This window comes from Aulonocara stuartgranti (genome assembly GCF_965226115.1).
Source record: "Aulonocara stuartgranti genome assembly, chromosome: 7".
NCBI lineage: Eukaryota > Metazoa > Chordata > Actinopteri > Cichliformes > Cichlidae > Aulonocara > Aulonocara stuartgranti.
Window position 1 is genome coordinate 63361617 of NC_138945.1, and position 144179 is coordinate 63505795.

Genomic DNA, 144179 nt, shown 5'->3' on the forward strand with positions numbered 1-144179 from the left:
ACGACGTAATCCGATAACAACCGATCTCTTTACCCGTCAGCTTCTCGTGGCTGTCATGCGACCGGCTATTGCAGTTAATAATACAACGGCTTCTTGACATTTTTGTGTTTCTTTTTATCGCTGTATAACTGATTTTAATTGAAAGCCTGCGTGCGCTAGTACCGCTTGCCACGAGTTCCCAGAATCCTTTGCGGTTCTACCCGTGAATGACGTCACATTTTCAATCTCTATATAATATGCATGTTAAATTTTATATTTGGGGTAAAATATCAAGTCTTTTCAAGTAAACCGGTTCAAGTCCAATTCAAGTCCCAAGTCATTGGTGTAAAAGTCCAAGTCAAGTCACAAGTCTTAGAACATTTTTTCAAGTCAAGTCTAAAGTCATAAAATTAATGACTCGAGTCTGACTCGAGTCCAAGTCATGTGACTCGAGTCCACACCTCTGGTACGAACAACAACAGCAGTTCAGCACGAGCATCGACCCTTTTCATCCTTTAACAAAGTACCTTCACAGCAGAGGGCAGTAGTTCACTGAGTCTATTTAAAAGCGACAGAACTACATTTTAAAGGCACTTGAAGGACCAATGTAGGTAAGACTCTTGTTGCCTGATCGTTAATGTCTACACGAGCTTATAATACATTTATCACCGGGGTAAACTTTTTTTTTCATTAGTCCAGTGTTTGCGTTTAAAGATTTTTCTGTGCTTCATGTTTTTCTTTTAAAAATACGGATTTTATGGCAGAAAACGGCTCTGTCCTTCTTCACCCCACCCCCTCCTTTTTTGTCGTCAGGCATCTGTATGGACACGTCTTGCCGACGGAGGACGATAACATGGCGGCCTCCTTGCGTTTGGGTCGTCAGGGAATGTTATTTGGCCTCAGACTGAATAATTTTAATAAATGTTTAAGGTCGACACACCAATGGCAAGACCAAGTCAGACACTTCTTTCAGTCGCCATGGGTACTCGGTAAGTGTTGACAGTTTACCAGGTAAATGGCTGTTGCCCTTTCTGTGCTGACAATCGCTGGCATTTGCAATCGTCACTACCCTTTAATGGTGCAACGTTACTTTGCTCTCGTTTTGTCAGGGCATGACAAATAGTAGGAGTGTTGGTAAATCAGAGGGTTGGCATGAGTGTTAAGCGAAAAATGTAATGGTTATTTTTTGCAGTTAACGGTATGGAAAGCTGCTAATGCCGCTTTCTAAATCACTTGGATTATCTTGCATGTCTCCAACCAGTCTGGTTTCTCTCCCTGTAAACGAACTTGCGTCATCAAAGCTGTCACATTTGTAGCAGAATCATTAAATGTTAAAAAAAAAGAGTATTAGCTCCAAAAAGTGCTAACACTGAAGCGGCAAGGAGGAGAAAGAGTGATAGTAGATGAGTTTAAACACGTAGGTCAAACAACAAAAGCAATGAACAGTGTATAAGAGAGGTGAAGAGAGTGTGGGCAGGGTGGAGTTGAGTGTCAGACGTGATAGTAGAAAGAGTGAAAGGCAAGGTTTACATGATGGCAGCCAGACCTGCTGTGATTTAAGGTCTGGAGACAGTGACACTGACTAAAAGACAGGAAGCAGATTTGGAGATGCTAAGATTTCCATTGGGAGTGCAAAGAATGGACAAGATTAACACTCAGTATATCAGAGCCCAGATTGAGTGCTTTAAGTTAAAGAGGCGAGACTGAGAGGGTTTGGATATGTTCAAAGAAAGAATCATGGATATGTTCGGCAAAAGGTCTTGAATATGGAGCTGCTTGGCAGGAGGAAAAGAGGAAAGACCACAGAGGATGTAGTGAAGGAGAAGATGCAGACGGTTGGTGTGACAAAAGAGGGCTCCAAAAAGTTCCAAGAGTGTAAATGCGGTGTATCAGAACTAGGGCTGCACGATTAATCGTTAGAAAATCGCGATCTCGATTCATACTTATGTGCGATCTCATTTCCAAATGACAACGATTTAAAAAAAAAATAAAATAAAAAAAATAAGACGACGACGATTGTACCGCATTTTGATCCGGGACGTACTCTGCATGAAAACAAGCGCTCACTCTTCCTGCTCAACAAATGACAAGGGCGGAGCCTTATACCACGTGATACAGAAGCCGTGCCGTGTGATGCTAAAATTAGCAGGGAAAAAACAACTGAGAGCACGTCAGGGATGACGAGAAAGTGACAGGAGAAAATCTGTTCCGGTCAACCACCCAAACACCAATGACGGGAACCTTATACAGCGCTTTCCTATACACATCGAACTCAAAGAAATTACGGAGGCTATCACTTATCACCTGACCAAAGATATGGCTCCCATCAACACTGTGCAAAACGAGGGATTTAGGAAAATGATCAACACCCTAGACAAAGGCTACACAGTGCCGTCCTGCAACTATTTTTCTATTGTTGCACTACCTGCTCTATACACGCAGTGTCGAGCAACGGTGGAGACGGAATTTCAAGCAGTACAACATTTTGCGGCAACAACAAAACGTGAGACATTTCTTGTTTTTATGTTTATTTATTGTTTTTATGTTCAGTCTCAACTGTTACGAAGTCGATGTGCAGTTAATAAGTGCAATAAATATTTATACTGGAAAAGAAAATCGTGAGAGAATCGTGATCTCAATTCTAAGCCAAAAAATCGTGATTCTCATTTTATGCAAAATCGTGCAGCCCTAATCAGAACTTTATTTAAAGGGATCTTATTGAGAAACCTTAAACTAGCTCCTCCAGGATGATGGTGCTTTAGGGCACTGGTACTTCACTATTTGCAGATTTGAAGAGATGCACTGAAGCTGTTCTGGTGGAACTTGTTGTGCCCATGATATGCCCATATGCCCATGATTCCTGCGCTTATTTATTTATTTTTTTCCGTTGTGACATGTAAACATGTCAGTAATTAAAATAAAATGTTCAGTCCCAAATCCAGTGTGAGTATATGAATTTGAAAAGTTACACAGATGTCATTCTTTGTCAATGAATCTCATTCAGAAATAAAACTGCCCAGTAAATGTTTTGGGACTTTAAGCATGAAGAAGATAAAATGTAAACAGACAGATTTTCTGTTTTTGAGTACTGAAACAACACGCATGCCATATAAATACACAACTCTTCCTTACACATCTCTGAAGGTTGATTCTGTTCATCTGGACGTCCCGATGAATAGAATCAACCTTTGGAGATTTACTTACCGTACCTGGATAATTGAGCGTGCATCAAGCTCTTCCTTACACACTGAATATGTCTGTGAAGGTTCTCAGGACAAGACTCAGCAGTCCATCTGCATCTTAAGGATAAAGGATACTCTTTCGAGGATGCCAATGTTCACATTTTGGACAGAGAGGACAGATGGTTTGAAAGAGGAGTGAAAGAAGCCATCTATGTCCACTGTGAGCGACCATCTTTGAACAGAGGCGGTGGTTTACGACACCAACTCTCTGCCATCTATAATCCAGTTTTGAGATCCCTTCCCAGACGCCTTAACGCCCACTCACATCCAGGGCCATCTGACCTCAGGAATTCGCATGATAAGGTGGGGCCAGGTTTCACAATGAACACACCCGAAACTCTGGCTGATTGGGACCCACACCCAGTTTCACACCTTGGCTCAGGCAATTAGAGGATCATCAGGGGGTCCTTTTGTCCCTCTGTGGGGGGAAACTCCCACTAGGCTTATATGTGGGACTCTCCACCATTTGACCTTAGAACTGAAGAAGCTTCTCGGATGAGAGGTGAAACGTCTTCAAGTAACTTAAAGAAGTCCAGATGCTTTTCTTTGCAAGCTCCTTTGACTTACACACTGAAGTTTTGCACCACTGCTGAACATACAGCAGGTGGCAGCAGCACACAGTTTGGCCAGAGACCATGCAACATGAAACAAAGGCCATGTTACAATAAATAAAAACTAACACACCAAGAATTTGAATAATTGAATCCCCAAATTATTTACATTTTTCATTTCTCTTTTAAATTAAATGTATATAGATTTATAGTTATATAACTGACTAACTTGGCTGCCTGACTTTTATTATGTAAGATTAATTTAAAGTGTGGCGTCAAATGGAAAGGGCTTTTTTTTTTTTTTTTTTTTTTTTTTTTTTTTTCTAGTTTTTGTTTTTCTTTTACCTGTTTGGGTTAATGTTGTTTACTGCTAACAGAAACTTTTTAAAATATGTATCATGCATTAAAAAATTCTATTATAAATGACTGTAATATGTGTGTTGTTCAGTAAACATAAAGAATGTGTAAAACAAAGGGCTATTCATTTTAAGTTGTACCGTGTTTGAGCTCTAAACCTTATTTTTGTTGCTTTCAGCTTTACTACCATATGTAGTAAAGCTGTTATCTTGGATTTATGTTTTCTTCTGGCAGCCTGAAGCTCTAGTGTGAACTCTGGCCTTCTGTGTGACTACAGATGGTGACAGTTGGGGACCACAATGATACAAATGCCTTTGCATCTTCTGGTGTGGTGTCATCCAGGAGCACAGTTGTATAAGTGACATGGCAACATTTTCATGGTACCGCTGTCTCTTGTGCTCTGCTGCAAGTTGAACATACGGACCCCCAAGGGCTTTATTCGAACTATTCAGTGCTACTTCTGAGCATGTTACTTGATGCATTTTGACATTCAAATATTTTAGATGAAATTGCAAAACCTTACTGGAAGGGCTAATTTTTTTCCTATTCTGAAAGAAAGGGGGGATTTTTGTTTTAAATTTAAACCTAATGAAACCCTTGACATTATGTGCCGTCGAAAATCATATGTTATTTTCTTTCTCTCCTCTAGGCGTCAGTCCACTCAAAGTGCAGATGCCCGCACTCTCTCCTACCATGGAAAAGGGAAACATAGTCAAATGGCTGAAGAAGGAAGGTAAAGAAAGCACGTTGACAGAAGACTTTATTAGAAAATTTAACAGACACTCATCACACATTTGTACTGAGCTTCTTTGTCAGATTTTAAACCTCTTTGCGTTTTAATATGTTATCCAAAGGGATAGATGCTTCACTTTTCTTGTACTTGTAATATCCTCCCCTGTAGTGCTCAGTTGGTTTCCAGTTCTTAAAGTAACAGAGAGAGGCCTGAGAAATGGGTCACCTGAGGGCCTCTGGTGGCTAATTGGCTCAAGGACCATGGCAGTCATTATCAGTCACTGTTTAGCAACTGCATAGCCAGGATCCTTAGTCGCACACTCATTTATCAAGAGGCCAGATGCTGAATTCTGATTGGCTTCTCTGCTGTGTTGCTATGTGCTGTGACTTGAGGTTAGATTTGAGTTTGTTTGTGTGAGTGAGTGAGAAAGGTGGGGAAAAAACAGATGAATTATTTGAGAAAAATATATCTACACTACTACTTTCTTGCTTTTTAAAAATGAGTTTATGGGAGACTGATTAAAAGCACTCAATTTGCATAAGATAATATGTTCAATTAATCAACTGCTGCTTGAACTGGTATTTGAACAGGATCCACCTGAAAGGGTCAAATGAATCCTTTATCATTTTTTTTTTTCAGCAAAACATTGAAACAGTAGTGAGAAGATTCAATTTAGGGGAATTTATTTTTACAGGTATTCTTAAGTGAGCCACAACATTAAAACCGTGTCTACTATATTGTTTACAGTAGTGTGCAGAAATAACAGTGATGTAGACGTCTCCAAAAACTCTATATGAGGTGTGCTATATTTGTACAATTCTAACAAGCTTGAAAGTCAATATTTGGATTTTGAAGGATTCAAAGCCAGCCATTCAAAACAGTGCTAACCAGTGCAGCACCATGCTACACTAAACCTATATAAATTTGAGAAATTGGATAAGCTGGATTTGTGTACTTTGTTGCCTCTGCATCACTGACAGTCCTGGTTGTTGTTAATAGATTTTAAGCTTATCTTTCTATATACCATTGTAGCCAGTGAAAAGGTTTAAATTTCGGTGGACTTGGCATAGATGTTTGCTTGATTAGACAGATCAACTAATTAGATTTTGATGATTGAGGATCACACTCACTCTGTTCATAACTCCTAGAATAAAGTCCCAATTATGACAGTACACAGTGTTTAAGAGGGTAAATGATTAGGCGATTACATTTATATTTAAAAGGTCACATTGACTATGACATAATGTCCTGAAAAAAACATGCTGAAACTTGAATGGTGGTAGATGAATTCTTCAGCAAGGCACAAGGCTAGTTTTGTCATCATGTCCATTGCACTCGAGTAGAGCAAAGGTGAAAATGTCCAGGGTCACCTTTTTTAATCTTTATTTCTACACATTGCACCTCACCCCAGGGGTCATGTGGTGTTAAAACCTCATACCAATCCAATCTGCATTAACTCTCAGGGGCTTCCAAAATCAATACTCCCTCTGCTCTTCCAACCTTTCCCCCATTTCTTTCCACCTTAACCTACCCTGTTTTGTTTTTGTTTGTTTTTTTTCTTCCTACACCTCATCCTACCTGTAATAAATCCTATACATTTAGAAAATTATTTGCAATTTTGCAAAATATTTTTTTAGGCATCCTGTTTTCAAAATTTGCTACATTGCCATATTATCTATCATCTCACAGCTGATTAAAATGTGACCAGATATCAAATTTGGGTAACCCTTTTTCAGGCCCCAGCCTTTAGGAAACCATAGCGCAACACAAAAATGAACTACGTTTTATAAACCTTATCTGTTCCTACCACTTCCTGTTATCACACAGCCAATAAGAAGATTCACTCAGTTTCCAAAGAACTGACAACAACAATTTATTTCTGTCTTGACTGAAATACCATTTAAGGTGCAAAAAATTTGAATTTCTTAAGTATCTGAGCATTACAGAACCAGTGGTTCCTAATTGCTATCCTACTTCTTTGCAAATCAGATGATAATGTATTCCAGCTCTTTCATGAAGTGGACTAGTGAGAACCTACTGGGATAGCCAACGATCTTGCCTTCTATCAGACTTGCTGCATTTTCAGATCTCACATTCTTTCCCATGAAACATTGATTGGTTCTTTTATTTGATATGTAAGCTGGAGGATAAACTTTTTTTGCATAACCTTTTTGTTCTTTCAGTGGAATTCCTTCATCTTTATGCAACAAATTTGTTCTCTTTGTGTATAAAGTGCGATTCAAAGTGCTACTGATGATTGTGACTCATGCATTCATGATAGAATGAATAAGCTGCACTTCCACAAAGGTCCGAAACACTCCCAGAAAATATAAAATTTGGTGTTGAAATACCAAACAAGTATTTATTTTAATTTATTATCTGAAAGTTCTCAGATGTGTTTGTTTACATCTTCAGGTGAGGCAGTTGCAGCAGGTGATGCCCTTTGCGAGATTGAGACTGACAAGGCTGTGGTTACCATGGAATCTAATGATGACGGCGTCTTGGCGAAGATATTGGTGAGTGAGCAAAAACACACATGGTGCTGTTCTGACAGAGATTAATAGAAATGTGAATTTATTTACAAAGAGCAGGCATCCTTGGGCCTTGGGTACTTTTTTCTTAGATAAGTTATTAAGTGGAAGGTCTGAGGATGTGTTTAGATGTGTGTGCAGTTCTTAATGTTATGTTACGGAATCATTTAAATAACGCAGGATATCATCATCTTTCAAGGCTCCTTCATTGATTTTGCTAATTGGCTGTGCTTGTTAAATAGCTTCCTCTTTCCAGTGACAGCAAAGCTTTGACAACTGATGAAAGACAACTGATTGCTTGGTCTTTGACAGCCTATTAAAAATTCATACAGCTACCAGACTTGGGGGATGGAAAGAAAGAAATATTTGTCAGTAAAGTGTCTGTGAAGGTTCTCAGTCACGTACTACACCACATGTTTTTTTTTTTCTCTAAGAATGATGAAAATATTTTATCTCTATTGCTTTATTAATACATATTTGTGATTTAATGAATTTGTGCAAGGGGAATCTGAGGTAATTTCCTTATAATTTCAGCAAGATTTGCCTTAATTTAAAAAAAAAAAAAAATTAGGAATAGTGGTTGGGTATTTTCTGTGTATGTTCCTGTAAATGCACAAAAGCCAAAATATTCTTTCATGTCATAAAGAGTGCCTTATGTAATTATTATACAACATGTTCTCTGGCTATGTAATTTTGGACATGCTCAAGTTGTAATGACGCCTGGGAGCAAGAGGGTTCAATTAGGCAATGTATTTGAAACCACAACAAAAACAAATATGCAGCCAGTTCTCGCAAGCAGATGTACTCACAAATATATACACAGATATACTGACAATTCAGAGTATACGATACACTAATTTTTTTTAGTTAGAAATATATTTATGTTTTCATTTGGTTGCACTTTTTCACATTCACTTACTCCATCCTTGTCTTAGCCACTGTGGGGATGAAGTAGTTTCCATAGCAACCATCGAAGAATTGGGGGTAGGGGCTTTAGCTGGAGGAGAATGATGGTCTGCATTAGATAAGCCCCCAAGCTTTCGTTCTCTCGGTCTGTGACAAAGAACATGTGTATTGGAAAAACCAGCAGACTTTGGCGCCATTTCAGAGTTTTGTGTTTTGGTCTTAAAGTGCCAAAACAATATGGCACTTTGTCAGGGTCAGAGTGCATTAACACCTTAGAAGTGTAATTGTGGCTCTCCAAACACACAGTGGGTTTCTAATATATAGACTACAATAATTACCTGCAGCTGGTGCAATCCTGTACAGACTAAAGCAGACATGAAACTTGTGCACCACAGGGTTTATTTATGGGGGTCAAGTACTGCTATGGCACACTACCAATTTCCAGCCATCAGTCATGGATCCTGCTCGTGTTATGATATTGAACACTAGCACCGTGGATTACTGCATCTTATTAAGCGCTTACTGCTTTGCTCTACCCTGACCCTCGCACTTCAATCCTAAACTTAGTCAAGCGTACAATGACCCATCGACTCGTGAACTAACAAATATTTTTGAAGATAAATTCATGTTGGTCCCCTGTGTTCAGCAAATTGAAATAAAAGAGGCCTTGTCTAGAAATTAATTAAAAGGTGACAGATGGTATTTAAAAGTTGATTAGTTGGTGATTAAGACCAAAAGTAAATTGCAGGAAAGATTTAGAGGAAGATTCATGAATCAATGAATTGATAAGGATGTCCAAACATTCTGCAGCGCTAACCTGTCAAGTTTGTCATTTATCACCCCTCCACATGTGTGATTTTATGTGAAAGAGCTTAAATTCGACTGTCAGTCTGTTTGATAAGTCAAAGATATAACTGCCATCCTCTTTTTACATTATCTATCATGCTCTATTGATCAGGAGCAAACCTTGCCTTACTAACTAAACAAAACTGTCTCATTTTCTCTGTTATTTTTGTGTTCCTTTTCCAAGTAAACTGCTCATACACTGTATAATCAGAGGGTCCTTCTGAGCTTTGTGTTCATCTTCTTCTGTACACTGTGTATGCCAGTATAGACTATAACAATTTAAAAACAGACCTGAAATGGTTGTTATCAGGTAACGTATGTAAAACGTTGTACAGGTATAGCATCTAACAACTGTTATTTTGAGATTATTGTCAATAAGCTGTTGAAAGTCTCAAAGGGCTTGTATTGTTGTATAAAAATATTATGTTGAACGTTAAGCCTCATAAATGGTCTGGTTTTGTAATATCTTTAGCCGTGCTGAAGGTTTCATGAGAGGTCTCTTAAGGGCTCTATGTAAAATTTATACCTTCTTTCACTGGGCAGTAAGAATAGTGAGTGTCTGCAAAATCCTAAATTGCTGCACCATTGTAAGCTGTAGACATTATTGCCACGTGCTTCACTTTTTTCGCAGATAGCCTACTTTGTTTTTTACACAGGTGCCATGCAAAAGAGAAGTAACTAAAACGAAGAAAAATAGCCTGGATAATAAAACTTGATTTGTGATATTGGGGATAAAACGTATACATGTGAGTGCACTCTCACAGCTGTGGGAAACCTCCCTGTGGCAATTATGCAATCTCTACTAGTAGAAACTGTCACAGTCGCATTAGATTCAAATGACTTACCTGACAGGCTCTTTAAGCTTCAAATAATGGTGCAGATTGCAATAAATTTTCCACCTGGGACGTATGAGTTATACAAAGTGATTTATTAAATATGGTTATTCCCAAATGTGGTCTGAAATAAAAAATATATGTATGCCTCCAAATATGTGTAATAGAAAAATTAGCCACAAAATAACTGTCCACGCCTGACCACTGCAACTTTCCATACCATTTCTTTAATAAGTCACAACAGCAGTATTTCTTTGATTGCAGAGATTTGTGGGTCATAAAGATGACATGAGGATATAAAAGCAGCAAAGATTTAGAATTTAACTTGCTTCCAGTGGAGATGGATTTTTTTCGGTTACCTTAACTTTATGTAGATGAGGTTAGAAACATAATTTGCACTTCCCATAGGTTTTGGTGTTCCGTAACTATTTGATGGCAGTGTTGAGTGCCACACCACCGCAGTGCACGAAGCACCTGTTTATGCAAATATCTATAATGCCTGCTGTGAACATGGCATGTGATTTTTACTTCAAAGATCCACTTAAGTGCTTTGGCAATGGTAGTATTTTATGTGTGTGCGTGCACATGATACACTGTAACACTTACTGATTATTAGCACTTGAATGCGATCAGCAGTGCTGGTTGTGTGCTTCTGCATAATGTAAAATTGAAAGAAATATTAAGCAGCATTTACTATCACTTAAGAAATTATTTTTGTTGGTTGACATAGGGGAGTTGGTGGACTGGCTACAAAACAGCATTAACCAAGCCATAGCCAACTACCACAGAACTGTTGTACTAGACTGCAAATCTTGCTGGTGTGTTTCCTAGAACAGTTTCAATCTGTTACACACACAAGAATTTTGGGAGGGTTATCCAAATGAATGAATGAATGAATTTGTGTTTCTGTCTTGATACATTATGTTCTTTTATTTAGCCTACACATTGTAAGTTGTGTGTTTTTGTTTGCATGGAAAAATCCTTTTCATGATTGAAGATGAATATCTGTGGAAATTTGCAGAACAACATATTTATTGGAAAACCTCTTTACATATTACCTCATCTTTCACCTCCCACTGGCCAGCAAGGGCACTGTGGGGTCACTAAATATGAAGAATAAGTCACGCATAGGCTTAATGCACACTTATATAATGCCAAAAAAAATAAAATACATTTTTAACCTGTCATTTAAGGATTATGTTTTCCTTTAAAACTTTGTTTTAAATGAAACTTTAATGTTTTATCATACGGGGCAGATTAGTAGATGTGAGTTAATATGACTTTTTTTTTGTTAATCCTACTTTGATTTTGCAAGCCTAAAGGAGAGGGGTGGATTATGTTTACAATGTTGGCATTATGATCATAGATTGCATTATTTAATTATTATAATTTTTAATTTTCTTTAATGACTATTTATTGTTCATCTTTCTTTTTTGCATTTGGTCAGATTTTTTTTATTTTTTTTTCCCTTAACTTACCCGTGGTTTTGTTGGATATTTAAGTACAACAACATGGGTAGTTCTTCATCCTCCTGATTGTCCTCCTCATCATATTGTGCTACATGTTTAGGGGCAGCTCAATAAGGACATATGGTTTGAAATGAGATCCAATGCAGTAGTTGAGCACAATATGTTAAGCTTTGGCCTTTCATTTAGACTGATCAATATGTGAGGAACAACACCTTACACAGGCGCGGGAGAGTAGGAAAAAGCTTGCTCTGGATTTGGATTACTTCATAAGAACATGGTAAATCAATGGTTGACAGCTTTGAAGAGCATAAGACACATCCTCGACGAACCTATTCCAGTAGATGTTGTTGTCACTGAGAAAGTGGCGTCATTTTCAAGGGATCCTCTGATAATTCCTGGCAGGTTCATCTGTTCAGTTACCACAGGTTGAGTGATGAATGTCACTTTCCCACTTTCACCTTCCCCTTTATCTATTTCAAAATAGCCCTTCACCTGTGTTCTAGCAGTCTCCGCTGTAATTATGAAATTATTGAACCAATTTTATTAGTACACCTCCCTCTCTCTACAGATGGAAGAGGGTAGTCGCAACGTGCGCCTTGGCACTCTCATTGCTCTCATGGTGGAGGAAGGGCAGGACTGGAAACAAGTAGAGATCCCCTCTTCAGATGCTGCACCTCCATCTGAAGCTACACCTGCTACAAAAGCAGTTGCTACCTCGGTTGTGACCTCTTCTGCTCCCTCTCCACCTTCTGCACCAAAACCAGTCACATCAGGACCGTGAGTGTCACTTTCATGCTTTTGTTTTTTTGTTCGTTTGTTTTGCTTAATCAAATGACATCTGTCAAATATGTAGTTTAATAAATCTGATGTAGAGTCCATAGACCTTTATTCACTCTACAGAACAATCCTTTTTAACCCCTATTGGTTACATGACGAGTTTTTCCATGCGCTAAATGTGCTTACACAGTAGGCCATTGTGGTTTCTAGCACTCCAATTTGATCAAAAGTAGATAAAGAGATTCCGTAGCCTTAAGATACATAATGAATGAATGAGGTTATCTTTTCTTGTTTAGAGCACATTGTGCTGGTCGGATTGGATTTGCAGTATCTACCACCATGTAATATGCTGAATGAGATGATCTTTTTCTGTTCACATTTCAGAATGTCCCTATTTACACAATAAATACTGTTGTAAAAGGCAAAGGAACCACTCCCTGACAAACGGAACTTGTTTTGCAAACATTTTTTGCTGAGCACATTCTCATATTCAGATTTGAACTTTGGTAACATCACTGTGGCAGGGCCAAAAGGTCAAGCATGGATATATCTAGAGTGGAGATCTAGAGTGGAAAACAACATTGACAGTTAAAGACTTTTTTATGCATTATTTTTTTCAGTATAAATATTTTTAGATGTGAAGATTTTTTTTTTTTTATTTCACTAAAGTTATCGTGTACATTGTTGCACTAGTTAAGTCAACCATATAACTGACTGTGTCTATAGAGCCCAAACGGTATTATGTATTAGCTGATACATCAGTATTGGCCTTTACAAAATCTGATAAATGAACAAGTAAAAAGTAAAAAAAAAAATATGGGGAAAAACACAATTCAGTCGTCATATTACTGGTGATCTTCCATAGTTTATCCACCAGATGGGACTCTACAAATTCCCTGTTGGCAGCACACGTCTGTATGCAGAAACAGAACAACCAGCTCTTTTGAGCAGAGCGCGCTCAGGGACTCATGAATAACTGGACGTAATAAATGTTAGAGAAATTTCTTTATCTGTTCATGTTTTTGTGCTAGAAACGAAAAAACATTGACTGATATGTCAGAAGAAAGATGTTAAATTACACTAGTCTTTATAGTTAAGCAATGGAGTTCAGTGTCACCTAGGGCTGCCACAAACGATTATTTTGATAGTCGACTAGTCACCGATTATTTTTGCGATTAGTCGACTAATCAGATCATCATCCATTGGATGTACAGCGTACAGCTTATTGCACCAGCAGCATCTGGTCTTATATAACTATCATTAGCTTACAGCTTGAAGTGTTTGTGCTAACTAAAAATAAAGACAAGATGGTAGTTTATTAATTTTTAATGAAATTTGCAGATTGTTTCGGTGAAGTTTAATAAACTCCTTGCTTTCTAAAATATAACAGGACACCGGAGTATATTCTCCAGCGTCTCACACTTCTGATAATCAGCTGTCTGCTTGACAGTTTTAGCTGTGCAAAAACTATAACTTTAATCTCAGCCAAACCGATTTACTCAGGAACAAATAAAATACTAAAGAAAGCCAAACAATAACATTTTTAAGTTATCTAAGTGACTTATATATATGTTTAACCTGACTAGCAAAAGACGGCGGTGGGTTTGAAAACGATTTGCCGGGAGTCCGGTGTTCTCACGGCTCTAGTTAGCCTTGCCCCCGCCTAGCTGACGAGCTAGTGGGTAACAGACGTCTCCGAAAACGTCGGAGCGCTTTTGAAAATATGTGGTGTCTTGATAAACTGAGCAGATATTTGAGGTTTACACAGCTACATTCTCGCCTGAAAATATGTTAAACGTTTATTTTGTGACCCAGAAAGAATAATAAGAGTAAAGTTAAAACTAACTAGCTGCCGCCATTGTTGACAACTGCGCTGGGCTGCGCTATGAATTCTGGGACACAGCTTCTTCTTCTTCGGGGTTTAACGGCAGCTGGCATCCTTGTACATGCAGTGCTGCCATCTTCTGTTTCAGTCCGTTATTACACTCTTAAATCCTACTACTCATTCCTGCGTCCTTTGTGATCTTACAAAGCAGGGGCGGAGCGTGGGGGTGGCTTACTGGGCTTAAGCCCGGGTTGTTTTGTCAGAAGCCCGGGGTCTTTTGGAGTGTAATTTTTTCATAGTTAGATGCCTGGCTGACAACTGTATAAAACAAAAAGTACACACAATATTCGAAGCACATAATGCACACAGTGGGAATTTACGACTGTGCGTGAATCCCCCCTGATATTGGTATGATCCGAGCTCAGGCACTAAGCAACTGAGCGAGGGGGCGGGGCTGCAGCCAGGTGCTCTTGTGCCTGTGAGTGCGCTGTTGGAGTAACGGAGCCAGCCATACTAAGGAGAGCTTAAGTTTGACCAGGTACCAAAGCAAACCATTCATACCGTACAAATGACGGTGAATCACGAAAGATTGATATCAAACTGATCACTTGACCAATATTACGTTACTTGCTCTTCAAGTGAATCAACAAATGGCGAAATGAAAAGCCGAACAAATGCTTTTTTTTTTTTTAATAGAGTCTTATCTTACGTGTGTTTATTTCATATTTTCAGTTCTTACCCTCCCCGACTAAATCGGTTTCAGTTATGTACTAAAATATAAGAATGGACATTAGAGGCTTCTTTCAAAGAAAAAACTCAGGTAAATGTTATTTTATATATTATGCTTTGTATGTTGTTCAGTATATTTCTATGCAAAACAAGAGGGATTTCAGTACACAGCAGGATATTCACATTTGTAACCAGATATTTACATACACTTTAGGGAGAAAACATAAAACATTTTTTCTGTACAACATCAATTTAGAGTAAACTTTTGTTTTAGATAAATATTGAAATATCTTTTGAATTAGTTAAATGTCAGAATAAAGAGAGACAGAGCTTCTATTTTTTATCACTTTCATCAAATTTAAGAGTACATATACACTAAGTTTGTTAATTAATAAGAAAACCAGATGATTCCATTCTGAGCTGAAGAAGCTTCTGATAGGTTAGTAGAGTCCATGTGAGTAAACTGGTGGCACACCTGTGGATGCATATAAGGCAAAACACAGAGGCTGTTTCTTTGAAATGGGAAAATTAAGAGATATCAACCAAAACACCAGGAAAAGAATTGTGGAGCTCCATAAGTGTGGCTCAGTTTGAATACAATTTGGTGCCATTTGCAATTAAGAAATACAGATAGTTTCTCTCTTTACTCTTAAAGTTAACAAATATGTTTTTATATTTATCAATCTAAAAAAATAAACATTTAGTCTGATTTGATGTTACAATTATAAAAGTGTTGTGTTTTTATCTGAAGAGTTTGTAAATATCTGGTTTCAACTGTATATTTGATGATTGTCAGCACAAAGAGGGAGAGAGAGGAACAGAGAGGGAGAGAGAGGAGACAGGACAGAACAGAGATGAACAAGAGCAGGTGAGACACACATGTTAGTCAAATGGTTGTTTACCAAAAGTATCACCGTATCATAGGTCCTCATGTATCTCGTACCTAGTGTTTCTTTTTAGGTTTGTTATTTTTCAAATTCTATATTTATTAAGTTATGCAGGCTTGTTTGCACAACAAGGCTAAATAATTATATAAACTTTTCTCAATCTAAATAGTGTACTTTGGTAGAATTAAAAAATAAGTGTAGTGCAGGTCTATGATGATTTTTAGTGCTACTATCATCTAGTTCTGATTCTGGTTCTGTCTTGGTTAAATCCTAAGTAGTCCTGATTTTGAACTCTTGTAGTCCTGTTTTAATTCCGGATCAGTTCTGGGTCTGGTTGAACTGGGGTTTAGTCCTCGTGTCTTGATGCAGCCCTGACCTTGTTCTGCCTTGCTGCTTAATTAAAAAACTAGTTTAAGGTGTCCTGTATATGTGATATCTTTTTTTCCCTATATGAAGTCATTCTTTTTTGAACAAAACTCAAAACAGAGCCAATTAATCTTTCAGTCATTTCTAACCCCCCCCCCTCCCCCCAAAAAAGAAAAAAAAATCCACATGCATACTACCCTTCAGGGCTAAGCCCCGGGTGTTTCAAATGTCTGGCTCCGCCTCTGTTACAAAGCTTCAAACGATGCGTCGACTATTAAATTAGTCGTCGACGATTTTAATAGTCGACATAATCGTGACTAGTCGACTAATCGTGGCAGCCCTAGACTGTCACCACATGGTATTGGGTAAGCTGTCCCATGTAAAACTCATTTGAAGTTTCTCTGCAACTACCTTGAAGCTACCAGATGAGGTCTTTAAAACTAAAAGTTTTGCCACTCTCGTTTTCTTTTCCAGGTTACGTCTGAGCCCAGCAGCACGACACATTCTGGACACTCATGGTTTGGATCCAAAACTGGCCACACCCACAGGCCCTAGAGGAATAATCACAAAGGAGTAAGTGCCTAAATGACACAAGTTGTTTTTTTTTGTTTGTTTGTTTGTTTGTTTGTTTTTTTCACTTAACTGGCTTAACTTTCTTTTGTCTTTTTCTTTTTTTTTGCAAGATATATCATGCTTAAGGCAAGCATATGGGATATATACCTTCCTATAATAATAAACATCTGTGCATCAGTTATGCTGGAGGTTGTAAAAAGTGCAAACAAGCTGTCAGGCTTATTTATGGTGGCAAATTTAAGACTTTTTTTTTCTTATTTTTGTTGAAGGTCACATAATACCCTTATAGCTTATGTTTTAATCTTTGACTTACGGTTGTTTGAGTGTTTGCACACAAACCTTGAGATGGCCAATGATTATTATGTTTGCTAAAATCTCTATAGATTCAGATGCTAGACATAATCATATGCAGGTCAGTCTGAAAGGTCAAGAGTTTAAAGTAAAATTATCAGTCTCAGTTTTTGCATGCACTGTACTCTGTTTGTTTACACTGTTAGTGGTGTATCAGCTTAAAAAGGATTGTTTGGTATGGTAATCAGTCACCATAATATTGCAGAATCTCTAAAGGAAGGAGATGTTAGAAGAACAGGTCAATGTGGACAGTAATGTTGGAGAAATTTCTCTAACATGGTTTAAAGTATCAGGTATTTAAATCTTCATGCAACAGAAAGTGGCAAACAGACAAGGATCTAATGGCTACCTGCTGTCAGTGGGGACTTGATTGAATGCTCTCGTTACCCAACTAACACCCTGCTGAGGGATCTCATTAAGAAACTTCTGTTGCCATAGCAACCCAGTCTCTGGGACACACTGGTGACCATAGAAATACAGACCATATGCTTTCAAGGGTGTGTATGTGTTAGACAGTAAGGGAAGTATGCACGAAGTCTTTTAAACTAAATGCTGTAAAGAATGATTACTGCTAGAACTAGGGTGGGTTTTTCTTTTCTCATAAGATAAACCTTCTCATAATTTCACCACTGTGATTTACGTTAAATGTTTTCAACATGTCACCAATTTTATTAACAAGTGAGTTTAAGGCTGCAAGAAAGCCTAGAAAACCTGTTAGGCACTTGTTTTGTTTTAGCAATCCCGTTCTGTAGATGTACATCTTGATCGCAAACTAAAAATCATATGTAAATGTTTCTTAACAACAAACAAGCAAGTACGATATGCTGTTCTACACTAGGTACATTTAGATATGTATTTTTAATACAAATCTACATTAATTTTCTAGGTTATAAGCATAGACATGCTGGGTGTTTTGTGTGTCAACATTTCAAGGTTTTAAATTGTTCGATTAGTGATGCAGTTTTAATTGTATTTCATGTGGTTGCTCAGAGACCTCCTCTTTAAACCTTCAGCTGGGCTCCAGATTTGCTTGAATGCTTTAGCGGAATATTCACTTGATGAAACTTAAGCTGATCCTCAGAAAGGAAAGGCTGAGGCTGAAAACATATCAAAGGAAGAGGGACTCTTTTAATTAAAAATTAAAAGGCTAACCATCCCTCTGTTATTGAACAATGTGCTCTTCAAAGAGCAACCAGAAAATCAAAGCAAACAAGCAAAAAGCTACAAATACAAAGCTTTATTTCTAAGGCATTACCTAGCTGGTATCTACTAAAACTCTGCAGGCAAGGCTGTCACTGCCAGGGGTGATACAAAATATTGGTACAGAGGCAAACTATGTTGTTTACTTAGTGATAATATCAGTAAAAGCTTGGGAGGCCCAGCCAGTTTGACTTACCAGACTTACAATTTCCCTACTCATTGTCGTGGGATTTACCAGCTAGAGGAAATGTTTAACAAGTGGTTTCTTTGCTTATGTTTTTAGCCCTTTACTTCCCATCAGTGACTTTTTTTGGTTGGAGCAGTATCACAGAAAGGCATATTCCAAGTATTTGGTATATATTTAGGAAATGAATAAATATTTAGGGAGACTAAAACCAAATGTTTTCATATCGCTTTGACATAAGCTTTGTACTTTCTTGAGTAAAAACAGACACAAATTCGCATTCAATTTCAGTGCTAGCCAGTTGTGGCGTAGAACGTAGAGCACGTTGTGTAACTGTCAGAAAGTCGGTGTGTTGGCAATATATTCTGCACGAGTTTCCCGTGATGTATCCATTAAAGCGTGAGTGTGTGAATGTTAGCTTAAAACGCACTTTTTAGAAAAACGTGATTGTGTGTGAACAGGTAATTGAGGCTTATAGTAAGAAAGCACTTTGAGTGCTGAAATAGATTAGAAAAGTACTGTGTAAGTACTGGTCAATAATCAAAAGCAGAGCTTTAAAACAGAAAGTGTAAAGGCAAATGCATTTTTTGCTCTTTTTCACCATTTTTATCACCATTGTCATTAACAACGATTGACTCGTCCAATGCTGTGACAGCTAATTAAAAACCAGCACCAGCTGTGTTTGCTATATTTTCACAACAGGAATATATTAACCCTGTGATAATCCAGGGGAGATATCATTTATGTTCATTTTGATTGCATTAGTGAAAAGGATAGCCAGTAATTCTGAAGCTTTCACATTGCTGTGCATTTGAAGTATCTTTAGTTTGGGAGGCCTATACTTTTAAATTTAACCCCTTTTTGATCTTGTTAACACCTAGATGTAAATCTACACCCTTTTTGTTACACCCTGAATTGTAAACAATATTCTAAACAATAATATTGTTAATAATATTGTTGTTTTATTTCTGAGTTTTGTAGTGGAAATGTGCTGTTTAATGTGTGCTTCTGCACTGATGTTATTTTTTAAAGCTGAAATCATTAAGAAAACGCTAGTCAGACTACACTACACTTATTTTTTGTAATACATCATTTTGATTCTCTCTGAATTTAAAAGCATTGATTTATTTTTGTTTGTTTATTTTAAATTCATGATCCCTGCAGTGTGTTCAGACTTGTCTTTTCATGCGTGCATGTGAGTGCTGCTTCTGTGCCTTTTTAATATTCTGGTCACCTTCTCCTAGTCTTTCCACAGCTCCTTTTCCTTGGCTGTCAGTAATGATATAAATGGTTGGTCTGAAAAAGGCATGGCAGAAAGCCACATTTAAAAAAAAAAAAAAAAAAAAAAGAGGTATCTGCGGTGTCATCTTTTAGTGGCCCCTCCAGGTTGCTGTTGACTTGACTTGAATTTATTCAAGAACATAAAGGCTTTATTGATTCTTATATGGGACTTTCATAATACTTTGTGGTATTGAAATTGATAGCCCTCTGTAATCAATAAACACTCTCTGTCGTCCTTTGTGGTTAGCTGAGGGACTTGCAAACTGCCCCTTTCCCTCCACAAACACATACTTTTATAGGTAAGAGAAAGGGAGGAGTGAATGTGCCAGACGGAACAAATTGGCAGCTGTGGTGCTTTGGCTATTCCTAGCGCTATGCTAGGGGTGAGAGGCAGCTGGTCCAGACAAAAGACCCCTTACATATCCGATGAACTAGAACTAAAGAGCTAGAAACAAGTACACCTGATACCTGCTCCTTCCAGCTCTTACTAGTAGGATCAAAATTATCCAGAGCGGTTTTCTTAGTACCTCCTCTCTTTTATTGCCTTTCTCTTCCCATTTTAGTTCTTAGCATAGCAGTCTTTAATATCTTCAATCACTTTCTCTACAACCTTTATGAAACTGTAGGCTGTTAGAGAAAAATGTCCATATCATGCTCAGTGATTGATGTAATTATAGAGTAAAGATTCTGTGTTTAAGGTAATATTATTACCTCAAGTTTCACAAGTTGTCCAATTTAATCGGCTGTCTTGATTGTCTGATATTGCCCACAAAAGCCTTGCAGAACAAACGTATTGAGACTTTTTTTTTCAGTTTGAAACAGAGCTGCAAGGCCTGTAAATTGGAGGGCTGCTGAAGGCATGTGGCAGGACCTATGGCCTGGAGACTAATGTGGAACCATTCAATTTTGACTAAAAGGCCCAAAACAGCAACTTGATTTAAAGCTATATTTACATTTTTTTCATCCTGCCTTTAAATGCCTTCAGTTATTACATGGATTTTATTGTTTGTCCTTTTCAGAATTAAGTTTTTATTAATTCTAGTTTCTCGTGCTGTTTGTTAACTTTTGTAAACCAGGCACTCTTGTCTAAGGAAATGCTATTTGAATAAATTGCTTTAGCTTTTGCTTGCTTTAGCACATTAGCCACATGTTGGAAATTTTCATTTCCTGGGTTACCATAGTGACAATTCCACATCCACATTTTACATCTGCTTGTTCAAATGACTCCTCGAGATAGCGTGATTGTAATCCTTAACTTTAAAGGGTGAACTATGAGCCTTAATGAAGGGACTGTGTTATTATGTTGTATCAAGTTGGTGCAGGATGACTTGCAAGTTGTATACAAACAGTTCTTTAATGTGAATGCAGTGTTACATCAAAATAATTAGTATACAGCATTTGATAGTGTTTTTTTCATGGTTAAAGTCAGGCTGTTCATGACTCACTATGCTAGAGGGAAGTCCACTTAGACCAAAGGTTTTGAATAAGCTTTCCTGCAGTTGGCACCGGATCCTACCCGTGCTGATTGTGTTTGTGACTAACGGATGATTCTCATGACTCCTTTTCTCCAGAAGAAACTGAATGTTACCTTTCCAAAAAGCTCACAAAAACAATAACCAGATGACTCTTACTTTTAACTTTATTTCCTTTTTTTTTTTAAACTTATATTTACTCAAGCATATTTTTATTTATTTATTTATTTTAAGTTGATGAGCCATACTGTGAGTTTATGGGAAAGAGTTGTTGAAGCTAGGCTAAGAGGAGAGGTGATGATCAGTGAGCAGCAGTATGGCTTCATACTTCCTTTAAAGAAGAAAGAGATAAGGCTGAGATGGTTTGGTCATGTTCAGAGGCAGGATAGTGTATATGTTGGACAAAAGGTGTTGAAAACGGTTCTTCCAACTCCAGAGGAGGTTCATGGATGTAGTGTTTTGTTTTGTTTTTTGTTTTTTTTTTTTCTGGTTAAAGTCAGGCTGTCCATGACTCACTATGCTAGAGGGAAGTCCACTTAGACCAAAGGTTTTGAATAAGCTTTCCTGCAGTTGGCACCGGATCCTACCCGTGCTGATGGTGTTTGAGAATAACGGACGATTCTCATGACTCCTTTTCTCCAGAAGAAACTGAATGTTACCTTTCCAGAAATCTGACACAAACAAAAACCAGATGACTGTTACTTGTAGGGCAAATAGAACGATGTGGATGAATAATGCATTTTTATACTAACTTTAGTAAGTGTTGTTTCACACAGATGAAATTGTGTTAATAACAGTCAAGGCAGAGATAATGGCATTGGAGCACTTTTTCATGAAGAAGAAAATATTTTGATTTGTTTTTTACATAAAAAAATTAGGTCATTTGATAAATGAAAAAGAAAAGGGTTATTAGAAGTAATAAATGATGTCTGTTATCTCTTTAACAGGCTGGAACTGAAAATCAGGTGCAGTTCAACAAAGACTGAGTCAACTAAAGCTGAAAAATAATCATGTTTTTTTTTTTTTTTTCTTCTTCAAACGAAGCATGTTTTCATTGTCTATTTGGATTGTCATGTGGTGCAATCATAAATATTGATAATTTTATATAAAGTTTTATCCTGAGTAGTATTTGACAAACTTCTGACCCAGTCCAGTGTGTTTATTGTGCCTAGTTTGAGGTGTCTGGTTTTCCCTGCATCCAAAACAGTTTTGACACTCTTCCAGGTGGCCTCAGTGAATGGAAAATCACTAGGATTGCTGTTGAAGCTAGGCTAAGAGGAGCGGCAATGATCAGTGAGCAGTAGTATGGCTTCATACTTAGAAAGAAGAAAGAGATAAGGCTGAGATGGTTTGGTCATGTTCAGAGGCAGGATAGTGTATTTGTTGGACAAAAAGGTGTTGAATATGGTGCTTCCAGCTTCAGTGGAGGTTCGTGGATGTAGTTTGTTTTTTTGGTTTTTTTTCTTCTAAAAGTGTCTTTCTCACATTTAATGTTAAAATGGTCGCTTTTTTTTTCTTAACAGGGATGCACTGAATCTTCTGAAAGCATCTCCTGCTCCCAAAGCAGTGCCATCTGTGGTAGCCTCAACTCCTCCAAGTCCCATCTCTGCTCCAGCAGCCAGTCCTCTACCTCCAGGAAGCAGACCAAACATACCTCCATTGTCTGTACCGGGAAAACCAGGAGCACCGGTGATCACTCCTCACACATCCTCTCAAAAATACTCTTACATGGCGCAGTTTCTATTTCGGGTCGTACTAAGAAACTGCCAGATATCATTCAGTCATTTGGGGATTTGTCGCTTTTGGCTAAGAGGATGTAATGGGATTGTCTCATCTCAATCACTATTTCTGCATGGTTAACTTTTACATTGCTGCTGTAGATATTTATCAGTTTCATTTGGTATAGTTAGTGGTATCCCGTAAGGTATTGCCTGTTCATCTCAAAGATTGAGGATTCTTTTTAACCAGCCATTAACTATCAAGGCTGCTGTCAACATTTATTCATTTCATGGGTTTTTGGAGTCATTAGCAGACACAGCAGTGAAGATGTGTCCACCATATCAGTGTTGGCTCTCTCAAAATGTCTTTTTTTTTTTTTATCCTTCACTGAATTATTTACCTCCCCTTCTTCCTCCTTCATATCTCCAGGGAACTTTCACTGAGGTTCCAGCTTCAAATGTCCGTCGTGTGATTGCTCAAAGGCTTACCCAGTCAAAGACCACCATCCCCCATTCATATGCATCCATCGACTGTGACATGGCTGCTGTCATGCAACTCCGCAAAGATCTGGCCAAAGGTAAAAACAATGAAATGAAAAAAAACTCGTCTTTTCATTAACACTGTTGTTGTCCTGCAAGTGGTATCTCCCTTAATGCATACTGACAGGTACATTTGTAAGACAGCTTATCTGTGAAGTTGTGGATTTCAGAAGATTAATGTGACGCTTCATTCAAGCATTCAGCTCGTAGTTCATGTCCGTTCCTGTGTTTCAAATCAATACACACATCTGTGTTCCACAGGGGTGGTGTCTTTTGTTTTATGGACAGGTAAATTATTGTACTTGGCAAATGATTTAGCCAATTGTGAAGTTTAAATGCCTATCCATGAAGCAGTACCCCACAAGCAAGACCTGCAGTATATCTATGGCTGCAATAGAGCCCTATGCTCAGTATCACAGAGACAGTATGGCATCATAAAGAGAAGTCATTTAGACAAACTAAATCCAAAAAGGAATTGCAGTCAGTTCCTCTTGACGAAGGGCACAACTTGTAACTTTATTTCTGTTTGCTGTGCTTTTTGTTAAGCATCAACAGTATCACTATTTTTTGTGTACTTGCCACATTTTGACAAGTAACTATAAACGCTGAAAGAGTTACTCAGCATGATGAGTGTGCACATGCTGTATGGATTCTTAAGAGGGGATTTGTGAATGGCTGAAGTTGGATTCACAGGGCTGACTTCTACTGATGAGATCTAGGAAAGAGCCATGTCTACCAAAGCCATTTCTTAATTTTCTACAGCATAGTATTAATACTTAAACATGTTAAATCTGTTGTTGTGTACCATGTGATAAATGACAGTATTACTGACTAAAAAAAAATGCTATTAAAGGCCTCTAAATACAAGTCAAATTTATTTATATAGCACATTTAAACCAATAGCCGTTGACCAAAGTGTTGTGCATTTCAAATAATCAAGTGACATTTAAGAACTGAAGTATAAAATGAGAAAACTTGAGTAAGAAATGACAAAATAAAGGTAGTCAGAACTGAAAGCCAAGGAATAAACGTGGGTTTAACAGTAAATGTAGGGGCAGTGAATACCACAGGGAAGATAGATTGTTACAATCTTATAATTTTTAAAAAAAAATACACATTGAATACTGTAAGTCTGATGCAATTCTAATATCAAATGAAGCATTGGTTGAAACTAGCAGTGTGGGCATTACTTCCTCAGCTTCACAACCTTCCCTAACAACGGTTATTGAGCAAACAGCTACTGCTTGTGAAACAGAATTTTGGGTGTGTAATTTGAAGGACAGTTTCCACCACAAACCATTCACTTTTGCACATAAAAAGAAAAATATCTATCCTTAATGGCTTGATTTTCTAAATGGATCCTGTGATTACTTCGGGACATTTTTTCATGTTGATTAAGTAAGAGTACTATGTCAGATTCCAATTTTAAAACACTTAGTTTAATGCTGTGTCACGTAATTGGCCTTATTTAGCTTAACTTTTCAGCACAGTCAAACAAACAGTAAATCTCTTTGGGTCCTGTCTCTGTGATAGAGGAAATGGGATGGCCATTCCAGACCTATTAGCAAGGTTGTGTGTGTACGGAGGGATTCTCTCGCCGGTTGTTTTTGTGGACTCTCATTGTTCTCGACCAGTGCGATTTCACGGTTAGCTCATTAATCATACTGCTCACAGCATTCAGAACTGTCTGGTACTGCATTATTGGCCACTAGTAAAAGTTGGCTCTGATGCCAAGCCTGACTGCCCCAATGTGTGTTACACATCAAGCAGGGAATGAAGCAAATTCGCATCAGTGAGTTTGGCATAGAGGGGCCTCTTCTGATCAGCTGGAGTGAACAACAACAATATATTGCATTTTTCCCTATGCAATAGCATGTGTAATGTCATGCACTTGCAGTTTGTTTACATGGAAATTAATTCATTTAGAATTTCCCCTCTTTAACTGAATGTTTTTTGATAACTGAAACATTGCAGGTCTTGTACAAGATACTCGACTTTCACTGTGCCTTGGCATTTGGAACCATAGGTTTTTAGCTTATCCAGCTTTCCGCTTGGCTTAGATCTGATAATAATAAGCAGAGATTAGGTTATTCTCATAAATCCTCCTTTGTCCTTTCAGAACAGATTAAAGTGTCTGTTAATGACTTCATCATCAAGGCAGCAGCTGTTACACTCAGAGTAAGTACTCCTCATTTGTTGTCATTTGTTCCTTCAGTGTGTGTAATTGCTAAAGATGGGTCATCTGTTCATCTCTAACCCTGTATTTTTTAGAACATTGCAGTGTTATCCATAACTTTAATCTCTTCCAGTGCTCAATAAACCATTTGGACACATGTGTCTAAGATGTGTTGTTAGATTTAAAGAATATGTGCAAGGCATAGGACGTTGTGGACGATGTGGCCCTCCTGGTAATGTAGTTATTCCAGCAACATTTCATAAGAATATAATGACTTACTTATTTTACACTCTAAAATACTATTTTATTATACTAATATAAAATATTGTGTCACATTATTGCCACTTCCCATCCTCATTTTCAAGTAAATTTCATGGCAAAGACACACACATCTACACACTTCCACTCGACACTCTCTCTCCCTTTCTCTCTCTGTCACACACACACTCCCCCCACAAGAAGAATGTTGATTTATGTACCCAGTTTTGAATTTTTGTGTTCCAGATGATTGTTTCTTTTTTCTTACAGGTGCGCCAATTGGTGATAAATGCACTTCTGTTTGCACTCTATCCTTTTATTATGACTTCCTGTCGTGCCTTAGATGTTGTCATATTCTATGCCACATAATATGTAATAACTTTAATAACACGAATAGAAATGAAGAAATAAAAAGATGAACCCTCAACGAAAGGAACCTACAGAGAATTTATAGAGCTAATGTCTGTGCAGGTTCTCAGTCATCCAGGTCATTGTAGTCTAAGGAGCCTGGAAAGAAAAGCGTCTGGACTTCTTTAAGTTGCTTGAAGATGTTTCACCTCTCATCCGAGAAGCTTCTTCAGTTCTAAGAACAAATGGGTGAGAGTCCCAGATTTAAGCCCCATGGGAGTGTCACCCCAAGAGGGACAATGGACCCCCTTATGATCCTCTACCTAATTACACGAGCCGAAGTGTGAAAATGGTAGGTGTAGGTCACAATCAGCCAATGTTTTGGGTGAGCTCATTGTGAAACCTAGCCCCACCCTATCATATGATTTCCTGAGGTCAGATGACCCAGGATATGAGTGGGCGTTAAGGCATCTGGGAAGGGATCTCAACACTGGATTGTAGATTGCAGACAGTTGGTGTCTGCCATCTAAACACAAATCTAAACAGAAACTTAACAATGTACTGTATGCTGTACAGTGTAGCGAGGAATGCTCAGACCTCCATATTGGAGAGACCAAACAGCCACTTCATAAACGCTTGGCACAACATAGCAGAGCCACCTCCACGAGACAAGACTTGACTGTCCATCTGCATCTAAAGGACAAAGGTCACCCTTTCAAGGATGCCAATGTTCATATTTTGGACAGAGAAGACTGATGGTTTGAAAGAGGAGTGAAAGAGCCATCTATGTCCACTGTGAACGACCATCTTTGAACAGAGGCGGTGGCTTACGACACTTAACTGTCTGCCATCTATAATCCAGCTTTGAGATCCCTTCCCAGACGCCTTAACGCCCACTCACATCCTGGGCCATTTGACCTCAGGAAATCAGATGATAGGGTGGGGCCAGGTTTCACAATGAGCTCACCCAAAACATTGGCGGATAGTGACCTACACCCGTTTTCACACTTAGGCTCGTGTAATTGGGTAGAGGATCATTAGGGGGTCCATTGTCCCTCTTGGGGTGACACTCCCATGGGGCTTAAATCTGGGACTCTCACCCGTTTGATCTTAGAACTGAAGAAGCTTCTCGGATGAAAGGTGAAACATTTTCAAGCAACTTAAAGAAGTCTAGACGATTTTCTTTCCAAGCTCCTTAGATTATAGAGCTAATAAGATAAGATACCTTTATTAGTCCCACAAGGGGAAATCTTGAAAAAGCAAAATGTGTTTGGCACAATAGTGAATTCATATCTTAATTCTGATTGCAAAAGCTACCAAAGCAACACAGGCACTGTCACATTCACTGTGTTTTACTGTTGGTCTAATGTATTTGTGTACCTCTCAAATGTCAAGCTCATTTGCATTACCACTAATATTTTATTATAGGGGCTCCACTTCTGATGAGTATTTGTTAAAAACACTCAAAAGATTCCCAGTTTAGAGCAGGAGGAGATACAAATTCAGCCTCAGGGGATCACAAACTAATGGTCTTCTAGTGCCAGTCACAAGCCCAGATAAAGTAGGAGGGCTGCATCAAGAGTGAGAGTGTAAGTGAGTGTAAAATCTGTGCCAAATCAAATATGTGGATCCGTAGCAACCTCTGTAGAAATAAGGAAGCAGCTTAACACACCTCAACTGAAGAGAGCTTATCTCTTTTTGTCTTGATTTATCCCTGATAACATGAGGACATGAGGTGACCTTTGACTCCTGTTTCCTAGGAAATGCCAGAAGTGAATGTGACGTGGTCTGGTGATGGAGCCCGTGCACTTGATTCAGTGCATATTTCTATTGCTGTGGCGACAGACAAAGGTCTCATTACTCCAATCATCAAGGATGCTGCAAACAAAGGAGTCCAGGAGATCTCATCTAATGCTAAGGTAAAGAACTGGAAAATAAAAGAGTTGAAGGCAAAAAACAACTATGTGTAATCATTGTTCTGACATGCTATGAGTTAATATGAGATTTAGACTTGACTGGACCCTAACAGATTCTGGCTGGAACTTAATTAATTCAGAGTAGCATCATTCAATCCTCATTTCCACTCCTTCAGGGAACAGAAGTTGTAGTAATAACATAGTGTTTCCTTGGAGTTGATTCACTCATCACAACAAATACATTATGGAGTATATGTACACGCCCTGTAGAGTAGCCACTGAACCAGTGTCAGAGCACCAGTAATAGATCTGAACAAGAGTGTGGTAATGACTTACTAGCTACAATACAAATATCATTCACAGAAACCTCCTTAAATAGGGCTCATGAGGTTGCCCTGGTGGACTATGCTGTCACTCCCTGAGGCAAAGGCAAACCTTTGGTGCTAGGTTCAGTGGAGGTTCAGTGGGGCAACCCCTATTTAGACAGTCCTTTACCTCTAGCTGAATTAACATAGCAAATAAACAACTGGTCATATTCGGAGTGCTGTCAGTGAAGGTACGTAGCACACACACCAGACACAAGACAAGCTCCTCTATTCCTCATAGGGGGGAAGTGAGAAAACGGAGAATCTCAAAATCCATAGAGTGCAGTGCCACGTGCAGACGTTGTTTTCTCCATGTGGTGGTTAGTTCTGAAACAAAATCTGGGAACATGGGCAGATGGTTTTTGACCATTGTGTACTCTGGAGCTTGGAAAACCCCTTGAAAGATGATGTTTCCTGAACAGAATATTTCTTCTTTTCTTGCTTTGATAAAAATAAATAAATGCAAAGCAAAAAGTACTGCATGGAAAAGTCCAAATTAGCACTCTGGGCAACCTACGCACCAGCTCAGTGGTGGTGGCTAAAACAGTATTTGAAGTTAAGTTAGCATCAAGTCAGCAGATAGCAGAGCTAACTAACCAGATGAACCTGATATCTCCCAAGTGTTGTACAAAGTTAATCAACTGAAAAGGAGAAGCACTTTATATCTAATATAAAGGCCAGTAGATTTGGAATTTGATTTTTGATATCTGGAGAAGAGATCGATCAGATATGGTATATGAAGTAAAAATGGTCTTTTTTTTTTTTTGTTTCATTTTTTGCTTTCTCATAAACACCTGGGAACAATAATTTGTTTCCAAGGTTGCTCTGAAAATGTAAAGCACCAAAAAGATACTTAATGAAAAGAGCCACACACTTCTATCAAAGACGCATGCATCACAAATCGATGAATTATAAATGACTTTGAAATAGACGATGATAATAAAAAATATAATGTTTGACATGTAAAATTCCCTAAAGTTCAGAGCCTGTTTTTATGACTGTCTTATCTTTGTACACATTGATGTTGGATTCATCAGCTACCAGTCATAAAACCTGAAAATGCAAAACTCTTTCCATAATCAAGAAGTAGAGCTGACTTTTAGAACACTTATGGCTCTAATGACACAGTGTTGCTTGCACATTATCGACATCACAGCTCAGTGTCAGCACATGTAACCTTAGCTGTTGCAGTGACAGTGGTGGAAACCGTATTAGTATAATAGCATTTGTTCATGCAAGAGTGCTAATTTAAACTTGAGAGGGGTGAAAGTACGTTTGATTCACGGTGCATATCTGTGTATGCCAGTGATAGTCAGCAGGTGGTTGGATTTAGCAGTGGGTGTGTGATTAGGTTTTAGACATACTATTACTGTAACTGCCTAAACCCATGTGATCAGTTTTTGCAACAAATGTGATTGCTCAAGATCGGGTGCTTCTGTTTGTGTTGACTTTCACTTTGACTTTGACTACCAAAACCAGAGGTGAATATGTGTAAACAGTTGTGTACACAATACAATTTTACATTTTTCATCAACCTATTGAATACACATAGCTGCTTGCTTTGAAATATGTACATGTATTATTATATAGTTTGTCTCCACTGGCTGCCGTGGTGGTCCAGCTCAGACCAGAAGCGCTGCTATGTTTGTTAAACACTTTTGCATCACAAACAGTTCCTTTTTTATCTTTTGTTCCTTTTTGCGTTCCTTCCTTTTTCATTATATTGAAAAACAATTGTTTTCGTTTGTTTTTTTTTCTTTAGAGAACTAAAATTAAAGTGGTCAAAATGTTCTGTTCTTTCTAATTATATTGTAATGATTTGTTGTGACTCCCAGAAGACAATGTATTACTTTTATAGTGATTGTCTTAACCTATTTTGATTATTTTAGTTCAAATAATGTAATATTTGTCAGTTGTTCAGATGCCAGATCAGAATGTTTCAGTACTAACATACTTGCATACACAACAGCTGCTTTAAAGCATGAGTAGTAACACTGCACACATGTCACTCCACCTAAGCCTTCAAAATGCTCTTTACCACCCACAGCTATTCAATTTATTTGTGCTGCTGCTTTGAGGTAAATGTGCATTTGCTGGTTTTCATAGGTCTCGAATTAAAATTAACACAATGTCTGAATAGAGCACTGCTGGCCGTTGATTTGATGCAGAGGAACATGACTGTTTTTGCACTTAGGGCTCTTATCATAATTGTACCGACCATACTCTATTGTGTCTTGTGAGTCACTCTCAAGTTTCCGTGATGGTTATATCCCACCATTAACCTTTTAAGAACATTTCTATTCAAATAAGCCAATAACTTAGAAGAAGATAAGTTCAGTGCTACATTTTAACAATAAGCTCTTCATTATTTCAACACAGTCTGTGGTATAATGTGGAGCATGTACTTTTATAATGTTTTACTGCTTGATATCACCATCCTTCTTTGAGAAGGTTGAATGAGCCATGTGTTTGCACTAGAAACAATACCTTTTTCACGCTTTGTTTCTCAGTTATATTGGGTTTTCTCCAAGCTTTTCAGACAGCATTCATGCTGTGAGAGAGCAAGGATTCGCATAACCTAGCTGAACTAATGTATTACCAGATGCCTCATCTGCAGTTCTGGGTGCTTTTCATTCCGTTTCTTTAATTTACCCATGCACATTAGGATAGTAATTTATTTCTGTGAGGACCATGGTGAACATTTTAAAAGTGCAATTTCAGTTTTGAATTCCATTTGCGTTTCTTTATTCTGTCTTTTCGTTTTTTTCAATGTCAGACATTGATTTTAATATTATTTTCATTAGTTGTGTGGATGCCCTCAAGGGCATTGAGTTCCTGTTTCTCTTTATTCTTTATCCTTTATTCTTGTCGCTTCCGTACGTTTTTTGCACCTTAACTACTCCCTCAGTTTTCAGCCGATTTTCTCAGTTCAAACTCTAAACTGTTCTGCTCTTTCCGGCTATATCTTTTGGTGTTTATTGCTATTATACTATTTAAAATATTACACTTTTTTCCTTTAATTTGTCCCATTGAAATGAATGGAAAACTTCAGAAATTCTGCTAAAACTTTTTCTTGTTTTTGAAACTTAACTACATGCTCATACTTTCACATAGAAACACCATTCAAACTTTAAAACGTTCTCAAATGATTGGGCTATTCCTGTGTGTTTCAGCTTTTTCATATCTGTTACCGTTTTCATTTAATGCCTCTTTAAGTTTTCAGTTGCAGCTTTGTGATTTTTCACAAAATACATGCGTTGTTATGGTTGCTATGCAATTAACTCAGAGTGCTCGTCCGTTCTGAATTTTCTCTTCATGTCTGAACAACTTCTTGCTACTTGCTCAATTTCCACTCATCCCCCACAAATTATACATCAAAATGTAGGTATTTTTGCTGGCTTTAAGACAGTGTCACTATAATTATTGTGTGAGTTACGGTTTTTTCACAATTTGCCTCGAAGTGACACAAGGTCTCAAAACTCCCCATTCAAAGTCTATGGGGAGGTTGTGAAACTCAGAGCTGAAATACTGAAACTGAAGGCATTTTCAAATCGTCATTTCTCCTTAACGAAGCGAAGTTAAGACATGGGGCTTGTGCCAATTCATCTTCAGACAGTGCTGACACTCACGGTCTAAGCTGTTTTTACAGTCATCTTACCGTTGAGCCATAAATTACGTTTGTTTGAGGGGTGGAAATCTGTCCTCCTTTCATTTTTCAAACTCCGAAAATGAATCCGTTTCTTCTCTCGTCATATCTCCGCGACGGAGTTACAAAGAGCTATGAAAATCGCAGTCAAAGTAAACCAAAGTCCGCTGATTCACCCAGTACAAGAATTATGCTTCTAGTTATTGAGTTACATGACGTTTTGTAACTCCAAAAAACGGCGTTTTTCGCCTCTTACCGCGATCTAATTCTGACTGCTCATCACCCTGTTTTCCAGGCGCCCCGGGCTCTTTCCCAGTGGCGCAGTTGGTAATGACACGGGTCTGGAGCCCAAAGGTCGTGGGTTCAATTCCACCTTGTCCACATGTTTTCTTCCACTACAAATTAATACACTATCACAGACCTGTAATTCATATTGATAATTTATTACAATTCGGCAACATTTTATGATTTTGGCAGCTTTTCTAATATGGATCTCAGATTCTTGTTAACGCTCCATGGCAGAAATGCATACAAGTACACAGCCTGATGAAGCAGACAGAAGCAGTACCTCTGATTGGTGGACTGAAATTGAGCAGAACCAGGTTGTTCTGCCTCTTTTCACCAGAAAGTTCAGTGTTTTCTCGGCCTCTTCTGCTGTTTTTAATAAGAATTTTCAGCTTTTTCACCTTTTTTCAGGTATATGAGAACCAGTTTGGCTCAGTGAGATGAGTATGAGATGAAATTCTACTGATTTACCTCTTTTCTGCCAAATTGTCAAAGGAGCTTGCAAAGAAAAGCGTCTGGACTTCTTTAAGTTACTTGAAGACGTTTCACCTCTCATCCGAGAAGCTTCTTCAGTTCTAAGGTCAAATGGTGGAGAACTGAAGAACTGAAGAAGCTTCTCGGATGAGAGGTGAAACGTCTTCAAGCAACTTAAAGAAGTCCAGACGCTTTTCTTTGCAAGCTCCTTTGACTACGATGACCTGGATGACTGAGAACCTTCACAGACATATTTTTCTGCCAAATCTTCAAACATTTCACCTCTTATCAGCATAATTCTCAGCAGCTTCTGCTCTTTTCAGCAGAATTCTGCTCATTCACCTCTTTTCAGCAGAAATTCTGCTTATTCACCTCTGCTGCAAAAATTTTCCGCCTTTTCACCTCTTATCAGCATAAATCTCAGCTGTTTTAAGAAAAAAACCTCCTTTGAGCAGAAATTCTGCTGATTCATCTCTTTTCAGCGCAACTTTCTGCTTCTTTACCTCTTTTCAGCAGAAATTCTGCTGATTCACTTCTTTTTTTGCAGAATTTTCAGCCTTTTCACCTCTTTTCATAACAATTCTCAGCAGCTTCTGCTCATTTTAGCAGAATTGTCAGTCTCTCCAATCTTTTTCAGCCGTTTTCAGCAAAAACCTCTTTTCAGCAGAATTCTGCTGATTGACCTCTTTTCTGCAAAATTTTCAGCCTTTTCACCTTTTATCAGCACAATTCTCAGCAGCTTCTGCTCATTTCATCAAAACTGTCAGTCTCTCCACCTCTTCTTTGTGAGAATGAGCTTGCCTTAGTGAGACAAGTGGCTACCTTGAGACCAAAAGGGCCAGGTTCGAATCCTGCTCAGGGCTACATTTTTTTTCCCACCACTTTTCAGCAAAAATTTCTCCGTCTTTACCCCTTTCAGTAGAATTTTTTGCTTTTCACCACTTTTCAGCAAAAAAATTCTGCTTCTTCACCTGTTTTCTGCAAAATTTTCAGTTTCTTCACCGCCAGACAACTTTTTGCAATTTTTTTTAACTTTTTCAGCTTTTTTCAGCAGACGTCTTACGCGTTAAGGCATCCACACAGCATTTTCGCAGGAAATGCAAATTTTTCTAGTTGCATTTGTGAGGAGCTGAACCTTATTAGGAAAACATTCTTTTCTGTATTTTGTGTTGCAGACTGTACAATAACTAACAGTTAATTAGTACTGCACATGCTTATGGTTTTATCTACATTTCCAAGTCTGTTGTGTATATCACACATGTATTCTGGCTATTGTGTATTTGATCTATTTTATACATCAAATGTATTTATTTCTTTAAGAATATCCATCTTGTGTTTTTATAGGCTCTGGCCCAGAAGGCTCGAGATGGGAAACTGCTTCCTGAGGAATACCAGGGAGGCTCATTTAGGTAAAGTCATTATTATAGTCAGTATTTTTACCAGGTTTTCCTTTTTATTTTTAGTACTGCTGTCTCAGTTAATTGCTATTCAATAGACTTTTTTGTAATGTGTCAAAAAGTGGTTCCTGTGATCTATTAATACTATTTCCCCAATGTTCCTTTGAAACTCAGTTATAAGAATAAGCCATTATACATTTCCGCATTTATGATTAAAATCTGGTTTCACAGTGAGCCAATATATTATGCATATTCTACATTTCGTGTGAGCCTGAGCTGAATGTGTTCTTGGGCGACAAAGACCATCAGTTACTGTTCATCAATTGCAGAAGTGTGAAGGAGGGGGGCTTTTTAACTCATTAGAATTAATGGTGTCATTTAGAAACAAATGGGGTTTCTGTGTCAGGCAGAAGCAATGGATTCCTACGGAGACCACTTTCTTCGTCCTCCTGAGGATATACATTATGTCTATATCCTTCACCTATTAGTTTTCCATTCCCCTGAACCAGAACTCCCATTAATGCAAACATCAGAAAGCCCTCAGGTCATTTTTGCACAATATTTAGGGGCAGTTCTTGAGCTGAATTTTGCTGTAGTAATCTTAACTGCTTAGCGTTTTATTTTAGCAGCTGTCTATCAGATGTTGACAAAAAGTCATTCATTAAAAGTGATAATATTCTTTTTTCTTTTTTTTTTAACCTAAATAAATTTGTTTTATAGCCACTAATGCCTGCTTAGTTTTTATTTATCGTCTTGACCTTTTATTATCTTCAGCTAACTTTGACGTGCTAATATGCGTGCTATCTTTTTCTCTTTTTATCCCACAGTATATCTAACCTAGGGATGTTTGGAATCAGTGGCTTCAGTGCTGTGATTAACCCGCCTCAGGCATGTATCCTTGCTGTTGGGACGTCCAGGGCTGAACTGCACCTCTGTGAGGATGATCAGACCCTATGCACCAAGCAGCTGATGACAATTACGTTGTCCAGTGACGGGAGACTAGTGGACGACGAATTAGCATCACGGTTTCTTGATAAATTTCGAGCCAACCTAGAAAAACCACAACGCATGGCCCTGGTGTGAAAAAACAAACAGAGAGAGCTTTATAAAAGGCACTTTATAGATATAGGAAGAAACACCTACATGACAAAGCCTGGCTCATGGTTTTCACAGCCAGAGAGCTCTTAAACGGTTGGTTTCCAATTAAGGCTTACAGAGTTAGAATTGTACATAATTAAAAGTTCATTTTTTGGACTACTTCTGACTGATGATCAACCAGGCTTTGTGATGGAGGAGTTATGGGGACTCAGCTAGAGTGGAGGAACATTCTTGGTGCCAAATTACCAAGAAAAAGATTATTCTGCCACACTAGTGTTGTGTACATAAAGTGTTTCAAGTCCAGCTCAACTGCTGTTTCGCAGTCAAGTGTATCTGCTCGATGTCACTGTTGGTAAACATGCAAATAGTTCTCTCAAAACTTCACTATACATTTCTACAACAAAGCTATACATTACTGAACAATACAACTGGCAGTATAATTTCCATTTAGATTGCAAAACCCACGTAAAATGGTTTCTGTTACAAAATGTAAGAATCTAATTGATTTATTATTAATTTTCCTATTAATATGTTTTAACTTATTTAAAATCAACTACACTGGAGAACAAGTCCTTCAAATTCAGCTGTATACAAATCAAGGTTGCCAATAAAACACATTGTTCAGTCTTAAAATGTTTGTGTGTGTGTGTCATTAATGTTTTTTCCAGATTTTCAGAAAGTAGCAGATTCACAAACTGGATTACACAAGTGTGTGTTTCTGTATAATTAGAATCCAAAGAGATTACATAGTAATTATTTTTTAAAAGCCAATTAGGATAATTTGCTGGGTTGAGTGTACAGGTCAGGTTCTCATGGCAGATGCTTATCTTTACTTTAAGCGTGGGAAGAACAGCTGTCTCTTTATATACTACCAGTAAGACAAAGCTTATCCTAAATATGCAAAAGCATATTCTAATATTTTTAAAGCAGGAGGAAAAAAGCTGTGGTTTCAAACATCCACTGTGGGTTAGATTTCCATTTTATCCACTATCAGCCTTGAAAGGGTTAAAAAAACAACAAAAAAAAAACAAACGGTTGCCTTGCACCTGTTCAGCTGAATTCAGATAGATTTTAAGTCTGAATGTAAATTACCCGAGGTGAGTTGTGGAATAGGCAGGTTGCAACGGTACCAAAGCAGACTTGATTTGATGTTGCTATGGCCAGGATTAAAGACAGAGGGGGGGAGGGGAAATTCAATTTTATTTATATAGCGACAAGGTGTAGGCTGCTGGGGGATTCCCAGCAGCCTACACCTATCGTGGCATAACTAATGGAGGATTCAGGAGAACAGTGAACACAAACTCTAATACCAGCCTTTCCTTTCTCATTTTTCCTTCACTGCAAGTCTTCCGGCCCTTTACAACCTTTTCCTAATAACAAGCAAGGACATTTCGTGCTATGGTTGCTGTGGCATCAGATTGAGAGGGAGACATAGACACAGAAAGGGGTACTTAGGAACAGGGGGTTGGTTGGCATAGCCCAACTGTTTTATCCACTATGCTCACCTCTGCACACACACTCCCTTTCATTAGTTACCAAGGCAACAGAAAATGCACTTAAGCACAAAGAGAGTATTAGATAAAGTGGTAGTTGTTAACATTTCTTGTTTCAGCATGTGGATATAAACTTTACTTTTCATCAACATTCTCACAGAGATGTACTAGTCGTGACAGTCAACATTAGAATAGAGTGGCCTATTGTTATTATTGTACATGTACCATAAAATTGTGGGTGCTCCACACCAACTGTGCAGGAAACATAAATAGTAAAACAACAGAAATAAATGACATGCAGGACTAATATACAAACACTATTGACTAATTTAGTTTTGTCAGTTACATTTAGGTTATTAGGGAACTGAATACTATATCACCACATCTGATAGTATTTCAGCCTCAGTCGAACCCATTCTTCATCTCCATTACTTTTTAATGTATGAATGATGATGAATATAAATAGTTTTGCATGTAATCTGTGCTGATCTCACTGCTGAGTATTTATCACTATGCACAATTTACCCGTATGCTGAGAAGAGATGATGTGCCTTTACAGATCATTAAATATCAAGTCCAATGCAGCACAACTGATCCATAAAAAGCACCAGCATCTATACAAATATTTGTATAGAATGAATGCATTGATAAATTGGGCTATAATGTTATGATGTATCTTTTTATATGTGCCTCACTGTTACAGAACTGAATGTCAATGAGGGGAAATCTTGCTGTGTTCGGCCTTCGTGCTATTGCAGATTGCGATCAGTTTGACAACTGATCGATCTGTTAAATAAAGCAGCTGAACAACGCACTTCGAGATATCAGCTCTGCAGCAAAACAGAGTCTGAGATTTCCTTGGCTTTCTTTGCACAGTTTGACATTTAGTCCTCTGATAGCCACCCCGCCAGTCTCTGCCCAACGATCTTATTATATGTAACAGCTGGATAAGGGAGCTGCATTGACAGCAAGAATTAGATTTGTTCCCACTAAGGTTTTGCTGAACAGTTTTCAGGGTCTTGAAGATAATACAGGGGCTCAGGCATATGTGTAGGTCAGGCCAATGGACACACAGCATGGTACTGAGTGCTGGAGGCAGTTGCTATGGAGACCAAAGAGAACAAGTGTGCACCTCTTGGATGTCCTTCAGGCACTTGGTCCAAAAAATGTGTTGGTCCAAAAGCTGTAATGGCTGAATTCCATGTTTGAGGGTTTTCAGCTGCATATAATGAGGGATTGGGACCAGATCTTGTTTATATTAGAAAAAAAAGGCATAGGGGGAACTGCAGTCTCTTCAGTTTGAATCCCACTCTTTCCCCAAGCCATTCAATCCTGGAGATGTAGATTTCTTCATCAAGTCAAGAAATAGATAATTATTGGAAGTATAAATTAAGACTTTTTTTTAAATTTTTTTAACAGAAACCATGATTTAAAGCAAACCGTTAAGGTTACATCTTCTGTAATGCACTATTCTATTGCCTGCTTTATTCTGGTCATTTATATAGGGAGGGCCACATGCAGTGCAGATTTACATTGTACAAGCAGGCAGGCTAATCACCGCAGCTGGCAAGAGGGTTGCTCTCATCCACATGATCTCATGCTCAAGTTTGTTCAACCATTGTTGACAGGATTTCCTCTGGTCTCCCCATTTCCCCTTACGACCAGGACTTCTTTATTCAATCCTCTTTTAAATATGATACGTTTTGTTTGCTTAACCCAGCTGTAGCACTACTACTCTATACTTCCCCTTCTTTTTTCTGAGTTATGCCACATTTAGAACTTGATGTCATTTCTTTCGAAAGGCGTAAGTTGCTGCTGAGCTTAAAGCATCCTGTTTGTTTCTTCTGAAAGGAAACACATGTAGCGTTCCCAGAAACCGAGAGATATCTGCAAACATTTCAAATGAGACTTACTGAGGCTTATCTTTATGCAAACTGAGGGTACAGGTGACACAGGACATTCCATTTGGCTTTACAGTATGCTGTGACACTCACTATCCAAACACGGTCTCTGCTGTCCCAGCACCCAAACAGAAGCAAGGCCCTTGCTTTGTTGTTGTTGCAAAGCCCAGCCTTTTGAAGCGGTCCAGTCATGGTCCCGTGATGCTGGGAGAGCTCACTCAGCTCGACACTCTGCAGTGTGAGGCAGAGCTCGGCCAGAGATACACAATGAGGACACAGTCCTAGCAACCTCCTAACTTTATTAAGTTTATTAGACAAAGGCAAAGAATAGTTGTTTTGGGGAGAATTGGGTAAAAACACAAACTTGCTATTTTTGTCACTCGCAGATAATTTGTACAAATATTCAACAGTTTCAAGGGGATAACTAAGAAAATACTAAATATATAAAAGCAATATTGATAAATGAGACCGACAGAACCTTAGTGTCAAAATAAGCTGTACAAAAATTGGTTCAACATATTACAAAGTGGTGGTACCAGGGATGAAGGGCCCTTTTGACTGCAGAATTGGCAAGTTATTGGCAAGTTGCTTTTTATTATTTGACAGAGTTCAGCTCCAGGCAACCAGGAGATGAGCTTCATCATGCTGAGACAACACACACAAATATAGAAAGAGTTCCTGTGGTCGTCATACTGTACAGCCTCACTACACCACATACTTTACATCACTCATATTCATCACATGTTTAGACTGTGAATGTTGAATGTTTGTCTCACTGCTCTGCACTTATTTGGACATCTTGCAGTCTCTTTTAGCTCAAATTCCAGTAACGGCTCTGGTCGAAAGGAAAAAGGCACGCTGCCTAAAAGGAATTCTAAGGAGTTGCCAATATGCAGCCTAAATTACCACAAGGATTCCCAAACACGGTGTCAGCGTATGTGTGTGATCTCATTTAGTTAACATCATGGGAAAGTTCCTTTTTTTTTATAATCAGTGACTCAGGAGTCTGATGTTTAATTAGGGATTTACTCATATATTGTATCCCCCAGTGTTCCTTTGTGTTCTTTGCTTTTCTTTTCACTGCCATACACCAGCAATAGCCACATGATAACCCTTGAAGGTTATCTGCAATTTGTTATTTTTCAAGCCATCATTGCAGCCTATGTGGTTATGAATAGGGTTTACAACCTAAATCACGGTTGAATGGGAAATATGACCCACTTAGTCATTAGCCCATTTTCATGTTCATACGAGCTCTTAAACACGATGGGTTCAACTAGGAAGAGCAAGTTTATTTTACTTGTATAAACTGACGGTGATTGAGAGTTTTGTGCATTCCATTGTGCTGGAGTGTTGACCAAGTTAGCCTCTCCTTGGCTCAGTCTAGCTTATATGGGACTGTGTATGTACAGCTGTTTAAGAGAGGCTTCAGCAGTCGTGGCAAATGTTACTCATTGACCCAACTATTCATTAAAGCAGTGGATCATCATTTCAGTTTAAATCATTGTTGTTTCTCCTGTGAGACTGGGGCAGACATTGTGCTGAGAAGGAAACATGCTAGACAGCTCTTGATCATTCTATACAAACATTTGGTCTTCAGAAGCTTGTTGTCATTGTTTCTCCTGTTCTTTTTCTTTCTTTCTTTCTTTCTTTGGGGGGGGGGGGACCTTTTTCAGATTATTTGAGTGATGTTTCATTTTTTAAATGTCAGTATAGCCCATTTACAGTCAAAGGTTAAGAGCAAGATATACTAATCACACTAGGAAAGGCAGGAAATGCATCTGTGTTATGAGGTGTAAAAAAGGAAGTTGAAATAAATAGGGGTTTTTATGGTTTCTAGTATTGCAAACATGTTTACTTGCATTCTGTCTTGTAGGATAAACTGTCATGTCACTATGGCAACAGTAAAACAGGAAGTAAGCTATATTTGTGATGTAGGAGTGTGAATAACTCAGATACCTAGTTACATTTGTTTATTTATTTTTTGCATAGATAAGCAGCAAAAACTTAATAACTTAATAATTTAATTTATATATATATATTCAAGGATGGGCTCAGTTCTCAGCTTTTCTCCATCAGATGTAGCAGTAGCATTGCTCAAAAATAAGTCCAATTGATGCTTCTCTTACATGCTAATCATATACAAATCATGAGATTATACCTATACAAATCATTTAATCCAAATCATGAGATGTCGTTTAGAGATTATAATTAAGACTTTGAAGCAGATATTTGTGTGTCCTTGGTGTATTCTGTGCTTTTGCATATGTTGGACACTTGACTCTAGGGATGGCAACATCCAGTTGGTTAATCACTCAGCTTAATTGCCAATTACAAAGATATTTCAAAACCTATTACATGAATGGCCATGAACTATGGGTTCGAAGCACAGGGTGATCGTGATAGTGATGTTTACTGTATGTTTTCTTTTGCACCTCAGTCTCCTTTTTCACTTAACTTGAACTATGGGACAATTCCGAATGGGGATCTCCCTACTCAGGCACGATGCTCACATTTTTGGTATGTCAGCCAACTCCTAGGAACTTCTTTAGTAATCTCTTAACTTTTGAGTTAATGCTGTCTCCAAGTCAGTATTTCAGATGAAACTTTAAATGGTTCTCGAATGCAAGAATAACTCACAGGTGCTTACAATGGACTGTGTTTTTTGTACAATGACGGTACGAATAATGAGCTGGTTAAGATGTAGAGTTTTATTTCAGGCACGTTGGAATGATTGGTGAGCATTTTACTCAGTACACCGTGCTGCTGTGCCAACTGTTGCTTACTTGCACCCTTACTAGAGCTGTTGACACTTAACCTTGGTGCAATGGTAACCTTACACTTCCTGTGTTGGACCGCTAAAGCATGTAAGGAGTTTCACATTGAAAAGCATATGTAAAAGAGTCTGCAAGTCAACTGTGAGGGAAATTGTGATTTAAATGAGTGGGAAAATGCTGAGATGTAAGATATAAAAGCTAAAGTAATAAAGTAATGCACTAATAACGGTTTTCAACTGAAGGGCCAGGTCACTTATTATTTGAATTCTGTTCCCATGACTACAGAGGTACTGGCCATGCTGAGCCATTAGACATACTTTATGGTTGATATGGAACTCCCGGGAACACAGACAGTCACTTGTGCTTTCTCACCGCACTGTTTACTTGAGATATTGCGCAATCACATGCAAAATCACAAGATGTGTCACTGGGGAGATTCCGGTAATCTGAGGTGGCTTTATCCATCATCCTGATGAAGTGAAATGTTAAACCTAAAGATAGATTTGAGACAGGTTTCTCATGATGGTAGTGAAACCTCTAGTTGTTGAGATAGCACCACACATTGTTCTGCGTTAACAGGCACCATTGCATGAAAAGTGAAAAGTTTCAAGGTGCTTTCTGTATGCAGATTTTTAATAAAGTTGTGTCTTGAACACATTTCCATTGATGGATCTGTATCTTTGAAGTGTTTGCAATGTTCAAGGCAGATGTCGGACACACACACAGAGAGATAAAGGTGCAGTAAGAAGTTGAAGCTGATGATGAGGTGTGTCTGTGAAATGGATTTGACCTCTTATAATTGGTCACGCAGGCAAAAAAAAAAATAGACATAGAGACAGAAAAAGTGCAAAGGAGCACAAGACAAAAAAGGAAGCAAAAAAATCTGATGACAATAGAGTGAGGATTAAAGAGAAAACAGATGGGCTCTTTTAAAACTGTCAAGAACATGAAAAGGGGAAGTTGGGGGGGGGGGGGGGGGGGGGTGCTAGGAGACAAGGCAGCGGAGCGGTAGGGAAGCAGGGAGAGGATAAGCAGCCAGACAGAAGAAGAGATGACGTTCATCTTATTCATTGCAAACTGTAGAAACGGGAAGCAAGTGAGAGGAAGAGAGGGGGAGTCTGTGTGAGGTGGGGCAGCAGGGGGGTGGGGCAAGTGTGGGAGAGGCACAAGGGTGTGTGCTCAAATGAATCACTCTTCTATGTGGTGTGCCACTGGTCTCTCAGGCAGAGAATCGAAAAGTTGGGGTAAAATCTGAGTCAGCTCCACCAGCTACCAGACACTCACAGCAACTCTCCTCCACAGCACCAGGTTTCCTCTCTGTCTCTCTTTTCTGTTCTCTTACTCATTTGCTCTCTTTTACTCTGACACACACCCACACGCACAAACACACACACACACACACCAACCGTCACTCCTGGCTGAAAGAAGACGGGACCACAGGAGAACTGTTAAACACCTTTACTGCTACTCACCCAGCTCATCAGCAATCGCAATGCCCAGGATGTGGACGCTTATCTTGGGGGTCATGTTGGGATTACTGGCCTCCTCCAGGTCAGAAATTCAAGGTGAGGAGATTGTGCCTTTTCCCAGTGGATTTCGCTTTGTATGGGGATTTATTTTTCTTATTTTGCCTAAATTGTACCGGTCTCTCAGGCAGCAGGAATTTCTGAAAAGATTTTAACCAGACACTGTTATTACTCTGTGGAAAAAGACACCACTTAAAAGAAAGAGACTCTGCTCTGCTGCTTGTAGAATGCATGTGTAGATGCCGGCGAGACAGTGTGAGCAACACCAGCACAGACAGTCTGGCAGTCCGAGACTCCTGATAGACACAAAGGAGATAGGCGCTCTTGCTCACTCTCTGTTCGCACGCTGGCAAGTGAACCTTATCGCGGTTTTGGATGACCAGTTTAGCTTTAAAGTAGAAGCAGAAGGAGATTTTTTTTTCTTTGCTGCCATGCTTAATGCTACATCCTCTAACACAAAGGATGTAATCACCCTGGCAATGTCTCTCTGTCTGTCTCTTTTTTCTTTGTCTCTGTCACACATGCTATTTCTGTGTAAGGTTTTGATTGGATTTGTTGCTTGGAGCGGTATATCTCAGGAGGTGAAGCTGGTACAGAATCAAACAGGTCTGGGGCTTGTCTGGCTTGTTCTCTCAGGAGCTGGTGGTGAGGTTGTTCATAGAGACTGCCTTTGGCACTGCACCAGAGAACAATCAACACCAAGCCATGAATTTGACCCGGATTTAAAGGCAAATATGAGTCTACCTACCTGAACCGCTCATGTATGTGAAGTCAAGTGCATGTAGGAAGGAGGAGGGGGGTGGATTCACTTTCCCCCATAGTGCTTCAACATGTGTTTGCCCCTCAAGACTCGTTGTGGATTGTGTAGCTGTGAGCTGCGAGCATGTGTGTCTGCGTCTGTATCTCAGCGTCTGAGTGTCAGAGTAATTGGTGTCTGGAAACTTAAGTGTCCTGCAGTGGTTACTACTCATCCTGATCCAGACAACATCTTTTTTGCCACAAGCACTGAAATGAGAGCAGGTCTTGTGGACCAGTGACCACCCCAGACATCCACAAGATATCTAGATAGTTTTAAAGATAGTTATTACGTGGCTTCAGGAAATGGTTCTGTGAAGATTTATAAGTAATATATCATTTAAATAGTCCATAGTAACGGCTGCAAATGCCCTAAAGGCTGTCATATTAATTTTTTACCCAGCAGTTCATGTAATTTATTTGATCAGTTTAAATTAATATATAACTGCACGGCCTTTTGCCAGGGATGCAGTAAGACCCATATTTAGATTGAATCAAATCTATTGCTACTTTCCAATAATTCATCCAGTGGTGAGAGTGTGTGAAATCTTTCATATGTGATCATTCATAAATATCTGTCAACAGGTAAAGATCGACAATTGATCCTAATGAAACAATAAGGCACTCAGTTAGAGAAACACTGTAGCCTTTGTTAAAGAGCAAGAGCAGTCTCCATAATGTACATGGTCTTGGCCTAAAGTGGATTGTGGTTGAGTATTTGCCTCTTTGGATTAGAAACCCCTGCTGCCGTACTTGTGTTAGGTTTTGAGGTGAAGGATGGTCAAAGCTCCAGTGCAGGCACTCACAAAGAGGGCTTGTAATTTGTAGGCTTTGAGTACCACCAGACACGTGTCTCTTCCACCAATATAACCGCTGGTATGAATGAGTTTCCGTGTCCATGCATCATTACAGTTTGTTATAAGTTTTAGAGTTGCTCACCTTTTTTTCCCCTGTTGTTTTGCATGTTTCAACCTTCCTATTAGTATGTGCCGTCTGCTCTTTGTCTTTCTTTTATGCATCAAAGTCTTTGCTACAAGCATGCTTTCTTAGAAAAAGTTCTATGTACACAGGTAATCTGTGGTTCAGCTGAAACTTGTACCACACACGAAATGGAAATGTGAATAATACTTGAATCCGAGATTTTGAGAGATAAAGTAAGTTATGCCTTTGCAAAATTGGGAAATAAGGTTGATGTGATTCTTGTTTGCTGAGTGAAGCTAGGCTAACATTTCATTAAAACAAAAAGAATAACTGATGACAGTTATTTCTTGACTTTTAGAGGAAGCTAAATGAATTTCCCTGTTACATCATACAGTTTGTAAGCTAAGAAGTGACTTCCACTTACTTCCCATAATGTGAGACAAAGGTTGTTTTTTTTCAGGAGTAACAGAAAACTCTTGAAAAAAGCTCAAGTAAAACTCTTGAATGAAAAATAAAAATGTGGGTATTCATGAAAATGTGTTTAAAATTGATCTTTCCTCTTGTAAATGTATCAGTTTGATGGTTTATACCTCTGTCAGCCAATCAAAAGGACTTCTGCAAGAGATAATGTGGTACTTCCACTTTTTTAACTTTACTATTCAACTTTATTTATTTGTTTTTTATTTAGATTTAAAGTTTAGAAAAAGGCTGTGAAAGGGTATGAAAGTACACAGAGTTGATAAATCTGATAAATATGGTATTTTTGTTGAGAAAAGGAAAATGAATTGGGTAGGTGGTGCAGGAAGCCTGGAGGTGGGAAAGGAAGTGACAGTTTAGAGTGAAAGTCAGATAATAACAGTCCTTGTGACCTTGATGTGTTTGTGTGTGTGCATGCACACAGGCATATTTTCATAAGAGCTTGTGTTTCACCTGTCCCACTGGCCCATTGGACCTTTGTTGTGACGAATGGAGGGAAAGACGCATCTGCTGACAGAGCAACTTCACTTTAGTGTGAGAATGTAGGATACTGGAGCATTGTGGGAGCTATGACCTGAAGGACCCTCTCTCACAAATAGCTGATGAATAAAATGGATGTTAATGTGGTTGTGGGACACGTGCAGTTGATTTTCTGTTTAAGCATTGAATTCCCACGTATAAATTAATATTTTTAGAAATGTTGTGAGTCATACTTTATGTGCAAGGTTTCATTACTTATTTCACTTAGGATCACAGGAGGCTGGAGCCTATCTCAGCTGTCACAGAGTGAGAGGAAAGGTAAACTCAGGACACACCGCCAGTGTGTCACGGGCCTGACAAAAGAAAACTACGGCCAGTATAGAATCACAAATCAACCTGTCGTGCACAAATTTGGACATGTACACTCCACACAGAAAGCCCCCAGCTAACCACAGTGTTCTTGTTGTGAAGTGCCAGCGCTAACCACTGCACGACTTTGCTGCTTCCCTTTTCAGTAAAGTGCACCTCAGAAAATGTGGATAAGAGAATAAAAATAAACACAACCCGTGTGTGTGTGTTCCTGTTTTCCATGGCGTGCCACGTAAAACCAAGAAGAAATTATCAGTGACTGTTCCTGCGCACGTGTGTCTGTGATGCGCTTGTCTGTTTGCACACCTGTGCGCAGGGGGCAAATTGTACTTTATTGCTGCCCTAGAAAAGACAAGCAGAGAGTAATGAAAGAAAACAAGACAGAATGAGAGAGAGCAGGAAAAAAGTGAGGGTTGAGAGTCAGGCTTGTCAATTACTTCTACAGCAGCTGGAGGTTTTGGCAAGAAGCTGTGCTAAAGCTCTCTTTCTCTTAGGCTTTGTATCTACAGACTTCTCAGTCTCCTTGGTTTCAACTCCATTAGGTGACAATAGAGCCTTTGGGAGAGTCAGTGCCTTGGCACAACAGGTTTCTGGGCTGTATAAAAACACCCATGACTGTTCTCTCTGCATACTAATGATTACTTCTAAGATTCATGTCAGCCTCTTTTTCATCGCACAGAGCCATGCCCGCTTTGATCTCTCTGGGCAGGGCAGTTGTGTGTTTTTGCGAGAAACACAGTGTGGCAGCAAACGTTGAAGTTCTTTCAGGTGTGTGTGCATATGTGTGAAAGTGAGAGATAAAAAAGTGGTGGTGGCGAGGGAGTTAGCGAGGGCAAAGATCAGAAATTGCTCTGCAATAAAAGTTGCACTGCCTTTTGTTTTTTGCCTAACTGCTTATAACAGCAGAGATCTCAACTTCCGTTTGTTGCTAGTGCTCTGTTTACTCATAACAGCCAGTGGAAAGTAGGTGGACCTATTTTTTAATCATATCTGGCATTTTATAAGACTCCTGTCTTTATTTCAAGGAGATGAGCATGCTATCAAATTAAAAATAACATTTTTATATGCATCTCAATGTTTGGAATGGAGAAAAGGAAGATTACACTAAAGCAAAATTAATATTTGTCTTTTTGGTAACTCTTTACAGTACAGTTACATGAAAAATTGAATGATTAACATGTTCTCTTATCAAGCATGGCTTAGAATCAAGTTGTTTTAATGAAAATGATTTATGAGTTATATAACTTTATAGTTTAATGCTGGTTAATGTTTGCAGATATACTCCCTAATCATTGAACGTATTGACATTAGGCTACTTATGGGCAGTTTACTCCAAATGATTTGCAGATGCAGACATCACATTTTGCTTCACTGATAAAACATAAAATAGAATAGGAATCTGATTTATGATTATTGCTGCTACATTAAGCACTGCATCAAGTATTATGTTTGAGATACTGTTAATCTGTGCACTCACGTCACTATGAAAGATAAAGCTTGATTGATTATTAATTTATTTCAATTAATAATCATCAAGATATGGTTGATGAGGTTTCACATGATGCTTTTCGATACATTTTGAAGAATTTATGTACCTTAAATATTTCCTGGTAGTATGTCTTTTTCTGTTTATATACTGCAATATAAGTCTCAGAAATCCTTACAATTATTCTTTACTGCCTCTAAATAAACAACTTCATTAATTTTTTCATAGTACAGCAGAGGTGTTCAACTCTAGGCCTCAAGGGACGCTGTCCAGCAGGTTTTAGATGTGTCCTTGATCCAACACAGTAATTTAAATGGCTAAATTGCTCTTCAACATGTCTTTAGGGTCTCCAGAGGCCTGGTAATGAACTAATCTTTGATTCAGATGTGCTGACCCAGGGTGAGATCTAAATCCTGCAGGACACCAGGCTTTGAGGCCTGGAGTTGGAAACCCCTGTACTACAGCTAAAATGTGATCTGGTTTATTTCATGTTGTATTGATTGCAGGAGAATTGTATTGCTGTATAAAGACATTTTTTAAAGTTGCATTTTGTGTTGCCAAAGAGTGTTTTAGAGTCTATCCAGAGTATTTTACTGATTTTCACTATAGAGAAGATTTTCTGGTTTGTCTGTTTTTACCTTTTTACTTTTTTACTCCAACTAACAAGGAAGGTGTGGTGTCATTTTTAGTTTTGTGGAACAGTTTCAACAAGTTTCTGATCAGCTAACTTTGGTTATTGCATATTTCTCCTCCAAGAGACCCATTTGCTCTGAAGGAAGGAACAAGGAGCAACAGTATGATCAGTTTTACGCTTTCACACTTGACTGCAGGAAGTTAAGATAGTAAATCATGTGCATCATTTTCCTGTGTGATGTGTGATTAAGGCATTGTGAAACCTACCATGGCAACAAATTTAAACAAGCAAGAAAATCTCCAGGTGCTTAAATTCTAAAATTGATTTTTTGCCAATACCAACGGTTACATTGTGTGTGTGCGTGTGTGTGTGTGTGTGTGTGTGTGTGTGTGTGTGTACACCGTGCACCTGTGGCTCTATGACAGGAGTAGCTATGTGTACACAAACTTCTGTTAGCTCATTGCTCATTTGCTAACCCTAGTTTGCATGTCAGCATCACAAAGTTTGCTTCATTTTGCTGTAGACTAACTTATATAAATTACCTCACATGACACAGAACACATAGTGTGTGGCACTCTGTGACACTTACTTTTTTGTGGATTCACTGTAAGGACATAAAGCATGTTTATGCCAAAAAAGTGTTCTTTTAACGAAGCGGTTACTTAATGATGTTTTTGTTTTGTTTTGTGTACTTTCCAGGCGTGGGAAGCATACATTGTGATGTGTGAACTCTTAAGCTAAAATCTATAGTTGTGGTTGTTTGTACTACCTTAGTCATGATAAGTATGTATTATATTATCATTATTATCAGTAGTGTAAGTATTGTTAGTCTTAGTAGTTTATTATTATCATCACTACATGTTGAATTGCGATTCCGTTTGATTTGCTGTAATTTTCTCCAAATCCCTTCACCCAAATAACAAGTCTTCTCTATGTGTTACTGCAAGTGGCCTGTGTAGTGAATAGAGATCAAACCAGTAAAACCGATTCAATTTTTTTTTCTGTTTCTCCCTGTAGTGACTGCCCGAACCTGCAGCATTGCTGGAGTTTTCCGGGCTGAAGGAAAGGAACGTCACTCTTTGGACTTTGACATGGCTGAAAAAGTGTGTGAGCAACAGACGAGCACCATTGCAACCCTAGAACAAGTCCAGGAGGCCTATAATGCATCTATGCAAACCTGCAGGTGCATCAACAAGCATTTTTCTAAAAATGTGTATTTGTATTCACGGTTACGAGCTAAATTTATTTTCTTCCTTCTCGGATTCCCCCTTTTTGGAGATTTTTTTTTTCATTTTTGGTTTTGATTTTGCAATATTGACCCTAATTTAAATCATGTGATGCTTTTGGGTCCTCTTGTTTTTTTGTTTTTTTGTGTGTGTGTGTCCCTTTAGCTAAAATGTGCACAAATAGAAGTTACCACCATTGACCATCCTTCAGTTGAGGAAACCACCTTCCCATCATTTCTATTAGTTGTGGGATGTGTTTTAGCATGATTTAATTTGATAGAGTGCATCCACCATTAACAAATGTACAATCATTTTAATATCAGAATATTACTAACAATATTATTGTATCTGTTTAGGAACGGCTGGATCAGCAATATGAGCATCGCCATCCTTAGACACGAGCGCCACGACAATTGTGCAGGGAACATGATTGGTTTAATTATAAATACAAAAGTACAGCCTGATGAGAAATATGATGTCTACTGCTTTGATGAAAATGGTAACTTTACCAAAATGAATTAAGCTGTTACCCAGCTGCAGTCAAACAATAGCATACAAATTGTCTTGTAAATTTTCAGTCTAGATTTAATTGAACTTGGCTTTTTGGTGATGTTTTCAGCTGGATCAAAGAGGAACTGCACCAAAGAATTTGATTTGAAAAAAATCAAAAATCCACCAGGTAAGCAAAGTAAACCCATTCCCTCTCTCCTTGCTTTAATACATCTGGCATCCATAGTTTAATAAGGAGAGGTTATTTGCAAAAAGTGAACGTGAACATTTTTTATGATACAGAATTTAATTAAGAAATTTGGTGATTAGCCTCCGATGATCCATCACAGCAGAGCAGAATCCCATTGGTGAAAGGAATTAGGAGAGGAACCCTCAGAGTGTTGAAGCTGGTGGTGATGAAGATGAAAATGAGGTGGTGAGGTGTTGTTCTGAGTGACCAGGGTGAGGAGGAGATTGGGAGGAGGCGGGTTGGATTAATCAAAGTCTGAAAGGCAGAATGACAGAAGAGCACTGAGATTTAAAGCATGCCTATGGAATAAGGGTGGGATGTCACTCAAGTTCATATGTATGTAGACAAGTGAATACTTTTGACAATATAGTGTATAATGACCAAAGTCATATTAGTAATGATAATGGTGAAGGCTAAATCATTATTGCCTTGTATGATAATCTGTATCTGGAATGTACGATGAACTCAAGAACTATTTAATTAGGTACAACTGTTCACCTAGAAACAGATGGGCTACAGAAGCAGAAGAACACCCCATGTTCCACCCCTGATATTTTCTTGGCACTCTGGGTCCTTTGGTACCAATTGAATATTATTTAAACACCACAGGCTACCTGAGTGTTTTTGCTGCCCATGTCCATTCTTTTATGACCACAGTATACAGATCTTCTGATGCCTGTTTCCAGCAGGATAACGTAGCATGTTGTTAATCATCTTAATCTGGTTCCTAAGCATGGCAACGAGGTCACCAGTCACCGGATCTCAGTCCAATAGAGCACTTTTGGGATGTAGTGAAACAGAACAATAGAATAGAATGCCTTTAATTGTCACAATACATTTTGGCATATATCATTAGCATCCAATCATTCACCAATTTTTCCACTTATCCAGTTAAAGGCACTAAGGAGCTTGAGACCATCCCAGCTCCTATAGAATGAGGGGCAGGATACATGTGTGAATGTGGGATATCATTAACATGAAAGATCATTTTGTAGCATTGCATAATTATTTGAAAAACTGTAAGCAAAGAAAATTGAAATCCTTGAAACAAAACGAATATTCTTCTTGCTTCTTGCTAAGTCACTTTAAGTTACTTTTGATGTCCATTAATAGTCAATATTATCAAAGTAATATAGTATATTATCAAATGTAAAAATTGTGTTTCGTTATAACCATTAAACCATGCATGAATCTTTCTTTTCTGATTCCTCCCTGCATCCTGAAAACCCAACATCAACCACAGTTAAAACGATGACAACTACACCTCAAGCTCTTGAAAATGAGACAGACACAACTCTCTCAACTTTTAATACTACAGAGGATTTATTTAAAGGTCCTGATGCAGAGACTACTGAAGAGACTGAGACCATCAGTATGCGTACATTTCCAGTCCAGTCCACTTCCAGTCCTGCAGAAATCGACAGTGGATCAGGGGGGGTGTCGAACGAGTTGGAACAGTTTACAACAGTTTCAACAACTAAGGAAATGCAAACTCCTCTTGGGGATGAGACAAATGACGAATATTCTTCCACAACAAAATGTAAGAAAAACACACAGCACAAAACTCAGAACAAAGAGATTTTTATATGAATGCAGTTCAGTTCAGGATTGAGATGTACTCTTCATGATTTTGATAATCTATACTGATAAAATATAATGACAGTATAATGCTTTGCCATAGTATACAAGGCCGATTTCTCCTAGAGACTGTACTGAACTCAGGTCATGTGTTATTTGCCCTACATTCTTCTATTTTTGTATATTCCAAAGATAGAATAATGAAAAATGATAATGTTTAATTTCAATAATGTCAAATTGTTTATAATTTTATAACTTAACATAGAAAAATACTGTCATAATGCACCATGATGACATCTCATGCAACAGGTCTGGGGATGGCTAAAGTAAGTTTTAGAACTTAGGATGCCCCCTTGTGTTAGTTTGAGTTGTACAATTTAATTTGCTGAAGGCACTGACACCTTAACTCAAATAAGTTTTATTAAAGTATTATAAGTGACACTTTGGGAGAGATAATGCAGAGGGGGAAGCAGCTTTATTGATATTTTTGCAGTTTGTAGTATCTAGTAATGCACACCAGTCTGGTCCACTCAGAGAGAAAAGGAAATTAAATGGGAATGGTAATATTTAAGATATATTTATTTTTGAGACATCTATATGCCAATAAATGGTTTATTTTAGGATGATATAAACTGAATATCTCTTGTTTTGTTGATATCAGCGCCCCCAAAAGATGGCAAAGGCCGCATGGCAGTTTCTACTGAAAAACCTAAGTCACCGAGCAGCAGTGACTCAAGTAAGCAAATTATTTCACATATACCATATAAAGAGTCATTGCAGCTATGTAATACTATGCAATCCTATTTACACTCTGGACTGACAGTAATTTTTACCCCTTTTAATCCCAACTTTTATGTCTCCTTCTAGATTGGATTGTTATTATTCTAGTGATTTTGGCAGTCATCATTATTATTCTTCTATGTGCAGCTGTCGCCAAGAGAAAAAGGTATGACTTGGATTACCATCATAATAGGACTGACAATTAAGACCTAGTAAAACACCCCTCTATATACAGTGAGGCATTGCAAAAACTGACATTAATTATATATGTATCTAAATGTGTTTTGGCAGCTTATGCGGCAAGACGCAAACCCTGATGATCACAAAAGACACAGGTGAAGGCAATGGAGCAGCAGCATCTGGCTCCCAGAACCAGGAAATGGTGACCCTCATGAGCAAGGAGAAGGTCCAGGAGAACGGCAACACAGAGGAGTTCACTGTCATCACTCTGGGAGAGTCGACAGATAAAGAGCAGCTGGCATGAGGGATGAGCGCATGAAGACGATAGTCAGTTAGAGGAGGAGTGTCAAAGTGAGGAGATGATCGAGACAGTAGATGGGTGGGGGCAGGGGCTCCAGTTTCAAGGGGATAAAATTGCTTTTGGTGGCAAGCACTGAAGGGTGTTACAGAGACTGTCTAGCTGAGGCTTGGCTTCAGTACTCCAGTGGGTCTGAAGCAGCTGATTCTAGGTAGGACCATGTCTTTTACGGGCAACATTTTGTCTGGTAGCACAGACTGAATGTTGCTCAGGGGTTGTAAATGTATTTTTTGTTAGTTTTCGCGTTTGTACATTTGTATGCTTTATTGATGATAAAGCCACAGGCGCAAGTGTTTATAGGGGGCATGAGGAGTGACAGCAAATTTAGATAATGTTCACCTCTTTTAGATAAGATGGATCCCAAAATTTGCAATTCAGCCTAAATGGAAAAGATGAAATCAGCAATGCGAACTGATTTATCTTCTTTAACTTACATCAACAATGTTAAGCCACCAGCCCCCCAAGTATTTAATTTATTTTCTTTGCTATTGTTAATGGCTTGTGTATATTTCAAACATTTCCTGAGAACTGAAAAGTTATTTTCCATGTTCAAGAAAACTGGGGATGTCACTACCTTAATTTATGCAGCTTTTTCTTGATCTCTGTATATAAAGTATGTATGTTGAAAATGATTTAGCAATAGCTCCATGTGTGTTTTTGTTTTGTTTTGTTTTTTTATAGTAAGGGTTTAGTACCTGTTTTAAGGAGGTTTCCAAGGGTCATTTAATTAGAAGCTATATCTAAAAAAAAACCCACTGAGGATGCAATTATGAAACAATTGTGATTTTGCAACAGTCATAATTTAAGGCATCCAAAATTTATGCATCACTGAAGTCAGTTAAAATAATGTACATTTATACTGAGTTGCAAATATGAGGATACTTTGATGTTATCCTGAGGATAAGAAGAATCATAGTAAAGATGTAACCATACTATATACACAGTGTGTACATTCATTGGGGCTAAAGGACAGCACAAAAGAAACAATTTGACTCTATCTATAGCACATTAACCATTTCCAATGCCAAATTTGCCACACAAGTGACAGGTGCTTGTCTTTGTATACTGAACCAAATTGCACATAATAACATATGCTTGTACTGTATGTGAAAGGTTGTTTCAAGAGAAAAAGACTGCAACAATACTGTCTATGTGTTCCCAAGAGAGGGGTTTGTAATGATGACACTTATGTGCTTTGCTCAAGCCTGATGTGCCAGTTGCTCAAACATGTAAACCAAATGCTGCATTCTTTTCTACTGACCTTCTCAAAGCTAAAATATACATTTTTTCCTATCGAGATCAATTCCTGTCCGCCAACCTTTTTTTGAATTGTAAACTGATTTAGGTTTGTGAATTCCTCCTTTTTTCTCTAAAATGATTTGCTTTGAAGAGAAGTAGCAAATGTATTAGAGTAGCCAGCTTTATGACAGAATAACGCATGTCATTGAAATAATTTCTAAAGTCTTGAATTAAATAATAAATGTGTACATAAACAGATTTGCTGGAATGGGGTGTTCCCTCTGTAATTGCTGTTGCTTTTTGTGTAGTGACAAGGGGAGCAATCGATCGGTGTAGCCAGAAAGGAAATGCAAGTGGTTACACTGCGCTGCATAACAGGAAGAGAAGTTTCCATGGTACCAGCACTGTGACGAGAGAACATGTTTACACAGAAGTCAGAAAGAGAAAAAGACGGCCATTTTGAAAGGCAGAGAAGGATTCTTTCCTGGATTAAAATGCAAGCAGTGTAGTCACAATGACAACAGAGAAGTATTACTGTTTTTTTTTCCATGCATTTATTGCACAGTACACTGTCTAATTCACTGACACTGATGGATAATGGAGAAGCCCTTGAATCAGAATTAGTTTTAATAGTTAGCAAGGGGTGGTTCATCTATTTACAGTGTTGTATAAAGTATTTGCCCCATCCTGATTTCATTTTTTTTTTTTTTTTGCATATTTGTTACACTTGCATGTTTTAGATCATAAAGAAAATGTTAATAACAGACAAAAATAGTTTGAGTAAATATTAAATGTCGTTTTTAAACAATGATTTCTTTTTTAAGGGGTAAAAAAAATATACTATTCAAACCTACCTGTACATGTAATATCTTTTTATTAGTCTAGGTTCAAATACTAGACAGAACAACTTGATTACTTTTTTCATATTTTATTTACCCAGCCAGCAAATAATTTTTTAGTGTCTTTTCCCATTAGAAATACTGATACAGGCCAATGAAAATTTCAGGCTTTTATCTTTATAGTCCTTGAAAAGTAAAATTTCACAGCAACTTGTTTTATGATTTTTATGCAAAGTGGAGAAGGTCGAGCAGAAAATGTTCTAAAAATTTGCTGATTGAGATGGAATAACCCATCTAGCAGTCTGGAATGTGTTACAAAGCAATTTCTAAGGCTCTGGGACTCCAGGGAACCCTGATTAGAGGCATTCTCCACAAATGGAGAAAACTTTAGTGAACCTTCCCAGGAGTGGCCAGCCTACCAGAATTCCTCCAAAACAGACAACTAATCCTGAAGGTCACAAAAGAATCCAGAACAACATCTAAAGAACTTACTTCTCTCAGTTAAGGTCAGCATTCATGAGTCAACTTTAAGAAAGGCAGTGGAAAAATGGCATCCGTGGGAGAGTTCAAAGGTGAAGATGTGAAAAAGTTTGCTAGTTATCACAAATACTTGATTGGAGTTTCATGTTGGTGGCACGAGTTTTTAGGTTATGGGGCAATTATTGATTATGCATAGGGCCAGGTAGGATAGTTTTTCCTCCTGAAGACATGAACTTATAATTTATAAATGGCATTTTATAGTTACTTGGGTTATCTTATATTTTATCTAATATCAAAACTTGTTTGATGATCTGAATCATGTAAATGTAACGAATATGCAAAAAGAAAAAACATTGAAAAGAGGGGAAAGTGTTCATCTTTTATATACAGTCTATGTTTATTTGTAGTAAACCATTTCTAGCCTTAATCAGGTGCATTCTCTTTTTTTTAATTCACCCAATATTTAAGAACAGAAAGAGGAATTGTGCCACATTCTGCAACACAAATGTCATATTTTATGTGTTTAATTCTCTATATTTCAACAACAACAAAAAAAAGCCACAGAAATTTACTGTCACTCTATTTAATGGCCAATTTTCAAAAGCAATGACTTACTTATAAAGGAACATACAACATTTCTCTATGTAAAACCCAATATGGAACTAATGTCTATAAAGACTATTGGGATGTGGGACTGCCACCAATAATCTTCTGCCAATGATTTAGCTTTTCATTAGCTTTTATCACATTTATCTGTATTCAGCTGGAAGACAAAAACTGGCATAAATTGAAATCTTGGCTCCAGACATCAGCTAGTTATACTGGAAGCCCGACAGAATCACCAGTTGCCCAGAGGCTAATTCAGTAGGCTATCTGATGGATTCCCACATTAGCTTAGAAGCAATGACGCTTTGGAGTTTGTTCACAATGCATAATGGGGTCAACAAATCCGTTCCTTTTTTTTCTTTAGCAAGTTCACCACCTAAACAAAATGTGTACCGTTTGTTGCCTTAATGAAGATTAATACGATCAATATTAATAGCAAAATGGGATAGAGTAGCTTAAACAAGCAGTAAATACTTCACTGTCTGTTTTCTCCCTTACCTTCTTAATCAAAAATAATAAAAGATAAAATCTACTAGAAATGTTTATACAGTAATACTACACTAAAACAACTAGTTAATAAAAACTAAACACAATATAGCATACATGTATTTCTTTTTTGTGCAAAAATTGTTGTAAAACAAAGAAAGAAAGAAAGTCTCAAAACAGCTGCAATTTAGTTATCAATCAACATTTATTAGTTATATTTGTATATGTACACCAAAGGTACAACACTTATTGATATGTAGAAACAGATTTTTATGTATACCATAAACTGAGAAAAGAATTCTTTTTTTTTTCTCAACAGTGAATTTCACCCACACATAACCTCTGCCTTTACATCAAGATAACAACAGCTTTACAAAGAGGGAAGGCCTAGAAAAGTAAATTCTTCAAAGCACATTGTAGGCAGGAGTGTAACAGGTTATCAGCTCAGTGTATGAGTTTCTTCAAAAAAACATTTCAGGAGAAAAGCACAGGCTTCAAGATATACTGGCTCTTTGCTGTGCCAATTATTTTCCATGTAGTCAGTACCATTTAGGTAAGCGATTCCAGGTGTTTGTGCGTGCATATCATTTCTGTGCAGAAAGTAAAAAGGCAAGTCAAGTGAAGGCAGCTTACTAAGTAGTATTCCTAAAAACATCCTAGACTGATGACATGACAGAGTTCAAATGTGTGAAGATGTGATTTATGGAAATGCTAACATGGAATCTAAATGATATAGATGTCCATGTCTTCAAATGCACCAGGTAAACAAACATGTCTGAGACTAAACCAGTTTTTTCCTTTGTAAAGACAAAATGTGTTTAGATGAGTCACCTGAGGAATGTTGCTGTATCCTGTAACAGGCATTTGAATACAATTGAAGTTTGAGCTTTCTCTTATATCAACTCTTAGGCTATGTTTGATTCATCACTGTCCTACACACAGAGCAAATATGACCTTTTCCCCTGTTTTTGTGTCCTATCACTAACCTTTATAATAATAATTTCCCACCCAAATAACTCGTGTTGACCCCCTCATCAAACCAGAAACTTCCTCATGCCTATTTTTATCTCATCTCACTCTTTCTGTCTTTTTCTTTCTCTTCTTCATGCAAATAGAATTTTTTTTTTTTTTTTTTTGCAGGATTACTATAATTTCCAGAGAATTCTGCATTGTCACTGAACAGAACAATTATATATTTATGTATGTACAATGAAAATGAATTCACACTGCTTATATCTTCATGGAGGAAACATTCAAAACACTTACATTAGATTAAAAAAAGATATTTATATGCTGGAATGTGACAGTTAATTAAAACAGCTAGTTAACAGGTATTAGAGAATAAAAAAGAACAAGCAATTTATGACATATTTTCCTCTCTATACATTTTGTCTAATCTAATTTTACTCGTGACATGGATGATTTTTTTCTCTCTAGAGGATTACATTTATAAATGTCACAGCAATGAAACTATATTTCTACGTACCATTTTGATACCCCCACATCCCCTGGAAAAAAAACCCCCAAACAAACAAAAAGCATCTGTTACCTACAATATGTACACAAAGTGCAAGGAGGCACTTCAAAACATCATGCTTTTAAGATAGTGGTGCAAAAAATAATTATCATATTATTTTAATTCATGCTTCTAAAACCGTGAGTTTGAACATAATATTGGTCCAACACACAATCCCCATCGGTGACACTGTCGGCTACTCACTGTATATGTATATAAAGATATGTATGTGTATGTGTGTGTTTGTGTGTGTTGTGAAGATCATAAGAGGTTAGAGTGTCAGTGCTGTACTCACTCATAACAATTACAAATGTACTGACCTTCCGTGTGTTTGTTTGTTTACTTATTTTTGCATTTTTGTTACGTGTGCATTTGGAGAAAAGTGTGAAGATGGTGCATATATACATCAGTCTATGCACTATGTTGAGCAGAACGCTGCACGCTCATCGTGATGTATAAAAGTAGACAAATGACAGAGCGCTGCACTAGATGTTGTGTTAAGTTTCCTACTGTTACTTTAATTGGCATTTGTTTGAATCGAACACCTTCAAGGCAAGGTCATTCAGCACGGATGAAAAGAAACAAGAGAGGAGAGAAGAATACAGTGCAAAGAAATCAAATTCACATTGACATCAGCTTCACCTCCCTCACACATGCACCCAGAAAACGATAACAGACAGCATTCCTGCTTTGTTTGTGTATTTGCCATATAGTGTTTTTAATCATTTAGTTCTATGAGATGATTATATGTGTATTACCTGATAACTGGAACATCCTGGCATATAACTGTGCGTGTCCGTTCTCATATTCTGGTTTCATCAACTACCTTCCCACTTTATGGATAAACAGCTGCAGCATTTAGGGTTTGTAGAAACAGTCTTGAGCTCTGGTGGCAAAAATATATTATTTACCTTTTTAGATCTGGCTAAAACAAGAAGCTGGCAGGTGTTCCCAGAGAGGATCTGTCTCTGTTCGTGTAAGCCAAGAATCCATCTGACAGCCGAGCCGCTCTTCCTTCTCAATTTCTTTTTATAAACGTTTTTAGCTGTTCACCTTTTGTGCTATGCCAGTGTTTAGTAATAACTGTGCTTTCTAGTACACTGGTTCACAGGCTCACTCAGCCACTGGAATGTAGTTTGAAATAATAAACGTGTGCTCACTGTATTTTCATATATTATAGAATAACTTTCTTTCGACAAAGACTTTTGCTGTCATTTTTCATAGACAAAGCTTTTAAAGTTGTGCTCTTAAGAGGCCATTCTCAAGGAAACACTGGTCTTACAAACAAGTAAACATTTTAGGATTAAAATATGTTTCCCTGTAAGAGTAAACATGACAAGCCTGAGTATCTTTTGATCTCACTTATTTTAAAGTAGTTTCTTTTTTTAAGTTGGAAAGATTATTGTCTGCACTCACATTCTGGCCCGATTTGTGCTTTAAAAAATATATATTTTCAATATATTTTATTCAATATTTTATGTAGGTATGCCATTTAGATTTACATTTAGTTTTAAACTATTGAAATGTCTTTTTCAATAGTGCTATAAATGGATAGTTTAAGAAAATGGATGTCATGGTGACAGTTCAAAGGCCTCTGTGAGCTGATTGATTTTCTGCCTGTTTGGTCCCTTTAATTGACTTGGTCATGTTTTGACCTTAGCACTCTCTCTCTCTATCACACACACAAATTAGCTTTAAATATCACTGAATGCGTGACACAAAGAAAAAGATCCCCTTTCTACACAGTAGACAAAATAAAATAAAAATAAAACCATTGGGTGCTTTGAGGCTCAGCATGTTTTTCCTGTTCACTATTGTTCTCACTGAACCCTTTATCAGTTTTCTGGTCCACAGGGATACTGAGTAATATTGGGTAACTATAATTGCAGTAAGAAGCACTTTAGAGACACTTTTGTTCTTAGATGAGAGGCTGGGATGAAAACAAAAAGCAGTGGCCGTGTGCACACATTGTGATAGTACTGACAGGGATGGAAAGAAGGGGATTTCATTACAAATTGCATTGCTGTCGTGAATAATGTTCCAACTCCCACTTGTCTTTGACACTATAATAACGTGTCACCTTTAAGAAACTTGTAAGACACTCAGTGCATCTCCGCTTCTTCGCTCCTCATACAAATAAGGGACCAGGATGTATTGCTAAGAATAGCTTATCTAACCATTGTTTTCCTCCCTTCCTTCACCCTCCAAGTCTTGAAGTATTTTGTGCAAGTGTCTGCTATACAGGACGTAACTGCGCTCTAACATGTGAGGTATGCCTATGTTATCATTTCACAATTAAGTGAATTAGTATCATATATATCAGTCAGATAGACAGTTAAAATTTTATAGGGACTAAATTTTTTTTAAAAAGAAAAGAAATGTAAGCTACATAAAAAAGAACAATTAGTAGTTCTGTTCATGTGATTTTTCATTCATTCTTGTATATCACCAGACAGGAAAGCTTGTGGAGCCCAGAAGCAGGGGATCTCTGTGCTGCCATTATTCATGTTTCCATGGTTCCACCTCAACAAGCGTGCACTCCGCAGCAGAGCCATTAGTGGCTGAGGTTACCTGTAAGAAGTTAGCAGAAGATCTAAACAGTGGATCCAAGAAAAAAAGAATTCTGGTCAAAAGACCTTAGAATAACACCACATTCTTAAAGCTTATAATGCATCAGATCAACTACTGCATTGTTATATGATGTCTATAAACTAAAATGTTGTATACAACATTCTTATTTAAATTTGACTACTTTTAGCTATAGCGCTTTGTAGGGCTGTAGTCTCCAGAACAACTAGTTAACTGACCAAATAATTACTAGTTTTCTAATTGATGTTACTTTCATAAGGAGAATGTCGTTCCAATACTATTCCCTCATTTTTAATGGTTGGAGCAAAAACTTACAGATAGGATCACTTTGGATAGAGACTTTGAAAAGAGTAGCTTTTTAACATTTGCTCAGCATTAGCTCTGTAATACCTGTCAAAAAGGTCGGCAGTGTGGATTCATTTTTATTAAGGCTAAATTTTTCACACATCTTTCATGTTAAATGCTTGAGACTATAAGTATGTGCATGTTAGAAATTGTAACTGGTATGTGCATTAAAGCAAAAGGTTTGGGACCAACATCTGCCAGTTGCAGTAAGACCAACAAAGCCAGACCATATTCACCAAGACCAAAGCAAATATGAATCTTTCACTTTCATCAATACAGTAGAATTATATTACAATCGGAGAGGTGTCAAACCTATTGGTCAGAGCATGTTGCTTGTTTGCATTTTTGTCCTGGGATCACCAGTTAATATGGTTTGTGTGGATGCACACTGGTATATGCTGGTTGACTGCAAATCTGTTGTTTTTATTTTAGTACAAAATGAAGAGTTTGGAATAATTTAAACAATGTTTTGTTTAATAACATTTTTGTTTATCTATAAATAATTTTGGCTAATAAGGCAAAATGCACTCAGTACAGTGGAGCTGATTTAGAAAGATTATTCTCCCCAAGACCAATGAATAGGTTTTAGGGTAGAACCAATTTCAGTTAATGGAGATTTTCTTTGGTTGACTACAGCCCTCTTTAGCACTTGAAACCTACAAAGACAGAATTGCTATTTTGCAATAAGGAACACTGGAACTGCAGGAAAACCACTGATGTCCATGCATGCTCGTGGTAGTCCTAACATGAGTTAGACAGTTTCTTTTAATGACCTGGGAATAGACCACAAATTTATGATGAAAACCAACTTAAGAGGCAGTAAAAAAAAAAGACAAATGAATACATTTTAAATTCAGAATATACAAATAACACAAAAAAGGAAAGAACACTACCAAATGAATGCATAGTTACGTTTTAGCTATTCTGCAAGCATCTACGACGTTTCATTGGACTTGAAATGGGTTAGAAATGTATGTGAGGCAAAGCAGAACAGAAAACAGGGAAAAGTGGTGTGGAAGGTACTGGAAGCAGCAAGGTTTTGTTTAACATTCATATGTAAGTGTCCATTAATAAAGCAAGTCTGAGAAAGGAGGATATAACTTTTTGCCATGGGCAGATTGCTTGTGCGACAGATTACCAGCGTTGCTAGGTAACGCCCTTCATCCTTTAATAAATGAATAGGCTCATCAGTAGGCCTTTGCCGCCCGTCTGTGTGTGTCAGAGAACAAGCATTATGAACTTACATATAATATTCTAAAAGACTGGAATACATTCAGATATTGGATTTAAAATGTTTTACATTTCCGGAGCTCCTTCTCCCCTCTAGATTTCACAGAATATTTCTCACACTGGACAGAAATAGATGGTGTCAAAATGCAAAAAAAAAAAAAAAAAAAAAACCCTTGTAGGGAATGACTCACTGACAGTTTCGTAGTTGGTGTGTAGGGAACATATGAACTGCTAATTAGCTCTAGCACTTCATTTCTGTATCTTAAAATCCTACAGAAAATGGGAAACCTTTGGAAATGTTCCCATTTAACAGTTAAAATCTGCTGTATTCTAAGAAAAAGCAAAACACGCCATACTGGACAATAATTTGAACATAAGCAATATTTAAAATTATGTCAAAAGACATTTCTTTAAAGTGTTTATTAATACATGTATTCTGAAGTTTTGATAAAGGTGGCTGGTAAATAATTCCTCTGTGTCATAATGAGGATTATCCTGCTCTGCCTTTTGAACTGGAGCCGACCCCCAATTGGCTCCAGTAATCAGATTAGGCTAGCTGTTGAGGGAGAGAAATTTGATCCTTTATTCATATGTACCGATGCTGAATAATATTTTGACATAAACTATAATTTTTTGTTGTTGTTTTTCAACAGCAAAGCTGCTATTCCAGAGAAATGAACACATGCATACATCCAACTATTGTTCCATTGCTTCACTTCTGAAATAAAATAACAGCGGGTGTATTTACAATGATGTAAACAAAGACGCAATGCTTAAAACTCAAACAGATTCAAGCAAGGTGCAGGGTGAGCATGCAACACGAGAGAGGGTTATATACAGGTCTCTATGTTTGTAAGCATTAAATGTACCTTGCATTCATCTACTACAACAGAATTGTTAGCAGTGGCGCTAGCAGTTGTGGTATCGGTAGCGGTTAAGACGCACTGGTTGGAATTATTTTCGTGGTGGTTCTTCATGTCATCGTAATAAGACTGGGTCTTTGTCATCATTTCAATGTCGTCCGACTTTGCCGTGTGTGCATCCAGCTCATCCAGCTCTGCCTTCGACATGTGGTACACGATGCCTGCACCGTAGGAGTCACCCACCACGTTCACTGAGGTCCTGAATCGATCACTGATGAGACACAAATCAGCATGAAAGATGGCTTTGCATGCTAATAAAGGGTTTGAAAAACCCTAATACAAAAGCAAAGGCAAAATTACCTTGTACAGTGTAACCACAATATAATTTTTTCTTTTATCAAACTCACAGCAGCCAGTCGACAGCAACCAGGAGACTGATATCTTGGGTTGGCAGGCCTACAGCAGTTAGGATCAGCAACATAGTCACCAGGCCAGCACTGGGAATACTGGCGGCCCCGACACTGGCCAAGGTGGCTGTCAGACTGGGTGAAGATATGGGAAAGCGGCACTCAATAACATTCTCCAAAACCACTTGCCTAACCTCATTCTTCACATCCTGATGCACTTCCCCAAACACCAATGAACATTACATCCTCTGCATCTCACAGTTAAAAGGAGGCACTCAGTTTCTGCTGTGCTTAGGCTGAGGCGCACCCGAGTAGGTTCTTCATCTTTATGAACAGAGGCTCACAGAGATGAAAGAGAGATTGGATATTTAATTTGAAGGTCCATGGATTTATATCCAATAAAAATGTCAGAGTCAATGTCATCTATGTGCAGATCACTGGATTATAAGAGTATTTTGGAAAGATTGTTGCGATGAAAACAGCGAGTGACTGGTAATTCTTGCTTAGCTTCCTCCTTAGCATGAGACAAGGGACTGGGGCATATGGCTGCTTCCTCTGGGTGCTTAATTTGCTGTACTCTAAATTTCTTTTCAGCTCACCACTAAATGCTACAACACTTCTGCTGAGTTTGTCTTTATTGTAATGATCTAACTGTGGGAGCTGCATTTATCTCAGTTTAAACAATTTAAACAGTGGGAACTGCAAGTCTTACTTTGGTGACTAAGAATAGCTTCAATGGAAGAACTGCACACATATGCAGCCATTCTGTAGGACTCCATTTCTAAAACCCATTCTTATATATATGTAAGCTAGGATGGGATGTTAAATATTAAGTGCAAAGCCATGTTTTTTTCTGACCTGACAGTGATAATTTGACCAGGGTCAAGGTTGACACCGTTCATCTGGGCAATGAAAATGGCAGCCACAGCCTCATACAGAGCAGTTCCATCCATGTTGATGGTGGCACCGACTGGGAGCACAAAACGAGTGACTCTTTTGTCAATACCCAAATTCTCTTCCAGACAACGGAAGGTGACAGGTAGTGTACCAGCACTGGAAGGGAAAAGCAAAACAAGTTGGATTATAAATGTATAATAATTTGCACAAATATTAAGACAGCAATTCCTTTTCCATTCTGATGCTAACCTGGAGGCTGTCCCCAGAGCAGTAATCCAGGCCTGGAAGATGCCCAGGAAGAAGGTGAAGGGGTTTTTCCTGGTGATAACGAAGTAAATGCTGGGGAGGAAAATTGCTCCGTGGATAATGAGGCCAATGATCACTGTCACCATGTACATGCCCAGCTGCCTAGCCACGACCTCCAGATCCTTAATGGAAATGATCTTGCCACAAATCAAACAGGCAATACCAAAAGGAGAGTACCTGATGAGAAGAAAAAGTATATGTTTAATCATTTAGCAACATATTAAATTAGTTAACCCTCATAAAATCTTCCTATTACGTACAAGCAAGCCTTTATCTTTTAAAGCATTACAGTTACTTGACAAATAACTTGGAATGAACAACAAACACATTAAATTAAGTCATTTCTGATTCAAATGACTTAAATGAGTTTTAAAATGAGTCAATGGGAATCTTGAGTGACACTAACCACATGATCATGATGACAAGTTTCATCACAATCTCATTGAGGATATTGAAGAATTCAATCATGAGCCTGGCCTTCTCTCCCATCTTGCCCATGCAGATGCCAAATGCAATAAAGAAACCAATCAGACCTGTGACAAAAAATCATAAATGTGTCACATTTTGAATGCCACCAGTGCTGAAGGGTGAGATGTGTCCAGCATCAGGGAATTCTTATAAGATGATAGGGTTTCCATTTAAAAACCAATAGGCCTGTCCAGATATTTGCAACATTCAAAACCGATTCCCAGGCATGACTCTAGAGTATGACTGGAATATCTGAAATACCTGAACATCTATTTTCCATGATATTAAATCAATATGGGGCCGAGGGAATTAATCTAAATGACTTTGATTATTCCCCGACTTGTTCTCTTTGCATTGTGGTTTCGATGGAAATGTCTCAACTGCAAAACATTCAGAACATTTCCATCAGGCAGCGATCTGTATTTCTGTGTATTGCGCTAGTTAGCAAATGCTGTGATGGTGATGGCTAAGCTGGCTAAGATGATGAATGTTCTCAACATGTATACATGTTCTGTTACCTGCTACCAGCTTAGCATTTGCATCTTAGCTTCATCATTGTCTTCATTTTAGCATGCTGATGTTAGCGCTTAGCACCATTCGTAATATTGCTTAATGTTACTAGGCCACATACTGCAGCTATATTACTGTGTTTTCAGTTGCAGTGAGTTTTACATACCCAAAACATTCATGCCACTTTTGAACTGCAGTGACTTTTTGATGATGTACTGAGGCTCCTTTGTAATGTTAGCCACTAGGCCCTCCATAGTGGTGGCATTGACATCCTCCTCAATAACCACCTCCACCTTCTTTGTGACTGTCTGAATCTGAAAGAAATTAAGCATTAAGCATAAATATTAATGAGCTAATGACATTTAAAATATTTTTCTTTAAGAATTCTTTTGTGGTATTAAAGGTAATGCACTGCAGTGGTTCTGAATCAGATCTCTCTAAAAGACTCCAGTTTGCTCGTGTAAATGGAGAGTCCTCTTCACACACTAAGGTTAACTATGGAGTTCCACAGGGTTCCATGCTAGGACCAATTCTGTTAACATTATACATGCTTCCCTTAGGCAGTATCATCAGAAGGCATTGGTAAACATTTTCACTACTATACAGATGATACTAAACTTTATCTGTCCATGAACATACACCATAACACACACCAGTTAGTTAAACTGCAGGTATGTCTTAAAGACATAGTGCTATCCAGAGTAAGCAAATTCTCACTCTGGATAGCATTACCTTTACCACCAATTCTTGGAATTGTTTTTTACCAGGATATTCAATGCATATATTAAACAATTATGTAGGACTTTTTTTTCCCACTTGAAGCATATCTCTAAAATTAGAAACATGTCTCAAAGTGATGTTGAAAAACTGTTCATTCATTTATTACTTCTAGGCTGGATTTGTTCGTTATTATTCGAATGTCCTAAAAAAGCCTTTAGTTGATTCAAAATGCTGCAACAAGAGTATTGACAGGGACTAGGAAGATATATAGCAACATATATATATATAGCAAGATATATCTTCTACACTGACTTCTCTTCATTGGCTCTCTGTTAAATCTAGAATCAGATTTAATATCTTTCTTATAATGTACAAGGTCTTGGATAATCTTATCTTAATGACCTTATAGTACAATAACATCACATTAGAGCACTTTGCTCTAGACCGCGAGCCTACTAGTTGTTCCTTTAGTATTTGAAAGTAGAATGAGAGTTATAGTCTTCACCTTTCAGGCCCCTCTTCTGTGGAATCAGCTCTAAATTTGGATTTAGCAGATAGACACTTTTCTTCTTTTAAGATAAGGCTTAAAACTTCTCATTTTGATAAAGTATATTTTTAGGGCTGGATCAGGAGACCCTGAATCCTCTAGCTCTAGGCTGCTGGGGGATTCCCATGATGTGTTTCTTCTTCAATAACCTTTTTCACTCATTATATGTTTATACACCACTCTGCATTTAACCATTAGTAATTAATTAGTTATTAATCTCTGGCTCTCTTCCAACAGATGGCTGCCTCTCCCTGAGCCTGATTCTGCTTCTTCCTGTTAAAGGGTAGTTTTTTCTTCCCACTGTCCCCAAAGCACTTGCTCGAGGAGGGGTTGCTTGAATTTTCTATGTTTCCTTTCTATTATTGAAAGCTATTTACTTTACAATATAATAGCATTGGGGCAACTGTTGTTTTGATTTGGCATTATATAAATAAAGTTTGTATTGTGTGTGCAATTGTTTTGGTTTATCAGGCATCAACCCCTGTAGTTCTCTGTTGGTAGCCTCTTCCGAACACTTTATGAATGTAAGCCTACACATGTCCCAATACACAAGTTTATTTTCTATGACTTTATGTAATATTCCCTAACAAGTGATGGGATGGCATTCATGTGTTCAGATATCTCACAAAGATTTTCAAACTGTGAATAAATCCTTTTAATCTGTTACCTGTTGGAAACAAGCCTGCACAAGATTCTCTGGGAAAAGGTTCCTGATCAGATCAAAGAAGGCATCCAGACTAGACACATCATCATTTTTCTCGCCCTCGCCAAGATTCTCCTTCAGTTTGGGGTTGCCAGGGTGGATGACTAACACCAGGATAACTCCCAGGATAGCAGCAATAATTGTGGTTGTCATGTAGTAGACCATAGCTCTGGTGCCCAGGCGACCGCTAGATTTGGCATCAAGACCGGCTAGACCTGCACCCAAAGCAAGCAAGATCATGTTTGCCTGTTAATTGCTAGGACGTATCCAATGGAAATGTTGACTCAATGCTGCAAGACATGAAGGCTGTGCTATGCAAAGACAATTAGTAGATTATATAAGGGTATTTTCTTATTGCATTATGACTTTTTCACCAAGTCTATTTTAGTGTATTAGAGCAGCGAAAGGTGTAAATCAAGAACTTAAAATTCCTAATATATTTGAGTGTGATAAATTACACTGCACCTGTGATTAAACTGGAGATAATGAGTGGCAGGATCAACATCTTCAGCATCCTCATTAGGATGTCTCCAGGAAAAGCAATCACCATGACAATGTCTGGGTGGATTGGGGAAGCAACACGAAGCAGCATCCCTGATACAGCCCCCAAGATCACACCTGAAGTGCAACAAGAAAAATAAAAAGGTGTAAAATCCCAAAATATGAAATTGTGTGAGAGAAACAACGTGAAATACAGAAACAAAGTGGCCAACCCAAGCCAACTTTAAGTAAGTCAGATATTACATGCAAATAAACCATAACAAAATGCTATGATTTTAATCATTTGCTACTTGAAAATAGTATCAATTCAAACTATGAAATAAATAATTCTCAAATGATTTGTTGTCAAAGACATCGTATTAACATCTTAGTAACATCTTAGCTTCCAGCCTTATAATTTCAGTTGTTTGGTGAGAAGGGATCTGCTGGACACTTAGGGAGGGCAATGGGTTGTGAAGATAAAATGCAAACCTGCTGACAGTGAGCAAAGCTCGTGGAGGATTAAAATCAGATTCCTTTGAAGCAGAGAGGAGGAGCAGCATGTCCGACTCACTGGTGAAGCATCTGTCATCTCAGCAAACTCTTTTAAAATTTTTATTTTTTCAAAAGCTTCAATAAATGATGGATAAAAAGATATGTTTCACTCTAATCTCAGGCACAAATTTTGTCTCACTGAGATACTTGGATTATTTTCACATTATCTTTTTTGCATGTGCAACCTTACCTTTCCTCTGATCTCCATTCTTTAATAGCCTGAATATTGTGACATTTGAAAGATCCTCTATTCTCAAACAAAATCGTTGTTGACCCTTAAAGCCACAATGTCTCTTCTAACCAACAGCTCTTTTCCTGCCACACACTGTTCCTGCCATTAAGTAAAGCTGACCTCTGTATGCTCCCACCCCCCACTCCCCTGCCTACCAGGCCTGGTGGTTGGCCTCTGTGTCTGTCTGTCTTAGGCAAGACAAAACTCCAACATCCTCCTGGGGCTGCACTTCCGCTGCCAAAGATAACACAGCCCAATATATTGTTTCATAACACAAACTGATCACAAGGCCTCCAGCGTTTTTTTTTGTTTGTTTTTTTTTTAAACCTAAGTTGTCTTCAGCGCTTTAATCTATCCCCCAGTCTAACAGCATCCAGTGGATTCTGCACACCCGATGGTTTTGGATGGCACTTGATTTCCTGTGCTTTCCCTTTGGAGCAATTGCAAGTTCCCTTTCAAGGTTTCATCTGCCAAGTGACAGATGATCAATGATCATGCTGGCTCACTTGCTTTGTGAGCGTCCAGCCGGGTGCCATTGGATGTACACAGTACGCATGCTCACACAAGCCCACATCCATACAAGTGCAATGCAGTAACTGAATAAGTCAAATGTACACATATTTTTTAATTTACAGTTTAAAGAGTCCTGTAATTATAGACTGTATGACTGGGAGAGCCGACATAAAAACAAACCATCAGAAAGAACTACAGTTTAAACAAATCTAATTTAAGACCTTACATCTCTTCCTTTATTAAAAACTTTTTTTCTTTGGACCCTAATCAGCATGTGGTAAGATGACAGCACTTTTCATGCATCACCAGAGGCTGTTTTTATGTCCAGTACAGCACAGCTTTTGATAGCAACAGGTGGCACAGAATTGGGAAAGTTCAGAACACTCAGTCATCTTTCTGTCTGAGCACAGATGGCATCTCCTCCGCACATATAATTGAGCTAGCATAAGACTGAACTCAGTGGTAGTTAGTATCTGTGTTTAGCCCTCCTTACTTTTTATTAGGCTCTCGAGATAAAAAAAACCAAAACCAAAACATAATAATAATAATAATAATAAGTAATTGAAAGAAAGAAAAAACAGCGTGAGGGGGCTTACCAAGGACAGTGAGAGTGAGAAGAAGGTTCTTGAACATTTTGGAGCAGATTAGGGCACATTTCGACTGGGGCCTGGCCTCAATGGGCTCCAGGTGACTCTCGTGCATCCTCACCTCCACTTGTTTAGGCATACTGTTGGCACTGTGATATGAAGAAAGAACAAGTGATTTTTGTTAAAATCAAAGCCATCAAGTCAGACAATGTGAAAAGTACACACTTGACCACAGAACATTTTTGATGACCATGCTGTGGTGATCATGCTGTGGTCATATTCTGTCATGTGACAGTCACTGTGAGAAAGAAGACTGTTGATTCCACAACAACATACAGGAGCCTTTGAAAACTGTTTATAGCTCAAATCAAAACACTGTGTGATGAAAAATGTTTAGCATTCAAGCGTTGCCAAGCTGTCACTCGAACACTGTTTGTTCATGGTTAAGAGAGCATTCCAAAAGAAGCAAGCTGACTACAAGCTGCTGCTTCTGAAATCACAGTCCTTTGGGGTATCTCATCTCAGTTTACTGAAGGGTGATTGTGTAGCCCCAATTTTCTCAGAGCAGACTTTTGTTAGATTTTTGCAGAAACTATGAAACCTTTTTTCTGATAAAATAAAATTAATTGTGGAAAATGTTGGTAGACTTTTCAGGAATTGTTACAATGCACAGATTAAACAGAGCCTTAATTTTACAATGTTGTTGCACTGAAAAAAAAAGAGTACGAGACAAAAAATGCCTAACTATCAAATAATATATCTGTTTAGACTTGATCTTTCTATCTCTCAGTTATCATTTCAGTTTTCACATTCACAGGTAATGCTTTGAGAGCAGCTTTGTGTTGAATAAAACACAATTTTCCATAATGAGCAGCCCTGAGTAGCTTTCTGTAGTCCCACTGAGGTGTTAATGCATTTGTTTAATGAGAAGGGAGCCAGCTGTGTCTGTTATGTGACAGTTAGGTATGTGTAAGAAAAGAGAAAATAACAGGCACTATAGCTTTATGCTAATCCCTCAGCATCAAGTTAAAGAAAAAATATACACAATTAACTAGCTTGGCTTGATATATCTTTTGTCTGCTTATGGACTTTGTTGCTATTCAATGAGCCCATTACAAATTCTGGTGTGATGGACAACCAAGAACAGAAAAAATGAAATAAAGTGACCCTCACCTTCCCCCTTGCCGTGGGGTTCACAGTCTAAAAAACACAAATGGAAGCTTCAGTGGTGAAGATTATGTTATTTGGAGATATTAATGATGATGTCAAGTATTTTTTTTCTTTCTTTGTCAAAGCTAAAGCTTTTACCAAATGCAACAGAGAGCTTGAATCAAGAGGTTGTTTTGGGAGAGGAACCTCACAGCCAGCCTTGTTATTATTATGATTTTTTAGGTTTTAGTTTTTTGTGTATGCATACAATTCCACATAAAACATACACTTTCTAAGTTACACGCACCTCCCCCATTGTGTGTGCATTGTGATGTTGAAAGACTATAACAAGACCACCTGGTCACCTTCCAGGCACACAGATGGATGATTCCTAGCTCCTCTTATTAATTTCTACGTGTGAAATACAGAAAATACACGCAAACAGCAGGCAAGTAGCAGCCACATTGCACTCTATTGTGGCGTGATTGCATACTTTAGATAAAAACTCGAGGAATTCATAAAACCCCAGAAATTAAAAAATTACCATTATATAAAAATCCTATTCCACGGGAGAGATGAGTGCTGCTAATTGAATGTCCCCCTTTTTCTCTCCCTGTCATTATTTTTAGCACTATGAGAGGAAGCAGGCGATACTCTGCCATAATCCTCTCATTAACACTTCTCTCACCAAGTCAGAGACAAATGAGAGAGCAGGTTTGTGTGACCCAGTGATGGATGAATGTGAAAAAATATAGCTAAGAGTTACAGCCACTGCAGCAGCTGCATTATTTATTATCAATTTGCACCAGGAGGAAATAGCAAGGTGTTTTTGTGTTATAGAGTCATTTTGTTGGATGGAACATCCTTCTTGTTATTAACATTTCATGAGCTTCGAATTAATTACTGTGCCCTAACAAATAATTCTGAGAAGCTTCACACTTAAGTCCACAATCAGATGGGACTGGGCATCTTGTTTCAGGAAGTGTAAATGTTAAAAAGTTACTTTTGTTTCAGTATAATCAGATTTTACTAAATGTTCAGTACAAAACCATATTTCAGACCTTCAGACCTGTACAAGCCCACACACCCACAAACAGCTTCTTCCTCTCAGTCACTAATGGGATCATGTTGTAAACCGGTTAATCTTGGCTGAGAGCTTAGTCAGATTAATTGCATTACAGGACTGTAAAGCCATGAAGAGTTACTGGAGTTGTGAATAAAATGAAAACTATAAAACTATATTTTTTTCATTATACCGGTATATAAAAACAAAACTTAAAAATCAATAAGTGGCTGGAGTAAAAAAAGAGAAAAAAGTAAAAGGAGTAAATATTTATGATATGAATGGAAATACATAGTACTTACTTCATTTCTGGGGGAGTTGAGGTAAGTGCTATATACATTGACCAGGATCAAATCTCCAGTCTTTGGTATTTAAGAGGGAGTCGGCACAAGAAAGTGTTAGCAGGCGTGCAAGTGCTCCATCCAAATATGTTGCCTGATGTCAGCAGATAAGATCCCAGGTACAGCCGGTGGCTAAAAACACCTCTGCTCTGCTGACGGCAACCTGCTTTCAGCTGTCCACAAACTCCTCCGCAGCATCCAGAGAGGAGCGAGTCAACACAGTCCAGACGACAGACTTAGTCACAGACACAGCAACCTGAATGGCCCCATCCTGATGTCTGCTACATCCCCCACCGCCCACCGCCCACCCCCCCTCCACCACCACCACCTCCTACCCCTTGACTCCACTGCCACCAACACCCACGGCCAGCTACTCACGAATCTCACACGTGCACACATATCATACGCAGACGCACAGCCAACAAACCTAAAAGTAAATAAATAACTAAGAAGAAGAAATGGAAGGAGGAGCTAGTATCAGAGCCTATGTTTCAAATCCCCTAAACACTGTAATCCCCACAGAGAGCATGCTTCTAGACACATCCAAGTACCAGATGGATATGTGGTTCACCACATTATACACTGGTTAATCAATCTATCTATCTATCTATCTATCTATCTATCTATCTATCTATCTAATTGACTATAGTCAATAAAACTCCAAACTGAACTCCAAAGCACAATTGACCTATGTGATTCATGTGAGGATGCTGTCACGCTGATTTCCCTCTAGTCTCCCAGCAGCATGAGACTTCACATGGCATTGAGCAGTATCACATTATTCTAATTAGGGAAATGTGTTGGAAAGCTATTTCCTCTTCAAACAAATGACCAGCTACACAACAAAAGCGAGAGGAATGCCATCTCTGTCTGTAAAGGTTGTGTCATGAGAAATCACTCATCCTAAATCCCTTAACATGTCATCCTCATTCAAAGGGCTCTCCCGCGAAAAGAGTGCAGTTTCGGGGTGAGAGCAAGGGGCTAGGACAGAGAAGAAGGGGTTACAAGGGGGAGTAAGAGGGACACTAGGGGAGAAGGGGGTACTGGGGTCGCACCATCACTTCTCAGCCAAAAGAGGGGCCTGTGAGGGGAAGGCCGGGGCAGCCATCCCCGCTTTTGGCTGGTACCATGTGAAGCTCTCTGCTTCCTCTCTCTTCCTTCTGAGGGGCTTTGTTTCACACGCAAACAGTGGCAGTGGCCCCAACTCGTCCGGCCAAGCGCTGCATCCAAACTGGCAGGAGCAAGAAAAGGAGGGGGGGGTTCAGATGAGAGGGGGTGCAAGGGTATAGCAAGAGGGGAGTGCAGTGGGCATGTCCAGAATGCCAGTTCTTTCAGGCCACTGATGTCATGCCTGTGCCCACCGTGGGAGAGCAGCGGAGGGACCAAGGCGCCCCTTTCTCTTGCCCCCCTCCACAGTCTCTTTTTCCAGGATGAATGAATCTTTCAGAAGCAGCAGCTCATTGTGTCCCATAATCGACGGCGATTATCCCAATTTTATGCAGCCTTCCCAGTGCAAGGAGGTTCCCTGAGCGCTGGCATTGAGGGCTGCTGCGATGCAGCAAGGACCACGAGGGGTTGTCCTGGCAACACTCTGTGGTTTAGAGAAGAGGATGAAGGGGAAGGAGGAAGCTCACAGCCACACACATACATAGCATACAAACACACTGCCTGCACAAACACCCTATAAAGAGAATGTATGGCTCAAAAGATTTAAGTTTTATCTTTATCTCCTAAAAGAAAATACAAATTCATGCATTCAAAAAAAATTTAAACAAACTTCATGAGGTGTTTTGTGCTGCTTCATAATTTTTGAGCTACTGCGGTAAGTGTGGACATATGGTGCCAGTCATAAAATATGTCTACCTAATAACTAAAGAAGTTTGCATTAGAGGCTGGTTGTGTGATTACTGGTCAAATTCAGGCTATTATCATCCATGTGATAGCACAGACGGCCCATTATACACGTTTCCCACTGGTCTCTCGAGGAGCCCGATCCCCATTCTCTTGATTGGTGCATCACAATATGTTGTGATATAAAGGCAACTAGAGCAGGGCCAGGCTCCGGATATATCTGCCCCCTTTGGGCCTCACAGTCACTTGCATTACAGTGGGAAGAAATGAGCTCACACATACTGGCTGCCTAGGAGCTGTGACCACCACCAGCCCCTCAAAAGGAAGCTCTCAGCAAACACTCCAGGTTGTGCTGTGCATAAGAAGAGGGAGATAATTTCCAGGACTCTAAAGAAAGAGAGGCTTTATCACACTGCACCTCTAGATTATGCATCCCTACATGGTTGGGATTAATATGTTCAGGGACAGGTATCGATAGAGATGTCCACAGAGGGAAAAGTAATCAGTGGAAGTTCCAATAAAACAATACTGATGCAAAACTGCATGTGTTAAATATCAAATCCCAAATCACAACTGACACTGTGCTTTCCTTCCACAGTCAGTATGCTATTCTCCAACAAATAAACATTTTTAAAGATTATGTATTTTCTGCATAATATCTTTATACATCGTCTTTTTACATATTTGTGTGTCTCAGCTGTTTCTGAATGTTGTTTTCCAAAGCATGCTACACCTCTGACATTCCCATTTTAGTGTTGGTGATCCTAAATTTTCTCAATTCTGTTAATTTAAGAGAGTAGGTGTACAGTCACTCAGTGGGACACTTAAAAAGTTGTGTTAGGCCTATTCAAATTTAACCCTGCAGTGAGCTTATAGTCACAAGAAAGACACAAAGGTAAATGTATGTGAACATGAATAAAATATATTTATGCTGAAATTCATCAAAGTCACTAATCACTAACTGGAAAGCAGGTGACGTGTTCTAAAGGAAATTCTGAGGAAACTTTTCTGCAATTGTGAAGTTTTACTCACAGTCAAATAAGAGAAAAGCAACAGAAATGTAAAGCGTGTTGTTATCAATATAGTGCTGCAGATCTGGTGACAATAACAGGGGTATCCTTAAAAACATATGGGCATCCTGCCTTTGTAGGCCTAAGCACTGGTATTCAGTACCACGGTCAGTGACCCAGCCTCCGGTCTTAGCACAGATCTCCCAAATACTGACAGACTACCAAGTACTTACCACAGCTGACCCTGAGATTGTCACATGGTGTTACTGCCCATACTGAAACTATAAGGAGCTCAAAAAAGTCATACTTGTCATAATTGTACCAATATTTTTACGTGAATTCACAGACTGGAGCTTGTCAGTTTTGTCTTTCAGTGCTTCCAACAAATACAGTGATGACTCTCCTCTTCAATTAATGTCCTTCCTGAGAGATACAATTCTCAATTTCTTGTATTCAGTAGCTGTAAGACAGATTTTCTCTTTTCAAATTTCCCATTTTTCTCATTATATTTTAAAATCACAGTGTATCGCCATCTTGGCAGTGCATAAAGGAGCATTCCCTAAGGTTTCCTTTTGTTTAGCACAACTCTGTGTCCATAATGAGGCAGTCATTAGAGAGTCTCTGAGAATCCCGAAGCTTGTGTTGGAGTCTCTATAGATCGCACATGCGAAAAAGTCCCACTGTAATTAAGTCCTAACGGCCCATTATGCAGAATCATGGTTGTCACAGGAATGAATGAGGTGACTTCAATTCATCTGGATAATATCTGACAGGGAATTTAGTCTGATGGTATCTATTTCACCCAACCTCTTTACTGCTGGAGCTACAGGACACGTAGTGACACCCCAGAGTATGTTGGATGATTTTTATTATTTAAAAAGGCCGAACATCAAACAGCTATTCTCAAACCTCTCACATTCATAACCCAAGTCTCAGTTTTTATGACTCACATTCTTCTTAGACTCTTAACTGTGAAAATTTCAGCTATGTAGTGACCGCTCCTTCATTACAAGCTATCCAACTCTCCAACTCTTTTCTAAGTTCACAAAAAAAGAAGAGTCACCTGAGATGCTCTCACTCTACCGCTCCAAACCTCCCAGATGATGGGTTACACACATTTCCCGCCTCCTAAGAGTGTTTCTGTGTTCATGCTGTATATGAAGTGAGGCTACAGCAATATCATTAGCAGAGGCGCATCTGTTTAACAGAACATCCCATTTTTCAACACACAGCTTTTCATGCCGTTGGTCCGATCCCCACCGGAGCTCATTAAATGAGCCAGTAAGGCAGGACAACCCCACCCCCTACTACAAACAGCTATAATGTACCCGCTACATGGCTGAGAGGCAGATGACAGGGAAGAGGGGAGGGGTTAAATGGCAAGAATGCCACATCGAGATGGATCCATAACAATGCAGTGGGGGAAGGGCGAGGGAACGGGGGGCGTCACTGATGGAGGTAAGGATGGAGACAAAGGAAAGGAATGGCAAGCGAATAAGAAAACAGCAAAGGTGAAGGGGAGAGTAATCACTTGAAGAGCAGCATGTCTCCACATTTACTGTAGGCAAGGGGCTTTTTTGTTAGCACGTTATCTGTGGACACATGACGAGCTGACATCTGTGTTAGGCAGCTGGCCCTGTGAAATTGGATTACTGCGCAAATCATGTTTCATACATCACTAGACTCACCTGACACACTCTAAAATTGAAATGAATTAAAATGACAGGATGCACGTAAAATTGTTTTTGAATATGGAATGCCATTGTCAACAATGAAAACGTCTGCTGGTCATGTTCCATGAATCAAAGGCTGGGTGAGGGGGGTTAAAGTCCGGGTCTGGATTTGCCAATAAGAGGACAAAGGAGGATGGATGTTCTCTCTCTAATTAAACAGTGCAGCCTATAGGGACTGAGCATAGCCTGAAACAGTAGCCATTACCCTGATTTCCCCACACCACCCTGCAGCGTTGCCTGAAAGGGCATGCCTGCACACATACAGCTCATTACATCATCCAGCTCAGCCAAGATACCACGTGCACATTTTGTACCTACGCTAGCATATGACTCAGTCCTAAAGACAAATATTTTGTGTAGATTTTTATATGTTATATGAATTGGATCATTTAAATAACAAGAAAAGTCTGGTTAAAATTTTAGAAGTCTATATTAAATTTTGCTTAAAAACAGCATGGAAATCATTTTAACCTCTAACAGTAAGATAATAATACCGCAGGTATAACTGTCTTCAACAATGAAACCAGTGCCTAGTATCTGTGCAACCAAATGAAATGCTTGTACTTCTTGGAAATGTGCCATATGTTATCTGCATATAAAACTTGAAATAGATGTATGTACACATGGCCGTTACAGTGTTCTTAGCAAAATCACATTTCGGTAAGATGTGCTCATTAGTTGAAAATGTAATAATCTACTAAGAACATTCTATGTTTGTGTGTGTCCAGAGGAAAATGCACATCATCAGGGATGCAATATGGAAGCGTATCAGGAGAGCAGGGAAGTGTGACCGAGCTGTCAGCTGCTCACTTTCAGTGTCTCAGCATATATCTGTTTTCCTGTCATCGGTCTCTGTCTCTACCTAAGTTTCTCTCTTCTTTTCTTCCTCACACACATACAAGATACTGATACAGTACGGGATATTTTCAGCCAAGGCAGATTATCTTGAGCTTTTTTTGGTCCTGGTTCCATGAACTGGAGTATTTTAGGTATTTTTTGAAATAAACAGAATTTTACAAATTTACAATTAGTAAAGATAAAGAAGCACTTTACTATCGCTCTTCTTTCAGAGCCATGTCTTTGAATCTGAAAAGCAGGAGCTAGCTGTTGCTTACTACTAACACTTTTTACACGTGAAGCCACATGGAGTCTCCTGCTACTCTTTGGTTCATCTTTTTTCCTTTAAAGTCATGCACACTTTGTCAAACTTATGTAAATATGTATTCAGTCACAGGCAGCAAAGGAATGCCGTAGAGGGTGAGCACTCTCTCATAGACTTTTTCCACAACCTAATTATTGAAGCCAGCATATAGTGGCAGTCAATCATTATCATAGGCTCTGGGCAAAATAATTTTCAGCAATTTTCCACTGTCATAAATCCCACATGCATAAAAATCGTAGCCTGCGAGAAGATCGTAAACTTGCTTTGGATTTCAGGACGAGGAAACAAGGATTCCCAAAGATGTCAGTGGGAATGTACCAACAGGTCTGTGTAATCCATAAATGTTACATGGTAGACGTTGATTTCAGGTTATATGTCTATATATCTAGAAGACTAGATAGATAGATAGATAGATAGATAGATAGATAGATAGATAGATAGATAGATAGATAGATAGATAGATAGATAGATAGATAGATAGATAGATAGATAGATAGATAGATAGATAGATAGATAGATAGATAGATAGATAGATAGATAGAGCTCCTAATTAACCAGTGCATAATGTGGTGAGCCAAACGCTGCTAACAAAACCCTCTCTGTGCTCATCGGCCATTGAGGCAATCCGCTCTTGGAACACGCCAACCCTACTAGAATAATGGGCCACTTTACAGGCCTCCAAGTTAGTTCACAGAATATAGAGCTGGGAAACCGCTCGCACAGGGTTCATGGGGAGGAGGGAAAACTTAATTGTTGCCTCCATTTTTGTTTTTCATCCCCCCCCACCCTCTCTTTCTCCTCTCTTAGTTCTGAAAAGGGGGCTGACAAACAGGCAATGGACACAATTGTTGTGTGTTCCGCTGGACAAGTGGGTGAAGTAAACAAAACTAGACTGTAGGGTCTATCGACTGGAGCTTGTCAAGATGGGATAGGCTGAGCAGTGGGGAGCAGCACACATGCAGAGGAAGGATTGGTCAGGGAGTTGTGTAAGTAGGAGGGGTGAGGGCCACTGCCAGGTCTGGGGGGGAGTTAGGTAGAAAGGGTGAGAGTAAAGGGTCCTGAGGGAATCAGGAGAGAGAGAGCAAAAAAAAGAAGGGGGGGTTCCGGAAGAATTGGGGGGTGGACATGGGTGCTGAGGTTACTCTTCTAAGTGTGGGTATTGTATTTAGTGCTGAAGTTCTCATGCATGTCTTGCTTCAGCTCCCTAAAATGTCCGAAAGTGATGGAGCTCGCTGCGATTAAGTAGACAAGTAGCAGCTCTGCTTTGCGCTCCCACAGCTCAGGCTATTTACATACTCAAGAGGAACATTAATGCCAGTCGATCCCCCAAGGCTGAACAAAGAAGCACACAAACCTGCCTCTGAGGCCCATTACGCACTTAATTGAGGATTTGTGGAATAGTAAAAAGGGGCAAAGGAAGAGGAAGGTGGGTGAGACTGGGAGGGGTAGTGGGTGAAATGGGCAATTAAACAATTTCTTTGTTGTTTTTGTGTTATTTTTATGTTTTTCCCCCTTTGAGTTTCAGTAAGATTTGATTTCCAAAACATGGATTTCAAGTATCAAACATAGAAATGATAGGTAGACAAATGTAAACAGCAAAAGGAGCATCCAGTGGGATACGAGAGACTTTTCCTAAACCTAAAGACAGGTTAAACAAAAATGTTTGTTATTAATGTATTTTAACAGTTAGAAGGCCCTTTGGCATATTTTTAGTTACACATAACTGTTTTTGAAAGTCTCAATCTACAGATTAATGGAATAGCTCTATTATTGTTATTGAAAGTAGAGCATTTTTGTGATTGGATGCTACTTTCTGCAAAATGCAAAGGCATCTGACATCAAGTTAACAAAGCTGTTGTATAAACCAAAAGGAGCTCCATCTGATAATCAGTGTGAATCTGTCACGATAAATCACTGTTCAGATGAAGTCTTTTATTTGTTTTGAGCTCTAAATCTGCTTCAATTATGTTTCTTTTGTCGCCACACAATGGGATGATTGTTCATAGTGGCATGGTCTTTGGTGCCAGGAAGGAAAAAAAAAAGAAAGAAAATGAGACCCCATCTATCCTGCCTCTTCTTCCCTTTACCAATCACTATTGGAGTAATTTTGTGACTCCCCCTGCTGACCTGAATTGCAATGTAGCAGGTGCCAATGGGATGTGGGTGGTTTGAAGTTTTTGCAAGGAGGAGGACAGTGGCAGTGATGAAGCGAGTGGGAGGGATGAGGCCTTTGCTGTACCAGTAAATGCTGACTCAAACCTCATGTGCGCACCCCCCCCCCCCCAGCTAGTGTGGTGACCTCCAATATTAATTATGAGCAGTTATCTAATATGATGCAGAATATAGGTCAAAACAGGAATCGAAAACTGCAGATTTGCATATAATAGGCAGAGCAGATCAAGTCAGTATGTGAGGAAACTTATCTGTATTTATGTAACTTTCAGAATGTGATGGCACTGGCAGACTTTCAGTACGCATCCTTGATAGTCTAACAATAACTTCTGACCCATGTCTACCAGATGGGACCAAACCCAAAATTCAGATAGTTTAGTAATGGGCCACAGGGCCAAGAACATTGCAAGCACTAAATTACACTAGAAGGCTAAAATGACATCTAATTACATGATATGAATTTTAATAAGCCACTATTACAATTTTTTTATTTCACAATAGTGTAGCAATGAGGCAATGTACCAGCCTGCAAAGCACAAAAAAGTACATAAAGTAGCACCATTTTACTTTGTTGCTGTTTATGGGTAGCCTATAGAGCACCTTTCCAGCACATATACAGAGGCCTTACGCTGTGATGGCAGAAATTCTAATAATACTGTACAATTAATTTTACTATATTTAAATAAATGTAAACTTTTTTCACTGTATTGTTTTTGTATGATGGAGTTAAGGTGTCTTTCTTTACCTCTGCTGTCAGAACCCTCATTAAGGAGAATTCTAGTCCAGCAGTACAAAATATTATTCTGAGACAAAATTTACATTACATGAGATAAACTGTAAACTTAAATGGCACCACGTGGGTGGTTTTGCTTCTTCTCCTGCACATCATCAGAGATTAATTGGGCAGTTTATATTGGTGTCTTATTGCAAAAATGAAGAAGTGCCTCATTCGTGGCCAGCAGAGATCTATCATTTTGCTGCCCAGCAGCAGTCCCGCTAGTGAATGCCTATGATTGTGTTCCTGTGCAGTCATACAGAAGTGAAGGGAGCTGGGCTCTTTGTTTGGTCATCCCATGGGAAAGGCTTAACTGTCCAGCTCTCTGAGAACCAAAACATTGGTTCTATAGGCAGAACTACAAGAGGGAAAGGAAAAAAAACAGATGATGAATCACCTTCTTCCCCATATTGGGAAGACTCACAGCTGTGATAGAGTTACAAGAAAAAGACAAATCACGATTCAAAGCCCAGAGAGAAAAGTTGGCAAACAAATACAGTAAAATTGAGTAAAAAAATGAAATTGGGTGATATTACTGTAATTTGGAAGGACTGGAATAAAAGCAACAGCTAGAGAAAGAAAAGGGGGAGTGCTGAATGAGTGTAAAAAGAGAGATAGAGAGATAGAGATAGAGATAGACAAGCACGGGTGGTAAAGAGTGAAAAGAGGAGCTGGATGGCACTTTGGCAGCTTTTGAATGTTCCCAGGAGGATTACTCAAGCACTAGATGCCACAGACTGCCAGCGAGACCACAGAGAAGCTGGGTGAATGGAGACACACAACCACACATGGACACAGGTACACATCTCTGTGGATGTCCTCCTGCTGTGGACTGGTCTCTAGTTCACCTGTTTCCTCTCTTTCTTTTTTCTTCATCTACCATCAGTTTTCCTTCATTCTTCCACATTTCTCATCACGTTCTCCACCTCCTTTTTCATCCCATTCTAAATCACACTTGTTCTCAGTGTCTTCAATCAAGCCTTTCCAAACAGATAAGAGAACAGGTCTGACTTGCCCAGCCCCAGACAGGTAACAAGTGCTTCGAGATACATTTTTCTCTGAAAAATGTATCTCGGTCTCAAGGAGGGGAAACAACCCCACCTTCTCCCTTGCTCACCCACTCCATCATTTATCAATTTAAAAACAAAGACTTCTATGTATTACTCTCTGTCCTCCCCAGCATTTTATCTTCCTATTACTCCCACATGTTAACTCTCTCGCACTCTACCTCACACTTCTCACAGTGTAAAACCTCAGTTTGTCTGGCAAAAACTAAAGTGCTTTGGATTTCAGTGGGTGATTTTTCACCTGTTTGTTTGTTTGTTTTTGTTTGTTTTTATTTATTCCACCACATAGCTTGAATTTTCTTTGAATCAGTTCATGTCTAAATACTGCTGACTGCTTAGTTGGTCCACTGTTCCCAGTCAACTGAGTACATTAAAAAAATCTATCTACTGGATTCCTTCTCTAATAATTCTGAAGCACAACAGATCTTTATCAAGTTTCAAAACTATTGAGATTGATTGGTGGAATTTAATTTGCACTAAAGAGGATAGTCCCTGAAGAAGATATCAGTCAATCGACGCATGGATTTTTTGACAAGGCGCCATGATTTGCCTTCAGCCGGTTTCTCCACAACAATGTGAGCGTGTATGTGTATGTGAGTGTTAACCTAAACATCTGTCCTGCCCTGAGGGCAACGAATGTTGTCTTCACTAATTAAAGTAGCACTTGACAGATGTTAAGGATAACAGCTTTGGCAAAATATACTTTTGACTTGTTTCACTTCTAGAGCAAGATTGGCCATGCTGCAGGAACTTTGATGTGCATGTGTGTGTCTGTACTGCGTGTTTTTTGTGTGTGCGTGCACATGCATGACAACTGGCAACTCCTTTGTTACATGTTTTGAGCTTCCAAACTTCCGAGAGTTAAAACATATTTTAAACATATTTATTAAAATTTTACATTTTTGATAGTCATTGCAAAATTGTCTTTAAAGTTGCAATATTTGTCTTTTCAACAGTGTTACTTTGACCATTTCTATAAGCTGAAAAGCACAGAAAGAGAGAAAATTCCTTTTCCTGTCTTGTAACAAAAAATCATAAACACCCTAGAAATAATTAGTTTTTGATCCTAATTAATTCCTAACAAATGCAGGAAAGGAAGATTCAAAATTGAACTGACAGATACAGTGCCTACAAAACGTGTAATTAATTTCTTCTGTATAAGTGGATGCTAAATATATGCATCATACAAACATTGATGTGGATGCAAATTTTCATTTATGTGAAATGCTATGGCTGCACTTCACAGTGTGAAACTGCATGACATGATAAAGACATATGCTTGCAAATATAAATGATCCCCCCTCCCTCCCCCAGCTGCATGTGTGGGTTTGCCTTGAATGTGTGACAGGTTCAGTCATGCAAGGCAGAAAAATGCCACAGTGCAATAGTTTGCCAATATGGATCAGCTGCATGAACAGTTGCTTTACAGATTCTCGTAGCAATTACAATGAAGGTCAAGACCTCAGCGATCATGTCTCCTCATGGTACAGCCAGTTCCTCTCACAAGGCCCACCGATGGAAGAAAACATGCCCATTAAACCCAAACATATAGACTTATCTGCACTCAGGCGAAGCGCCAAACCCTGTCTAGGTTTGATCAACATGCTTTTGACAGAAGCATCCATAAACAACCCTGTAACCGTTTTCAAGACCATCCAAGATTAATGCAGAAGGCGATCAACTGAGAGTGCCAAGAGAATTGGTTTCCATGGTGACATTGATAGTGCGATTGGAAAACTGTGTGTTTGTGTGTGCTCACACCCCAACGCCCATGTGCATTCCTTTTAATATCATAAGGAAGAGTGCTGCAAGGATTGGTTTCAGATGGGGTGGCGTTTGTATCCAAAGGTAAGAAGGGGGGAAAGGGGTGGGAGGCGACAGCTCGCTATAAGATATTTTCGGGTTTTTTGTTTTTTGTTTTTTTTTTAAGGGAGGAGTTCATATATTACTCAAATGCATGGTCGTCTTGTAAATGCAAGAGGCTGCCGACACATGACACCTCTACGAGGCTACGAATAGATTTTCCACAATAAAATACTTTATAAGAAGCTGCAACACAGGCTACAACTTGTTGGCTTTTTCTTCAGAATCACTACACAGGCCACACAAGAAAAACACGGTTTGTTAATTAGTACGCAGTTACACCTGGTGTCAAACCAAAATTTATAATGGAACTGTAAAAAATATGTCACAGCACCTATTTACAATAAAATCTACTTTTTCTATGTGATTTGCGCTTAACCCATCTGAATTTCTCTAAACAATAATAAAATGGGAATCGTTTTGCGTTTGGATGAAGGAAAACAAGGGCAGCCACCTTCACAGAGTGCTGTTTTTGGCTCAGCTGCCAGTTAATTAGAATAATAACGACACAGGAAATCATTCCTGCCTGTGGCCATCTCCCTGTACAACGCATCCACTTAACACACTGTTTGCTGCTACAACTACACATGTTTCTTTTCCAAATATTTATTTATAAGTGACTTATGTATGTATGTATGTATGTATATATATGTATATATTGTACTATTCTTAGTTAGCGTATTGTCTGTCTTGTCTTAATGTTGGTTTAAAATGGAGCACTGTAACAAAAAATAATTTCCCCCAGGGATCAATAAAGTATTCTGATTCTGATTCTGATAATTATTATTAGAATAATCACGGGCCATCCTCAGAATTGTGTCCAGAAATGTTAGGTATCAAAGTGTTGACCATCGCAAAGCCGGGTTTATTTTTAACCGTCCACTGTAATGTTTCTTTACATCGTTTATCTACATCTCGTCCAACCGACTTTCATTTAACATTTGGCATTTTCGCGATCCGAAGAGAAATATGAGCATATTTAGCCCTTTTCACTGCTGCAATTTAATCTGCAGCTCAAGCTTATTGTTGACGGTCGGCCTTGTGGGACTTTTCACTGCAGGTTGTCAGTTTACCTTTGGAGTAGCTGCGATATGAATGTAAAAACAAACAAACAAACAAACAAACAAACAAAAATGTTAATGAAAAGGGGGAGAGATGGAAATCTGTCAACCAATTAGCTTTTTGAAATGGTTTACCTACTAGCATGTATATCAGGTGCACCTGTAATCGTTTCTCAAAGCAATTACTTATGTTTACCTGTAAGTTGTGGTGATGAACAACCAACTGGATGTGACGCCAAAGAAAAGCCACTCACTCGTTAATAATCAACCTGTTTGTGTTTACGTATGCTATTTGCATGTTTAAAATAAATGCCAATCATTGTCTTACCTTTGCAGCAAATCGCGGCGAAAAAAAGTTTTTGGTGCTGTCCCCGTACAGGACCTTATTTCATCAGCTTCAGAGAGGGGCTGCCACCGCGAGATTCAGAGCGCACCGCGTTCCAAGACAGGAGCGCTTCACAGACCAAACAGGGATTTTCTGTTAGTAAAATCCGAGGAGCTCCGCAGCTCAACGATCCCACTGAATGAGCTCTGCCTCACCTCACTCTTCGGCGCTTTACTCCCCCACCCACCTCCACCCGTTTCCCCCCTCTTTGTTCCTTCTGCATGGGAATGCCAACTCTCGTTGGCTGAAGATGCAGCCTGTACCGTACCCCTTTTTCTCTCCGTGTCTCCCTGTGACCCTCTCTACCCCACTCAGTCTCTAGTTTTCTTTCACACGTATGCATAGGAGCACGCGCGCGATTTACCGGCAAGGACACGCAAAACCTTCCTCATAAGGACATTGGTTAAGTGAGCTAGATTTCCTTAAAGTGAAGCCCACTAATACCAACCTAACCTCAAAAAGTGTCCTAATTAAGTCATTCTTTGATAGCCATGAGGTGATCTGCGGATTTTTCTGATCTACACCAATGGCATTATTGGTGATGTGAGGTTTTATTACCTATTTTTACACAGGCTCGAGGTTATATTAGACCTGCACTACATTTTATATGTTGTCGGTATAACTTGCAGCATATTTATTAGATAAATGAAAGAAAAGTGAAATATATATCCAGTCTAAGTCTAAAGTAAGAAGAAGGTGTTATTAGTTAGTATTTAGCTTCATGTAAGATTCAAAGAATGACGCAGAGAATCTTCAACCCAAAGCTAAAATTAAATTTAATACGGTAGTAGTATGAGAAAAAAAAGTATACAATCTTTACAATGGAGTACACGATGAACTCTCATTTTCTTTCTCTTGAAAATGACTGCAATGATCAATTGTTGGCAAAGAAGTAGTCCATTAATTCTGAGTGGGATAATACATTTAAGATTACCCTGAAGTCCAAATCAAAAATACTGCCTTCATTCTGGTGATGGATATAAAGTAGTGTGTGTCATCTGGCTTCATGGATGAAATCTGGGTATCATCTGCATAGAAGTGAAGATGTATATTTCGCCTTCATACTGCCTGTATAATGTAAATAGAACTGGTTCTAGCACGGAACCCTGTGGAACTCCATAATGAACCTTAGCATATGAGAAAGACTCACCATTTGCATGAACAAATTTGAGTCTCAGATATAATTCAAACAACTGCAATGTAATAGCTTTAATATCTATGGTATGCTCTAATGGTTGTAAGAAAAAATCAAGATCAACAGTATTGAATGCTGTGCTGAGGTCTAGCAGGACAAACACAAAGATAAGAGGCCATACGAATATCATTTGTGACCTTCACTAACATTGTTTCTATACTGAGATGACCTGATTGAACTGCTTTAACCTCCTAAGACCCGAACTCTTTCACGGCATGCATTTTTAATTTATCTTTGATATTTGGGCTGATTGGGACCTGATGAATGTAAAAACAAAGAATTACCAGATTTTTTTTAACCTAATTTTTGTTTCTAAGAAAAATGAGAGCCACATATGAAGATATTCGTTTAAAATTTTGATAGAACAGTAGCAGTATAATGTCCTCGTAAGTGGATATCAGGTCCTTGTAGAGCAAAATTTAGTATTTTGGTGTAAATAACCCAAAATGTGATGTCCACATATGTGGACGCCAGGTCCTAGGAGGTTAAAGCCCACAAAGGTGTCAAGTTTCCAATTATTCATGAACCATTCCAGTTTGGGCACAGTGTTGTAAAAGTGATATCTCCCACACTGATTTTCAATGCTAAAATAAACCTCTAAAGTTACAACATAGTTAAGAAGTTAAATAACTCATCTCAGACTTAACCCAGACAGCATAAACAATTCTACCTTTCTAAATGTTTTGATTATGCAAGGTGGTGTGAGACCTTTTTCTGAAAGGAATAAAGAGTTAAAATGTCAGAAATGCTAAAATAAAATTCTCCTATTGATTCCATTGAAAGACAAGACATTATAGAAATATAAAGTAAGTAGGTCAATATTTTACTTTCACAAGGCATCGTGACACATCCTCAATTTAATGTTTTTGCCTCAGTGTAGCTGATAAAGACGTATAGTTACAGTGTTCCAGACCATGGGCTATTAATGATTCTGTGGGACTGTCAAACAGCAACCTTTCTCACTCTGGAATTTGAAAACAGATTTTTCTTAAACTCTGTCTTTCTGTTTATTTATCAAGATTTCTTGCTTTCATGTACAATTTTTAGGGGTTTTTTTTTATTTAGATTTTTTTTTCTTTGCTCAGCTTCAACAGGACTCTATGAGAGAAGGCTTTTCACCCCTCCATAGGTCTGGCTTGCCTGATCGAGTACAAGTAGCATATTTCAAACATGATGTCAAAAACTGGCTTTGTAACAAGTTTGTTTTCAAAGCCAAAGAAATTTCAAAATTCACTGGCTACAAAATACCTTTGAGATGAGTTTGCGATCAATGGACTGATCTTTAAAGAGTGGGATTTGACTCATGAGAGTGCTGTTTGCATGCTGTTTCCTATCAGTTCAAAGCCCTTGAAATCCATAAATCCCCTTCTTTAAGCTGATCTGTTAGGGAATACTCTAGTTTGAGTGGGGACATAGTGATGAAGCAGTGCTTAAGGTTACTGTTTCTCTGACAGCATGTGATAGATCACACTGAATTATCATTGAAGTTACTGTACATTTAGATAAATATGGTCTTTGCATTTAAAGCTTATTAACCTCTTAAGCCCCAATGCTCCCTGATACGGGGGGAAAAGGCAGGAGATGAGTTAGGCTTGAGGCTTAAGAGGTTAAGCAACAAATAAGTGCATGTGGCGTAATGCAAGAAAAATCCCAAACGCAGAGTGCTGACCAAGAATTGTCAGGTATGAGGGGTTGGTGGAGCACTTTTTCAACTGATTTGAAAAAGTGCTCCACACTTCTGCACACATGACTCAATACAATGATTGCATGTTTTCAGTTGAGGGACCCTTTCGGTATGTATGCAGCAGCCCACTAGCTTGGAAGCAGAAAGGCATTTGTGTGAGCAGCACTAATTAGTCTCTACAAATTCTATTTGCAGCTTTGCCACCATGGATGTGGAAAAGTAAAGACTAATTGAATGGAAATAACAGAAATACATTTTTGATTTTTAACACAGGTAGTCTTAATTTTAATGTTTCGCTTTTCACATCTTCAAATTGAAAAGTTTAGGGAAAACTGAAGATCAAAAAGAGGGATCTGCTGGAAAATTCAATGTAAACCAGAAAACCATCAAAGTTACACCAAGACTGTATCAGTATTATCTCTTCTATTGTGTAGATATAAAAAAGAGAGAGCAGACAAGAAAAGAAAATGTGTCTGGGGTGTCTGATGAGCAGCACTGCTGACAGGAACAGAATGAGCGGTATGGACAGGGTGATAGCTTTGAGAAAAATAATAAGAAGCTTGTCTCTTTGGGAGAGCCATTGATGATACTGACAATCGAGGGGCTTACCGCAAGAAACTCACCAATCTTTCACACATGCATCATGTAGATTATCTGCAATATGGTATTCTTCCTTTTGAAATTAGCCCCACTTCTACTAGCTGTGGGCTGTTGGTTTCTAGGAATGCCATTTATTTGAGTTATACCTATGTAATGTAGGAAGGCATGACAGTGCATAGAGTAAGGGATTCCTGGCTTAAACTCACTAGCCAGCTAATGCCCATCTGTGTGGCATTGCCAGTTATCTCCAGGTATTCAAGGTTTCTCCTTTAGTCAAAGATATGCATGTCAGGTTAACTTGTCCATAGGTGTGATTGTGAGTGCAATATACCTTATAGAAAATAAACAAACTCAAAGGCTTACTCAGCATTAGGAATGGCCCAAAAATTGATTATCCCGAGTCATATTTGGTATGGTTATCTTTTTTCTTGACACAGCCTAAACTCTCTTAAGCAGGCTTTCTTGTACTTCCTTAAAGTATATGAATCGTTTCCAAGTTTTTTGAAGAGAGCCTTTTTGCTGACTTTTTTTCCGTTCTCTGTCACGATGAAAACATGCTGCTTCAATAATGTACTATTGAAAAGGTTCCTAACTCAAGGAATGAGTTCAGCCAAATCTATGAAAAATGCTAATGATGACACAATTAGTCCAACATAAAATATTATTTTTGCATGAGTGATGTGATTCCTAATAATCTATTATTTGAAAACTTAGCATATCTCAGGATGGAGTACTGTTGTGTCCTTAAAATCTTAAAGGAAAGTGGACGAGAGCTTGGAATTAAATTTTTTTCCTTTGAATGTCTCTTGTCCTCTCAGCCTTCCCACCCTGTCCTTTTAACTTGTCTCAGTCTGGGTCTTACATTAAGAATTTCTTAAGCTGCTTGGTTTTCACGTACAGATATTTCTGCACAAATCTGTTACCCAAGATTACTCGACTGTGACTTCAGTGTGACCTCAAGGAATGACATATTAGCTAGTTTATGGAACAGTTTAAGTAATTTATTTTTATTTATTTGTATCATGCTTTAAACACAATGATTTGTTAACTACCCTGTACACAGTATTGTATTGACCATTTAGGCTGAAGCTGAAATAAGATTTGATAGAGATAGCATGGTAAGTTGTGAAGTGCAACATTGAGTCAATAAGACAAGTAAGCGCAATTCAGCTTTCCATCTTTATGCATCTATTATTGTTACAGATACAATAACAAAAAACACAGAAGTTCAATGTTTGCACTGACTGACATGTAACTGTTGTAGTGTGTGGACACTGCAGTTTAGACTGAGTAAATCATAAATACAGGTGGAAATTACGGTTTAATTAATAATAGTGTAACATTAGCAAGATTTGTTTTAAACATTGACAAACATTTTTCAAATTTACCTTTAGTACCAGCAAATAAGCTTTATGACTGAGAGCTAGGGAGGTCTATGAGAAAAATGTGAGGAGCAAAGCTTGAACTGTAAATGCAGAAGACATTTCTGGACATTACAGAAGAAGTCCCATTTTGTTATGACAACAATGCTAACAGTGGAGTATGTGGGCATCCTTTTCAGCTCAAAGGCTTCCTCTCATGCTGAGAAGCAAGCACAGAAAGCTCATCAGCCTAACTGGGAAACTGGATCAACACCTAAACATTTTCTTTAAGTCTGGTGTTAAGTATTTTACCCCTCCGGCTCTCCAGTGTAAACTATTTTCTCATGGTAGCATTTTCTCATCATTATCCCAGTACTTTGTTCAGAGCTACACCTCTGTTCCCAGGCCAGTCAGCTTATGGTTCAACGTTGCCTGTGTCTCTATTGATGATGCCCTGTGAGCTTACAAGGGCCTGTGAACAGACGGTCTCCCAGCACAAGTGGATAGGACTGTCCTCTGGGAAACATGGGACTATTGCTAAGCTGTTGTTCAGCTTTGGTAAATGGTTGAAGAGAAAACAGAAAGTCTTTGATAGAAGATGTTCCTGTGAAGAGAAAAAGGGAATTCCACCAGTTCGGCATTCCAGTTGTGACCTTGCATTATTAATATCTCCTGTTGAACTGTAAAAGGCCAAATAGTTTTTGAAAAGTAATAAGTAGATGTTATACTAAACACAAACGTGTTTGCTAAAACATTATATTGGGTGGAATGACACAAAGCAATTGCAGCCAGCTGGAAATGAAAGCTCAGGTCATTTTTGTCTATGCTGTAAGACTGCAGTGTTTCACCAGCTTCACCGTGTGCATAAATGGAATAAAACTACAGTAATGCATTGCTTACTGTCCCGTTTTCTAACTCATTATAAGCTGCAGGTCTTTTGTCTATGCAAACTCACTTGGAAGTTGTATAATGGAGAAAAGTCACAATGGAGGTAATTGATTTGGGAAATGATCTGTGAATAACTTGTTATGTTTATGGTTGTGAAAATGGTGCTGCTCTGACCCAGATTCATTCCATTGTGTACTTCATGAAGCAAATATAAGGTGCTTTTTCAATGTACCCGAATCTGTCTATGGAATATATTTGTCATAAAGACTTTTACACCGTGTGAAAGGATAAGAATAACCAGTCTCATAAGCTTCACCACACCAACCTTTCCTTTAATAAAAATGTCATGATTTTTCTCTTTCAATAAAATATGTACATCTCTGGAGTCACTTGAATTGATATAATAATTCAGTACATTACAACATATATACATAACAGAGGTTACAGTCTAAACCATTAACAGTCAAATACTCAGATGAATGATTTTCTTATCAGTTTCAAGTGTTTAATCTCAGGTTGAAAGACCTGAACACTAAAGTCTTCAGATAAAGGACCGATGCATCAGCACATCTAATGTGCTAGCACCCCCTTCAGTTTGAGCACTGTGATGTCCAGTGTTGGTTCTGCGTTTAGTAGGAAAATGCCCTTGTGCATAAAAATAGATTAGACAGAATGAATTCACTAAAATAGAGATTAAGCAGAGGAGAGGACTGTAAGATGTTTATTTCATATTGCTCTCAATCCAGTCTTTAAAGCTGGCTACATGTGTGTAGACTGTGTAGAGGTCAGGATCACACTCCCCTTGGTCATAGCCAAAGCTCACCAGTCCCAGGAGTCTCCACAGCCTTTTGCTCTCCCCTTGCGCCTGTGTATAACCAGGCTTTCGGTTATCATTGACTTGATTCTCAGAGAGGGCAGGGAGGACAAGAATTCCCCCAGTGTCAGAGGGACATATGTTAGATGGTCCATAGTCGGGCTTTTGGCTGGCACACAGCATATTGTCTGTTACACTGACTGGCACACCATTACGAGCATATTGCTGCTCACATGGGACTACATCAGCAAGGTGAACGAGCCCAACCCTAGCCTTCTCATCAGGGCCTAAACTTGACTCGAGCATTGGAGACCAGCCCGTCACAAGTCCTTGAGTTGATGTCAAATCTTCTTCCTGGTTTTCTGACAGGCACAGAGGTAGGACTTTTTCTCCAATCCTTGCCTTGTCCAGTAATTTGATCACAGCAATGTCAGAGTCAAGAATATTGGGGTCATAGTTTGGATGAATAACAATGGAGGCCACCTGAAAGGAGAAAAGACATGCTTAGTTTTATCAAAAGGGATTGTGTGAATAACAAGACTTCCAAGTGCTTACCCGCAGGTGTTGAACACCTTTGGTTTCCCTGTCATCATCACGATAGTGCTTCCCCACAACCACCTTTATTGTGGCAGTGTCCAGGGGAAAAACCTTGCCCAGATCTGTCACACAGTGAGCAGCTACGACCAGAACCCTTTGGTTAACCAGAGCTGCACTGCAGACCAGCTGCCAGTGAAAAGCCTGATTGTGTTTGCCAGTTCCTGCTCCACCATCCTTCTTCAGGGACCCTGTCTGGCTGTCTGCCTTGGTCACCTTGGTCTCTGTACCCTTGGTGGAGCGGCGGTAGATGGCAGCCAGCCAAGGCCAGTGAGCCTCTTCTGGCCTCTCTGTGTCAAAGGTTGGATGCTTCCCACACACTGCCAAAGAGGATGAGAGGTGAGACCATTATCAACGGGACAGCAGGAAAAACAAGACAGGAGAAATTGAAATTGCACTGAGGTTAAGTCAACATTTTGAGCTGTGGGACTGCTTTTATTTAAAGTAGTAGCATTGATGGAGCAGAATATAAAACACTTAAAGGCTACAGAGCCATGTGAAATGTGACTCCCTGAAAGAAGAAGTGAGAAAACGTCATCTTTAAGTACACAATTTGCACATAACATAGAATGGTACCTTGTCTGTATACACTTAAACACTAAACACTAATACCAATTCACCAGAATTACAAAATCAGACCAAAGAAGCAGACTATTCAAGGATTTTATTCATTGATCTGGTGTTGTTTCTTAGCTCAGTACCATATAGCACCATATAAAAATGAACCTTCCTCCAGTATTTATTGATGTGTTTTATTTAACAGTGCTCACAACATTGCTTTTTTTCACATTAGTAATAAGGAAAGTTGTTTTAAAAAAGGGCAGTCCATTTTGTGATTGTTACCATACAAATCTCATATCCCATAGAGAGGGAATTCAATTTAAGAATGCAGTAAAGAAAATAAAGAGTAATAATCTTGAATAGTAAGATAATAAGTTGTTTATATAGGCGTATATTCACTATATTCAGTATTTAATTAACAGCTAGAAATATTAACAACTTTAATAATGCATGATACATATATATATATTTAATATAACCAGCTCATCTTCACTGTTTAATATGATGAAATAATAATGTGTAGATAGCAACATTACATCAGCTGTGTTTTAACTTTGCTGTTATAGTCTTCTCCACTCTAACTGTTTATGGAAACAAGAGGCATTAGTGCTACATCTGACGTCTTTTATTGAAAATTCTGTCATTGCACCGATGTCACAGCTGTGCTGTACATACCAGCTTATGAATTTGAGCTTAGCTTCTTAGCAAGCTTTCACTGAGGAGTAAAAAGGCTGTGCAAAAATGCTTTAATCAATGTCAGCAATTAGAGACAAGAATGCTTTTAGAAGGTGCTTTTGTATATGATCATCAAATATTACTTCATTATATAAATTGCCATCAAAACGCTATGTCTAAGTTACCACATCATCATTTTTAATGTCTGCACAGGATTGTTATGTGGGTGTAAATCACTGTATTAAAAATGTCTGACAACTAGTGGTCCTCTGCTGCCCTCACCTGGTGAACAGGAGACATGGCGCCCGCTCCATTTCCCTGTCTTCAAGCAAGTCCGACGTGGACTGCCAAAGTGGTGGTAGTACTGAGATGCACACTCATATTCTATATGTGTGTAAAGATGATGGAAACCCTGGGGCAACTGCGAAAGCACCAGGGGGGCTTTAGTGGGACTGTGCAACTGTGGCTGCTGGCCCATGACTGAGGAGTAGAGCTTGTGCACGGGTGTCTTTCTGAGGGGGAAAATATGCCAAAGGTATGTAGTAAATGCATTATATGAGTCCTTAATATTAATTCTTCAGCTAAATGGCATACATACCTACACAATACTATATATTTCTGGTTGTCAGTTATTCTATATAAGATGATGTTTTAATAATCATACCTGGATGGTACCTGAGGGGGCAGAACTTTTTGTTTCACCAGCTCTGAGACTTTGGGCTCACGACATGCTGCAAATAAACAAATATGTTTAAAAAACCCATTCATATGAAATATGCACAAAAAATTCGGAAAAGTGACACTACATGCAAGCCAACCGGCTGCTGGTTGCAGTATTTTTTCTGCTAAAGATGCATGTGGAATCTATCTGTATATGTAACACTTAGCCAAAAATAAAATAGGAGCTTTTCCCACAATGTTAAACCATCTTCTTAGAAATTCATTTCTAAATGCTTTTCACCTAAAAGCCTTTAAATTGTATTAATAGAGGCATGTTTTGCATGCTGTTTCACATGGCCTACTTTGGCTGTGCTTGTTTCTTTAATTTATTCATTAAAGCTGTGCCAGTGGACAGTTTCTCCACTTACCTCTTGGCAAAGAGCTACAGGGCACCCAGGCCAAAATCTATTAAGAACTAATTAATATTTACAGCTCTAGCCCTGATGGATCATTTTACTGCCAGAACCCTTTCATTAATAACATTTAGCATTAGCGTTTATTCAGCATTTTCAGATTATTGACATACAAGCCTGTATATCTACAACTTTAATAGACTGATATAACATCCACAACCATCTATTAACTGTTCATTTTGTTCTCAAACACTACAGTGTCCTCTAATGCTTCAATATGTCTGAAACCTACACACCAGTCCAGTAAAAAAAGAAAGAAAAAATGCTGTTTGTATATGCTTAAAAAAATTTTTTTCACAAATCTCCAAACAACAAAATCTTAATAATTAATTCCATAAAAAGGCAAAGCAGGCACTGGTACCTCTGACACAGAGGGGCTGTTTGCCACTCCATGTGCCATCCGGCTGGCATGTGCGTCGGTCATCACCACTGAGCGCATAAGATTGATTGCACTTGAACTCTACTGTTTCAGGCTCCAAACCTGGCACCACCTGGTGGTAGCCATGGTAAAGGCGAGGTAGAGTTGGGCAGCTTTTTTCTGGACAACAGAGAGTGGGTGAGAGTGAAGGCCAAATAAAAGCAGATAATCATTCACTCAATTATTCATAGTGTCGTCATTGGTTCTCTTACCGGTGAAGCTTTGGTTGTCTTCTCGCTCCCTTTCTTTCTCTTTTTCTTTCTTCTCTCTTTCCACCTCCTTTGTTTTCTCAGTTGAATCCTTCTCCTTTTCATCCTTCGCAGTTGTTGATTTTTCCTTCGGTTTCCCACTTTCGGCTCTGTACAGGGTGATGTTGACACGAGTTGGAATTATTTTCCTCCCTGGCGGTAGAGACCCTATGGTATTATTTTCTTTACTTGTGCTCTCGGTATCATGTGAAACAGTGTTGTTCTTTGTCATTTCCAGTTCAGGCATTTCCACTGTGTTTTCACCCTCAGATATGACCGTCCTGAGCTTGGTGTCATTGGGGCCCACTTTGTCAGGATCTCTTTTCCCATTCACCTGTTTTTCTTTTCTTTCACTTTCTTCCTGTCCTTTGTCTTTTGTCACAGGGACCTCTGTAACATCTGTCTTTCCCTTGTCAAAGTTTGTGTCTTCTTTTTTTTCAGGTTGTTTTGGTTCTTTCTCTTCAACCATGTAATCTAGGCTGTTATCTGGGCTTTCGCTAGTCACTTTATCTTCCCCACCTCCAGATGGCTTCTCTGGGCCAGTATTTCTCTCATCTACCTCTCCTTCATTCCTGCCCTCAACCACAGTTTTCCCAGGAGTGGTCCCATTATATTTATCTTCCCCGTCGACTGCTGTTGTGTTCTCCTGCTCAGTGTTTACATCTTTTCCGGCAACACTTTCGTTTTCGCTAGTTGTGTTCTCTTCTTCTTTCTCTTTAGTTTTACTTTTATCTTTGTTACTGTAAATATCTGTCTCTTTGCCCTTTTCTTTTACTTTGTCCTTTTCTGCTTCATTAAGAGTGTTATTCACTGTGAAGAAAAACATAAAAGAGATTATTAAGAGCTCATAGTCATAGCTATTCATTGTACATTGGCCTGTACAATGAATAGCTCTAAGGCATTGAGTCATTTTCTCTCATCTATTAACAGCTTACTATTAAAAAAAACCCAAAATGACTCATCCATCTCCAGTCTACAGTTATTAAGACATATTTTCCAACCTTTAATGCAAACAGGAGAAGTCCCACTCCAGGTGTTATTGGGGAGGCAGGTTCTCTGAGAGCCCCCACTGAGTTCATATGGCTGGTGGCACAAGTACTGTAAGGCGATGAGAACATCATTGGGCCCATAAACCAAGAAGTGGTCCCCATTGGCTGGCTTGGGTGGCAGAGCACAGACTCTTTCCACTGGAACTGAAGGAAGAAAGGAAAAAAAATCATATTTATTTTCCATGAGCTAAACCATTTTTGAGGCAATATGTATGGCATCCAGATGCAAGCTAAAGACACGCATACTGTATGACTTTCCCAGATATGAAATTGTAATTATTTTGAAGAGGGAAAAAACCTATTTGTATTATTATCCTACCACAGTCTGGAGCAGGCGCACTCCATGTTCCGTCACTCAGGCAGATGGCATGACGAAACCCCTTCAGCTCAAACCCAGGGTCACAACGAAAAGTGATGCGTGCACCAGAGTGATGAAACAGACCCTCTGTAGATCCGTGGGTGGGCACCGGAGGCCTGCGGCAGCCCACCACTGACGAGAAATACAGACATGTGGGGTTTATTTATATACACACAAAGTTTCCCTTTTTCCGAACTAAATGTCCAGTCATCAAAATTACAACGCATAGGAGGCATCTCAAACATACCTCAACAATCAGTTGAGACCCCACAAACAGTTTCAGCAAGTTCTTTCTTTTCCTATCTATTTACAGGTCAGACAGGTAGTCCATAAAGCAAAGACTCGATTTTTCTAATTCAAAAGTTTCCTGAGATTTAAAAGCACTGCCTGCTACCTCAGAGACTCATTAATAAATAATTTCACTCATCATCGCAAAGTGCGAACAGTTAACAGCATGACTTTAACACATGGCTTGTAAATAAGGAAGAAATAGATGCAATAAAAGCCCTTTTAGTCAAAATGTTCAATTTTCCACTGCCGTAAAAGAGATTTTTAGGAAGTCGGATAGTAGAGACTGGTAATGTGTTTATGGAATACTGTGTGCAACTGTCCCATAGAAGAACCTCTTGCAAAAATAAAACAGTCTGGGGAAAACTCTTCTGCATGTGCACTGTAATCCTTAATCATTAAGCACAGCTGCACATATGCACACAAATGTTGTGATAAAGGCCTGCGAATGGGTTCGCAAAGCATGTGTTAAGACAACAGTTATCATATCTCTATGAGGCTGTCTTGGGAGATTTGTTATGTTGTTGACTTTAAGTGGGATCAGATCCATGAAAGGCACTGTCTGTGGTTTTTAAGCTCCAAACCAAAGAACCCTCCCTATAATCTTTATAACTGAACGGCATTTCCAACCTTCAGTCTTTTAGGGGATAAGGAATGCGCTTGGCAAACCAAAAGTAGAGAAATAAACTGTAGCTGACCTCTTTTGAATATGTATAAAAAACCATGAAGTGCCCAGAGGTGCCGTGTGCATTGTTGCTCTTTTCCCATGTCTTTTATATACGAATGTTTTCAAAGACAAATCAAAATAAATGTGGAGTCATTAGAGTGGAATGCTAACATATTACACATCACAACATGTACTGTAAGTAAATCATCGTTTCTTTCACAAGTTCTCTGGAAACTGAGTTACTTACTGCATACTGAAACTGATTATTGTCAAAGATCAATTCAACTGACGCTGAGAGGGAAAAGAAAAAGAAGAGAAAGCATTTCCTGTTTTTTATGATAAAGTGTCACACTGTCTCGTACCAAATGAGTTTTTAGCTTTCGACAGATGACAGGGTGATTACAGAAGGCATAAAATATGGCTGAGGTCAGGTTCATATTTGAAATTCTCCATCTGACTCAGGCAGAAATACAGACTACATTATCACCACAAAATGTAAGGCATTAACGTTGCTGCAGCTCTTTTCCATTCAAATTAACAGCTGAGGATTCCTCGTGAGAATACAGATGAATGCACGCTGTGTGAAATCAAACAGCCTTTTTTTTTTAAAAAAATGGGTGTCTCCTCCAGTGGAAAATACTCTCTGTTGTTATATAAGTCGAATTGTTTCACCATTAGTTTTATGGACTTGAATGTAGCCCTGAAAAACAACACCAAAGGAAAAAATGTGGAATTCACCAAGTCTGCTTTTGCAGAATCTTAAAAGAGGTGTATTGAATACAAAAACACACCAGACATCTATAACTAAAAGACCTTGTAGTGCCTTGTAGGCCAACTTAAGGTTTGGTAACTTAGGTGGTATAAAGTGGCAGTACAGTAACAAAATGTCTTGACAATAACCACTCGACAAAACCTATTCTGTGTTTCTTCTCCTTGTCCACTTCCTCTTGCTGCCTTCTTTCCTCAGTTAGTTTCTTGTCATTTACCCTATTTATCTGTCAACAGAAGAAAATTGCTTAATTTTGCACATCTATATGTGTTAGGTGGCCATTTGGGTTTTGCTGTTTCTTCCAGTGAAACGTGAAATCAACACATATGAACACATATGGTCTGGACTGTAGCAGGCAGCTGGCCTGATCTCAGTGCAGACCACAAACCTCTCCCTTGTGAAAATGAATCACTGCCTGCTTTGGGGCAGCAACAACAGTAAAGAAAAGCCTCAGGGAAGAAATCAATTCTCTGTAAATTTGTTGTGACTAGGCGTGCCGATTTTCAGATGAAAATTACTGAAATAATTTAGGGATTTTGTAAGCCTCAGTACATTAAGACGCATGTCTTTCCAATGCCTCATAAGATGGAAAATAGACTGGTTTAGTCTTTCCTGTGATTAAAACATGCATGGATTTTATTTTAATTTCCAACTTTAATATATTTTCTCCAAAATATCAGTATTTTGCTCACCAAAGTCCCCTATTATGTTACAGACTCACCATTTTCACACCTCTTGCCTGTGTAGCCAGCCAGACAGGCACAGTGGTAAGAGTAAGAACTGTCTAGGATACATGTCCCATCATGCAGGCAAGGGGAAGAGCTGCAAGCTGTGAACATACAGACAACATTAGGGTACAAACAGAAAGACTGTCTTTATCAAAATAAAAACATAGAAAGCTGAAATGTGTGGCTGCAGACGTCAGGCTACATCCAGGAATCATACTCAAAGCTGAAATAATTAAAACTTCATTTCCAAAGCCCACTGTTTACTTTTACTACATCTGGCTTAGGCATTGGTAACATGTGTGTGTGTCTGTTTTTGAGTTCTAGACCTTGAGAACGAGGGCATTTCTGTGAAGTGAGGGCATTTTGGTTTGTAAACAGGCTGTTAACAGACTCAACACCCATGACAAAGTCTTTTGCCAGAAAATGTAGGTGCTAGTCATGCACTATTAGGAGCTTTTATTAGGTACTGGACACTAAATACCATGGAAACGTCTTTCTTGTTTGTATTTGTTGTGATTCCAAAGAACCCCATTGTTCATGAAGGGTTTATAAACAACTTCTTATCTATTCCCTATACAAAAGCAAAGATTCCAGGTCAATCTAAATATCAAGATTTTGTTTTAGGTTTAAAGAAAATAGTTTTCTTTCATGACGACTCATTTAAGAGGGCTTAAGATTTGCAGCTGGGAAGTATGGTACATTGGCAAGGGTACTTTAAAGCAAAGGAGAAAAGCACTGTTCTTATAGTAGAAGAGATATTACTTTGTTATGTAACCTACCTGAGTTCTCTTGGAAAGTGGCAAAGAATCCATCAAAATTCTTGTAACCATCAGAAACAAAGAGAACATGCAAACTGTTGCCAGAGCTGTGAACTGGTGCAGGTCTGTTATTCCCACAGTATCTACCGATAACACGCGAGTGGATACTGTCTCCATCTCGGACTTCCACATAGTCATAATGACAAGAATGGTGAAACTCCAGACTCAGCATCATGAACCTGCAAATACAAGAATCGTGGCAGATTGAAATGGCAGAGAGTAGAACAAATGACCCAAGGCTATCCAACCATCTATTCTCTACTGCATATCCAATCAAGGGTCGGGATTTGCTTCAACATTAGACTTAAAATTTGCTATTCATTATTTTTGTCTTGATGCTATTTGTGTCCACATGATGCTGATGATGTGAATAAAGTTAACAAAATAATTACAGTTCTTAATGGTTTTCCTTTCCATCTCACTGAATCTTATATTTACAAGGTAGCACAGCATTTAGAAAGCTAGATTTCTGAACTGTTTTTGTTTTGTTTTTTGTTGTCAGATGCAGCTAAGTCAGATTAAAAAGCTTTGTTGTAGCCAGTGTTGGATTTAACGTTTTCCAAAGTAACACATTACTGTGTTTTACATTTAACTTTTCATAAATACAGTAATTTAACGCATTGCTGTACTGAATTCAGTAATCACATTACAGTTACAAATCTTGCTACTTGTGTTACAATCTTGTGTGAAAAATCTTCTTCAGTTATTTGCATGCCCGGCAGATAGAAAGAAGAAAAATCAACCAAACATGCTTTTTTCTCCCTGCACATTTTTGCTACAGTCAGCTGATATCAGGACCAGAGTGCAACAAAAATAAAGTGCAAACCACATCCAGGGCAGAAGCAACTGCATTGTACTGCTAACAGAACTTCAGCTCTTTGCGAGCTTCTGTACAGACAGCATGCTAACACAAAGCTAGTCAAGAACCCAGACTGATGATAAAGCTGAGTGCGTGCTGACCCCAGCCCAGCAGCCAGAGCCTGAACTTCAATAGGCAGCAGAGGCAGCAATGAGCTCACAGCCTACATTTCTTCCTGTTCATTTTTATACAGTAGAATCACTGTGGCATTTGCTTTGAATTATCTTTAGGCTAGTTTTAAAATTTATTTTTGTGTTTTCATCTTTGTGTTCATGCATAATAACTAAAAAAAGATTTTAAAGTAAAGGGATCACTAGAGGTCATGTCGGATACAGGCAAAAGCAAATCAAATGAGATGCCTATTATTAACTTTGTGGTTTGGGTGAGCCTTGAAACCTCTAAAGAATGTTTGAAATAGTAAAGTTCAGTGTATTGTGAATGCTCATTATTTGCATATATCAGTGCCATTTCATTATTGTAATAGGCAGGATGTATTGCTAATAAACAGTGTAACCCATTCCATTTCAAATCAACATACTGTTTTGTTTGTTTGTTTTTTTCAGAGAGGAAATTACTAAGTTGGTCAGGCAGAAACACATTTTCCAACAGTCGGTTTAAAAATAGAAACGTACTTTGGTTAAAGTTATTAAAATGTGACAATGGCTGCACTTATATTGCCCTTCAAGAAGGATTTGGCCCTTCTCTTTAGTTTGTCACATGCATCATGGCTGTAAATTTTAATGAAGCACTTCATACATAGCTTTAAAAAAAATCCTTGCAATCATTAAGTCTCTTTCACACACACTTCAAGCCCAGACATCAGGAACTGCATGCTCGGTCTGAACCTAGCTGTATGGAGCTTTTGTTCTTCTAAAAACCTGCACAAACACTTGCCCATAAAATCTGTATGTGTAATGGAGAAAATAACAGAAATAGAAATTTATCACAGGACTGAGAGGCCATAATCTTACCAAAAAAAATGGTGTTATGGTTTCCAAACCTCCAAACTCTTTGCCATCAATCCTCAACATACATCTTCCAGCTGAGTGGAAATTTGACTTAACCAGGCCAGTTGATAATATTTACTGCAGATGGACAATGAAGATAACTGAGGATTGAGAGCCAATCAGACTTGACTTGACAGACTCAAAGCTTTTCTGTATTTATAATCAATGGTTAAATTGATATTAATTATTTTTTTACAAGCTGGTGTGCAACAGTAGGATGGTTTTCCAAGGACTTTCAGGTAGGAAGCACTTCACTACTGTTGACAATCTGAAAATTATTCATAATAACTGGGTCATTGTTTTTTGTTTTGTTGTTGTTGTTTGCTATTTAACACCTTTGCTTTTGAGCCCTTAAATTTATTATTGTAGCACTGCTGCAGGCTGTCTCTAGGAAGGGTAATTATGACCCACCAACAATCATCAATTCTAAAGAATTTCATTTAAAATGTATTACTGTGCTTGGCACTAATGTTGGCACATCATACAAATTTTAACTGCTTAAAATCAACATATTAGCATCTTCACGATAAAAATGTCACTATATTTATCAGATACAGTATTTATGGAAGTGAAGCTAAAACCAGGGCCACCGGTGGATTTACAGGTCATTATTTCAGATGAATAAGACTGCCATCACAAAATATAATCACAACCTATCTGAAAAAGTCTCGAGCCACCCTTTAAGTGGCTAGAAAAATGGAAAATAGGAGCTGCAATTTATTGAAATTTGTACAAGCGTATAAGGAAATACAGTGTATAAGGTAAAAACAATGAGAGTAGTTCTCCAGGCTTCTTGAAAGACACTTGAAAGCTTTTATTTTATTCATATATATATTTTTTTGATGTTGGCTACCTTTCTCTGTCAAGATGATCACATTGCAGCAATAAAATTGAGGTCTGGGCCAATCTGTGACTAATAGTGTTTCTTTGTGTTTTATCCAGGTATGATTTTACTGTATTGATTCTGTTTAGGAAAAATGCTCAAAACAATTGCCAGTCAGATGTTTTCCACATTCTGTTGCACGTGTCTGGTCTTTAGTGGATTTGTTCTTATCCCTTAAGACATGGACTTTCCAGATACTTTTCATCTGCTGCAGAGAGATTTCTTTTTAGGCCTGCCACTTCTTTTGCTGCCCTCCACTTGTCCAGTTTCCTCATTTTTTAGGACACACTGCATCATGCTGAGGTTTGCCAGGTTTTCTGTAAACATCTCATAGTTGATTCTCAATGAACCAACTTCTAAACCAACTATAGTTGCTTCAGAAGCTCTAGCTTATGACTGGAAAACTGTGTTATCTTTGACATTTTTCATATATTCAATTAAATAAACCAGTTGTGTGTTTTTGCAGCAGGTTGCTAGTAGGTGCCATAAGATACGATTTAAAATGTTTTCTTTGCTAAGTTGTCTGTTATAGATAAACACATAACAGACAACTTGAGAAAGGCACCAGACGCATCTCTCGAATCTGGTGCCTTTTTATACTTGAATGATTCATAAAAACATTCCTGTGAAAATTAATCCCTGTCTCTCTTCCGCAGCATGTCTTCTATCCTGTCTTCCTTCTCTCTCCCCAAATGGTCGCAGCAGATGGCCCCGCCCCTCCCTGAGCCTGGTTCTGCCGGAGGTTTCTTCCTGTTAAAAGGGAGTTTTTCCTTCCCACTGTCACCACTCTCATATGATTGTTGGGTTTTTCTCTGTATGTATTATCATAGGGTCTATAGGGACAATGTAAAGTGCCTTGAGGAGAATGTTGTTGTATAAATAAAAACTGAATTGAACTGAAAATAGTTAGGTCGAGTGACTGGACCGAAAAAATGAAAAAGTAGCCAATGTCAAAAGAAAACATTGAAATGATCATCAGAAAGCCTGAAGAACTTAGCCACAAAATACAAAGAAGAGTAGCTTAAGGCTTTTGCATAGTTCTATAACAAAGGTACTACTAACTATTCTAAAATAACACAGAGGAAAATGAACACCAGTAACTACCTACAGAGGAAAGTATCTTAATATCTTACCTGAGTTCAATAGTAAATGGCCTGTCCACCTGTATGGTCCACTCACACCTAGCATTGTTGGGGTAGCTCTCCAGGACCAAGTGGCCCTGTCGTTTATGGATCACCCCTCCACACTCTGGAAAACACAGAAAGTTAATTTTGAAAATATTGATTTGGGCAGCTACTTCAGTTGCTTTAATTATTGTTTTGAAGAGCCACTTTCAAATGCTTTGCTTAGCATTAAGACAACAGTAATTGCATTTAGACTTTCAAAGTCACTGCAGAGAGCCTACAAGCAACATAAATAAGGATGATCACAACACACACACACACAAGTTGAACAAAGGCATTCAGCAGCTTTGGAAGGTTTCTGCTTTTAATTAAATGTCTGTTTGTTGTGCCCGCTGGTAGAATATTTGCATTTAAAAGCTAGACCCAGTGTCCAAAACTAACATCTTAAATAGTTCTATAGGATTCCTGACTTGTCATTTAGCTCCTTATGGAAAACCTCCTGGGCATGACTGCATTCCAAGTTGGCACAGCTTTCCCAAGATGGAGATAAATCAGCAGAGATGGAAAAACCATATAGTACGTGGTATTCATTTCACTTAAAGTAAAACAAATGATTTAGAGTGAAGCCGTAGGATCTGTTAATGGGAAGGATGAAAAAACTTACTCATGCAGTCTCCACCAGACCAGCCAGGTCGACATTCTGCGCAGTATTTGCCATTAATGAAGAAATCATCCCTGGGGCCCCATGTCCCATTGTTGCAGCGTTTACAGTTCTCAAATATGCTGCAACCTGAAAGACGAGAGCCAGAAACAAAACTACAGTAAAGTAGAAGATAAAGGTGGATAAATGAAAGCAAATAACATTAATTATCTCCCGAAGATGTGTTTGTATGTAAGAATAAAGAAGCCTTTATCTGAATGGCTTATGCTGTATTGTTGAATTTTAACAAACCCACCAACCCCTAAAATGTTCCCTTTGCATCAACTCTGCTGAACTCGTTAAGGTCCTCTTTCACTGCAATAGAATGTGAAAACATATCGCTGCTTCCTGAAATAGAAATGTGGAGAAAACCTGTTGAAACAGTTTTCTTTGAGGCTGGATTTTCACTTAAGAAGCTGTCCCGTCCATGGGGTTGTGAAGAGCAACATCTGACCCAAGCGGAGGCATGGATTTTAACAACGCACGGGCCGGGGATGTGCATGTGGAGATTTATGGTCGTACGCTGAGGTTGGAACATTTTTTGTGTGTGTTCAACAGTTAAAAAGTAATGTACAGGCATCCATTTAATTCTGAACAGCTGCTTTCTTCCCCATAAAGGAAAAACTCTGCATGCTTGAACTATGAAAAAAGGCATGACATACCTCTACAGGCAAATGGCATGTAAGGAAAAAAGAGGATTTGGAGCTGCAGCAAATGCAAACTCATCTATGTGAATAAAAAACAAAAGGCTCTAGTCTGATTTCATTCACAAATCAAAGCTTTGAGTGTGCTCATTCACTCCTGAATCCTGTCAGCTTTCAGAGGATTCTGCCAGTCAGTCAAGAGAAGAAGCCAGTGTGAAGCTAGCCTGGAAACAAATTATTTTACACACAAATACAGAAGTTCTTTTCCGTCTTTCTGTCACGCTGTCATGCTACAGTGCAAACAGCTGCACAGATGATAGATAGCACTTGGTCTTGCACAAACAACATGGCAGATACTCAAGATATTCACGAAGGTCGCTCCAACAGATGCATACTTATAAGGCAATGCTCGATGTTTTAACAGCTTCTTTCAGTGAAAAGAAATAATTCGAGATTTTATTAGATTCATAGTATTATTTAATCAGAATGACATTGGTTTTACCTGGGTGGATAATGCAGGGATCACACTCGTTGATGGCATTCCGGCAACAGGGTACTGCATAGCCTACTGGAGTCCCTTGGAGGGGACACTTACAGCGAATCACATCATACTCGCAGCATCCTCTGCACATAACATTCCACTCCGGACCTGGACAGTGGTTGTACAAGTGCCTGTAATCTAAAGAAGACGATATCTCAGCAAAAAGCAATTTGTTTGTGTAACCTTCATTTCATTAGCAGTGACGATGAGTCAAAATTAATAGTTCACCTTTTTGCAAAATGTGAGCAGAAAAGGGTTACTGGAAGGATTCAGTTTAGTGTTTATTTGAGCCACTGTCTCTCTAGTTATTTCCACTGTCACACGGTTTCTCGCTCCTTTTTAGGAAACCACAAAAGTCTCAGCAGTTTACCACCACTGTGTGTTATTACGTCAGTAAATCAAAGCTGATGTTTATGCATGATCTTCTTTGTTTAACTTGGACTGTCACCCAGAGACAAAAAGAAAAAAATAGAAAAGGGGGAAAAAGAAAAAGTCTCCTTCTTTCCTCTCAGACTGACATGTTTGTGGATTTCTTTTGACCAAATGTGAGAACCACAAAATTCGATGGGTTTAACACTCATTAGGACAGTCACAAAGACATGTTTTTAGCCACAATAAGCAAACAACTTTATGATACTCTAATTGAAAACTGCTGTTTCATAAGAATGTTTTCAAAAAGGTATTGCGCATGTTTTATTGGGTAACTTTTGCTCAAACGCCCTTAAAAAGAATCCAAATTGTTTCTTTCATTTACTGCATGCTTGTTGTTGTTTTTTAACAAAAACTGGAACGAATCACCTTTTTCGATACAAAAGTTCATCCTTTTTTTTTACTGCATAAGAAGGAGAACCCTCTAATTCCTGTGAACTATGGTTGTTTAAATCAGCGGAGATCCCCAGACACTTGATCAAAACAACTGAAAAGATCTGCAATGTGATTGGTTGTGTTGTTTATGTAGCCTTCTGTGAAAATAAATGGCTATGTTAGAAGTATCTGTAACCTTCTGCATTCAGTAGCCAATGGCTCACAGCTGTTGCTACTGCATAACACGACTCCATCCAAGCTATAAGTAACTATATTTCAAGAATCACTTCAGTTATGATTACAATATGACCCAGACCACAAAATTCATACACTGGGATTTGTCAAAGTTTAATGCCTGCCACGTGTAGATTAAGAGTTGCTGACACTATCACTCCCTCTTACAGGACAGCTTTTCTGCTTTCATGTTAAGGACAGTGGCCAAAAAGACCATGAAATCTGATTCACAGGACATAAACATAAAAGACACAGAAGCACTTATGAGTGGTCTTGGTAATGTCATTACATGGATCACTGCCATTTGTCTTGCCTTTGATATACTGTAGAAACGTCCGTCATCTGCCCTTAGCGCACTTTCACAAGAATACAATCATTTACAGTGGAATACAACAAAAATATTTTTTTATTTCTTCAGCCAAGTCTGGAAAACATTACTCCCTCTCACCTCAGCAGTCCAGTGACATCACTGTGCATGCATTTATGACAGGATCGGTTCCCAGATTTCCATAAGCTGTGTTCTTTCTGTGCCTACTTGAGGAAACTAAACTCGGGCAGCCATGTTTTCAGTGTTTATACACTGTGACTGAATTCAGTTTGCTGACCTCCAGCTCTATTGATAAGGCTGTTATGTTTTCACTGAACCATGACTCCGAGGAATCTCCCGCGGCGGTAGAACACATGCTGGAAAGCATCGATATTTTTCTGGACTGCTATGTCCTTTCTTTAAGATGCATTTAGCAAAGCTATTTTTTACATGGCTCTGAGATGAATTTGTTCATTTTAGCAGGGAACCAAAGACTCAAGAGTAAAAATTTAATGTGTATTTTTATTTTTTAACAGCAGTTTAGGAAGGTCTGAACAGGTTTGGAAGGGTTTTACTAATGTCTTCCATTGCATAATCCTGTCTCCTCTAGCTGTTTTACACAAACACAAGCAATGAATGTTGCAACATGCAAAGACCCCTATAATTAAACCCAAGACTGTGGTTATTTTATCTACCCCTTGTCTCTAATCACAAACTGTAGGTGATGACAGTAGTTGTCAGAGAGGGTAGGAAGGCTCAGAAGAAATCTATCTGAAAACAAGGTTTGCTTTTGTGGAATGCTTTAAGGCTGCCTTCCACAATTTTCATCCAGCGTGCCAAATATGTATTATGGTATTTTCGAACATTTCTACATTGTTACATATTTTCCCTGTGCATAACTAGCATTTTCTGTGACAGAAGATATGCAGACATAGAAAGACATTTTAATTTGTCTTTTCCATCCCATATGTTAGGCTCTTAAATGTACTCTCCAACATTTAGCGATGCTACAGAAATAAAAATAGTAATAGTTATAACAATAAACAGTCATAACTTTATGCGTCATATGGCACTTTCAAGTGCTTTGCATTTTCAAGGAAGCTGACTCTGCTGCTCACTGTATTTATGTGTATCCTTACAGTGACAGCAGTAAGATCAGGGGTAGAAAGCCTTCCTGTGACCTTGCGTCTGGACTTAATGCCCTGCTGGCATACTTACCTGAGGCTTATCCACAACAACCTGTGATTATTGCCACTTAGAAAATATATAACTGTGATGATATTGTTCAGTTTCATTCTATGTTTTATATTAAAAATATATTCACAGATTTTAAAATGCAGAACCAGCAAGACTGATGGCTCGCAAGTGACTCAGAAACCCCATCTGCTCTTAAACTGTTCCATGGTTTTGGAAGCATTTTCCTTTGACTTGAGCTAAAAATAAAAGCATCTGCATTTGTTGCATTAAAAGCGTTTCTTGCAGCACTTTTTTATACTCTCGTTGACATGAACAAATTAATTGCTGCCTTCAGAGTTTCAGATAACTTATCCAATAAAGATTTAATCTGATCTCAAGACACTATCATAGATGCAACTGGGCACAATGCTAGCTGTGGAATTTAAGCCAATTACTGTCTATTTTTTTCCTTTGTTTACTACTCTGGAACTCTTATCAGCTTGAGTCTTGCTTCACTCTGTTTTCATTCTAAACCAAGCAGGACCACAATACAGACGGGACACCAGTTGGGAACTTCAGGATGAATCTGACATGCTTAGGAAAATCATTGCATAATAATATGGGTTAGTCACATCTGTTATACATGGTATATCTTTACTCTCATGTTTTGACAGATGTTTTTTTTAATAGAATAGTTTAACATTTGAGAAAATGTAAAGAAGATAGAATGTGCTGATTGTGTTTAAGGGTGACAGTATTAGAGTAAATAGTTAGTTTCCTCTTGACAAAATGGAGCTTATTTCACACGGTAATAACTGTTGTTTCTACAGCAGCTGTGAGTGTATGTGTATGTACAGTATTTGTGACTGTGTAATTCATTTCCTTACTGCCCACAGCAGCTGTCTTTTTTGTATTTTGAGGTTGGATGCATTAAGCTATCATGGAACAAGGAAACTCCCTGGGGAGCTCTGTGGTCGCTGTGACCTTGAATACATCCTGATCCTGGAGTGCTGATCCCAGTGGTCATTCTGGAAATAGCTTTGAATAAACTTTCCTATAATTGGAAACCACAACCCCAAAGAAATACACTATTATTCTATTATCAACAGTAGTTTTCTGAAAGTTCAAAGACATTTATAACTATACAGTTAGTCCTTTTTTTTTTACTGCAACTACAAAAAAAGATTTGACCATTACTTACCTAATCTAATTTAGCCCTCTCTGACAAGCCCCACTGCTTTTATTCTTTTATCCAGACAGCTGTGAAGGCATGCACAGGCAATACAGTTGTCAGGCAACCACTACCACACACACTGTATGGTACATGTGCAAAAAGGGTGGGTGTTGCTCATTTGCTCCCCAAACTTGCCCATCTCAGCCTGAGAAAGAACCACTAAATAGCCGACAGTGACACGTTTTGAACACGCACTTACGAATAGATGGATATTCTCCTTTTTCTAAATAGTTTTCTAAAATTGGACTCCTTGGGGTAGTTTTGTTGTAGTTTGACCTTTTCCAGCATGATGTAATTGGTAGTTTGTAGCACAACTCGTGCACTATAGCCCAATCCTGTCATCAACTGTGGTGAATGGAGTCTGAGGTGTGCACATTTGTTTTAAGCATTTAACTATGAAACTTGAATCTGACATGTCACACTAATTTTCCAAAGCCAGAGGCCAGTGTTTTTCATCATGTAATTTGAAGTTTGTGCCATATCCCCCCCACCACACCCCCACCCCTACACACACACACACACACACACTAATATGAGTTTTACAACTGCTTGCTTTCACCATTATGTCCTACTGCCCAGTACTCAGAAGCTCTTAAATGTTGTATGTTTTAGCTTAACACACAGTAAGGGGAGGGTGTTTGGTGGGCAGAAGATCCTAAACAGGAAGCCTTGCACAATTCAGAAACATTCAGAGGGAACGCCAAAACATGCGAAAATAAAAAATACACTCACGCACGCATGCGAGCATGAGTGTAAACAAACCACAAAGACAGGACTTGCATGCAAAAATCTTGAAATTATTTTAGGTTTCTCAGTAGAAAACATCTCTCATCAGCTGATTAGACACGATTATATAACAGGCCGTGCTGACAATGATTCAGCTGACTGACAACAACAAAGTTGGTAAATCAGTCAGTGGAAACTCTTTTAATCACTACAGCAGAATGCAGTTGCACTCTGCCAAGCCCTTTGCCACATTTACCAATATTACAAATTGAAGGGAGTGTTTTACTGCATGAGCCACGCAACGAAGAATCAAACAGAGGGCAGAGGTTTGGTTTCGGAGCCTTGGAGACGGCGTATGGTATACACATTACCACGGTCAGCATGATTGTCTCAAACATGACTCATGTCTTCCTGCAGCAGTTCAAGGGTAAACACGCAGAGTAAATCTCAGTCTCTAGGAGAACTCCCTCAGATAACACGTTAAAGGGAAGCTTTTGCACAAAGGAGAAAATGTTGGCAAGATTCAGCTGCTCTATTAGAACTGCAACAGTCTCCCTTCACCACAAGGAATGTGTGGCAACATGCAACTCTTGTTTTGTTTTGTTTTTATTTAGTAACAAAACAACAACCACAGTGAGAAGGAAAATATATGAAGACTCCTAGAGTTTCCCATTTTTTATGAGACAATAAACAAAGCCACACAGGACAGTGCCTTCCTCTGTATTTCATAACAAGAACTTTAAAAACAAACATTACACAAGCTGATCAGCTGTGTTTTTCTTTGCTTGCCTAAAAAAATGGTATAAATCACTGGGTTGCTCTCTGTCACTGTTCAACAAATGTTGCTGAGCGCCGCTGCACTCGGAAAGGAAGAGGGGATGGCAAGAGTGCTGATGCCGGCTTTTTAAGAACAAAGAGCCAAGAGGCTGCGCCAAACACAGAGATAGGAGAGGGAGTAAAACGGAAGAGTGGTGAAGGTAAATTAATTGCCATTCTTTACCGTAGGGCCAGGCTGTCCCTTGGGGCAAGGAGATGGAAATGAAGACAGAGATGAAGAGAAGCCAGTGCCCCTTCCCAAAGACAAAGATGGTGATCCAGGGGATTGTTTGGATACCCCCATAGGTTTTCCCCAGCTGCAATCTCCGTCCCGCAGAAAGCATGCTTCAGTCTGGAACTCTGTTTACTTTCTGAACTCAGCTGACATCACCTTCTCTCTGCCCTTCATTCCTCCCCCTCCCTCCATTCTTCTCTCTCTCTTTTTCTCTTAACTTTCTTTCTTCCTCAATTTCCCTCTCTCACTTCTCTTAGGCTTCAGGTTTCAGCCCAGCCTTGCAAGGAGTTCCACTACCAGTGGTCTCCTGAAAACTCCCCTCGCCGCACTTGGGAGATGACGTCACTGCTCATGAATGAAAGTGAGCGTGTTTTGCTCTTTCTGGTGGCATGAAATGTGACAAACAAAGTAGTGATCAGTTATGTGCTACAATTGATGTCAGCTTCACTCAGGCTCAGGCTTAAAAAATGTTGATGTCATTATTATCACACCTAAATAAATGGGAAAAACAGGGAGTGTGGGATTGTGAGTGTGAGGATGTGATTGAAGGGAAATTTCACTTCTGTGACACAATAATACCCTAAATATTCCAAACACAAGCATCCCATTTCTATGTTGTTTGGAATATTGGGCCCATATTAATACTGTTTTTGGGCAGGATAAATCTTGTTACACATTCCATACTTTAAACTTTCTGATTGTTGAAATTATTCGGAGTCTACTGTTCTTAGTTTCATGTGTTGTTTGGTTTTACATTCTCAGTTATTCCTAACATTTTGAGTTTTCAATTCTGATTATATTTTAGTACCATTTGCATTTGTTTCCTGAGTGTTTTCAGTCTTATCATGTGTCAGTTCCCCTAGTTTTAATTTATGCATCTACATTTCCTCTTTAGTGCTATTCTCACTCCTGGTTTTATTTTGATAGTCTTTTGTATCCCACCTCTTGTATTCAGTTTTACTTCCTCCAGTGTTTGATTGTATTAATTGCCTTCACCTGTGCTTGTTTGCCGAAGCTGTCTCCACTTCCATTGTTACTTTTATTAAGGTTTGTGGACATTTGTTAATGTGCAGCTGTCTTAATGTCCCACCACAGCATTTTACACAGGTTGAGGTCTGGACTTTTTCTTACAGAAATTCTCCTCCAGATTTGCTGGTGTGTTTCTGTGGAATACAGAAGAGTTAATGGTCAACTCAGTGACTACAAGGTTCCCTGGGCCTGTACTACCAATTCAGTGACACTCAGGTTATCTTTCTGTTATCAGGATTCACTTACCTTAACATTAGCAATCAGGAAAAACAATCACATCAAGCTCGTTACTAATGTGCTAAGTTGGCCCTGCGCATTCATATGAAATGGGTGGTGTTAGCAACGTCTAATGTCTGACAGTTTATACGACTCTTCTTCAACACAAAATTATACCTTTGAGTGCCACCTACTCCAACTACTGTCAGAGACATTGTTAGATGATGATAAAATTGAGATAAATAAAAAAGAGCAAAATGCGACAATGTTGCAAAAAGACACATTAATGCTACCGAAAATTAATAATCTGATTATTTAACGTACAGACCTGTTCAATAAACATTTTAATGAATTACTTATTTTATCACTGAGTGCCCTCTTGGCGCCGTTGTTTATTTCTGCGATGATTAGAGCTTTTAAATCTTTATTTTTGGATACATTTAAGCATCAAGGTTTACTATCCTCTGCAGTTTGAGAGTAAAGTTTAAATATAAAAACAGGTTTCAAAAATAGGCTTGGTGTACATACAAATTTGATATGAGGTATGCAAATACAGTATAGGTGCAGATACTTACAAAAGAGATCTTACAGGAATGGTGATGCTATTATCTGGAAAACTGAAGGTTATTTCCCATCTGGAACAGAGCCTACTCTGGAGCAGGTTAGGTTCACAGTATAATGACAATATACCTCAGTTAGAAGTGAACTGCCTTCTTCAGAGTTAACCCAAGTTACTTGGATGAGCCAGGCATCTCTACTTTTGTCTCATCTGGTTAAAGGACTTTGTCCCAGAAGTTTAGTGGTTTGTTCAAACTCAACTTTGTAAACTGAAGCCATGCTTGCATGTTCTTTTGAGAGACAAGAGGCTTCCTTCTGGCCACCCTTCCAAATAAAGCATACTTCTTCAGGCTTCTTCTAATTGCACTACAATGAACTTCAACATTTAACATAGTAATTGATGCCTGTGGAGTCTGAAATGTAGTTCTTGGGTTTTTTGCAGTTTCTGAGCTTTGCACGGTCTGACCTTGGGGTGAATTTGCCAGGAAATCTACTCCTGGTAAGACTGTAACATTGTGTTAACACACTTCAATGGTCCAGACCAGCAAACTGCCAAAACCTCTACTTTTACAGAGGTGGTCACACTTGCTGATGTTTAATTAATGGAGTGTATTTGATTAGCAAAACCTTGTTGTTACTTATTCTCTTGCTTCCTATAAAATCAGTAAGGTTGTAATTTGTTTTTTACAGGATTACTTAAATAAACTTTATTTAAATCAGGTTGCAAATACCCTTATTTGACACTTGAAAACAACAGAAAGGTAGCCAATGAAAACATTTTTTGTGTCTGTTTACCATTGCTTTTATTTTGTATCTATTTGGGTCTGCTGGGTGGGTGTGTTTATTTCTGCTGGATGTGACACTGGAATTAATTCATTTGTTGTTCTTTTCCCACATGGAAAGCTGCATGTGAGAGCCCTTGGGGAGCACAGATCAAACAACTCAGAGAAAGTGAATCAAATATCTCTGGCAGTTTCCTGAAACAGCAGGGCTTAAACCACAGAGTGCACACAAACTGTAGTCTATGTATTTCTTTGGTAGGAAAACTGAATAAAGACTGAAATGGAAATAGTTTGTGAAGAAAAAAGTATAACGGCAGTGGGATGAAGAGGGAAAAGTAGCAGAAGGAGGAAAGCAGGAGAAGAGAGTAAAAGGAAATGTATTTGCCTGAGTGCAGTTTCTATCCACCTTCCACCACCCCTCTTCTGTTTATCCAGATGCATAATAGTTTATTATGTGAAACCCAAGGCTTTGATTGTAGAGACCTACTACAGCTGCAGTCTTCTCTCTCTAGAGAGCACACACTAGATGTGGTATTTAAATTACTATTTTTTTACATAAAGAAAATAACTCAAGTCTAATACTGAATAATACTGATTCTGCAAATCATTATAACACTTTTGTGTGTTTAAGACTCACCCAGCAAGAGTTATGTTTGAAAGCTGTGTATTATTTTAGTTATAACTCTGTATTTTTGTAGTTTTTTGTTTTGTTTTTTAGAACAAACTATATATGGGTAGGTAACAGATAAACAGATTATCTGTGTTCTAGACAGTAACCTGTTCTGTGTCCACCGAATCCAAGTGACAAGTAAACGGGCTGAGATGGTTTAGATATGTGCAGAGGAGGGATAGTGGCAAAGTAGATTTAGTAGTCTGTCTCAGCTACCGCTGCTAACTCAGTCAGCTAATTTAGTGAAGCAGCTTCATTAGCTTATTCCATGTTAGCTTATTAACTGTTTGCTAACTGTATGAGAATGAGAACTGCTTTGCTTTGCTTTTCACCATAATGGCTTGGAAAAAAGACAAATCTAAAGAAAATTAGAATATTTACTGTGATACAAACGATGTCATTATTGGTCAACAGTGATGAAGACTGAGCCACCTGACAGCTGGTGTTTCTGGCTTTTCAATGAGTCTTTAATCCCACTTGCTCACATTTCAAAATCAAACCACGTGCAGGGCGGATCTTCATATGTGACTGGACATGAACAAAATTAAAAATCTAAAGGCCAGTTGATTGTTTTTACAGCTTGAAAATAATGCAGATTTTGTAATGTTTTTTTATTTTATTTATGTAATATTTCACAAAGAAATAAAATCAACCAAAAAGAGCAAAAAGAATTTGTTAAACTTTATGCATAATATTAGTGCAACAACCTGTGAGCAACCGATAAAAGACAAGAACATTTTACTTTTACTCTGTTGGCTTTTCTCAGAAGCTAAATAATGTCAGCTGTTATATCAGATCAAAGACAAATATCTTTTATGTTTGTTTATGATTGTTTATGTTTATGAGTAATAATATTTTTTAAGTAGTAGGTACTTAATATGCAAAATATTTGAAATTGATCAAAAATAATAAATTGAACTAACTCAAATGAAAGAAAATGTAAGATAAACTTAAGCTAATTGAGTTGGTAAGACTGTTTTTAAAAAGTTACATTACTTAAAAGTACTCTGAGTGTTTGGGTTTACAGTGCAGTAGAAAACATTTAAAATGTTTCCTTCTGTGCTATATCCTGTATAAACGTTTTGGAGTCTGAAACCACTGAAAAACTTTCAGTAAAAAATAAAATAAAATAAAATTTGATAAGGTGATATGTTTAATTTCATTTTGGTCACACTGCCTGACAAACAGAAGCCTGCTCCATCCGTCATGTTACTGTAGTCAAGGCATTTTCACAAAAGTAAACAATTTCTCATGACCTAAGTTTATTCTGAGCTGCATTTTTCTCAGGTAGCTCCACAGTGATTGTTGTTTATGAATGCCCACAGCACATAGAAAAATCTCATTACCAAGTACATAAAGGAAGCAGTGTAATGGGGGTGCTTTTTCTAGGGGGCATTACGAGAATTCCCATGTTGGTTGCAGTTATGTTACTAAATCTGTTCAATGTTATTTGTAAAAGTTCAGTCTCAGACTGGTGTCTAATTGGTTCATTAACAGTAGCATTAACTTGTGTTTGAGGTCTGAGGGTTCTCGTGAGGTCAGACATTAGGAAGGTGTCTGACTGCGGAGACATGTGGTTTTAATATGAGCTGATTTAATCATGACATCACATTTCATTTCTATGGTTACGCAGTGGACAAAGACAGCCCTCCCATCCCCCCAACAATTAACTGTCTGGCCTTATCATGTCCCAGCCTGCCATGTCCATTACCTTACTTTCAGTATGTGGAATTTAAGCCATCTGCTTCGCAGGTAGGCCAAGATGCCAGTAGGAGCTTTTACGCAAAGCTAGTGACAATGTTTTCCAGTAGAATGTAATAATAAGGTGCAGTTTAGTAACTTAACGCAGCAGAACAGTTTGAGGACATGACCTTTTAAAAATACACTCTCATGTATTTGCTGAACTTTTTGTGAACTCTTTTAATGTTAAGCACTCTACTCTTCACAGCTGCTGTGAAGGAGCAGTGCCATTTCTGTTCTTTTCACTTATCGATCATTTCCTTTTTTTATATAATATATATTCAGCTAAAGAATAGGTGAAAAGTAACCCATGGATATTATCACTAAGAGGATGGATGGATGGATTAGTTAGCATTTTTGAATGAATGAAGTGCCCTACCCATTTATATATGCTTATGTGTACATTTTCCTGATTTCACTCTCTGCTTGCATGAAGTCCATAAAGCCAATACTCTAATATCTGATCAACTACATGTGTGTCATACCAGATTCAGTGCTTTAATGTCTGTCAAAGTCTGATTCATACTTCAGCATTTTCCATGACTGAAATGCATACAAGCTATGTTAGACACATCTAACATACCTTTGACTCACACATTCTTACTTGTTGCGTTTAAGTCACTCTCCAAATTGTCACGGTCTGTTTTTGATTTACTTGAATCCATATTTCAGGTCAACATTTACACACGACTTTACACGAAGCTCTAAATCTGCCCTCTTTAGTCTCCACCCAGTGACGTTATACAGCTATAGCTGCTCTGTCTGTAAATGACAAAGACTTGGATTTCATCTTATTAATCCCAGAACAAAAGATCCATCTGTGGGATATTTGTAATAGCAAGGAACTACATTAAAGTTAATACCATTACAGCACACTTAGAGTCATCTATAGACAGAATGCTGGAAAGGTGGATGCCTGTCTGAGCATATGCATATGTTCCCATATGTGGGGGGGGGGGTTGATTTTTTTTGTTTTACTGAACGAGAACAAAGCTGAGCCGTACTGGTGATGTTTTTAAAAGAAGCAATTTATTTTAATGGAAAACAACACCATCTAAATTGTGGCATATGAAAAGTATCTGCAAGCCTCAGCTTTCTGTGCTAACTCACGCAGAGCAGAATATAAAATCTGCTAGTAATTACTTATAAAGCAGCATTAAACATACTCTTTCGATCTTTAACTATTTATTCAAGATTTAAAAACTTGAAACCAGATGCTGTATATGCTCAAATAAGGGAAAATCTGGTGCAGCCTTAATAAGCTTTGGCTTTGGCTGAGCCCATTCATGTCCTTGGATGTGTTACATGTCATTAGATTTATATTATGTGAATATAGTGTGTGCTTGTGTGATACTAAGCATTAATTTTTATTATTATCCTTATTCCCCTCTTTTTTTAATAACTTACAGAATTCTATCAATCAGATCACCTCATCCCTCATTTTAATTACTAAAGCAAAGATGCTTCTTTTTAATAATAAATCTTTAGCTGACTAGGTTTCCACAAGGTCACCTTGTCTTTCTGCGCTCTGAGAGGGAGTTGTCTCTCAAAGGGCCGTGCGCCATCATCTAAATGGCTCTCAAGATCATAAATCCTGTCCGGTTAAGTTTATAGGAAGGCTGAAGACACTCTCTTCTGATCATAGTTTCATGTCGTGACAACTGAATTATTGAATGGGGAAGAACAACCGGAGCTGGTGGCAGTAGCACTGGAAGCTTATCCAGTAATTGCAGACAAAGCTCTCCTGCTTGGAGAGCTGGGATAAAGAAAAATAAATAAATTAAAAGAAATCATATAATGGAAATCTCAGAGGGACATGCAAGGAGAGAAAGAAGGAAAGTTTGGCATGCCGAAGGAAGGAATCTATTCTGGGCTCCAAGTGGGAATTTTGAAGTCTCTCTGACATCTCTGCCTTTTGCATTAGACAACTGCATTTCCTTCCCTTCATCTGTGTTTCCCTGGAGTGACCTTTGTCGTGTCATTGCCACTAAATAATAGCCACACAACTGTCTCACGCTGAGAGTTTGTTTTGGTGTGCCATGGAAACAAGGTTTCTGTTTTTATCCCCTTCCTGTCAGTGCACTCAGTGGAGCACCAAGTCTATGCCACTACGGTGGAAATAATTTGGTCAGCGAGATACAGGGGAGGCAAGAGAAAGGAGAGGCCAGACTCAAAATGTGAGGCTGAATGAGGTCAGCATGAGACACCACAATTGGAACCACTAAGCTACTTTAAAGTGAACCACAGCAACCCAGAACCCATTAAGAGACAGCCCAACATTTAACAGCACCTCCTCTCCAGCTTTGCTGCTTAGAGAGCAGTTTTTCCTTCTGATCTCTCAGTGTTTTGTTGTCGGTTTCCATTGGTTATAGTGCTTGAAGAGTCTCCAGACAGGAGCTCGTGATGTCAACATCTTCTCAGTGGCATAATTTGGATTTTATATAAGGAAAGGAACAACTGACAAGAGGAATTTAGATTTTTATAAAATATAACCTCTTATTGGGAAAAAGAAACAGGTGCTACCAGTCAGGGGGTGAGGTATGGACATGAAGCTATGCACTCTCAACACTTGATCTGTCGTGTGTATTTATAGAGGTATTAATTTGGCATTATGTTTTATGGGCGGGTTTGTTGCTTCGCAGCCATCATCATAACAGTGGACCAGGTTGGTATCTTTTTTCACTGAGCTAAATATGAACCTACCATGTATCATGCAAGAGCACACTTAAAGAGATTTAGCATAGGGAGAAAAATATTATCTCTGTGCTTACACACAGATATTCTACTATTAAACCATAAATTATGACTTTCATCCACCTAATCACTGTTGCAGTCCAAGCACATCACAAACAATAGCAACAGCACACCTTAATGGGAGCAGTCTCCTTCGGCAGGTTAATGAACCATGCCACGTCCCAGAAAGTGCTCCGAAGCAGCCAAGAACATGACACAGAGCACTAGGCGTTGACCCGGCTTTCAAATGCACCAAATTTCTGATGTGCTGGAACAAGCCTGATCCAAAGAGGGCCCACCCACTCCAACACCTAGCCCAAAGGATCCATTAGCAACATCCCATTCCCAAAATCATACACAAGAAGAAGTGTTCTTGTTGCCATTGTTCTTTCATACAATATACATATATACACACCTTTTCATTTAATGTTTTTTTTTTTTCATGTCTATTTACTTTGTAGATTTTCACTGAAGGCATCAAAACTAAGAATGAACACATATGGAATTATGTAGTAAACAAAAAGTGTGAAATAACTCAAAACATGTTTTATATTTTAGATTCTTCAAAATAGCCACCCTTTGCTTTAATTACTGCTTTGCACACTCTTGGCATATCTCGATGAGTTTCATTAGGTCGTCACCTGAAATGGTTTTTCAACAGTCTTGAAGAAGTTCCCAGAGATGCTGAACACTTGTTGGCCCTTTTGCTCTTGATTGGGTTTAGGTGAGGTGACTCTGGAGGCCAGGTCTATCTGGCACAGCACTCCATCACTCTCCTCCTTGGTCAAATAGTCCTTACACAGCATGGAGGTGTGTTTGGGGTCATTGTCCTTTTGAAAAATAAATGATTGTCCAACTAAATGCAAATGGGATGGGATGGCACGTTGCTGTAGGATACTGTGGTAGCCACCTTGGTTCAGTATGCTATCAGTTTTGAATAAATTCCCAACAGCAAGGCATCCCAATCACACCTCCTCCTCCATGTTTCATGGCGAAACCATGCATGTAGAGTTCATCTGTTCACCTTTTCTGCATTGCATAAAGAGGTGGAACCAAAGATCTCAAATTTGAACTTATGAGACCAAAGCACAGATTTCCACTGGTCTAATGTCCATTCCTTGTGTTTCTTTGCCCAAACAAATCTCTTCTGCTTGTTGCTTTTCCTTACTAGTGGTTTCTTAGCAGCTATTTGACCATCAAGGCAAGATTCACACAGTCTCCTCTGAACAGTTGATGTAGAGATGTGTCTGCTACTGGAACTCTGTGTGGCATTTATCTGGGCTCCGATCTGAGGTGCTGTTAACTTGTGATTTCTGAGGCTGATGACTCGGATGAATTTTTCCTCAGCAGCAGAGGTGACTCTTTGTCTTCCTTTCCTGGGGCAGTCCTCATGTGAGCCAGTTTTGCAATGTTCTGGACTGACTAACCTTCAGTTCTTAAAGTAATAACGAACTGTCATTTCTCTTTACTTTGATCATTGGTTCTTGACATAATATGAATTCTAACAGTTGTCAAATAGGGCCATCAGCTGTGTACCAACCTGACCTTTAAACAACACAACTGATGGTCCCAACCCATTAAGAAGGTAAGTAATTCCACAAATGAACCCTGACAGGCACACCTGTCAAGAGAAAACTATATCAGGTGACTACATCATGAAGCTCATTGAGAGAAGGCCAAGGGTTTGTAGCGCTGTCAACAAAACAAAGGGTGGCTACTTTGAGGAATCTAAAATATAAAACAATTTAGAGTTATTTATCTTTTTTTTTTTTTGCTACACCATTCCATATATTTAGTAATATATATATTCATATATTTGATGTTGTCAATGTAGAAAGTAGTCAAAATAAAGAAAAACCATTAAATGAGAAGGCATGCCCAAACTTTGACTGGTAGTGTATGGACATGTCCACTCTTTTTCTATACTTATCTTTGCAAAATAAATAAATAAATAAGGAGCACAATAGCTTAAAGAGCAACTGTGTTCTTTAAATCAGTTTCTTGAGATACATGTGTGCAGCGGCCTCGTGTGGCCAGACAGGAAAGTGCACAGCATGCTTGTACTCGAGGGAAAAGTGTGTGTGTATTCAGTGTGTACGTTCAGTTACAATGTAGTAATTCAGGAGATGAACTAGTGCCGTGTCTACACGTAACAGACAACTTAGAAAAATAAACTATTTTAAATTGTATGTTACTAACAGACTATAACCTAAACATAAAAAAACTCATAGCGTTTCCGATTTCTTTAGTTAAATCATCTAATAGAATTTTTGGACAATGAATGTTATTCCCAAAGACCTAGTAAATAAAAATCTATATACATAAAACATAAGAAAAAAAATTGTGTCAAATAAGTCCTTAAAAAAGAAGAAGAAAAAACCTTCGGAAACTGGAGGAGTGGGGAACAATAGGCTCTCCATTCTCCACTCAGAGAATTAAAACTGAATATGCAGATGAATGAACAGGGATAAAGGGCTGAGCTATACAAAGTTCTAGAAAAACCTGACTGAAAATCAGTCATGTTGACTCCAAATTAATACATTTGGAGGTCATCAAGAGAGAGGCACAGCAGTAACTGTCTGCATGTATCTATATAACATGGTGGAGACTCTGTCATATTTTGGGACAGCATTTCAGCTAGTCTCTGTCGTTGTGTCCTTGGGCAAGACACTTCACCCGTTGCCTACTGGTGGTGGTCAGAGGGCCCGGTGGCGCCAGTGTCCAGCAGCCTCGCCTCTGTCAGTGCGCCCTAGGGTGGCTGTGGCTACAATGTACCTTGCCATCACCAGTGTGTGAATGTGTGTGTGAAGAGGTGGATGACTGAGTGTGTAAAGCGCTTTGGGGTCCTTAGGGACTAGTAAAGCGCTATACAAATACAGGCCATTTACCATTTTACCATTTTGGTGTTGGGGATCTTGTGAGAATTCATTAAATTATGAAACTGGTGGAATTAAAAGTACTATTAAAAGTTAAAAGTACTATCATGGATTGATTGACAACAGCTTCATATGTTTTTAACATTACAGTCATCCCAAACATACCTGCATACCTGGGTAGAAAAACACATAATGGCTTCCCCAGAAAGTGCACCTCAACATTGTACAAAAAGTGTGGGATTTTGACTGAAAATGGAATCAAAGGCAGCCAGTATCCAAGGAAGAGCTTTGGAATATTCATCAAGAAGCCTGCAGAACTATTCCTAAATAAATAACAACACACCTCAGGCCTGAACTCAGAGAGTTCTCGCTGTGTTGAAGAATGAAGGTGGCAATACCAAATATTGACTTTCAAGCTTGTTAGAATTGTACAAACTGTTTTTTGTTTTCAGTATATACTGTATTTCTACTTATGTTTGCACATCTTCCAAAAAATTACTGCACGTATTTCACATTATCCTAGTAAAATATGAAGAATATGAAATGATTTCAAGGCCACCATTATTTAAATAAAAAGCAAGGCACATTTGGAGCATCTGTATTATATTTGTAATAAAACTGACATAACAGAAAGAGACAGACTGTGCTTGCGAGAGAGAGAGCCTGGTCAATTAAAAAAAAACAAAGGATCTGTGAGAACAATGAGGCATAATTAACACATCTAAAATCTAAAAATGAATCTAACAAAGAACAAAAAGTGTGAAAACGTGTGTAAGTTGCTGAAAAAAATGAAATTGCACTTCTATTTTCTAACGTTCGTACCTCTGCACTTGTAACTGTTGGTGTCATTCTACTATTTAACTTCAAAAGACCTTTGATCTTCACATGTGTTGTCTCTCACTGCAAACTTTGGAGAGAAAACTCCATAATGTTAAAAGGCTAGATCTAAATGAGTAAAATATCAGAAGATCACTTATCTATCATTGATCTTGGATCAAAATATTTTAAGACTTTTAAGACTTTAATCAAAAAAAGCACCATGATCCTGATAAACCCTGCTGATAGCTGAGGATCTGTTTCTCCCTAAAGTTATCCTTACAGACCTGTTACATCATGTGTTGCTCATGCGGATGTCTAAGCTCTTACAGTGCAGGCAGCTGAAGCACAGAGCGTGCAACATCGGCTGTGGTCTGACTGAGCCTTCTGATGTTGATGCAAATATATTGTTTTCTCATCACTTACTCGGTTGTGACTGTGACAGCAAATTGACAAAAATGCTGCAAATAATCTCAAAGCATGACCATAGAAAAGGACATTTCAGATGTCTAAATTGTGCAAATTGAGTCACCAGTGTGGATGAGACTTAACTTATTGGTAGAATGCCACTGTGTCACTGAAAAAGTGTTTAAAATTAATTTATGAATACATTTTAAGACAGAAGCAGCTGCAAAAGTAAGCCAAACCCCCCAGAACACCAAGCCAATACTGAACTCAGCAGTAAACTGATATATTTTTTAAAGCACTTGAATTCTTAGCAACAGCATGTTAGTGTGTTGATATAAATATGAGTACAAAATAATTAATGTCCATCACAAAAATGTGTGTGTTGCTGTTAATCATCAGGGCCTCTAGAGGGAGTCAGAGCCTGCAAATCTATTTATTTCTTCTCCAAGAAGATGAGATCAATCTCAAGTAGCCCATAATAGGCTAACAGGAAATGTAGGGTGTTTTATTCTATTTATTTATTTTTTATTTTATTGTAACTTCTGCAGCAACATCACAAAAACCAGATCAAGGAGAGAAGAAGAACCAACATCAGCTTTTGCATTACACAGAAAACACATCCCATCATTCCTACTTCCATCTGTTATGGAACATATTGATTTGCCATTGCAGGCAGAAAAGCAGAATCACAATTTTGACTAAATGTCAGAGCGAGAGGGATGTAAGCACTAGGCACTGGACTGGAACGGGGCACCTCAACTAATTACTCTGATCTTATTTTCTTATTTTTATTTCCAAGCCTTGCGTGAGAGCTGTTTGATCAGTTCTCCACTTCTTTATCAGCAGCGAGCCACTGTGAATACCCACTGTGCTAAATTATTCAATTGGGCCTGCTTTGTTGTTAATAGCAGTGATCATTCTTCTTTAAACCACATAATGTATGTGCTGACAGCCAGCAGTGATACAAACCTGTCCTGAGGGACACAAATCTATCAGTGGTGGGTGCTATCAGCTACATTAGTGATTCCCAGCAGCAGTGAAGCATAGGCAAGTAAAATACACTGAGCATCAGGGCCTGTGGAAAAGACTCGCTCTGCAAGGCCACAGCCATAAATGATCAGGCTTTCACTCCATAGCCAGCTTCAGAGAAAATTGCCAGCATTTTGAGCCTTCTCTTCGTAGTTTAAAATGACAAAAACTATCTAACATCTCTTTCAGTTCTACCAAATATTTGTTGATGCAGCACATGTAAAAATATAGAACAAAGATTACAAGATAACAGTAAAGGGATTATTCCTGATTTAGACATCCTGTGCTGTGAAAAGTCTCACAAAACCAGCCAGTCCTTTGAGTCAAGTTGCAAACAGCCTATAATGCATGCTAATTTAGAGCAGAGGACTGAGCCAGCTTTGAGAAAGGTTTTCCATAGTCTTGTTGGCCTTGCAGCACTTGCCTGCTAGCCTTTTCCATGTGGCTTGTTTGCCTACCCTCCCCCACTAGCGTCCTGTCAACACTACCAGCCTCATGGGTAGAAAAAAAAGGTCAAAATGCAAAGGGGTCAAGCTCGTGCCCGGGTATTTGGCCTTTTCCCTCTCTTAATGCCCCAACAGTACTATTACTACAGCTGAGGAACCATAAAAACAAGACTACCACTGGGAAACGCAAAACATAAGGTTGAAATAACAGAAGCTTTTTCAGATGTTACTGACCACAAGGTTTGTATTCAACTAAAGTATGTGCCTAATGTGCCTTCATTGAATCTGGCAGTTTGTGATCAGCAGATCTGTGGCAACCTCACACATTGGTAGCATATTGCAATTTTTCTTTCTGCCCAATGTCCAGCTGCTACATCTAATGTGTATTTTGAAGTGACAAGATGAAATAAATGTGCAAGCTATAGTTACTGTGTAAGTGTGTATGTGTGTTTGCAGTGTGCTCCATATGGTAAATTAATAACATTACAGATCTGCACTGTCCTGTGGACTTTAGCCTTTGAATTTGAGCTTAAATAAGTAATTGAAAACACTGTTTGTACTCTATCTGGAGTACAAACAGCTGAAAAGGTCCCATGTTTTTCATTAGTGGTTGCTTTAAACTGGTTTGAAATCCTGGGAGGGTGGGGAGGAGTTAGGAGAGAAGATGCATTTAGACCGCTGCACTCTTCCCTCACACATGCAGCAGATTCATTCCAGTGTGATATGAGAGCAAGCACTTCACGCTGTTTGCCCATTAAATTTGAAGCTGCTAAATTTTTCGCTGAAATGCTAGGAAGACATTCAACCTCCATCTCTAATCTTAACTGACCATATGACCCCCTCGAGCACTGGGGAGGGGAGGGGAACCAGATCGCAGCATCACATGGTGCATTTCATCTGAAAAAATACCAAGGCTTGGAAAGTCATGACTTTGTAAATAATGATCAGATGTTCCTAAACCCTCCTTTTAGCCAATTGAAAGGCGGACCTCACCACAAGGCACTGAGCACACTTGAGTCAATAAGCCAGTTAGCAGAAAGGAAAGAAAAAGAATTCAATTCTTGACTTATTTAATAGGGGATTTGGCATGGCAGGTCAGAGGGTGTAATCCAGGAGATTGGACACTGATTCTTTAATCAAGTGGCTCCACAGTACATCTCCTTCCTCCCCTCCTGATTTCACTCTTGTAAGAGGGTCTCCCTTGTGTAGCGCTGAATTTCAATGGCCCACTCCTCTGCTCGTTCAAATCTCCCCTCTCTAACTTCTGCTGCATGGAAGCCGGGCGGAGACGAGGGTGCAGTACATGAATAACCCAACCATCTTTTCTTCTGTGACTACTGGATAAATTCAGCATTTATTAACAATAACCCATTCATTATTAGCAAATGGCAACCAACCACTCTTTTAAAAACCTTGGGCCTGTGTATCAGGAAATTGGCAAAGGCAGGCTAGCGAAACTGCAGTGAATAGTGGAAAAAAGGCAGCCGTTTGGTGGCTGTGTGCCATGTTCAGCAATGCAGTGGATCGCTTGTTGTAGCAACAGCTTCAGTTTGATTCTGCACAGGCTACTTGTTTCTGCTCACTCCCTGTACTTCTGTCTAAATGAAACCACGAGTGAAACTGCTTTTAAAAATGGCATGATTCTGGGAAGACTCTAGCCGAGAATTAAGACCAGCAACATCTGCCGGCTAATTGAAGTCAGGATAATCTGCTGACGATAAAATCAATTTTGGGCAATGTATGCAGAATTCCAAAGCATTACTTGAACCAAGTACTGAGAAGATCTGTGTCTCCAGTACATAAAATAAATGTGTTATGTCTCTGAAGTATTCATTACAATACTCTGCAAAAATATTCTATATTAATGTGATGGGAGAGAAAGAGAAGACCATGTTGGGTTTCTTGAACAGATAAAAATGTGCCTCCTCCTGGATTCAAAGCTAGTATTGACACCTCACATATACATATACATTACATAATCACGTGAGCCTCTAATCCCCTTGGTATTATCTGCTCCACTCTCTTCTTTAGAATAAACACTTGTAAGCATACATCCACATGCAGACATCTCTGCACATACATAAACCAGGAGACACAAATTCATCCCCATGGATCTCCTCCGCCCTGTCCCCAAATCCCAGAGCATGAGTAATTGTAAGGCCTAGTGAAATAATCGTAGCTTTCAACACTAATGGAAGTCCTGCACATTCATTATTCAGTCCAGGAAACAGAGTGCCACAAAGTGTCAAGGGACCCATGAGTTATTACTCAGCATGAACAACCTAAGACTACGGGGGAAGTGATAGAAGCTCACTGCACTCTCTCTTCCACTGTCTCCGTCCCTTAATATCTCCTTTCCCTCCCTGCGTCCATCTGCGCTGGCAGACAGGCACCACACAGGCACCACGAGATTGTATCACAGCTGTGGCGTTGTCAGGCGACTAGTGATGGGTGTACTGTGTTGCTGCAGACAGAATGACAGACGGTCTGAGCTCTCCCGTGTCACTGCGGCACTTGACTACGGACAGCCATGACCAAGGGGAGAAAAGGTTTCCATAAGTTACAGCCCCCCCGGGACTGCTGTGGGAGGAATGCAGCAGCAGGGGGCATGACAGCAGTGGGATGTCTGTGTGTGCGTGTGTGTGGAAGAGGGTGGGGGATGGGGGTGTAATGAGGAGAGAGACATAGGGGTTAGGTGACCTGCAGATAACACATAGCAAGAAAACAGATAGGTTTGATATGTGAACATGCCCACACTTGTGCTCGGGAAAAGCGACACCAAGAGCCAGCCATTACTGTTAGTCCACACTCCTTTTAAGTAACAGCCATCAGACAGAATTCCAGCAATGCACTTAAGCCTTCTTCATTTTCTATGTCTAGACACTGAAAGTCTTAAATCTTGCTGTTACTCACTTTTCACGTGGAACTGAAGGGAAGTGGCAAGGTGGTGAAGGATTGTTATGACTGGAGATCAAAGAGAGAGATATTTCAAACTACTTCAAGGTACCCTTTCAACGTAATTATAAAGTTGTATATATTTAGCAAACCTGCTGAGTGCCCTAACTATCTGCAATCTCGAGCAATTGGCGGCATGCAATTAAGAAAGGCTAATTTGTTCTACACAGCAGGTGGAAAAGCCTCACTTTTACCAGGAGTGACTCTTTTGTCAACATGTCAGAAAAAACAGCCTCGTACCACTCACCGCTACACAACCATTTATTGAGACTGTTGCATTCATTATTTCCTCTTTGCTTGCACAGAATCGAGAGGTTTTTCAGTCTCTCTCCACACTGCTCCATCAAGCTGCAATGCAGAATCAAACATGCTCTCAGAAAGGAAATTATCCTGCTGATGTTAATGAAAGCACACAAGAAGCATGTCCCAATCAGAATCATTTCGCCTGCCTGTCTGTAGGAGTTTTTCTTCTATATAGGATTATAAAAGATAAATTAGATTTATTTATTTTATTATTTTGTAATTCACTATTTATCTGTTCAAGCTATGATATAATATGAATGTCAGTGGAGATAAGAGTTTAAGCGCTCTGGGCATTTCGAGCATACATTAGTGGACATCAAGTTTACTGGCTGTAATTGAGTATTCTTGTCCGTGGCTGTCTTTTCGACTCAGGCGATTTAGCATGCCAGCATGTTGCTATAAAAATGACCCAATTAATTTGATTAGGAAACCAAGGTTCAAGATACAGAGAGTGAAAACATGAGTGGAATGGTATAGGTTGCAGTGGGATGTTAATGAGAGAGAATATTAGTGAGGGAGAAGTGTATAAAGGAGTTTATGTGCACGCATGTTACATCTGGTTTAACAAAAACCGTGAACAAAGAGCAAACAAGCAGGGGTTCACTTTAGTGTGCCTTTGGTGTTCATAGGAGAATGGTCAAATGCTTAGCAGCACAAATTGAAATAACATTGTTCCCTTAAGAGAAGGCCAAGTCCTTATTAGCAGATAAGACTTGCTCAGTTATGCATAGCGGATACAAATACACTATTCCAGTATTTTTAATCATTTGCACTCTTGATGAATATTTAAAAAGAGCACAGTTTTAATTCAATTGCGCTACAGTTCCCCCAGTTTCTATAACATACAGTTCTAACAGAATGTAAAAAATGGGCTCAAATTGTTTATTACTTGTGATTGCATTGTTCTTAAAGAAGGAGACTGCATTTGGCTCCCAACAAACTGCTTGAGTCAATAAATTGGAATATACTGAATCCTTTGCCAGGCTTTTCGTTTAAGTATCTGCTTTTTGTGTTACTCTGGCTCTTGGCAGAGAGGCAATCAAATCGTGATCAGATCATTTGGTTTATTTGTTCATATATTGTTGCTTAGTTTGTATGCTCTGGAACAAAGAGTCTTGTGGCCAATGTAGATATAGATACTCCAAAAAAAAGCGTTAAAGCTGAAATTCAGTACTGCCTTGACTTTAATCTGAAATCTGCTGAAAAATACAAAGTAAAACAACAAAGTAAAATATGATGACACGACTTAGTGGTTTCTCTTATTCATAATGACTCCTTAACGGACATAAATTAGAAGATACATTCGAAAACAGTGAAAAATGCTATGCAAAAAGAGTGAGGTCTGCAAACTCTCTCGCCTGGACTCCATTCTTGTCTGCCTCGCTGATGCAAGCACAGCATACGGAATACGAATGTATTAAAATGCGGAGTATTTATACTCTGGATATCAATTATCATAATGGCTACCTTTTTTGTAATAACACACAATCGTCTGACATCACACAAACACATAAAACGCACAGCGGTGCACTTGCTCCGCTCCTCTTGGAACCCTCCTTCCCACGATCCGCCCACCATCTCGGGACTAAAGTCACGTGTCTCACCGCCTAGTGTGTCTCTGCTAACCGACTCCACCACAAATCAAACTCACCCAGCGCCCGGTGGAGAGATAAAGGCAGATGGGAAAGAGTGTGGCGTGCACGCACAGAAAGCCCTTACGACGCCAGTGGACTGTAACGGAGAACGTCCAATAGCGGCTATCGGGGTGAAGCGAAATGCGCTCATTTTTTTCCCATAGAGTAGGAATATGACAAGGCGTGTGAACAGGACGGGAGATGAGCTTCACACAGTTTCGGAGACCCTCTTCTCCTTGTGATCTTACCCAGTACGCCTTTGAGCCGCAGGGCTTCGGGCGTGTAGAGGACAGAAAGCGCACCGCACAAAGCCGCTCCAGCTCAACTGCGGATCGGAGAATTTTTTTTCTGCCTGTATCTTATTAAAATCTGCTGGAGTACTGTGTGCCAAGAGGAATGGTGGCCGTCACCATGAGGGTTCTTTCAGCGAACTTGTTTTCTCTGCTCCTCCTGTGCGCCCTCGCAAGTGTTTTCTACGTCTGGAGCGCACTGGAGGACCGTTTGGAGCGACACAAACGGAGGTTCTCAGTACCAGGTGCAGGGTCCTTTCACCAAGCTCTCCCAGTGGACCTTTCAGCCAAAACTTTCCGTGCATTGCTTGCTGTCCCAGCGGCACAGAGACTGCACTTTGGAGACAGACTAAAGACTCGCCTCAACCTCACCAATCAACCTGTCTCTGCAGGAAATCGAGATTACAATATGAATGGGGATAACAAGAGGTCAGCCCCGCGGGAGGGCCCGGTCAAGTTGTCCCCATTGGAAGACGGAATATTTTGGAACGAATGGCTGGAAGATACCCTTCCTGCGGGATTCACGGAGGAATATGCTCTGGCTTGGCAAAAGAAAGCGAGGACGTACCGGGTGGTGAAGCTGGAGCCGGGATGCGGCAGGATATCCAATCAGCTTGCCACGTTTGCAGACGGGACCAAAGCTTGTGTGCGTTACGGGATAAACGCGGACCAGGTGCAGGGTGAAACTTTGACTTATTACCTTGCACGTTTGCTTGGCATCACAAACCTGCCCCCTCTCGTACTGTCCCAGCTGGACAGTGACAGTGAGCAATGGGAAAGTGTGAGGACGCGGATAGATGGTTTACAGTGGAATGACCGAGCCGTGGTTTCTCTAACTCAGTGGATCTCCAACCTGACAGGGGTCATCACACCTGCGCCGCTGAGACAGGAGAGCAGCGGGCTGCATCCTGCGCTCAAGGAGCTCTGGAACAAGACAGCGGTGGAGCTGCTGGAGCTGATGCAGTGGACAGACCTGATCGTATTAGACTACCTGACGGCAAACTTTGACAGGCTCGTCAGCAATTTGTTTAGTCTGCAGTGGGACTCCCGTGTAATGGAGAGAGACACGAACAATCTCCTGAAAACCCCTCGCGGTGACCTCGTATTCATAGACAACGAGGCCGGATTAGTGCACGGGTTTCGAGTGTTAAACATGTGGGAGAAATATCACAATACAGTCCTGAGCTCTGTGTGCGTGTTTAGAAAAAGGACCACGCAGCGCGTGGCAGAGCTGCACACGCGCAGAGACTCCAGGCAAAGGCTGCTGGAGCTCTACAGAGACAGCGAGCCTTTGTCTCAGGAATTAGGATTTCTCTCAGATGAGCACGCCGGTGTTCTCCAGGACAGGATAGACAGATTATATACACACATTGTGCATTGCAAAGGAAAATACGGCCAGCTGTGAACATTCAGCATGCACAGGTGATGGATTTGTTGTCTGCCTGCACAGTAATGAGCTTTGCAAACGCAGCTGGCACACCTGTGCTAAGCTGATGCGCATTACACAGAAAAAAATGTCTTGAATATCCAGCTGAACTACCTCCTGTGAATAGAATGTGTTTCCTAGTTTATCAATGAATCAGTTTGACACGTTTATAAGCTGAGATGTTCACTGTTCGCCTCACTGTGAAGAATGACCCTGTCTTTACTTCACCCCTCTGATGTTCACCTGAATATGACTAAATGTAAAGAGTAGACTATGCGTGGTGGGTATCATAAACTACCCCTTCATGTGCGGTTTGGATTGTTGATTTGTGTTCAATAATCCCAATGATAAACTCCTAAGCCTTAATGTAAGTTGACTCTTGAATATTGTATTTCTGTTGACGTTCAGCTCGCTCTTTTAGAGAAGATCTTTTGCACACACATTGCCAGCACCTGCACTCTTGTAATTGTGTTTGGATAGCGTACTTAGCCTTAATTTCACAGGTGGAGCATATTCATTTGTGCATTTGTCTGATGTAAATACTGTCTGCCAACCTGTTTTGGAAATTTGATGCTAAACTAATTTAATGTGCTTTTTAACATTCCAAAAAACTCTTGTTTTTTTTTATAAATATGCTGTAATTTAACTTCTCTGTTAATGCGTATTTTGTATGCAGTTTGTTCTTAACTGCCTTATTAGAACGCATCAAATATTTACCTATTTTGTGTGGAGTGCTGTTTTTTTTTTCTTTTTTCCTTGTTTTTGAAGCCTCTGTTGCCTCTGTACTTTCCCATACAGTGCTCTCATTGTACTGTAGAAATATCTTGCACTGGCACACTTCCCCAGGAGCCATTCTGTCAGCCACAGGCACGCTACAACAGGCGTCTCTAATCCCCTTTATAATCTCACCCAGAATGATGAACTGAAGGAGACGAGTGACATTATTTGACATCATTTGAAAAGGAATTTGCTGTTCCCTAACTATATTATGACATTTCATAGCTATACCGTATATTGCAGAATATTTTTCGCATAATATAAATTGGTCAACCTATAAGCAGTCTGCCTTACTGGTTGCATGTGCTGCATGTGCTGTTAATGAGTGTTTTGCCCTCAGTGGAGAGACTTGTTTACGGCTTTTTATGGGTTGGAAATGTAACCGTGAAAGGTTTTCAAGAGAAAAACCTCAAGGCCAGCTGCGTTATTTCGCTGTATAGTTTGTGCTGTCACTTTACATCAGCACATAATTTTTTTAATTTGAACCTTATAGAGCCATACTTTTCTTATTCGTTCCACTACAGGCCTACTTCTGTGTCTGATCTCTGGTTCCAGACTTATGAGCACATCTAAGGGAAAGACAGTGATCAAACTTTTGACAGACTAATTCTTTCCATCCTTTTGCTATCCTAGAGCCCATCTGGTTTCTTTTAAAATTTCTTTATATATGTTCAACTCCAGGACATGCCACAAACTGTTTGCGCGACTCCACGAAGAGAGATGAATGCACCTTGTAAAATAGTGGCTCAATCTTTGTACTTATACTTTATTTCATGGTTTACGGCATGTTTCAGTGAATTGTTCTTCTGCCTGCTAGGTCACTGCATAAAGGGAGACAGGCAGCAAAGGTGTAAATAGGTGTAACTGGAGGCATTCTGCTGTGCTTCAGCTGTAATAGGGACTTGGGGATCAATATGTGCACTGACTGGTGTGTAGGCGAAAGAAGGTCATGTTAATGTGCTGCCTTTTCAGTTAAAATAGGAACATGTGTTTCAAGGCCCTTGCAAAATCTACACTTGCAGCTGGGTATGGTGCTCCAGGCATGTCTGTTAATACCAAACACTGCAAAGAGATTTACAACCGGCTGCAGGCTCTGGGGATTAAAAACAATGCAAAGCTAAGGTCTGCATGTCGAAGACAGACTTGTGACCTTTCCTCCTTTCTTGCCTCGCATGATTTCCCCTTCCGTATTCCATCCACACCATGCCCATCTTTTTGTGCATCTGTCTTTGCTCTTAACATCACTGTCAGCTTCATTTATTACCTAAATTGAAAATGAAAGTTTCATTTTCCTAATTAGTTTTTTTGTGGATTCCTTTGCACAAGAAAGTCATTTTTTAACCCGGGTTTCCTGCCAGCTGTAATCACACTAATGGGGTATTTCAAAGAGGTTGTTGAAACACCCTTAACTGTTCACATATGTTCTTCCTTCACTCTTACTGCCTTGCTTATTTCAGATAACCACACAGACTTCATGAGGTCTTTTTTTCCCCACCCAACACCAACAAAATCTTCATACAGATAAGTTTGTGTAGTTGTGTAATGAATGGAATCCGTCCTAGCTTGTGGCATCAGTGCAGCAGATTATTTTACTTACAAGTTAATACGTGTCAGTTTTCTTCTGTTTCCTGCAGATGTGTTCGTTTTTTTTCTGTGTAAGTACAGACAGCCAGGGGCTAACAGCACGCCCGAGCACAGACCCCAGGTACTCGAGCCAATCTTGTTCTTCTTTGTGCAAATTTCAAACATTCCTGAGGAGCTGAGGGAGGATCATCTCCACGGACACACCAGCACACACAGACACTTCTCAGGCACTGAAGCGTCCCAGCTGTGTACACAAACCGCTGTCAACGTTGACTCAGATCCTTTTTCATCTTTTTTTAAAAAAAATAAATTACAGCATGCTACATTTTATTAGGAACAGAAAGACATTTCAGTAGATGCTAATTATTGTTGCTTTCTTGCTGTAAGGTAAGTGAGAGTCTAGTCAGTTTGGCGTCAGGAGGCTATACAGCCACAATCTTATTAACTAAAAGGAAAATCTACTTATCAGCTCTTCTAAATCTCACAAATAAACCTTTTACTGTATCTTGTCTGCTGAGTCCATATACATTAAAGAAAGAGTAAAATGATGTGACTGTGCTGGTTTAATAAGATTTAAGATTAAATTTTTCTTTTGGCCAAGAGGAGTGACTCCTCCAAATTCTCAGCCAACTGCCTGGCGAACCTATGGCGACAACAAGACTATGACAACACCTGCCAAGAAATATTCTGGCACACACTACCCTGTAAATTTGCTTGTTGTTTCTACACTTGTTGAGCTGTGCATTTAAGAGTAAAAACAAGGCGTAACATATCAGATACTGACTTCTGGAGTTATTTAATAGACTTTAAATGTTTTTTCTATTTTATTTATTTCAAGAAAACAGGACTGCTTTTGTCAGACCGTGCCAAAAAAAGAGCATTTTCCCAGACACTAGGTGACAAACTGACTGGTGGCCCGTGAGTGGAAGAACACAACTTGCATTGTTTCACAGCTACACAGTACAAGGAACTTCCTGCGCATGACTGAATGATTTCATTATGAAACTCAGGAAGAGTCACTTAGTCACAGCTGAGTGGATTCGGGCCATGATGGTTAAACTGGGGGGGGGTTGGGGCAACGACTCGAGGGCCTTTGACAATGCAAGCACTGGACATGCAGGCTGTGGTGTGCCTGAAGAGCTGGCACAAAGACTGAATTTGTCCAATCCAGGGCTGGAAGTGCGAGGCCAAAGGCTTTGTGCATTCTTGTACAGCAGAAAGTAATGAGAAACAAACTAAGGCGAGAAGGGGAATGCACATGCATCATGGAGAAAAAATATGTCAAATATCTGAGAATGTGCAAATTAACTGAAGTAAAAGTTAAATATTATTTTATGTTATGTTGAACATTTGCTAGTTTTATCACTAGTTAAAAATGTCTTAATTTGCTCTATGATTTTGAAGTTCTTTGGGTAACAATTCATGAGACCTCAGATCCAAGCTATAACCCCTCTGTCCAGGTTTTCCCACCATTAAAACCATGCCAGGTTAATTTCTTCTGCCACTGTGCCCTTGACCAAGGCACTGACTTACAATTTGAGGTGATCCCTGGTGTCTCCATGGTGGCTGCACACTGCTACTACTACTACTTACTAAAGTTTACTGATCCTGCTTGTTGTTTTTCCACACTTTTAAAATACATTACCACTGCCATTGACCGCTATTGAGCTTTAGGCTCCCAGGTGCTGAAAGACAAGGATTCTTTGTCCCTTTCCAGTCATCTCTGTACTCTCCCGCAGCTGCCACCCGTGCAGATTGTCGAAGAGATTACAGCGAACTTGTTTTTTTCAATCACAGAAGTGTGTTACCGCTACTGCAAACATCTTTTTTCCCCCTCAATCTGTGATGACAAACCCTAAGTCAAATCTTTGATCTCAATAGTTTACGTAGACAGAAATATAGACAAGTCATTGTCTATATATAATGATAGTATAAGGCTTGGAGCAATGTTGTAGCCTACAGAACACAGATGCAGATCTGCAAATAATCCGTTAACAGTTTTAGAAACAAGAACTGTTTAGCCTCAATTTGGTTTCCCTCTATTTTCCCTTAATGCGATTTGCTTCACGCTAGTCATAGGATACATAAAAATAAATCCTGATTAATTTCAGCACTTAAATCCATCCTGTTTGTCATGCTGCGCTCATCAAGCTCTGTCTCCAGAATGTCACACCGTAGCCTGCAGACAGTCATAAGCTTGAGTTGATTTCATGTTCAACATTTCTATTTGATATCATAAACACTATGTCTACAGATATGAGAACAGGCAGGAAAGTCTACTGTCCAACATATCTACAGCACATTTATCATAAACGTTTCTTCCCTTCTTCACTTAGCAGATGTGCAAAATGGGAAAAAAGCAATTAAACTAGTTTCACCATGATGCTTTATGCCAGCATTTTAGCAAGTTTTGTTTTAATTTCGAACCAGGAAGTGAAACTTAAGATTTCTAATCTCTTTCGTTTACTTTGGCATGACATTGGCTCCCTTGTAGGGGGCCTTGTTGTGTTGAACTGTTTTGCTTCTCCCCTCTTGCATAGCATTTGATCAACATCCTTGATAAAAGTCGATATTAGTGAAGCTTGTCAGTACAGAAAGCGGACCAGTTTTAAGTAACATGCAGCTTTTCTCATTTGCATCTGGATTCATCTCTATCTCTATGTAAATGTGAATTAGTATGCTCATGGAAATGACTTCTTTCCACCCCAATCTCTTGCTAGGAAGGAATAACTGATCATATCCATGGGGTGATAATCTATCATTTTGTTAGTGAATGTGCATTAGCCTAGCTCAGGCTTTGACCATAATTAAGATATTTCTGTGCAAATGCTATAAATGGGGAGGCTATGAATCAACCCCAGCACCGGACTAATTAGCAAGCTGGACATATGTTTTGAATGGGAGGGATGACTTTTTCTAATTCTGCAAAGCTGTATGTAAATGCTGAAACACGTCAAACAAACTTTGTATCTTATTGTTCAGACTTTAAAGCGCATACTTACTCCTAAAGTAGCCGTTTCTTTTTTACTTTGTGTACTTTTTGTCAGTTGAGTATTTTAATGTGTTGTGACCTTGCCATAAGGGCTTTACAGTTGCCATGCCTGAAGCACAGGGAGAATCGATACGCAGAAGGGCACGAGGACGTGTGATACTTGATGACAAAATACCCACAACCTGCTGAAACAACACATTCCTTCCTGCTTGCTGACCACTTGCTCTCTGAATGTTAGTGTTAGCTGGAGGCTATACCCTGTCAGAGATCTGAACTTGGCTACTCACAGTAGTCATTTTGAATTATAGCACTTATTGCCTGTGCTGGGCTCAGTAATCTGGCCATTTCTATGTAAATTGGGCTTTGTGCCACCATAGTGGGCTTTTCTGTTCACTTATGCAGCGGCTTGCCTCATCCCATAATGGTCCACCGTTACAATGAAATGATTAAAGCTAACTGTGAGAAAATGTCATGACAGTCAATCAGCTGAGTAGATAGGTCAACATAAGTATAGAAAGAAGAGGAAAGCACTCAGCCATGTGCCGTTGAAGACAGGTATAAGATTCAAGCAGCCATTTTTGGGTTGCATCCAGGTGCTTGCGTGTCTCTTTACATGGGGGAAGAGGGAAGAGCTCACTGGAGACAAACATTAGGGGAGGTTTATGGCTGACTCTGCGGTATCATTGTCATTTGCACAAGATTGGACATGCCTGAGCGAAAGAAAAATTACACTGTAGGTTATGTAGTGCTCCTGGCCATCTGGTACAGCCAGATCAGCTGTGAGAACATTTCACTCTCTTATTCTGTTTACTATGCTTATTATCACTTCTAGTTTTGCTCTTATAACTGCCTGGGGCCGATTTTCTTTCAGAAAGTTTTTATGTTTTTTGCATAAATTCTGATTTTTTTACTCTTTAATACCACCAAACACTCTTTACGCAAGCAAAGCAATCATGTCTCTTACAGATATTAACTTCTCTGTGTCCTTCATTTCATTCATTTCATTTCATTTATTTATTCATTTTCAGGCACAACAAATACCTATATTGAACATAAAATACACAAAACAAAAAACAAAACTTGCCTGAAAAAGGAGTGGGACGAAGAAAACTTATTAAATCCCACCCCTATACTCACTCATCAACAAAAAAAAACAATAAACTTCCCGCAGCTACGCCCATCATTGCATACAGACCCATCAACAGCCCCGGGCAGATACAAGCATCTAAGCGGCAGCTCGCAACCAACAATTAGAGCCTTCATAACTGAATACAGAATATATAAATTATAAATTGCATTACCACAGGTAACAGGCAGTAATAACTACAAGTAACAGACACACATACATATACATACATATATATCTACACACACAAGTACATATATGTACATACATACGCACACTTTATTTTTTATTTTTTATTTTGGAATCCATACCAGCAATGGTAAGAGGACAGACATTACAGAGCACACTAAAACCCATCATTGAGTATACTGTGACCAGACCAACTGTTTGTAGAGAAATTTAAATCTATGAATATTTTTGCATTGTTTCAATTGTAAACTCAGACTGTTCCAGATTTTCACACCACATACAGACACACAAAAGCCTTTACGGGTTGTTCGAGTTCTGGGTAATTTGAATTCTCCAAAGCCTCTCACATTATAAACCTTTTCTCGAATTTCAAATCTAGTTTGTAAATTTGCCGGTAAAAGTTTAGTAAAAGCTTTATACAAAATTATGGATGTATTGTAATTAACCAGATCCTGGAATTTAAGTAACTTTGCCTGAAGAAAGAATTTGTGAGTATGATCTAGATAACCAGCCTTGTGAATAATACACAGTGCTCGTTTCTGTACTGTGACTAATGGATTAGTTGTATTTTTATATGTATTTCCCCACACTTCCACACAATATGTAAGATATGGAAGAACCAGGGTACAGTACAGAGTACGAAGTGCATCTTTATCAAGGAATTGTTTCACTTTGTTCAAAACTGCGAGGCTTCTGGAAATTTTGGTTTTTATGTGTCTGACGTGGGGTTTCCATGAAATTTTGTTATCAATTATAACTCCCAAAATTTTGTTTTCACTCACATTATCAATTGGTACACCTTCAATGATAATTGGTAATTCTATATTATATTTTAAATTACCAAAAAACATTGCTTTAGTTTTATTTATATTTAATGATAATTTATTTATGTCCATCCATTTTTTTATTAATTTTTAGCTCCCTGTTTACAGTCATTACAAGATCAGTATAATCATCGCTACTGAAAAATATGTTGGTGTCATCTGCGAACAGTATGAGTTTAAGTACTTGAGAAACATCAAAAATATCATTTATGTATACATTGAAAAGTTTTGGTCCCAACACTGACCCTTGGGGAACACCACATGTAATACCAAGTTTCTCTGAATGGTAATGCCCTATGCTAACATATTGTTCCCGACCTGTTAGGTAACTTTTTAACCAGTTACCAGCTTTCCCTCGAATACCATATCTTTCCAATTTATCCAGTAAAATTGAGTGATTGATTGTGTCGAAGGCCTTTTTGAGGTCAACAAAAATACCAACTGCATATTTATTTTTATCCAGTGTATCAGTAATTTCTTCTACTGCCTCAATTATCGCCATTGAAGTGGTTCTTTGCGTTCTGAAACCATACTGACCAACATTTATTATTTGATGTTTTTCAAGGAATTTTTCTAATCTTGAATTAAAAAGTTTTTCTAGAATTTTTGAGAATTGAGGCAGTAGAGAAATAGGCCTATAATTGGTAAAACTGTGTTTGTCATTACTTTTATATAGTGGTATTACTTTCGCAATTTTCATTTTTTTTGGAAAACAACCGGACTGAAATGATAAATTACAGTTATATGTTAAGGGACTAGCAATATTCAGAATAACCTGTTTAACTACAGACATATTTATGTCATGATAATCCACTGAAGACTTACTTTTACATTTTAATGTGATATTTATTACTTCTTGCTCATTTGTAGCTGACAGCAGTATCACTTAAAGGCATCACTATATTGAATTATCCAAAGAAAATTTGGTTTCTTTAAAATCTTTTCAAATCAAGCACAATGTATATGAATTGTGAAACTTTTTTTGTCTCCTCTTTTTCATTGTCACTACTCAGTTCTCCTACCTGTATCCCACTCTACTAAAGCAGATCTTTTCAACATCGTGTTGCTCTGACAGACAATTTCAAGAACTGCCTCATACGCTAACAGCTTCCTATCGAAGATGATTTATTAATATTTTTATGTGAACATGTGGATCGTGTGGTTTGACTTTAACGGCAGCAAGTTAGAGTAGATTTGCTGCTGTTATTGCCTCTTGTGTCATAAAACTTTAATTTAAAAAGCCAATACAGTTCCATGCAACTACACCGTGATCACCCTGTCTTCCTCAGATATGCAGCTTTACTGATAGATTTTTGAGAAGTGTCAAACAGCCGCTGCCTGCAAAGGTGACTTCTTGCATTTGCTTGTGTAACAACATGAAACCAACAACCATTAATGCTAACATCCACATCCGCTGTGAAGCGACGGAGCTAACTGCTGCACTGCTGTATCATAACAGCCAATATAAGAATCATGAAGTAGCTGGAAAAGTGGACAAAATCAAGAGAATGGATGATATATGTATGTATATGAGCACTGAGAAATGTTTGTGTCTCTCAGAGATGTTTCTTTTCTTTCACACCTGTAATCTGACTCATCTCAGATAACAAGACGAAGGCATTCAGGCCTCCCACACATGCCGCAACAGCAATTATACTCTGACACAACTACAGGGTGAGGCTTGGTGTCTAGCATTCCACGACACCCTCAAATTACCCAAACCAGAGGGGAAACAATACAGGGTGTAGTGGTTCATGTTGATCCATGCTAAGAGGCAGTTCAAGTAGCAAACCTTTGTTTTAGCCTTACATTGTGCTATTCTGCATAAAATCAATCAGAACTGAAATCTGGAAAGCGGGAGGTTTCAAATATGAAAAAGAGCACTTGACAGAAAAGATGCGGTTATGTGAAATTCAGACAGACATATCGATTTTATGAATCAGCAGGTCTGAATTCATGAAAAACACACACAACAAAAGCTTTGATATAAAGATGTGGCTCCTGACCTTGTCCCAGTTTTTTCAGGGCTCTCACTTTTCAAGTTTTCTTCTTTACCTTTTCCATTAATAACGCTATTTTCTCATCTCAGTCTATTTCTTCACATCTATTTGGCTCCTGCAAATATTGCCACTGTGAGATCCTCTGAGCATTGACTGACTGTATGTGGGGTCTAATCATCTGGGTTGGTTACAAAGACATCTTCCCCATAATCAATGCCACTGAAAGGGAAACTAAATCTTCTTAGGTTCCCACAAACCTTTGTAATATAGCACTGTCTACCACAGGGGGAATATCTATTTTCTCACATTTTGACTCTTCTTTTTTTTTCCCTACATCTTCGATTTTTGAACCACCTCATTTATTCTTTACATTATCCTTTAAAAAAGAAAGAAGGAGATTTATTGTATACTTGGGATTTGAAATACATCATCAAAGCATTGTATACTACATATGAATCAATTTTAATGGTACAAATTATGGCTTCCAACCAGGAAATAGAAAGGTACAGAAAACTTCCATCTACAGAGCGCACTCAAATGAATTTGGCAATTAATGTGTTGACTTATCTTCCTCCTGTTTTTCCTTCTTGCATAGACGTAGAGTACACTTGTTATGTCGCCTGCAAGTTGTCGTTCCAGACCCAACAAACAAGGTCATGCATAGTAAAATGATTAGCAGATGAAATGACAATAAACTGACAACAATTTTGCTAATGAATCAATCACTGATGTCCGTTTTGATTTATGCAAATTGATGTGGATTGTTTGTCAGGCAAAACAAGCAATTCAGGGATGAGTTCAAGGAGGCTGGCTGTGTGTGGAACCCCTCCCCCAAACAGTGATTATCCATTCATAGGACAGCAGCTGTAACTGGGGCACGGCAGGTCTGTCCAGCTTTGGATCTCTCCATCTGTTGAGGGAGTGTGCGTGATCATGCTGTAATAAGAGAGATACTCAACATTTACACAATGTAAATGATATATAGTCTCATACAGAGTATATTCATATACGAATATACAAATTTTTATATAAATATATGAGTAAGGCATTTTTTCTACTGACCTTCTCTTTATTAACAAATATAATCTGCATTCTTCCCAGAACAGTGTTACATGTTATCATGTTTAATGATTACCTCTCATTAATAAAACTTTGTCCTGAGGAATTACTAACCTATGGCTCAGTATGTTTGCGACACTGAACGTAACCTCCTCCTCCTCACGTGCATTAGTTACCATGATAAATAAGCCAAGTTAAAAGAAAGCCATCTTTGTGATATTAAAAATCCTGGCTTTAGGCTCATACATCTCACTAATCCATTAATCTTGCTTCATACTGCACCCTTTCTCCTTCATAATGATTGCGGTTAATTTCCTACAGAGATACATTACCACGGTAATTTAAGCTGTACACGTAATAACTCGCTAAGAAGCAGGTTGCATTTGAGGACAGAGAAATCACAATTCGCCACCAAATGAACATTCGCTTTTCAAAGAAAATAAGATCACCATTTTCACCGAGAAGACATCATGGGCATCAGTGCATTAATAATGCGAAGATCTCTTAAAAGACAAGAGCTCTTAGAGACTGACTTTGGCTTTCCCTGACAAGCATCTGTATAAGTGACATAGATTCTCAGGGGAGGAAGCTGCTGTTTTAGTGTTCTATAATCCTTCTCATATAAATATAACCCTAAATCAGAGACTCGTTAAAGCACATTATAAGATTTAAAGTGGAGCCAAGAAACAAAAAACTAATGAATCATGCACATGCCTTTATGGCAGGCCAGTGATTCTGATTAATTCACTTGCGCATTTGCCCAGTTTGATATTTCTTTCTATCCTTTCTGGCTTGAGCTGGCTTCAGCTTTTAGCTGACATTAAGAATTTAAACTCTTGTTTGCTTAGGGAGCAGCATGGTGGTCCAGTTGGTAGCACTGCTGATTCACTACAAAAAGGTTCCTGGTTCAAATTAAACCCACAGGTTGTATAGGGTGCTTTAGGGCATGCCCCTTTGTGCCTTGGAAATTTGCGTCAGTTGAAATGTATTACTCTATTAGAGTTGCACAAATTGTAATTAACTAAATTTACATGCAGTTTACATTAGCAGACCTTAAAGGGGCTTAGGCAGAGCAAGAAGGGCAACATTTGCAAAGCAGTAAGAAAGATCACTTTATGAGGAGCAAAGCACAAATAATTAACACTACAGGAGTCCTGCTGGGCAGTATGATTATTTGATTTCATATTTACTATACTGTCATTATTTGATAAATGAGAAGAACTGATTGTATTTCAGATCATACAGAAGCTGTTATCCACTGATATGCAGATGTGCCTTGAAATTTTGGCTTGCCCTTTGGTGTGCCTTGGGCACCAATTTTTTGAAACTTCTTGGTCTAAAGGCATGCATGCTAGGCTAATTGTTACTCTAAACTGGCTGCATACGTGGGTGAGGATGGGTGTATGCTCTTTGAGGAACATGCAACATGCTCAGGGTGTACTGAGACCCAAAGCTGGACAATCAAATAAATGGGTGGATTGGAGTTTCTGTCTGCTATTCTCATGAGAAATATGCACAAATTTGTTCTTTGATAATTTGGGTATGTTGAACTTGTTTCGCAGTACTGCCCCAGGGCTAATTAGTTCTGTGTTGAATAACAAGAATGTTCCTATTTTCATGTCTTTTCCATTGATTTTTGGCCAGAGAGGGATTTGTAACTGTAGTCTAAATCTTCAGCATGCTGTTGAAAGTACAACAAATGTTCTCACTTTTTCACATTTTAAAATGAGCTAGCATTGTCAGGGAATTTATGAATTAACGTTAGCTTACTTTGCTGGCAATAACAACTGCCGAAA

The 144179-nt window shown here is 38.8% G+C and overlaps 5 protein-coding genes across 8 annotated transcripts; 3 read left to right on the forward strand and 2 right to left on the reverse strand.

Moving 5' to 3' along the window:
• The first annotated feature begins 792 nt into the window (after nucleotides 1-792).
• On the forward strand, nucleotides 793-35946 carry pdhx (pyruvate dehydrogenase complex component X). Its single transcript, XM_082539347.1, has 11 exons — nucleotides 793-968; nucleotides 4779-4862; nucleotides 7278-7378; nucleotides 12016-12224; nucleotides 16506-16604; nucleotides 22616-22781; nucleotides 23241-23388; nucleotides 25470-25528; nucleotides 27893-28051; nucleotides 34163-34227; nucleotides 35043-35946. Exons 1-11 carry the CDS (start codon nucleotides 833-835, stop codon nucleotides 35296-35298), a joined length of 1482 nt encoding a protein of 493 aa, XP_082395473.1. The 5' UTR covers nucleotides 793-832; the 3' UTR covers nucleotides 35299-35946.
• Nucleotides 35947-42648: 6702 nt separating this feature from the next.
• Nucleotides 42649-54530, forward strand: cd44b (CD44 molecule (IN blood group) b). 2 transcript variants are annotated; one of them, XM_082539349.1, is made up of 8 exons: nucleotides 42649-43049; nucleotides 49190-49355; nucleotides 49755-49897; nucleotides 50018-50077; nucleotides 51471-51677; nucleotides 52377-52451; nucleotides 52583-52661; nucleotides 52787-54530. In XM_082539349.1, exons 1-8 carry the CDS (start codon nucleotides 42977-42979, stop codon nucleotides 52977-52979), a joined length of 996 nt encoding a protein of 331 aa, XP_082395475.1. In that variant the 5' UTR covers nucleotides 42649-42976; the 3' UTR covers nucleotides 52980-54530. The 2 variants fall into 2 exon arrangements, with proteins under 2 accessions (XP_082395475.1, XP_082395474.1); XM_082539348.1 differs by having other exon boundaries at nucleotides 42651-43049; nucleotides 51381-51677.
• A 3068-nt stretch (nucleotides 54531-57598) lies between these two features.
• Nucleotides 57599-86091, reverse strand: LOC309711462 (excitatory amino acid transporter 2-like). Of its 3 annotated transcripts, none has more exons than XM_082541813.1 (11): nucleotides 85727-86091; nucleotides 70161-70300; nucleotides 68250-68402; nucleotides 67749-67999; nucleotides 65981-66128; nucleotides 65243-65369; nucleotides 64780-65013; nucleotides 64492-64686; nucleotides 63634-63768; nucleotides 63233-63497; nucleotides 57599-60770 (listed from the first exon to the last, which is right to left on the reverse strand). In XM_082541813.1, exons 2-11 carry the CDS (start codon nucleotides 70288-70290, stop codon nucleotides 60699-60701), a joined length of 1710 nt encoding a protein of 569 aa, XP_082397939.1. In that variant the 5' UTR covers nucleotides 70291-70300; nucleotides 85727-86091; the 3' UTR covers nucleotides 57599-60698. The 3 variants fall into 3 exon arrangements, with proteins under 3 accessions (XP_082397939.1, XP_082397938.1, XP_082397940.1); XM_082541812.1 differs by lacking the exon at nucleotides 85727-86091 and adding an exon at nucleotides 72666-72964; XM_082541814.1 differs by lacking the exon at nucleotides 85727-86091 and adding an exon at nucleotides 72666-72962 and having other exon boundaries at nucleotides 60682-60770; nucleotides 63309-63497.
• Nucleotides 86092-91817: 5726 nt separating this feature from the next.
• pamr1b (peptidase domain containing associated with muscle regeneration 1b) lies at nucleotides 91818-112218 on the reverse strand. The gene is made up of 14 exons (XM_082539350.1): nucleotides 111871-112218; nucleotides 106351-106527; nucleotides 105169-105294; nucleotides 104514-104628; nucleotides 100593-100810; nucleotides 99807-99914; nucleotides 97323-97493; nucleotides 96956-97147; nucleotides 95919-96764; nucleotides 95650-95826; nucleotides 94820-94886; nucleotides 94438-94667; nucleotides 92881-93239; nucleotides 91818-92808 (listed from the first exon to the last, which is right to left on the reverse strand). Exons 1-14 carry the CDS (start codon nucleotides 112028-112030, stop codon nucleotides 92233-92235), a joined length of 3522 nt encoding a protein of 1173 aa, XP_082395476.1. The 5' UTR covers nucleotides 112031-112218; the 3' UTR covers nucleotides 91818-92232.
• Nucleotides 112219-130057: 17839 nt separating this feature from the next.
• fjx1 (four-jointed box kinase 1) lies at nucleotides 130058-134741 on the forward strand. The gene has a single exon (XM_082540664.1). It carries the CDS (start codon nucleotides 130513-130515, stop codon nucleotides 131809-131811), a length of 1299 nt encoding a protein of 432 aa, XP_082396790.1. The 5' UTR covers nucleotides 130058-130512; the 3' UTR covers nucleotides 131812-134741.
• Nucleotides 134742-144179: the final 9438 nt, after the last annotated feature.

What these genes read in the sequence shown, in the direction of transcription:
- LOC309711462 (XM_082541812.1), bottom strand. Translation starts at nt 72,703, where the DNA reads ATGTATATAGCACTTACCTCAACTCCCCCAGAAATGAA. An exon ending in AAGTGGCATGAATGTTTTGG is followed by an intron (nt 65,370 to 65,980) that starts GTATGTAAAACT and finishes TTTTTGTCACAG; the next exon opens with GTCTGATTGGTTTCTTTATT. An exon ending in CTTGTCATCATGATCATGTG is followed by an intron (nt 65,014 to 65,242) that starts GTTAGTGTCACT and finishes TCTTCTCATCAG; the next exon opens with GTACTCTCCTTTTGGTATTG.
- pamr1b (XM_082539350.1), bottom strand. Translation starts at nt 112,030, where the DNA reads ATGCTTTCTGCGGGACGGAGATTGCAGCTGGGGAAAACCTATGGGGGT. An exon ending in AGGCAAGAGGTGTGAAAATG is followed by an intron (nt 97,494 to 99,806) that starts GTGAGTCTGTAA and finishes ATTTCTCGTCAG; the next exon opens with TGGTGGGCTGCCGCAGGCCT. An exon ending in CCATGTCTCCTGTTCACCAG is followed by an intron (nt 93,240 to 94,437) that starts GTGAGGGCAGCA and finishes CCTCTTTGGCAG; the next exon opens with TGTGTGGGAAGCATCCAACC.
- cd44b (XM_082539348.1), top strand. Translation starts at nt 42,977, where the DNA reads ATGCCCAGGATGTGGACGCTTATCTTGGGGGTCATGTTGGGATTACTG. An exon ending in GCATCTATGCAAACCTGCAG is followed by an intron (nt 49,356 to 49,754) that starts GTGCATCAACAA and finishes GTATCTGTTTAG; the next exon opens with GAACGGCTGGATCAGCAATA. An exon ending in CTACTGCTTTGATGAAAATG is followed by an intron (nt 49,898 to 50,017) that starts GTAACTTTACCA and finishes TGATGTTTTCAG; the next exon opens with CTGGATCAAAGAGGAACTGC.
- fjx1 (XM_082540664.1), top strand. Translation starts at nt 130,513, where the DNA reads ATGGTGGCCGTCACCATGAGGGTTCTTTCAGCGAACTTGTTTTCTCTG.
- pdhx (XM_082539347.1), top strand. Translation starts at nt 833, where the DNA reads ATGGCGGCCTCCTTGCGTTTGGGTCGTCAGGGAATGTTATTTGGCCTC. An exon ending in GCGTCTTGGCGAAGATATTG is followed by an intron (nt 7,379 to 12,015) that starts GTGAGTGAGCAA and finishes CTCTCTCTACAG; the next exon opens with ATGGAAGAGGGTAGTCGCAA. An exon ending in CCGCAAAGATCTGGCCAAAG is followed by an intron (nt 23,389 to 25,469) that starts GTAAAAACAATG and finishes TTGTCCTTTCAG; the next exon opens with AACAGATTAAAGTGTCTGTT.